Source organism: Sardina pilchardus, chromosome 11 (assembly GCF_963854185.1).
Source record: "Sardina pilchardus chromosome 11, fSarPil1.1, whole genome shotgun sequence".
Taxonomy (NCBI): Eukaryota; Metazoa; Chordata; class Actinopteri; order Clupeiformes; family Clupeidae; genus Sardina; species Sardina pilchardus.
In genome coordinates, this window is record NC_085004.1 from 32,934,554 (window position 1) to 33,076,988 (window position 142,435).

The 142,435-nt window shown below is 43.8% G+C and overlaps 8 protein-coding genes and 1 long non-coding RNA gene across 14 annotated transcripts; 6 read left to right on the plus strand and 3 right to left on the minus strand.

Annotated features, from left to right (window-relative positions):
- Positions 1–18,618: 18,618 nt before the first annotated feature.
- Positions 18,619–27,164, plus strand: LOC134095491 (pre-mRNA-splicing factor RBM22-like). The gene is made up of 11 exons (XM_062549071.1): positions 18,619–18,786; positions 20,349–20,402; positions 20,531–20,560; positions 20,678–20,810; positions 21,437–21,537; positions 22,547–22,719; positions 23,548–23,748; positions 24,254–24,418; positions 24,674–24,762; positions 26,051–26,182; positions 26,298–27,164. Exons 1-11 carry the CDS (start codon positions 18,733–18,735, stop codon positions 26,435–26,437), a joined length of 1,272 nt encoding a protein of 423 aa, XP_062405055.1. The 5' UTR covers positions 18,619–18,732; the 3' UTR covers positions 26,438–27,164.
- Positions 27,029–33,903, minus strand: myoz3a (myozenin 3a). The gene is made up of 6 exons (XM_062549072.1): positions 33,706–33,903; positions 33,027–33,117; positions 30,761–30,921; positions 29,759–29,915; positions 29,348–29,531; positions 27,029–28,114 (listed from the first exon to the last, which is right to left on the minus strand). Exons 2-6 carry the CDS (start codon positions 33,109–33,111, stop codon positions 27,931–27,933), a joined length of 771 nt encoding a protein of 256 aa, XP_062405056.1. The 5' UTR covers positions 33,112–33,117; positions 33,706–33,903; the 3' UTR covers positions 27,029–27,930.
- A 2,097-nt stretch (positions 33,904–36,000) lies between these two features.
- On the plus strand, positions 36,001–50,919 carry LOC134095326 (soluble guanylate cyclase 88E-like). The gene is made up of 18 exons (XM_062548776.1): positions 36,001–36,129; positions 36,567–36,707; positions 37,055–37,194; positions 39,681–39,815; positions 39,945–40,068; positions 40,217–40,336; positions 40,883–40,967; positions 41,150–41,206; positions 41,800–41,917; positions 42,460–42,589; positions 43,155–43,301; positions 43,643–43,789; positions 43,907–44,063; positions 44,727–44,836; positions 45,125–45,214; positions 46,893–47,039; positions 48,951–49,088; positions 50,706–50,919. The coding sequence occupies exons 1-18, from the start codon at positions 36,010–36,012 to the stop codon at positions 50,862–50,864; spliced, it is 2,265 nt and encodes a 754-aa protein (XP_062404760.1). The 5' UTR covers positions 36,001–36,009; the 3' UTR covers positions 50,865–50,919.
- A 3,477-nt stretch (positions 50,920–54,396) lies between these two features.
- LOC134095145 (profilin-3-like) lies at positions 54,397–55,362 on the plus strand. Of its 2 annotated transcripts, none has more exons than XM_062548527.1 (2): positions 54,397–54,435; positions 54,942–55,362. In XM_062548527.1, exon 2 carries the CDS (start codon positions 54,946–54,948, stop codon positions 55,360–55,362), a length of 417 nt encoding a protein of 138 aa, XP_062404511.1. In that variant the 5' UTR covers positions 54,397–54,435; positions 54,942–54,945. The 2 variants fall into 2 exon arrangements, with proteins under 2 accessions (XP_062404511.1, XP_062404510.1); XM_062548526.1 differs by lacking the exon at positions 54,397–54,435 and adding an exon at positions 54,442–54,512.
- Positions 55,363–55,797: 435 nt separating this feature from the next.
- LOC134095733 (ADP-ribosylation factor-like protein 3) lies at positions 55,798–61,350 on the minus strand. Its single transcript, XM_062549406.1, has 5 exons — positions 59,831–61,350; positions 58,198–58,314; positions 57,906–57,956; positions 57,423–57,608; positions 55,798–56,323 (listed from the first exon to the last, which is right to left on the minus strand). The coding sequence occupies exons 1-5, from the start codon at positions 60,110–60,112 to the stop codon at positions 56,276–56,278; spliced, it is 684 nt and encodes a 227-aa protein (XP_062405390.1). The 5' UTR covers positions 60,113–61,350; the 3' UTR covers positions 55,798–56,275.
- A 5,424-nt stretch (positions 61,351–66,774) lies between these two features.
- Positions 66,775–72,879, minus strand: LOC134096038 (uncharacterized). The gene is made up of 10 exons (XM_062549783.1): positions 72,845–72,879; positions 71,605–71,628; positions 70,876–70,931; positions 70,706–70,783; positions 70,435–70,476; positions 70,310–70,339; positions 69,268–69,561; positions 68,878–68,976; positions 68,001–68,069; positions 66,775–67,606 (listed from the first exon to the last, which is right to left on the minus strand). Coding segments are annotated over exons 3-10 (666 nt in total). The 5' UTR covers positions 70,928–70,931; positions 71,605–71,628; positions 72,845–72,879; the 3' UTR covers positions 66,775–67,604.
- Positions 72,544–83,614, plus strand: rgs14a (regulator of G protein signaling 14a). 4 transcript variants are annotated; one of them, XM_062549781.1, is made up of 15 exons: positions 72,544–72,563; positions 72,694–72,817; positions 75,827–75,848; positions 76,834–76,988; positions 77,635–77,727; positions 78,622–78,765; positions 79,172–79,330; positions 79,669–79,747; positions 80,021–80,124; positions 80,281–80,499; positions 81,155–81,231; positions 81,336–81,462; positions 81,868–81,949; positions 82,892–82,972; positions 83,382–83,614. In XM_062549781.1, exons 1-15 carry the CDS (start codon positions 72,559–72,561, stop codon positions 83,570–83,572), a joined length of 1,662 nt encoding a protein of 553 aa, XP_062405765.1. In that variant the 5' UTR covers positions 72,544–72,558; the 3' UTR covers positions 83,573–83,614. The 4 variants fall into 4 exon arrangements, with proteins under 4 accessions (XP_062405765.1, XP_062405764.1, XP_062405763.1 ...); XM_062549780.1 differs by lacking the exon at positions 72,544–72,563 and having other exon boundaries at positions 72,610–72,817; positions 80,024–80,124; XM_062549779.1 differs by lacking the exon at positions 72,544–72,563 and having other exon boundaries at positions 72,611–72,817.
- Positions 83,615–85,009: 1,395 nt separating this feature from the next.
- On the plus strand, positions 85,010–94,023 carry LOC134095955 (uncharacterized). 2 transcript variants are annotated; one of them, XR_009940657.1, is made up of 6 exons: positions 85,010–85,063; positions 85,283–85,474; positions 90,248–90,341; positions 90,458–90,529; positions 90,924–90,980; positions 93,705–94,023. It is a non-coding gene; the product is annotated as an uncharacterized LOC134095955 (long non-coding RNA). The 2 variants fall into 2 exon arrangements; XR_009940656.1 differs by lacking the exon at positions 85,010–85,063 and having other exon boundaries at positions 85,211–85,474.
- A 3,328-nt stretch (positions 94,024–97,351) lies between these two features.
- On the plus strand, positions 97,352–113,752 carry slc34a1a (solute carrier family 34 member 1a). The gene is made up of 13 exons (XM_062549845.1): positions 97,352–97,410; positions 98,604–98,695; positions 99,016–99,186; positions 99,491–99,643; positions 105,497–105,640; positions 107,193–107,304; positions 108,004–108,199; positions 108,901–109,005; positions 109,359–109,479; positions 110,303–110,470; positions 110,658–110,774; positions 111,616–111,740; positions 112,113–113,752. Exons 2-13 carry the CDS (start codon positions 98,635–98,637, stop codon positions 112,683–112,685), a joined length of 2,046 nt encoding a protein of 681 aa, XP_062405829.1. The 5' UTR covers positions 97,352–97,410; positions 98,604–98,634; the 3' UTR covers positions 112,686–113,752.
- Positions 113,753–142,435: the final 28,683 nt, after the last annotated feature.

A 142,435-nucleotide genomic window follows, 5' to 3' on the forward strand; every position in this document is an offset into this window, starting at 1 on the left:
TTTCCGTTTGTCAGAGGACTGTATTTCTGGAGGGAAATGGCTTCATGTTCGAGATAGTGTGTTTTGGCAGATTGAGGGAAAAGGGGGGAAGTGGGAGATTCCCCTCGGAGAATAACATGAGAAATTGTATGTTTTGATGTTCAGCCTTTTTTCTCTGTGGACAGCTCTTCCTTCACCTTTGAAAAAGGATGCTGAAATACAACATTTAAGTTGTTCACATTCATCTGTTGGTTCACAGACCTCAATGTGTCTAAAATGTGTCATGTTTAGCCATTGCATCAGTTCCATTACATACTAATACTCTGAGGCTCTGAGACACGATATCTGGAGTCTGGTATAAAGAGAAAAAAATGGAGACTCTAGGTTTGTGATGGCAAGACGTGGAATTTGGAGTTACATGAAGCCAATCAATCTAACCAAAAACAACTCAGAACTTCAGCTGGTTGTTTGTACTGACTTTCCTGAGGCAAATTATGATAGTTTGTTCAATTTAGCAGTCTGTGCACATAGCCTACTTGCTTTGCATTGATAGGGACAATGTTTGAGATGTGATTTGCATAATGCTTATTAGCTAGGCTATTAGCCCATTTTGAATCCAGTGGAACAGTCTTAGATTATGATTATTAATGGACAGACTGTTGGTTTGACAGAACATTTTACACAGGAAAACAACCTTGGGCAGAACCTGTCACTGCACCCCCATCTATCCATTTAGCACTGAACATATCCTATTCTAGCATAGCTCCTGTTTCCAGTGTCATTCTCACTCTCTACTTCCCTCCCAGAGTGAGCATGATGTGATTCTCCTGCTGGTGTCATCATTCAATAATAATAATAAAAAAATGCACCCTGTGATTATGGCAATGGCTGGCAGGATCGCCTGCAGGCCTCACCTCCGATCAATGACCATTAGATGACTTAGCTAATCATCACCCGGCCACCCGCGGCGATTAAACTTTGCCTGACGCATTTGAAATATTGAGCGATGCCTCGTGACTGAACCCACCCAGGCAGTGATACCTCTGAGGAGAGCTGTGACGAACGGGGGTGATGTCCCACCCTAATTTACAGGCTGATTGCAGCTCTGGTTGAGCTTCAATTGACTGCTTTTTCAAAAAGTTGGGTGAGTGATGTTGTACTTGCCCAGTTGCCCTTAACCTCAGATAACTCCATAGATATGCCTCTCTCTCTCTCTCTCTCTCTCTGTGCAGCTCTCTCTTACTCTTCCCCATTCTCTCTGGAACTGTGCAGTCTCTCTCTCTCTCTCTCTCTCTCTCTCTAGCACTTCATCACAGTGTGCGGAGTCAGAGACGCCGTTTCCCTCCACGCGGGCTCTCTGGCATCGGCCCACCACTGGCTGGGGTCCAGCGTGGACGAATACGTGTGGAGATGCGCACGGAGCATCCAAGGGCATCAGTGTTGCGCTGCTGGACCGACCTTGCAGCAAAAAGAGTCCATGCTGATGTTTCAAGTCAGCAAAAAAGAATAAAAAATGAAAACAGTGTGACCCTTGCTCAGGGCTGATTGTATGGCCCCTGTTTGTTAACACTGGTGAACACGCAGTGGGTTGTGAATACCGATACCCCATCTGACCTAAAAGGGATTTAGAACTAATGGCTACGGGTAGGAGCTGAATTTGCCTGTGGCGTCATCTTAATGAATCAAACCATCTCAAGTCCCCTTTTTAATCCTTTGTTTATTTGTTTTGGCTATTGGCTTTTCTGAATCAATGATTATGTGCTTAGCAAGAGTAACTCAAGTGGAATAAAGAGAGAGGGGTAAATATTCTTCATTTCTGTTTGTCATCTGCTTGACTTGAATTCCTTGAAATGCCCTTCTCCAAGCTCACAACTAGCCCCTACCCCCCAAGCCTTTGCCCTCCTACATTTATGCAGGAGGGGTTAAAGGGGAGAGCATGTGGTGAATTAAGATGCTAAATATTGATCAGCTGCAACTACAAAGCCTCAGACAGCTGTGTTTGCAGGGTGCTTCAAACCCGTCCCTAATGAACTTGGCATTTCCATCTTTCAGCAGGATATATGGTGGCATGGGGAACTTATTTGTCATCGTGTTCCAGGGTCATACCACGTGCTCTTCATCTCTGAGAAGGAGAAATAATCATCAGTGGAACACCCGCTGAGAAACTGCTCAACCCAACTGTTCAATGCTAACCGTTTCATTTACATAATATGCCTTTCATTGTGCACTAGCATGGCATGTTGCTGGGAGGGGTACACTCACAATACTAGCTGAAGTGGGCTATAATACCCTGATAGTATTATGAGGCCTGGCCCTATTGCATTGTGCTGTAGGGAGTGATAGGAGGTGTGTATGCCCTGCCCTGGCAGTCTTGGTCCGATCTGGCAGAGATGTATGAGGTGCTAAATGAAACAGACCTTTTCTTTCAAAGACAGAATGTTCTCTGTGCCTTTTGTCCATGACAAACAAGCAGTACAGTATGTCCATGACACTCTGTACACAGCACATTTGCATGCACAAAATACCAAAATTGATGATTTGTGTCATGCACTGATTTCTCCATTGCTCTGGAAAGGCTGAATGCACATCTCCACAAAATAAAATACAGTAGCTGTTGTAGCAGAGAGTGCATTCTGTCCACAAACTAGATACATTACAGTTGGCGCTCCACTCTGTAGAGCAAAAGCAAAACAAGCAAAAAGGTTTGAATAAACCATCCCTAGTACCCATCCTTCTGGGTATCCCTGTCATTATAAGTAGAAAAGCTTTGTGATGTTTTTAATGAGAAGTTATTTATATGTTTGTCTGCATGGGTTGTATCCCAGCCTTGGAGTTCATTCAAATGATTACTTCAGAGGAGAAAAAGCCAGGTTGTTTCTTAACCATACCCCACACTGCATCTGATGACACTCGCCAAGACATTTATTTACAGCATCAAATAATTTGTCATTTTCAGTAAACAGTAATTTTACTGCAAACATCTTACAATTCATATAATAATGGCACAGTATAATTCATACTTGTTAAAACATATGGTTGATGCTTTGTGGAGAGAAAAGCAGTTCAGCGTAAGTAGAAGAACGTCCATTTTCCATGTGTTAGCACATTCCAGTCATGTCTGAGGCTGTATGAAAACTACAACTGCACTCTGAGTCGCTACAACTCAGAGCTCTGTACTTCTAACGCGTTATCTCCACCGTATGGAAATGGGGCCCATGTACTGCTGGTGATTACAGGGTGTTTGTATTCAAATGAAGGCTTCTGTGTTGGCATTAACTGGTTATTATGTGCTTCACTAATTCAGTTTTCCCAGACATTGACTGAAATTCTCTCTCTCTCTCTGTATGTGTGAGAGAGAAAGAGAGAGAAAGAGAGAGAGAGAGAGAGAGAGTATGTGTGGACATTTCTAAAATTAATTCAAATGCCTGTGCCCACCCAGTGATGAGTCTCAATAATTTTCATATATTTTCTGTCAAAAATCACAAACTGACAGCTATAGCCTATTCACATCAGACAGTGACCATATCTGATGTCCTCTTCCAACAAGGGACTGCTGTCAGAGAAGTAATTTAATTTAACGTAAATCATTGTGCCTTACGGAAATGGCTAAGCAAAATGCATATTCAATCAGGAGATCAAAGAAATGTATTTTCGCAGAAACAACAGTGAGCACTGTTGGTCTGGGCAAAACTGGCAAAGAGTTTGGAGGTCTCCTTACATCTCCATATGTTTCCACATTCCATGATTGCAGGAGAGAAAGCATCTCTGCTCTCACTGATTGTTTGGCAGCCATTTTATTGATTAGCGAAAAAATACTCTACTTGACAGAAAAGCTGCAAAATCCCCGCGGACTCACAGCTTACTTCAGACTACCGCTGTTTACTCTTTACAACACATTATCACCATGATGACAACACAATGCAGGTGCTTTTCCATCATAGCACATTTATGAGTTATGAGTGTTTGATGTTCATTACAAAGTAAGCCTGTGAGTGCTGCCTATAGACACAAGGGCCTGTTGTGGATAGACTGATTGTTTAATACTATTTTCCAGTGTTGTTATACACTGCACAAAACCGTTTCGGCATCCAAAAGATCAGGTCTTAAACGTATCATAAGCAGGGCCAGCTCTAGGCAGGGACCAAGGGGGTTTTGTGTATCAAACAAATGGGAGCCTGATCCGATGGTGCAGTTCATTCACTTCTGCACTAACCACAGTCATCTGATGACAAATAGGACTCATCAGCTGGCAGGTAGGCAGGCTACAGTATGTCTCATATAGCCTAGTTAGTTGGCTGAGAGTAGTACCTGGCTTTGTTTGATAGCGTTAACCTTTCCTGTTTTTTTCTTATAACCCCTTTTCCCTCTACGCGCATTCACACGCACACGCACACGCACACACACACACACACCAGTTCTAAACATACACTCCAGTCAGAGACGGTTGAAGCGGAGCAGTTAGTAATTAAGGATCTTTGCTCAAGTCTCTCTCGCCTTCTTTCTCCATCCTTCATCCATCACCATTATACAGCAATAAGGTATGTTGCTTAGATACAGTTAGGCTACCTGTGGACATTGTGGACAAGTAGACATGGACGACAAGTAGGGCCTAGACATTGTAGCCCCAGTGTCTATTAATGGCCTATCTTAAACTAACGAGATCAATTTATGTTCCCGGAACAGTGAACAGTGGATCAATTTGTGCTCCCCTTGGAAAAATATAATGCCCATCCATGAATTGGTGTCTGCTGCTGGGTCTGCTCAGGACATTCATCAAAAATGGTTGTAAAACAATGTTATATCAGGGGTCCACAACAGAAATAGTAGAGTGTTCAGACTGCTGTTATTATTTCCATAGGCATCTTTCCTGATCAACAGACCTCGATATTTACAATGCTGAACTGACAGTATTACTGGTTGGCAGGCAATTCTATCCTGTGTTTCGTTCCATCAAACAGACTAAATAAGCGCACAGACTCAGAGCACTTCAGGCCATTATCTTATTAACTTATAAAACGCTCAAAAAAGAAACTCTTCAATTAACAAAACAGTAGGTTGTAGATTAAAACCCTTTTCCATTTTTGGGCAAATGTCATGCCTTCCATCATACCTTCTCTTTTATCATAATTGATTTTGGTGTAAAAAAAATAATAAAAATGTAAAACTCAGTATAATGGTTTAACATGATATATTCAAATTTATATGTGCAAGAGTCGGGAATAATTAGTCTCTGTGAGCGCTTTAAAGGGAGCTTCTGTAATTGAGTTGTCAGTGTGCCTCTCTGGCTCAGCAGGCATAGCCATGGCCTAATTAAGGCAGAATGTTGAGGGAATACGCTTTATTCAAATGGGCTGCTCTTCTGTGAAGGAAGTGAATATTTTTGGAAAAGCTCATGGTGCTATATGGTTTGTAAAATGTTGCATCGGTTGAAAGTGATCATACTATGCCTCTGGATGATGAGTTTTCTTTGTTTTTCTGGCTTCTTGACATGTTTTTTTTCACCTCATTTCTTCTCTCCTATAGTTGTGTTTTACTCGGTCTCACTTGTGTAGTGGCAAAACAATATATTTAATGTAAATGTAGATGCCTCATTTTTTATGTTTGAGAGAAGGGAATAAATTGGGTGAAAAATGTTTCTACCATCTGGACAATCATGCTTGACAGCCGTCACAGTAGAGATTCTGATATGTTTGTGTCTATTATTTGTGTTCATGGCAGTTATTATTGGAAAGGTTCTGATGTCTTAAATGAAGTTAGTGCTTCCCCTACACTGAAATTCACAACAGAGTATCAGAATGACTCAGAGATTTAAATGTGAAAACAGTCTTCTTTTCTCTGTTTGCGTTTGTAAATGCGTCAGACCCCATACTGCTATTTTAGAGAATGACTCATCTGAACGGTCACACTCACATGCACCCGCACACACAATCGTACACACAGTTTTGATAATGACACAGTCAATGAGGTTCCTGGTGGTTAATGCTAAAATACCCATAGTAAGCGTGAGTAGCAAGAACACTCTTTGACCGAGTGTTTTTTCCTCAGTGGTTCCTTGTTAGTGGAATGAGTTGCCCAATGCTCTTCGTTCCTGTGATAGTTTTGGGTCTTTCAAGAGAGGTCTAAAGGCATATCTGTTGAACATGCCCTTAGTTTAATTATTACGCAGTTCTTATGCATTGTAGTTTGTATATTATAGTATTTATTAATAGAATTAAAATTAACATTGCTGTTTATTATTGCTGTAACTATTGCATTGTTATTATTTGTATGTCACTTTGGACAAAAGTGTCTGCTAAATACCACAACCATAACCAAATAAGACAAAACAACAATTATTGTTAACTGTGCTACTGGTGTCGATTTTTTGACAATCTGGACTAAGACCACAATGTATAATGAAATATACAGAGAACAGGATGTACAGTGTGTCATAAACTGTAGAGCACACATTGTACTCAAATCACTGCATTGAAACGGCATCAACCAGTAGGGCCTAACTAATCTATCCATTAATGCAAGGAACGTCTGTCTGTGTGTCACTCTGTGTGTGGCACGCATAACTCGAACCACTCATCCGTCTGACCTAAAATTTGACACGTGTCTTGCTAATGACATGCGTGCAGTGCAAAGTTTGGTCGATTTTGGACAACAAATGACATCGTTAAGCAAAAAAAGACTCTACCGCAATCCCACAATTCTACCGCTCTCCGCACTTTAGCAACGCCCCTTCTCACTCACTCCAGCATAGAAACAAAAAAGCACATTTCGCTGACAAACTGCATGACGTTTTGCCATTCATGGAAATTACGATGTCTCACGTAAACAACGGACCGTTTCAAGATTGTTAATGTTGGATAAACATGCTGAGTCTGACACACATGCACCCATGTTGGTATTAAGCGGGCTGTTAAAGTCAACATTGCATCAACTCATCAACAACCGCGGTTGCCTAGCGGTTCTGTTGCCTGATCAGCCTTCCCCGACAGCTTTAGCGTGTATATTTATACATATATAGGCTATATATAAATATATAAATTGCAAGCGTGGTTCTTCTTCTTCCTTACGCGTCTGAGACTTCCAGATGTAAACAAGGAGCGATCGTCTCCTGCAGAAAATGCAAGGTTGCAATAGCGGATAGGGACACTGGGGGCGGGAGGAAATATTACTGTTTTCGATTAAACTGGTCATTCAAGCAAAACAACGATTTCTGAGCGATTTTATGACTATGAAAAAGTTGCATAGGGTCTCTTTAAAACAGCCGTTCTTGACTCTATCTGCGGCTATGGCTTATAACATTCATTCAAACATCCTTTCCGAGTTCATAGCACTGCCATTGCCATGGTCAGCTTTTAGGCCACGGTTAGCTTTAGGCTATCATTTCCCAACACAGCAAAAACACACGAGTATGTAATGTGTCTAATATTGCCATTAGCTGCAACTCAAACGCCTTTCCCAGAGACGGTTTATGTAACTAATCTTTGCCTTTCCACTTCACTTTGTTTACTTTGCAAAGACAGTAAAAAGCTCTAACTAACTGCACGGGCTTTATTCTACATCATCACAATCTAACAAGATCTACCTGCATCAACGTCATTTGGCAACCAGTTTCTTGGAAAACAATGTTTGTAGGCCTACGGGCACTGCACTAGTATCTCTAAATGAACCACCATGGAAATCAATCTGAATTTTTGATGACTGATATGTTTGTGTCTAGAGTGGTTGAATGAAATACTGAGTGAGCTCAAACAGAGAGGACGTCGGTTTGCTGAACAGCTATAGCAACAGGCTTTAGCACTCTTTCAGAAGTTGCGTTTTCAGGGAAGTGTGAGTGCATCTGCCTGCGTGGCCTTGCTCAGTCACAGTGTGGTGACGTGGCGTGGCGTGGCACGGTGCGGAGGGGCTTGGAGGCGTAAGCTGCACGTCTGCTGCGGCTGTCCTAAGCTGTTAGGATAACTGCACCACCAGCTGTGCTGGTGCCATGGAACACGGAGACGCCCAGGCCCCTGACGGGCGGGCAGACGGGCGGGCAGGAGCGGGCGCTCTGCGTCAGGGATGACTGTCAGCTGAACTGGTGTGGGAGGGGAAGAGAGTGCCAGCCAACCAGGCTCCCACTTTTTGACTCTTATCTTCCCACACACAGACAGCCAGCCCACCGTACTTTGGCGGAGGGGGTAGGGGTGCCTAGCTCCAGATTATATGTTTTAGTATAGCTTCCATTACCCCCTGGCAGGGATTCCATCTCCCCCTGACAGAATGCGGAGGTGTTTGAAGTGTCTTGAGGTGAAATGAAGAAGAAGGGAGGTTTAATGTGAATGAAACACTTCACTCAGTTTTCCCTTCTCATCCACGACACTTCAGGTTAAGACTGCCTAACCTCTTAACCAAACAGGTAAGTCTCCACTGCATAAAAATAAGCTTCTGGACCCTTGGAGCAGGCCAGAGCAAACTCGCGGTTCGTCACGCCTTGTAAAGACTCAATATTCTCTACATGTAAAACCTTCAAACCATTGCTTAGTGGGAGCCTTGCTAAGTCTCTCCCTCTGTTCTTATCTTCCAACTCGAGTGTGTCAGTGTAGTTCAGAGAAGCTCGGGTTTGAAGGAAAACGCTTATTGGCAATCCTTTGAGAGGCTATGCAGACAAACGATTTAATTAACTTTATCATTTCCCCACATCTCTCTATGGCCAAACTACATTCAAATACATCAAGATACACATACAATTACTTCAACAGATGTATCAGAAAATTACTCTTGTCAAAAGTGTATTTATTTAAAATGTTTGATTTGTAGGCTATTTCACCAGATTACACTAAAACATATTAAAACACCCGCAAAATGCTGCTGGCTGTGTGCTCAACACTGCCAACTGGGGGATAGTTCTAGGCACTTCAAATTCAGTGAAATCATTAAAATGCTGCTGACATTGTGGGAAACATCAGGCATTTGCAAATGAACCGCAGGACTGAACTGCTGTAAAAGCACATTTGCAGACTAACTACGTACATGAAAGAGCGCATGGAACTGTTCCCTTTAAGATCCACCTCAGGTACCCTATGGGGACTCTCTGTGAATGTGAATGTAAACATTTTGTCTCCCTGGAAACGCCTCCACACAGTCCCCGGGAGAGAGGCTCCTGTGTGGACAGTCATTAGCGCCATTCAATCAGAGCATGCTACAGGGAAGGATGCTGCTACCGCAGTGATAATTACACCACATGGGCAAATGTGTTCATGAAAATATTTCTTTTGCACGGCATTATAGAGGCTAACTTGACACTTCTGGGAATAAACTGTGATAAAATTATCCATGTCTAAATATTCATAGAGATATCACAGCTGAGCATTGAGTAAGGTGGGATATTTGCAAGGACAATTATTGAGGTTAAGCAGTCCTTAAGATTTAGATGATTTAAAGAATAGAAAAAAAACCCTACTGTTTGGTTTTAATATCATGTCATGTTACAGAACAAATAAAAGGCTGTATCTTCTTTTTAACACAGTAGTACATTTTGTCTACAAATTCCACATAATTGTTTTTTGGCTAGTCGAACCTGAAGATGGCGAGGTCTTCTGTAGAATTAAATTGAGAATAATAGACAAAGACATATATTCTAAATGGGCGAAGAAACAGCTTAAACAAAGGCTTGAATTTGCCTCACCAAGAATAAGAGAAGTGAAAATGTCACATCTTAAAAGAGCACACGGCTGATGTGACAAAAGGTGGACTCAATCTATACATAGGTGCAAGACTGGGTCGTCATGATGTCACATAATATACAGTATGTGACTACATGCAGGCTGTAGTTTCATATAGATATGGCTCTGAGGCAGATTGTGTACATAGCATCATCTACAGTGCGGTAGGCCTGCCTTGCAAATCTACTGTATATACAATATAGATGTGTAAAACATAGCTCATATTCTCATAGTATTTCAAATGATCAAATATCTAAACCAGAAGTAAGTTAATGGCATTTTCCCCACTGCCGTCAGTTCAAGGGTGGTGTCTGCACCTTATTTTTTATGATTTGTTCCACTGGCAAAATATTTATATTTAAAAATATTTACTTGAACCCCATTGTCAAAGTGAAGTATAAACTAAGCAAAGTTTTTCTCTGTCCTTACGTTAGAGTTGTCTGGCTGCCTTGACTATATCCCACACTTCATTTTTCCATCCTATTGAAATTCTAGTTTCACCCAAGCCTTTATTTCCTCCATTGACACAGAAAGAAGAGAACATCCGACAGTTATGAAAACCTCCTTGGCCTCATTTGATTTTGATTGATAGCAATAGACAGTGTGATTGACCACCTTCTAAAGGTCAGTTTGATTTGCATGATGGAAGTTGATGAGAGTGACAGGTTAAATTCCGCAGCTGGCTAAAAATAAATCAATTGGGAGGAAAAAAACAAACAGAAAAAAAAACTGTGGAGCCCAACTGTCCATCAGCAGCGTGATGGCTTCCCATGGTCCTGTTAGCTCCTAATCCCAGGAAGGAGCGTTGTTGGCTCCGGCAGGAGTCTGGCAGCGGCGGCCCCATACCCATGGCAGCGTCGGAGCGCTGTGTGCTTCTTCATTCATCATAACTCATTATGGGCCTAACAGCTGGTGACACGCGGAATGCAGCGTCATGGAGACAGAGCTCTTCATCCACCTCCATCTGTTTCAGCCCATTAAACCTCAGATGGGCATCGGAGGCCTGCCGTAAATGCCTTTCAACACAACAGTTTGCAAAGCCCAGCTTTCTTCTTTTTTTCTTCCTTTCTGTCTTTCTTTCTCTCTCTCTCGCTCTCTTCACCCTGTTCCAATCTGTCTTTCTCTCTCACACTCTCTTTGTTTTTGCCGTTTTTTTATTTGAGTTTTTAATATCACCATTTTTACTTGGGTCAGTGGTGTTATACCTTGGTGTTAACAATTTGATACCTAGTACTGTTTATTCCAGCGACAGCCTTGATAAATAACACATTTAAAAAAACTCACATTTTTAAACATCTGTCTAATTAGTTAATTCGTTTAAATCAAGATGTTCATTGTTATTCTAATCTAATGTTGTTATTCTAATTTTGTTGTACTATATGAAAGTGTGTTTGTCCACCAAAGTCATAGCCTATATAAAAATATGCCTCTGAGATGCACTGAGAATATGTTTAACAACAATATTATCAGGCTGGAGTTACACACCAATATTTTACCTCTATTTTCATTCATATTTTAACATATTAGAGTTGACATCATTGCCGTTCACTCAGCCTGGTTTGTGTCCACTTACTGAAGCGCTGGCTAATCAGTGTTTAAACAGGCAGCTAATGGTAATCGGTCCATTAGGGCTGTGTCTTACCCTCCCTTGCTAATTTATTCATAGGCACACCAGGAATGCATCCTTTGAAATACACAATTGACCTTTAGCTGTGCCCTCTCCGTGTGGAGCCGTGGAGATCCCCCTCTATATGAACAGGGCTCGGGGTGAAAACGCCTTTTAACTACTGTGGTGGCAAAGTGGAAAAGGTATGTGTGGACTGACGGTCTGTCTTCATCTGCCTGTCCATTCAGTTCTCTTCTGGACCAACAAGTGTTTTCTGTATTAGTTATTCGTGGTCTATTATTATTGTCAGAGGAGAAAGAGACTCATCTGTCTGAGCTACATCAGGCTTTCTTATTGGCCAGCTTTTCTCACACTGACCTGCACATGCTACTTTCCATGCCACGGCCAGCTCCTGCTCAGTGCAGCCAGTAAGTGCTTGTGACCCTGAGATCAACTTTGTGCTGCCCATGAGTACAATCAACTCAGGAAATTAAAAAAGTTTTTGTATGAAGAATAGATTAGCATAAAACTTTTCTGCTAAATTCATGACTTCGAATGTTACTGTTCCATTCAGTCTACTTTTTTGCGGGTACATTACAATTAGCAGCTATAATCTAGTCCCTTTTGATTTCAATTCAGCCTGGATAAGCCTGAGTGGCACTCCTGGCCAGAGCACATGCCAATTAGCACTGAAGAGAGAAAATAGGAGGCCGTCTGGCTGGATCTCAGCTCAGAGAGATGGACTTGAATGGTTTGCCAGGCTGAGCTGATGTCGAATGCAGTTTTTCAGACCATGCTTGCCAAACTGTGCAAGATGTAGCCTAGTGCAATATCCAGGTGTCACACCCTAACATGTTTTCTGTTTGTTTCTTTGTTTGCTTGCTCATTCCATTCATTCATATAAGTTATTATTATCATTTATTGTATTATTCATGATGAGACAAAAATGGACTACAAATTGACTATGCAATCACATCATCGTAAGTGTCTCAAAGTGTGACCTGCACTGTGAGAAAGGTGCTATTGTTCACTCCAGTCAAACATGCAAGGTTGCGTTTTGCTTTTGCTAATGCATTTGGCTAAAACAGAGTCTCTGTTGCTACCACATCTTCACGTGTCGGAGGGGGTGGGGGTGCACAGATTTGTGCCCTTTGGAGCTACACAGTGCATGTGAAAATGGGTGTTACTGATGCAACCCTTTTCATTGTTCATTTCATCACTGTGGGTCTCCCAAAGGTGGTCCAAGACAAATTCAAAAGTCTAGAAAACAGGACAAGCACATGTCAATTCTGATAGCATCAGACAAAAGAATGCCTGTCCCCCCGTCACTTAGCAGTTGTCTCTCCAAGCAGTGCGAGTGCTACAGCCAAGCATACGCTTCTCTCGCCTACAGCCTGGGCGAGCGATGGCCGCCGGTAAGACAGCGTTCATCAGAATGAAGAGGATGTCCTCTGGGCCAAGGGTAAGGGTCTACGGTGACAAATCGACTCACACTCATGTCATCTGGCCAGTATCCCTGTCCAATCTCATTGCCATCAGATTAGATTCCACAAGAAGCAAAGTCGAGGAAAATATGAGATATTTAAAGTACGAGATGGGAGTGAGGAGGAGATGTGCTCCATCGATTAGTTATGAGAGGAGATGATTCTGGAGGTCACTTGACTCATTGGAGAGGAAATTCATAGTTACATTTTTGGATAGAGCACCATTTGAGGGCAGAACAGATGCAACTAGTGGATCTAAAAATGTACAAAGAGTAATAATAATAATAATAATAATAATAACTAGACAGTTGTGGGCAGAGGAAACAGTTGGCGGGAGTCATAGCTGATGACTACTTGTTTGAACAGTTCAATTGTTGAGTAGTTTAAGACTTTTTACCATTTTGTAACACTTTTAACTAACATGACTCTCGCCAGATCCTTGTAGTTCGCTGAGCTTCACACAAGGATCTGGGACTTCTCGATAGGAGATGTATGAGACGTGCTAGGCTACTTCAAGCTCTTGCCAAACCCAGTCGGAAGAAGAGTGAAAACATCCTTGCCACCAATAAATGCCTTCAAAACCATTCTCTGTTGATCTTTTAAAGAATGAATACTCAATAGATTCGACAAAACGGTTGAAATAGCAGAATCAATGTCAGCACAAGACTCCTCGCTGCGTGCCGCCATTATTGTTTGAATCAGACACTTCGGCGCTACGTCACATCTATGAAATCCCCTCCGGTGATCCTGATTGGTTAATTATTTTTTGCTACCTTGAAGGAGTTTGCATTGCCCTCAAGCCCAGACCCTTGTGTGGAGCTCAGCGAAACGCCTCTGGTGGAGCATGGCGGAACTACAAGGGTATGGCGAGAGTCAGGCTAACTTTTAAAGGAGAATTCTGGTGTGATATTGACTTAAAGTGTGTTGAAACATGATACTGAGTGTGAGCGTTTGTCTCAGAGCTGATCTCGACCTGCCCCCTGCACTCCGAAATCTGCCGCTAGCTTGCCAATGCTAAAACAGGTTTTCAATGGCAGTGGCTCGGGCATCGGCTTATCCATGCAAATAAATCACTGTTTTACACCATTTATGAGGCTCAAAGTAGCTCCATACTTTATTGGTAGACTTCTGAGGGCCCTGACATTTAACACGAGACATCGAGAACTTTGAAAAAGCACTGGTGGTTTACTTACATGACTGTTTATTCAGGCAGTCACTTCTGAAAGTTTTCCGTTCGCCGCCATCTTGAATTTAGTCACATGACTGATTCGTGACTAGTTCACGTCTTGAGTCACGAATCAGTCACGTTCACACTCGGTATCATGTTTCAATACACTTTAAGTCAATATCACACCGGAATTCTCCTTTTGGGAGCCAATCAGATTGCAGGTTTAACAGCCAATCAGATTGTAGGATCCCAACAGCCCATCAAATTGCAGGATTCTGGGAGCCAATCAGATTGCAGAATTTTGGGAGCCAAGCAGATTGCTGGATTCCAACAGCCAATCAAATTGCAGGATTCTGGGAGCCAATCAGATTGCAGGATTCCAACAGCAAATCAGATCCACGTTCATATATCTCAAGGAAATATGCAAGCATGCTGTCAAAATTCACCTGTATGGCTGCTTTGATTGTACACAAAAAAAGACTTTCATCAGTTCTTTGCATTCTGCAGATGGATATTTTCTGCAGATGGATATTTTACATAGGATTGAGCTTTGGAAGAGTAGCAGAATAGAAGTATTTCTTTTCATAACAGCAACTCTGGCTGTCAGTTGCTGAAGCACTCAAGAACTTGGGTTAACAATATAAAAAGGCAACAGGTCAAAGATAGCAAAATGGTGCCTTTGGACGTAATGACAGGGTCATGCAGGGCAGTGAGGAGAAGCTGAATGCCAGCTGTCTTGCCTATATTGTATGATTGACACTGCTGTGGTTGGGTGCCAAACCAAGGAAATGTCACTTTGTACTTTACCTTTCCTATGAAGACAGACCCTTATGTATTTATGGAGACAGCTGTATGTTGTCTCTTGGACAAAGGTAATATGCAATCATATAATCTAATCTCCCAAAACACGTATCAGTATCCTTCTCAGCAGCTTAAGGGAAGGCATTTCTGCATCTCTATCCTCACATCTGTATTGGCCACTGGTGACCAACTATGAAATCTCTACAAGCATCAACAGCACGCACTACAGAAAGACCGAGCGTAAGCAGATGGACTTCCTGTAAGAAGCTCATCTTCAGCATCATTGGTTGCCCACTGAGCCAGCATTCTAGCCTATCACGGTCCAGAGAGCAGGGACCCTGCCACAGTTTTTGCAGTGGCTGATCCAATAGGCTGTCCCTGAGGACTTTTTCCTGACCCAATATTGGCAGCTGCCTTTTGTGACACTTGAGTGCATTTTCCTGTACTTCTGGTCTGTGAAAACGCTACACAGGTTTCTACTTTGCGAATGAGTAAACGTTGCGTTTAATAGTGCAGTTGTAGCTGCTGTTGATGCAAGCTGCTGTAACACCCCTGTGACATGGGTGCTCTTTTCAAAGACATGAAACATTTTCCTAATCACACAGTAGTTTGCTTGCGATGTTGTTAAAGCAGAGAGGTTGCTTTGTTGTTGGAAAGATGCGAAAGCGCCTGACTGCTGGCAAAGCTGTGGACTCAGCAGGTGAATCAGCAACTCTTAATCAGTGTGCAAGAGGCCACATCGAACGAGCGCTTGTTCTTTATCCCTGAGGGACTTTTTCCTGCCAGTAAGAGTATATAAACACCTGAATCAAGTAATTACCCATGTAATTAAACACTTTGTGCCTGCGCTATCGCTGCATTTCGCTGAAATGGAACGTTTTTCAGTGAGAGCCAGAGAATCCTGGATAGTACTCGAACAAGCTGCCAGAGTTTCGCAGAATCACTTCATTGAATGTACTCCTATATTCACTAAAAGCTACATTCATACAATCACTATTCATGATATTGAGCTCAAACCATCAGCTCAGATTCAGTTCCATACCGCAAGGATAATGATATCAGTTTGGGCATATCACACATCCGTATCTCTTTGTTAATCCTTCTTTGTAAATTTGATATTGCTTAAGCAACACAATATGGTCTGGTTATGTTTGTGTATGTAAGCACAGAGCTATTTTTAATAGGCAGCAGATGGTTTGAAACAAACATGCTATGGCACCAGATTAGGGTGACATTGGGATGGAACAAGGACAGGTGCATCCTAATGTGTCCAGTGTGTTACCAAATAACTCCCGGGTCAGAGGAGAACGGGTCAAAGGGAAAGGCTATATGTGCATTAGGAGAAATGCTGTCTGAAAGTAGAAACATGTTGTGTGAATGCAGAGCTACAGACAGAGAGTGAGAGAGAGAGAGAGAGAGAAAGAGAGGGGCAAAGAGAGAGAGACAGAGAGGGAGGAGGTCATTGATGAGTTATTAGCCAGAGGTAATGGGAAGGCAACCAGACGAGGCGAGGACACCTGCCACATTGCTACACAACACGTGACTCGGTAGCCATAAACGCAGAAGGACATTTTCCATCTGCATGGTTGTTTTACAAAAGATGAAGGACAGCGCAGTTGCTCTGTTATGCTCCTAAGACATTTTTCATTTTTACCATGATGACTGACTGACTAATTGATTTGAATAGAAAATACGGTAATTAAACTTAAAGAGGAACAATGCAGGATTGGCGATTTCATCTCTGGTTTCGGTTTTGTTTTTCGTTTTCGCTCGTTTTATGCTTGCATATTTCTCTGCAGAGCTTCCCCGACAGCTTTAGCGTGTATATTTATACATCGATAGGCTATATATAAATATATAAATTGCAAGCGTGGTTCTTCTTGTTCCTTACGCGTCTCTGACTTCCAGATGTAAACAGCAGACGATCGTTCATCAGAAAGTTGCAAGGTTGTTGTAGCGGATAGGGACACTAGGGGCGGGAGGAAATGTGACTGTTTTCGATAAAACTGGTCAGTCAAGCAAAACAACGATTTCTAAGCGATTTTATGACTATGAAAAAGTTGCATAGGGTCTCTTTAAAGCGGTATGGTCAAAGATGCTGAGCTACTCACCTAGAATAGATTGATTTTGAAAGTGTACAACTGAAGAGATCCTTCCCTGCCATTCCTCCAATGCACTTCTCAACATGCACTTAACACAATGGGAGCATTAGGCAGAGACCGAGTTGCCAAGTCCCTTTGTTATAAGCAACTTTGAGAGTTGCGGGTTGTGGTTTTTATGCTTGTTTCTAGTTGATTGTTTGGAATGGGCCTGCTCCTTGTCTTCTGTGTCTCTCCACTAACAGTAAAAAAACCCCACCAAAATGGAAGGCTATGCCCTGTTGCTGGATCTAGATCCCTGTTCCCTAAATCGATTATTTCCCCAATAAATAAAAACTGCACAAAATGATCCATTAATTCTGGAGTTTCTTTTGCTCTTTCAACATAAGACACCAAGTAGGTGAAAAACAGGAAAAGTGGATTAAAAATGTACTGTAGCCTAACCCCAAGTCCAGTGTTCAGATTTCTGTAGGCCAAGTGTGAAATACGCATCGTTCAGATTTTGTTAAACGAAATGCAGCACAGTTCTCATCAAAAAGGCTACATGGACGTGTCACTATCGGAGTGTTAAGAAGACTTCAAGTAATATAGCTGCAATGCTTCAGAAATAATCTCCTATACAACCATGGAATGAAAGTGGGGCTGTGTAGCCTAATAATAAAAACATGCCGATTTCCTTCCATTAACACCTAAACACATTTTCATAAAAACCCAATAGTTCACTACATGCCAAGATCAAGGCTATGCAAATACAATTGAGCAGTACGCCCTAGCATACCATAAAATGGCTGTATGTCCCAAGATCATGATGTGTTCTGGATGGTTTAGTTTACAGGTATTGTCTAGGCTACAATCCTCGGAGGATCACCACCTGAGAAAGGGAGAGAGAGGGGGAGAGAGAGAGAGAGAGAGAGTTATGTGGACACTGATAATTAGGCCTAGTTGTGAAGACATCAGGAACAAACAACCGTTAGGAACTGTGTCACACATGCCCTCTGGTGGCATAAAAAAACAGACATCCATAAAACATTTAGTGATATGTAATCTATTTAAAAATCACATATTCAGTTTCATTTGACATTCAGTTCTGTTTTTTTTTTTTTTTTTTTTTAAATCTCAGTCCATGTGGATGATAGCAATATCACCAGGAATATGTTAGAACAAGAGCTACTTTGAAGGTTGATGGAGTCTCAGCCTGCCCATATGGGATAGGCAGATAGGCCTGTTGGCCTGAAGCCTGTATGGAATATTTCAGCAGTGAAGTGAAGTGGTGGTTTAGAGCAATTTATTGGGTTACTACCACAGTACCTTAACAGCTAGCTGCAGCAGAGCCAAGTCGGGGCTAATAGCAAATATTTAGCTTTAACCCAGCTGTTACTGCATGGTTGCCTTGGCTATGTCACATCTCAGCCCAAACTGACCCAAGCAGCAAACACCAAAGCATGCCTTGACCTGCCTTTGTCTGAATGACAGCTGTCAGAGAATTAATTTTATCCTAGTTAATGATAGATACAATGCAAAAATGTATGCAAAAAAATCATACATTATATAGAAATCCAATCACTGACGTGCTTAAAGGGCTAACAGGGAGGGAAAGTGAAAACCAACCCCTGGCTACAATAAACTTTTTGCCCATTACTGTTCTTAAATTAGATGTTAAATTGCTATTTTGTCGTTGTCAGTTTTAAGAAGAAACATTCTGGGAAACTGATTCAGCGAGAAGCCTGTTGAATGTAACTTAATGCTCACCCATATTACCGTGCCATTCTGTTTGCGTGTGAGTATCCATGGCCGAAGTAAGGTGGAAGGTTTTGCCACTACGATTTCCCGTAGTGCGCAAGTTGTGCGCAACCACTCTGCCAGTGAGCGGGAGCTCTGAGCGAGTCGAGAGCTGTGGAAGATGGCGACGTCCTTAGGAGCCAACACATACAACAGACAGAATTGGGAAGATGCGGTAACTTTTGCTGTTTTAATTTAATTGGTTTTTATTCTGTGTAACATGGGCATATATGTTGGTACCCAAACATCTCTTTAGATTAAAACATTACGAAATGCCAGCTAGCTCTACAATTGTTTCCGACTGTAGGCAGGCAAGCAAACAGGGGAGTTCCTGCTTAGTGACTGGTTAGCAGGCTAGCTTTACCGAAATGTTTTGGACATGGTTATAGAGAAACATTATTTTGATGTCTTTGTAGTCTGCACGATTGTTGAATAGTTATTGTTGTGGTTTTCTGGGCTGACTTTACAGTTAACATCAGTTCAACAGCACATCATGTTAAGCTAATTGGCTAGCTGTGCGAATTAGCTAGCCCAGGCTGATTAGTGATAGCCGTGTTGTGTGCCTGAACCAACAACGGTGATAACGTTAACTAAGCTAACTAGGTATGTCTAGCTCATTGGCCGGCTGTGGTCTGATAAATAGTGGTGTTTACATTCTCATATCACAGCCAACAAGTGTTTGAAATACAGTTGTAGCTTGCTCATGTAAACTGGAAATATATGTCATGTCATAGGTAACTGTCTGTGTTGTGGTTTGGTTGATAACGTGTCAGTCAAATTCAGGTAGGTCTGGAGGTCAGAGCAACATTAACGACGTGGTAACACTTTTAACCCTTCACTTAGTTTTTAGCGGTTAAATGGGACAATTTGGCAGCTCATATCTATCTCTGACTGGGTGTAACCGTGCCTTTATTTAGCTAGCAAGTTCTTGAGGTCTTGTGTACGCTTTGTTTATGAGTTCAGCTGTTCGTGTTTGTCTGCACTCGCATTGTTGCCAAGGCCATCTGTGATAGATTTGCACACACAATGTTGAACTCATCTACTCAATCAGAAATCCCAAGCTTCCTCCCTCAGTTTGCAGACTTTGCACCCTTCTGTCGGTTTGTGCAACGCATTTTCTGTAGTCCTATAACCTCGACAACAGACCCTTCTCAATTGAGAGTGGTTCTGGAAAAGGTTCATTGACTGCAGACTTTCAGCAGGGGCGTGTACTAGCAATGAAATTTAACTTACATCTTGTAACCAAAGCCTTTGAATGCAGCTGTTTACTCAATTCCAAAGAAACAGATTAGCGATTGTGTTTGCGTGCCCATGTTTTAGGGACATTGGAAATGGGCTTCAATGACCTCTTGGCCAGACGGACCTGCAGGGCAAATCGCAAATTTGCCAAATGGTCTAATGTTTTTTTCCCAGGCTAGTAGTCTTGCAGTCTACAGGGAGTTTCCGGTTGCAAAGGGTGAACGATTTGTGATACCTGCATAGTGAGACTGGAGCCCCAAACTCTGGAGTGCAGAGTGATGTAGACAGATTATATTTAGGCACACTGATGAGATGGATGTTACTGAAGAACCTACAAGGATAGCTGTTTAAGTGACAACTTGGATTGTTGCCACACCTGTCACTAGTGGGTATTGGTTGAGTGGCTGATTATTGGATGAAACATGCAATGGAGTGTTGTGTTTATTTATTGTGGAGATCATAGTCAACACTTTATGGATTGTTTTTGTTCCCACACAGGACTTCCCTATCCTCTGTCAGACATGTCTTGGTGAAAACCCATACATTCGAATGGCAAGTGCTTTATATTTACTTAAACAAATGTCTAGACTGAAGAGTATCAAGTTTATCCTAGTTGTGAATGCAGATTTGTCTTGTCTTCCATACATGTGTGATGGTTGATTTGTGTTGTCATCTTATAGACCAAAGAGAAGTATGGCAAAGAATGCAAGGTAAGAGTCTAAACCTGAACTGCTTACGTAATGGACACCGTCCCCATTTGCCACAATGCTGGTCTGTACAATGAGTGGGTTTGCCGTCATTGTTCTTATTTTGACGTTTCTCTTCAGATCTGTGCGCGTCCTTTCACGGTGTTCCGCTGGTGTCCTGGTACCCGTATGCGCTTCAAGAAGACAGAAGTTTGTCAGACATGCAGCAAGATGAAAAACGTCTGCCAGACGTGTCTGCTGGACTTGGAGTATGGTGAGAATTCATTGGGAATACATTTCTTTCCAGGTTCCCACGGCTCATGAAATATATTATGGGATATTATGGAATTTTGATAAAGTCTATTCCATACATAGAATTTGATAATTTCTGATGGAAAGTCAGGGAAATACAAGGGAATTTTGTTTGTGTACTAAATGCACTTGAAATCTGAGAGATTGTAGGATTATTCAATATACCATTCATTATAAAGTAGGTCATAGAAATTTAGATTTTTTGTCAGGGAAAAGTCACAGAATTTTCCCTTTGACTTGCAGTGAGAACCCTTTTCTTGTCCTAATGCCTTCACTCTTTCTCTGTTTTTGTGTTATGTGCTTGCATTAAAATGCTTGAATAGCCATCATCAGTTATATCACAACACCGCTCAGGAACAGTGACTGCAGCCCCCCAAAAACATTGTTCTACTTTTAAAATAAGTTCAGTTTTATGAGTTGCTAATGATGTCATACTCCGAGGCCTTTGACACAGTGAGGAACTTCAGCAGCTCCCACAGAATACCAAGCGTGTCATTAGAGAGCCGGCAGGTCTCATTATCTCTGGGATCGTTTGATGGACCCCATCAGGACCTGAAGTCATTTAAACATTCTTCTCTTGATTAACAGGCCTGCCAATTCAGGTTCGAGACACTGGCCTGGCCGTTAAGGACGACATGCCGAAGTCAGACGTGAACAAGGAGTATTACACGCAGAACATGGAGCGAGAGGTAATTCGAAACCCAAGTACTACTCACCAGCACATGGTCATTTGATGGAGATTGCCTATGAGGTTCTGTGGATGTACCAACACATTTAAGCAGAAGAGAGCTATTTTATCTGGTGAGGATTGTGGGATAATTGTTAGAAAACTGCTGTGTATTCTAGTGCAAGCTGCTGCACTGAAGGTGGTATAATTGAGGAGTACTCTGGTAAATGCAAATGTCTTGATAGTACTGCAGTCCATAGTATTATGGCTGACAGCTTTCTTACTTAATGTAATGGGTATATGGGAGACTCAAAGCAGGCAGTCACATGGTTGCTGATGGGCATTTGGAATAGGGGGAATAGCACAGTCTCACGGTCAGTGCTCAGACATCTCCATTGCAGCTCCACCTGTTCACTGGGGCTCTGGTTTTATGTGCACGGATTTTCAAGCCTCTCCTCTTGCACTTCTGCAATGTCTTTGATTATCAGCTCTTCAGAAGAGCAGTTTCATTGCTAAGGAGAATATCTCATGCACCAAGTATATCTGTTGTGCGTGGGTCAGCTCTTTTGACTGAACTCAACTCTGTTAGCAGTGTGGTGTTGACTTTTCAGTTCAATTTTTTGCACTGCCTGCTTGAAGTGGGATTGAACCTTTATTGCCATGACATTCTGTAGGAAACATAACATACTCATGCCCCCTCACACTCACTCCTTACTGTCCTTTATATTTTTATCAATGTAAATATATGATGCGATGTGGGAAAACCAATCACGGTGTAATTTTCATCAACGTATGATTCTGGTACCATCCTAGCAACATCACAGATTTTAGGAGGATGGTATCCAGGATTTTGCTAGGGGACAGTGTCCAGAATGTTGTTAGGATGATATCAGAATCATCAGGGAGGGTTGAAACGGCACAAAAATCAAGGATTTTTGAGTGCACTTTGTGATGGGTTTTTGTAGATAATATGGTATATTCATTGATGCAAGATAATGTAAGCATTCATGACTTCTTGGTGCCTCCCCCAGATCCAGGGCTCCGATGGCACCCGGCCGGTGGGGTTGCTGGGTAAGGCCCCGGGCCACAGCGACATGCTGCTGAAGCTGGCGCGCACCACGCCCTACTACAAGAGGAACCGGCCACACATCTGCTCCTTCTGGGTGAAGGGAGAGTGCAAGAGAGGAGAGGAGTGCCCCTACAGGTCAGAGAGGGGAACACTTGGCCCCGACACACAATCTGTGTGTTTTTTTTTACACCTAGAGTTGCTGACACTGAAGATCTGAAATGGTGGGGGCCCAATGAGCCATTTGAGATGAAAGTGAAACGCTTGTGTTGTGCTACATGTATTTTCAGTAATCTTAGCTGTGCGTTGTGTTGTGCTACATGTGTGTTCAGTAATCGTAGCTTTACCTTTTATTGAGGTTTGTCAGAAGCACATGTATATTTCGCCTGTTGAGTTGTAGTTGCCTTGAACAAGGGCTAGGTGGCAGACTTGAACAACATTTGACAGGACTCACAGAACTATACAGACTCAAGTACAATATCAGTATATTGCTTATTCACTGTTACACACAGTATTTACCTCTCAAACACTTTACATTTCTTAATTATGGTATGGTGCATTTACTCATAAATCCCCTTGTAGGCTGCTGCTGTGATTCATCTCTGTTTTTGTAAAAATAATTCCATATTTGTGCTGTGAATACCAAGTGTTGCACAGTGAAATGGTCACTGGTTCTCATGGGTTTCTGATGTGTCTCCTCTCATAGCACTACTTACAGCTAGTCCTGCTGATCCTACACTTACCCCTGAACTGACACTTGACTTTTTAAAAACAGCGCTCACTGATGTGCTTATTCTTATTGTGCTCTACCTTTTTTAAAAGAATGTCTTTGAATTGTTGTGAGAATTGCTTTAGCTGAAACTGTTGTAAGCAGACTGTTGTAAGCAGACTGTTGTAAGCAGACTGTTGTAAGCTGCTTTGGCTAAAAAGCAGAGCCAAATGTAATGCAGTGTAATGTGTCCTTAGGCACGAGAAGCCCACAGATCCAGATGACCCCCTGGCAGATCAGAACATCAAGGACCGCTACTACGGCCTCAACGACCCGGTGGCAGACAAGCTCCTGAAGCGGGCGTCTGCCATGCCAAGGCTAGACACGCCAGATGACAAGTCCATCACCACCCTCTACATTGGAGGCCTCGGAGACAACGTCACTGACTCCGAGCTCAGGTGGGGCCATGGGTTTCAATTGCATTTTCTCAATATTTGTGCCTGGAGCAAATGTGTTATGTATAGAGTGATTTATTGGAGGCATATTTGTTATTTTTGTATATTTCCTTTGAGGATTTACGCCTTCAATATTCGGAGGGAGATTGATATGCTTCCATTTTTAGTTTAAAAACAAATCAATTCAGAGTGTTGGGGGTCAGATATATAACTCTGCACAGAACACGGTGACGTGTGTAGAATGATTGATGTATTTATTGCCTCATGTTGTAGGGATGCTGTATTCTTGGCTTGCAAAATTGTGTTTGAAGAGAAAGAGCGAATGAGTAAAGAGTTTTTATGATCAGATTATCTAAGAAAATGTAACACCCTCATCTGTGTAAGGTGCTCTCTCTCTATCTCTATCTCTCTCTCTCTCTCTCAATCTTTCTCTCTCTCTCTCTCTGTGTATATCTATCTATCTATCAATGTTGTGAATCCCTCCTCCTGTTCCATTGGGCTCCTGTAGGAACCATTTCTACCAGTTTGGAGAGATCCGCACCATCACGGTGGTGCAGAGGCAGCAGTGTGCCTTCATCCAGTTTGCGGCGCGGCAGGCGGCAGAGCTCGCCGCCGAGAAGTCCTTCAACAAGCTCATCATTGGTGGACGCAGGCTCACCGTCAAATGGGGCAGGTCAGTGCTGAGCGGCGGAGCAGCCTGTTAGGAGTGCTCAGATGGGGTGCTCTCTGACGAGGAGTGGAGCCGCTACGCTTTTCTGATGTGCTTTAAATGTGCTACTTGCCGTTAGGAGTCAAAGTGCCAGGGCTGGTTTTAATGGGCCATAAATGCGGCGCTTTGTGGAAATGAAGCACTCTGCTTATGTGCTGTGTGCCAGTGGGAGCTCTGCCTCTTAACTTTGTGTGTGTGTGTATTCGTGTGCTTATTCAGGTCCCAGGGAGCCAGAGGGAGAGAGAAGGACCAAGATGGGGTCAGCGAGATGGGAAACCGGCTGGAGCCCGTACCAGGTCTCCCTGGAGGCAAGTGTGTGTGTTTGAGAAAGAGAGAGACAACGAAACAGAGTGTTAGTGTGTTTTTGTTTGAGAGAGAGGGAGACAATGTGTGGTGTGTGTGTGTGTTTGTTTGAGAAAGAGGTAGACAACGAAACTGAGTGTTAGTGTGTGTGCGTGTGTGTTTGAGAGAGGGAGACTGTGTGTGTGTGTTTGCTTGTTTGAGCGAGAGGGAGACAACAAAACTGAGTGTGTGTGTGCAAGTGTGAGTGTGTATGTTTGCACACCACTGCATCTATCTGTATGAGTGTTCATACATTTATGTTTGTACGTTTGTGAGGGCAAGGGTAGAAAAATCATAATAATCAAAGGCTGTTTGTTTGAATTGCATGTTTGTTTTTCTGTGATCTTAGGAAAGCACTTAGCAAAAAAAAGTGCCTTGCTGTGATTATGACTCTGTTGTACTGTAGCTATGCGTGCTCGTGCTCAGTTCCACTCTTGAGTCCTGAGAGGAAGGCACAGCAGCGGTGTAGGATCAGGACACAGAGGCAGTGCAGGATCACCACTCTGGCCTCCATATGCATAGGTGTTAATGGGATATTGTGCACTGACTCCATATGCATAGGTGTTAATGGGATATTGTGCACTGACTCCATATGCATAGGTGTTAAGGGGATATTGTGCACTGACTCCATATGCATAGGTGTTAATGGGATATTGTGCACTGACTCCATATGCATAGGTGTTAATGGGATATTGTGCATTGACTCCATATGCATAGGTGTTAATGGGATATCGTGCACTGACTCCATATGCATAGGTGTTAAGGGGATATTGTGCACTGACTCCATATGCATAGGTGTTAATGGGATATTGTGCACTGACTCCATATGCATAGGTGTTAATGGGATATTGTGCACTGACTCCATATGCATAGGTGTTAAGGGGATATTGTGCACTGACTCCATATGCATAGGTGTTAATGGGATATTGTGCACTGACTCCATATGCATAGGTGTTAATGGGATATTGTGCATTGACTCCATATGCATAGGTGTTAATGGGATATCGTGCACTGACTCCATATGCATAGGTGTTAAGGGGATATTGTGCACTGACTCCATATGCATAGGTGTTAATGGGATATTGTGCACTGACTCCATATGCATAGGTGTTAATGGGATATTGTGCACTGACTCCATATGCATTGGTGTTAAGGGGATATCGTGCACTGACTCCATATGCATAGGTGTTAATGGGATATTGTGCACTGACTCCATATGCATTGGTGTTAATGGGATATTGTGTGTGTCTTCAGCCCTCCCCCCACCCCCTGCCCAGGAGGAGGAAGTGCCTACCAACTACTTCAACCTGGACCCAACTACCTCATCGGCAGTCATGAATATGGCCATCCCCCCTCCCCCTGGCATCCCCAACCCCCCACCTCCAGGTGCGCGCTTCATCCAGCCTGCTCATAGCCTTTTTTTTTTTTTATCAGATTTGATCTGCATTTAGATGTGGACAGGACCGGTTTGACCTGTGTGTGTGTCTGTCTATGTGTGTAGGTTTCGGGCCTCCATTATTCCATCCCATGGGACCACCCCCGCCTCCACCCATGGGCCTCAGACCTCCAGGCCACATCCACTACCCCTCCCAAGATCCTCAGCGCATGGGCACCCATGCCACCCGTCACGCGGCAGACTAACCCCCCGCTCCCTCTACCTCAGCCAGCTCGCTAAGTGCCAGCTTCGCACCGACCTGATCAAAGGAGTGTTCTCTGCTTGGTGCCATTTGCTCGGCTTCGTAGCACGTTCTCTGACAGCGGAACGCCACCCACTTGGTGAGGGGAAAATGCCCATCAAAGACTGTGAGTGGGTTGAGGTGAATCCTGACACTCGTAGTCTTTACTTGCTGTATAGTCCGTGGATATGAGCAACACTGGCCAAATGGCTGCTGAATAGACTTCTGTAGTAATAACCGTTGCTTACCCGACAGTTATACTGCAAATAGCGGTTTAACAAGAGATATCGGTTTGCACAACAGTCACTGTCATCTTTGGACTGTTAGAGTATTTTATGTATATGATTTTTTTTTTTTTTTTTTTTTTTAATGTTTCTTAAGTTTAGTTTTTAATGGTGTGTGCAGCTGCTAAATTGCTGTATGGGATAATCTAGGAGTAATTTTGCTTCTCAAATCACATCATAAATTAATCCCCAAAAAGTAACAGTTGATCTTTGATTTGACCTTCAAATCATCTCAGAATTGTTTTGTTTTGTTCTGTAAGCAAACACAGTACCAACGTGTTTCAGCTGATTTACAACATGGATTTCCCCTCTGCTAGTCAGGACAAGCAATTCACAAATGTACACTCAGATCACACCAGATACGGTCCATTTTAAACAATAAAATATTCCTTTCTCTTTGCCAATCCAGCATATTTTTGGTGTCTCTATTTCAGGATACTGACATGTATTCTGACAGAATACCATATGTCTCAAAAATAAATAATGTAAATAAAAGTGCCATATATTTGTGTTGATGACCTGTAATGCATAACAACAGTCCTGGCGGCCCCTCTTGCTGCATCTTTGCTAGCAATAAATTATCTCTTGAAACACAAAGGAAGCTTTAGGCATCCACCTTACGCGGCGGTCCCAGATAGTGGTAGAGTCCGGAGCAGAACTGGGCAGATCCCGGGCCACAGCCAGGCCCGATTTGAGCCAAGTGGGAATTCCAAGTGCATGGTTTAGTGACAATCGTGGGTAAGTGAAATTGCCCAACCTTTTGAGAAGTTAGCTTATTTGCCTCGACCCCGGAGTTGGATAAAGATATGCATATCGCTCTCTTCTCTGTAGGTGCAATAACCCAGTGTGACAGCGTTAGCTTACCGAATGCATCCTCATATCTCACTTTGGGAAAGAAGGCAAATAAGCGACTCAAAAAGTTGACGCGTTAACTTACCCAGCTTTGCCACTAAAGCACTTGGAAATGCCCTCCAGGTCCGCCCCAGAGTCGCATGCTATCTGGTCGGCCTAAACTGATTGCGTAGGCCCAGTCTCATCCAACTCGCACACACCCAACACATCAATTGCCAGTAGTGAGAAAATGCAAGCGCAGGTACAAGCCAATCTCAGTCTCTCGCCCAGGGCAGACGCCCCCTGGGGGTTGGTTGGCGTATTGTGACTGCCGTCTGGCCCGTCACAGGTCTGAGGACTCCGGGTTGTAGTCCATGCCCCATCCTCGGGGCGCGCGGTTGAAGCTGGGCCGCGAGGCCATGCGCTCCAGCACGGAGCCTGGCAGGTTCTGGGAGTCCACCTGCTCGAAGTTGATCACAGGGATGACCCGCTTGCTCGCCATCGGGCCGCCAAATGGCATAGCCGCTCTGCAAGGGTTAAAAGACGGAGAAAATGGAAACAGAGAAAACACAAGGTCAGTCTGCATCCCAACACACGCCTGTAATTCTTGTTGCTATGAGCCCTCTCCTGGAGGCACAGGCCTCAATGTCAAAGCAAAGAGCCTTGAGGCAATACCCATGAATGTAGGTTCCTTGTAAGAAATAGCATTGAACATTATTTCATATGGGAAAATATAGCTTCAGAGGTACACATTTGTGATTTGTGTTGAGTCAATATGTCACAGCACAAGGTCCTTGGTTAGTCATGAGGCCCATCATGAAAGTACTTTGAATGAATTTTAAATTTGTATTCAGGCTTTTCCTCATACCCAAGTAGTCTACTTTGCTTAATATGCTATGCAGAGGAAAACGGAATGAGTCTCCAAGGCTTCGTTTTATGAATCTCAAAATGTTTTTGTCAGGGAGTGACGCAATTCGGCGCGTCAGGGAAACTGGATCTGCGTGCGCACTCAGACTTGAGGGGCTGAAAGGCATGCGGCGGGGGCTCCTATGGCTCGTCTTTCCGCAGTGGCCCCTCGCATAGCTGTGGATGACGCTCCTTGCCAGGGCCCAGATCTGCTTTCAAACCGGGGGAAGAGGGAATGGAAACAGGGCGCGGTGCCACAATGCTAATTTAAGAGATAATGGTGATTATAATTTGATAGTCGTATTCGGTCATCATCAGATCTATTTCAGGGGGATTGCCATGAGTGTGTCTTAATATGCCCAGAGCCTGTACTTGAACCATGGCCATGGCCAGACTGGCTTTTGTTACTGGAGAAAACAGCCCATGCAACTGTGGCCATTAGCACTTGTTTATTATTAGGCTCTTCTGAGGCTGATATTGAATGCTCTGACCTTAAATGTCCTTTGCCTTTATCTCCATACTAATGTATTATCAAAGCACTCAAAGGGATTCATTAGTTGGCAAGAAGGAGGCGCAGGCCATAGCCACTGCTATTTAATTTAGCCATCAAGCACCTTCCCTGAGGACCTGCAGAGCAGCAACTGGGCAAATCTAAAAGTGTGTCCAATACTTCAGCCTTGTTGGCTACACTATTTATCTGATACTAAAATGTTAGTAGCAGCTCATCCAATATTATGATATATTGTGTATATTGTGTATTCTATAGAGTTTGTTACTTTTTTAAATGGATGGCTCTAACTTTTGTCCATCATGTCTAATGTTTTAATGGCATGTCTGTGGGCGCTTGCTCTTACCTGTTGAAACACCTGTAGTTGGAGGCTGGGAGTTTCTGTGGGAGCTCTGGGAGTTGGGAGCTTAGGGAGGCCACCAGGTTGTCAGTGCTGCCCAGGGCTTCCCTCCATGGGGAGCAGTAGGACTTGGGGATCACGGTGGCGTTGAACTTCTCAGTGGGGATTTCCCTCAGAGGGCCAGCATATCCTGTAGGTAGCACAGTGAAGCTTGAGAAGGCCATCAACAAATACCATCTCATAATGTGCTCCCTTTAAATGTACTGTTGATCTTAATGATGGGGAACCTTTTCAGGTTAAGGGAACGTAGAACTTCACTGAACATGTGTCTATTTGTAAAACTATCTTACACCCTTTTATCTCTATGCTAAAACATGCTCTCCATCACAGGATTCCTTCGAGCACACTGTCTAGTACCTGGAGCGAGGACGTTTGGGCATCCTTTCTTGGCCACAGTCTTCTTGAGGGTATTGACCAGGCTGGTTTTGCCAGGTATGATGTAGGTGAAGTTCTCCTTCCCCATCTCTGGCTGGCTCTGTGTCTGGCTCTCTGCGGGGGTCATCTCAGTCTGGTCCTGCATAATCGGACAGCTAATGTTGGTGAGTCATTGCCTTGCAGAGTGTTGCCACCACTGAGGTGTTTGTCCAACCGACATCTTCACCTCAACACTATATTGGCAGTTTCTTCTTAACAAAACGGGTGTTTTCGTTAAAATATTAAGTATTTGTGTTCAGTTGCAACGTGAGAATCTTTAGCAGAAAGCTAAGCTCCTGCCACCTAGCCACGGCGCCACTGTTATATCCCTGAGTTTCATCTCATAAATACATAGTAGGAACACAGTGAGGGGGATGGCTGTGGGGACTGAGTCTCTGTGCCATTAGTCCCATAAACTCTGAGGCTGTCATTTCTCCCGTGTGTCCTCATTCGGTCCCCCTGCAGGCCTCCACTGGGCTCAGCCATGCGGAGCAGCAGCTCACAGCAGAAAGTGAGAGTGCAGGAGTCGGGATTTCATAGCTCGTCACGAGCCATAAAGCCAGTCGTCATAAATCCGGCTGACGTGCTAAGTAGGGGTTGCACAATATGCTCTGACAGGAGTTGACTGGATGTCTGTAAGTCATGGTCCACAAAGTGATCTGATGAAATTCTACTGCATGGGGTGTCGTTTGCATCGAGTTTAGTGTTGCATCAGTGGGTGAAAAAAAAATCAGCATGTCAGACGACAGCTTTTCTGTTCATTTTCTGAATTATTTCCAACAGTATGAATTCTAAATTCTCTTTATTAGTGCATAGGCTACACACACTTATTTTTCATTGGCTCTCATTGACATGATCAAACCTGTGACAAATCTGTGAAGGGAAATGGGATCTAATGTTTTATCTTACGTATGTGAAGGAAAATGGGATCTAACGTTATCTTACGTATGTGAAGGCGTTGCTGTTGACCGTGTTCTCCAGGGTGAATTTCTCAACTCGTTTTAGCCTCTCTTGAAACATTCGGGATCCTCTGTTTGAAGTCAAATTCAGTTCTTCCATCTGAACATCCCTTGGGGTGCTAATTTTCTTCCCTAGGTTCAGCCTCTCTGAAACACACACACACACAAACACACACACACACACACACACATATGTGAAAGTAATTTAAGGTCACTCACAGCATCAGACAGTTTTATTGAGAAGACATTGATATAGATAATGGAGACCACCCAATGTGGGCTGTCTCTCTCTTCACCCCTTCACCACTTATTAGTGGACCCTCCTGATATACTCGAACCCTTCTAAAGATCACAAGTTCATTGCACGTTAAGTGGTATCTCCCCTGGGACAGTCCACAGGTCTCCTTACATTTAAAACTGCATGCATGCTGTAATATTTGGATTAAGAGGTTCAGCGCACTGGCACCCTGTTGAAATGATGAGAGGATGCGGCTGAGTGCTCCTCATGGTTTGTTGTGGACATCATATCGCATTGACAACAGATGTGCTTATAAATAGGTTGTTAAGGGGAAACAACAAACATCTAAGGAGGAGCTGTCTCTTCAGAGTGGTTGTCCAGTCCCTATCTTGTCTCTTCAGAGTGGTTGTCCAGTCCCTGTCTGTCTCTTCAGAGTGGTTGTCCAGTCCCTATCTTGTCTCTTCAGAGTGGTTGTCCAGTCCCTGTCTGTCTCTAAGAGTGGTTGTCCAGTCCCTGTCTGTTTCTAAGAGTGAGTGTCCAGTCCTTGCCTGTCTTTAAGAGTGAGTGTCCAGTCCCTGTCTGTCTCTAAGAGTGAGTGTCCAGTCCCTGTCTGTCTCTAAGAGTGGTTGTCCAGTCCCTGTCTGTCTCTAAGAGTGAGTGTCCAGTCCCTGTCTGTCTCTAAGAGTGAGTGTCCAGTCCCTGTCTGTAAATTCCAGCGCCATGCCAGTGCACATGATGGGATCGGCCCTAAACTCAGCTGGATGAAATTCCCCCTCCCGTGGGAGAGCGCTCATATTCAGCTGAGTTCGGGTCGCCTCAGTATAACGTGCGCGTGCGCGCGCACACACACACACACACACACACACACTGGCCACCACACAGACGAGGTCATTGGAAAATAAACATATAAATAAACAAACACACTAACAAAAAGTCTTGGACGGCATCCGAAGGGAATGCTCAGGCGGCGGGCGGCGAGTCCGGTCTCTGCTTGGACAGGGAGACGACCCGAGCTTTTACAGCCTCGCATGGCAGTGAAGGAGAAATCCTTTGATGTGTCTCCCACAGCTCATGTCACAGGTAATTTTAGACACTCATGGTGGGTGCCAACAAAACAGCTTCAGACCACTACACCGCACTGGAAGAAAGGAGCATTCCTTGGGCTGATCTCTTCATCAGACGTGTGTGTGACTTAGCTAAGGCTATTGTGGGTTTAAGCGTATTATGTGTCTTTACTACAGTGGAACAGTTGGTATTTATATGATATTTTCATCACTGAAGTACTGGTAGTCACAAGTTCCAAACTTTAGAACTAAGTTACAGTAAATCCTTAGCCTGGCTAGCGCCTACCACTTCTCAAATGAGACGTGGTCTGGCAACCAGACGTTCATTTTCTCGTATTTGAAAAAATGCCCAGATTCGTTAATTGGGCGTCACGGATGTCTATCAAATGCGTCTGTGCACAGCTCATCATGGTCTTGCTTTCTCCCATGTTCTGTGATTGGTCGCCAACATCAGGCAAAAATTTGGGTGTTAGTTTCCAGACTGCCTTAGCAGCGTGAATTAAATCACCGCGCAAAGCAGGATGGGAACACCCAGGCTAGTAAATCCTCACGAATGAAGTATAATGGCATCCCATCAACAGCTTGCATGCATTAAAATAAGAAGCAGTTTGAAGACCACCGTTAAAAGCACACAAGCACACAACTTTAAACACTCTTAATAAAAAGTGATATCCAAGTCAAAGAAGACATCCTTTTTTTCATCACATTTGTTTCTGATAGAAACACACACACACACACACACAAAACAATTTGATTTTAAAGTTTGCATTATTATTATCATAATTATTATTTTAATTTGTATTACATAACCGGCAAATCATGAAATGCACTTTGTGATACGCCATGACTGTGTGTAAAAGTGTAACGCTTGCCAAATATAAAGGCATTTTTGACTGTAGCTGAGAGTTGGTCATGTAGGATCTAGTCACGTTTGTGTGGCTTGTCCTTACCTCCTCGGGCCTCACGGCACAAGGCCATGGCCTGCTGCTGCCGCTGCTTGGCCAAGTCATCATGCACTCCATGCATCATCATCATCTTTCTCTGTCAAAACGGGTCAACACACGTAATGTTAATTCACCATCACTACCTCAGATAGCTTGTCTAAGCTAAAAAGAGCTCGGCTAACCAGTGTAAACTAGTGTAAACTACATCCAGTCTTTTAGCTCGGCTCGGCTAATGGTTTACAGTCTATATTTAAATGGTCATTGCATGCACAATGGCTTTCCACTATGCATGTATTTGACACAGCTGCATTCCAACAAGTCCAAAATGTTTGTTCAGGTTCTTCGAGGGCCATCTGTGGTATGGAGGGACAAATATCCCTTCGGATGTTAATTACAGATAAAGTCTTCCTGAATCAGGCTCATTGTTTTGTATGTGCATGACCATACAGGAGTGGTCTGTCACGGTCCCTCATATTGTCATCTAATCCATCAGGTCATATTGTCATCTAAGACATATCAGGTCGAGCCCAAAGCCCTGGTCTGATGGATTACTGGGGAACAGATACCCCCAACCTCAACATCTACTCTGCACACAGTGTGTCAACATCCACCCGGGATTAAGTGACTGTCACATTCACACACTTCCCTCACACAGAAACTCAACTCTGCGCTGTATGGCACTCACCTGTGTGTGTGTGTGTGCTGTGGCTCTGGCTGAATCCTGCTGCTTTATCCTGGCTGTGTGTCTCCTGAGGTGTCCCAGAGCCCGTGTCTGAGCTGCTGCTGGACTTCAGCTTGTATAGACAGAGCCTCAGCTCGCCTCTCTTACATCACTAGGGTAATTTTAGCTAAGGGGTGAGGAGGATGACTATGGGGGGCTAGTGCTGTGTGTGTGTGTGTGTGTGTGCTGGGGTGTGAGGTAGGGTGTGTGTACCAGGGGGGTTAAGGGAGGGGAGCGGTTGGATTTACACCCCTGACCCTCCCCTTCATTCCTGATAATAAAAATCTGATCCTGTCACTCTGTGATCTGGCGTGTGTGAATCGCTGAGAACAGCTGTGTTCCCAAGCCAGGAAAGCAAGACTCTGGGCACACCTCATCTTGTGTGTGTGTGTGTGTGTGTGTGTGTCTTGATCATGGAGGAGTGTCTGATACAGTATGTGCCCAAGAAGTCATGACAAGGTCAAAAGTCAAAACTGGGGTCAAGGGTCAGCCATTCCTGTCAATAAGCTCCATCTGAGCCCCACAGCTATAAATTACCTTCAGCCGGAGAGCTATAAACTCCTGCATGCATGTAGTCTTTACAGCAGTCTTGGTGCGTGCCAAGAATCTCTTAGAGCCTGTTTTGTTTTCATAGAGGCAAAACAAGCTTCATTCTGAAATCTATTTCCATCCAGGATGTTTTTCAGACAGACAGGTGTCTGTCTGCTCGATGGCATCTTGAGGCAGAATCAGTGATCTAGTAACAGCAAAACACTATGGTTGTGGTACTCAAACCTTTCAAGCGCAGGACACCCCTATACACCATTATTTGTATCCACTGTAGTTACATTCTTCCTTTTTACTCTCAGCATCTTATATTTGCACCATCTTAATATACTGTATATATCTGTCATATTTTACAGTACTGCTTTAACATTTAGCATAGCAGAATATGAGCTTTTTCATCATTAGTATAATCAGTATTCCTATATTGCTAGTATAAGGACATGGACATTGCCAGGTTCTCCAAATCTTGTCATAAGGGACTCTATTAAACAAGAAAATGAAATCCACCTGATAGAGAGAGAGAGAGAGTTGAGGACTATATGTGAGAGCAGTGTGGATGAATCCAACTGACACAGCTTAATTATGCCTCTCACATGTTCTAATTATTGGGTAAGCCTTCCAAAAGTACCAAAGATCTGCTAGACAAAAGCACATCACTGCACACAACCCTAATTGGCAGCTGTGTGTGATGAGTCATTTCATTTCTCGCCTAGACTTGGATAAGATTAGACTCAACTGTATTGCCATTGTGTGGAGTACAGGAACAAAGACAACTGAAAGGTTCACTCCTGAGGCTGGCCGGTCTCAGCGCTGCGCTCAGCGTCTGCCCGGGTCTCACAGGAAGGAAGCTCTCACTTGGTGAGCATGTGTGTGTGAGAGCTGACCAGCGCTGGTCTGTTCCTGTCACCTGTGGGCTTGTTCAGCGCGGGGCCAGTCTCTCCGCCATCTGGCCTTGACAGGTGTCAGCAGGACAATAGCTGCCCTCTGATGCTCAAGGGCTTGTGTAAGTCGAGGGCCTTTTAAGAAAACAGTGTGGGGTCACTCTAGAGAAGTCGCCACTCTGTTTCACACGGGGAGAGGAAGGTAGAGGCTGAACAGGTCAGGCAAAATGTTTTTTTTCTTTTTATTCGCTCTTTACATGGCTGTCTCCTCACTACGGCCATCAAACTGTCTGGCTATGTACTGTGTGCTGTCTGTTCTGTCTAATGTGTGTTCAAATGTAGCCTATACTGCACTACATGCCGTGCCTGCACTTTATCTATATGTGTTTGAAATGTGTACTAATGTTGGCCTGTCAGCACTGTGTTTCTAGGTAGCATCATGCCATGGTCCCAGTGAATGCTGTTTCATTTTTACCGTGTACATTATATTCATGGGTTTCATCAGGTCTCTTTCCACAGGTGTATTAATCAAGCACCATGCAGTCATTCATAAACTAGGTGCTTGATGTTATACACCTGTAGAAAGGGACCTGATGAAACCCATGAATATGGTCGAACTTGACTTGAAATTGGATCAAAAATGGACACAGAGAAGACTCATTTGAATGAATTCACTGCTCTTTGTTCACAATCTTCGTCTTAGCTCTGCCTTTATCGCACAGCGTGACCAGATCCTGAGCCCACCTCAGAGGACCCTTGTGTCTGCTGCGCTGCTTCCTGCTGCTCCTGGTGCTGGGTGTGAGAGAGAGGGAGAGGAAGAGGAAGAGGGAGAGGAAGCGAGATGTACGGGCTGCTGTGCGAGAGCCTGCACGACTTCATCAAGGAGTCGTATGGGGACGACGTGTGGAAGCTGGTGCGCGAGCGCGCCGACGTGCGCCTCCACTCTTTCGTCACGCACCAGGTGAGAGAGATTAGGTGGGCATTAATGCCCCCCTGCCCTGCCCTGCCCTGCCCTGCCCTGCCCTGCCCTGCCCCCTCTGATCTGCAGTGCGCTAAACAGAACCCCACGGACAGATTAGCAGCTCCTGTCAACAGCCTCAGGCGTGGAGCGCGCTCAGTTAACACCACCATTAATGTGAATTGAGGGGCTTCCAGGGCTGTTCAGTTTTCAGCTCTGCTCTCTCTAATCCCCTCCTGACGTATTTATAGCCAATGCAGTCAGGGACAGATATTGTGATGAAATGTAATAATGAAAAGTAAACAGATATCTGCTGGATTGGGGCCAGAGAAAGATAGTGTGTGTGTGTGTGTGTGTGTGTGTGTGTGTGTGTGTGTGTGTGTGTGTGTGTGTGTGTGTGTGTGTGTGTGTGTGTGTGTGTGTGTGTGTGTGTGTTGCAGGTCTACAGTGAGAGCGTGATCCCCAGGATTGCCAAAGCTGCCAGTGGGGTGACAGGGACGCCCTACAATGAGCTCATGAACTCCTGGGGCGTCTACTTCCTGGGCTTCGTGGGGAAGTACGGCTATGACAGAATCCTAAAGGTGTGACACACAGGAAACACAAACAACTGTTTTCAACTGTTGACAACTCCATCAAGGTTGTCTGAGGACATTTTAAATGGCTACACTATTTGTACACTGTATTGACATATTTGCTATCTGCTTATCTGTATGAATCCTACTTTTACAATTGGTCAGGACTTGCAATGGCAGCTTATTGTGTTGTTACTATGATTACTCTATGTGTGTGTGTGTGTGTGTGTGTGTGTGTGTGTGTGTGTGTGTGTGTGTGTGTGTGTGTGTGTGTGTGTGTGTGTGTGTGTGTGTGTGTGTGTGTGTGTGTGTGTGTGTGCGTGCGTGCGTGCGTGTGTGCGTGCGTGTGTGTGTAGGTGCTGGGTCGGCATGTGCGTGACTTCGTAAATGGTTTGGACAACCTCCACGAGTACCTGCGCTTCAGCTACCCCAAAGTGCAGCCTCCCACCTTCTTCTGTCAGGAGGAGTCGGCCACAGGGGTCACCCTGCACTACAGGTCAGAGCAGCCCGTCACACTACAGGGGAACATAGCACACAGGCCACTCAGAGAGCGCTCAACTCTGGAGCTGACCTGGCCCTGATCTGAGCATTCCAGAATCCTCTATGTTATATGGTATTTTATACCTACCTCATTTTTTTTCTGTCTTTTGGGTATGCATTTTGTGATTTATGTGAATTGTTCATGCAGCACTGTAGCACACTTATTGTTATCTATCAGGAATCATTCCCGTCTCCCTATTTTTTGGCCAGATTCTGCCCCTAGACCTTCTGAAATATTGCCACTGGTCCAACTCTAGAAGGTCCGGTCAGTACTGGTGTAAGTTGCTCGAGAAGATGGCGCAGGGCTGGAGTGGGACACGTACTGTATTATTACCGGGTAATTACAAGTTCTAGCGGCCCAGCATAAAACAATTTAGCCTATATTAATAATCACCTTGATTAGTTGCTAGTTTGACATTTTTATTCTTCTTGAACTTGACAGACTAGTATAGCTCAGAGTGGAATCTGGAAACAATTTCATTCTTCGGCCCACTTCAAAAAATTTACTTGAATAGACTAATCACCAAATCCAGGCCATTTCATTTCTGCACATAGGCCTACTGACCAAACTTACCAAACTGACCAAATAGCTTAGCATACAGGCTACCATAATAGTGACAAGCCCTGTAAATGCACACTTTCTCTGTCTGTCGGATTTAACGCTCCTCTATAGTTTCTCTCACAGGGCTACTTAATCACTGAAACTGAACGTTATCTTCAAAGGAGGACCCAATAGGCTACATATTTTTAAAGATAGCCTATTTTATTTTTGAGGGCTTTTGATATCGGGGGTTATTACCTTACAGTTCAATTAATTATTAGCCTATTACACGTCTCTGCTGCATAGCCTACATAGTCGTCAGGGCCGTTCAACTGGAGAAGCCAGGGGTCCTGAATTTCCCGATTCTCCCGATTACCCACCCCGGGCCTGAGATGGTGTCACTGACCCTTGTCGTTTTTCCACCATATTGGATTGAATCGAGAGCGAAACTAAAGTTTCACAGGTCAGAAATTTTGTCTGATCTTCACAAAACATGATGTACATAATCCTTGGACCAAGTCTCACAAAAGTTACCAGAAGGATATTTGATTTTTGGAACCATTTTCCCATCACAGCCGAACGAAATCGGCGGCATAGCCGCCAAACAGGAAGTTTGGTCATATCTCAGTATGCATGCATGTAACCGAGGCCAGTAGGTCAGATTTAAAAAACTGAGGTACTCCTAGAATCCTTGAATCAAGCCGAGTCAACGCATTATATTTCGTCAACTTGGACCTAGTGGATTTCAGGGATATTTTTATTTTTTATTTTTGATGTTATTGAGCTAAACTTGACAAACATGATCTTCAGACTATGCGTCACAAAAGTTATATAAATCGTTTTGATTGTAGAAAATGTACACTCATCCCAGCCAATCAAAATCAATCGCGAAGCTGTCAAGCAGGAAATGAGTTCATATCTCAGCAAGGTTTTGATGTATGAAGTGCAGACTTGGTACATGGACTTGGGACCCCATCCCCAGGATGCACAGTACATTTGGTGATTCTTAACCACTAGGGGGGTGCTATAACCACAGGAAGTAGGCTCATATCTCAACAATACTTTCATAAGTCAAACTTGGTACATGGACTCAGGACCCCATCCTGAGGACCCCATCTTGAGGATGCACAATAAATGTGGTGCATTTCAACCACTAGGAGGTGCTATAATCACAGGAGGTAGGCTCATATCTCATATCTCTTGTGAAACTTGGTACATGGACATGGAACCCCATCCTGAGGGCACACAATAAAATGTGGTGATACTCGATATCAGTACATGACACTTTAGAATGGGAACTTTTGGTGAAATTAGGAGAAATACATAGGCGCGAGTAGACAAAATGTCATGAAATAAACACCTACAGTAAATGTGCAAATCGGTGTTTGTTGTTGTAGTAGGGTGGTAGAATACATGCTAAGGTAGCAAAGTAGCACAACATCTCGAAATTGACCACTGCTTACAAAAACTATGTTTTCACCTGCCGTGAACTTTGACCTGTACAGCCGATTTTGAAATGATGCACCGTTGGAATTCTTGGATCAAGAATTCAGTGCACCATATTTCACTATCTGCTCCCATTGGTGAACCACACTTGAGCAAGCACACTTTTGCAGTTCTGTGGAAATGATTTCTAATTAATTATTCAATCAATCAATCAATCAATCAATAAATCAATCAATCAATCAATCCTTCCATCTATCCAGCCATCTGTCTAACTATCTATCCATCATATACAGTATCTACAGTATCTACAGTATCTATCTATCTATCTATCTAAAATGTAGGTGGTGATCCATGGAAGGCGCTAGCAGTATTAAACGTGCCGAAGAGCAATAAAATAAGATGGGACTGTGTGGATGTTCTGACTGTATGTTTCGCTGGGGCTGTTCTCCCTGCAGGAGCAAAAGAAAGGGCTACCTTCACTACGCCATGGGCCAGCTGAGGCAGATGGGCAAGCAGTTCTACGACACAGACATCCACGTGGAGGTGCTGTCCGAACAGCTGGTGGGAGACTACTCCCACGTCACCATGAGGTCTGGTCCACTGTCTACATGCAATACTATACTAAATTATACACAATACTATACCAAATAATACGCAATACTATACCAAGCTGTTAGCTGAAGTTTGTTTGTGGTTGTTTGTTTGTATGTTTGTCACAGGTTGAACTTTGACAACTCTGCCTACCGTTACATCATGAAAGAAGACGAGGAAGAGCATGAGATTTTACCCATAACCAGCGATTTCTTTTTTGATGTGTTCCCCTTCAACATTGTTTTCAGACAGGTATTGTAGACTCTTACATAGGAGTTCTCTTTTCTTCTCTTCTCTTCTCTTCTCTCCTCTATTCTCCTCTCCTCACCTCTCCTCTCCTCTCTTGTCTTATTGTTGTTTAGCGGTGCTGCATGCCACTCACGTGTTCTCTCCACCACAGGACATGGTGGTGCACAACGTGGGCTCTGGCCTGGCCACAGTCTTCCCCGACCTGGATGGAAAGAAGATCACCGATGCCTTCCTGCTGGCACGCCCCCTAGTGGAGTTTACCTGGAACATGGCAAGTCATGCAGGGACACAAGTGACCACAGCATAGTGGGCAGAGACGGACAATTTAGGGTTATGTTTGAGATGGGCAATAAAGGATACGGTAGTTAGTGTCTTGAGACATGTGTAATGTTTTAGCACTTCATAAGTGAAATTAAATTTAAATGGATATTGAAGTAGTTACTGCATTATGTAACATTAAATCATAAACAGCTGTATCAACAGACCTGAACACTGTACACTTACACTTACAAATAAGGATTTTTTTTCACATATTCATTAAATTAAATGTGATGTATATAGTTACTATAGTAGTTACTATAATGTATAATGTTACTAGGCTATAGTATAATGTTTTTTCAGTCACAAAAACTGAACTCACTTTATGTTAGGCAATAGTGCTGTCGTGAAATGCCATGCCATATAGCATGCCAAAGTGGGTCTGACGCTCATTTAGCTTCTACAGTGTTGAGGATGAAGTGAAGTAGTGCCATCTGAACAGTTGTGGGCAGGAAAGTCAGGAAAGGGGTTCTGACACCATTCTCTTATCTTTTAACAGATCATCTCTCATCCAAACAACCTGTTTGAGATCATGTCCAAAGAGCCGGTGAAGAGAGAGAGAAACCTCCACAACCGCGTTCAGAGTGAGTGCTGTCTCTAACCCCTGACCCTGCAATGAGCTCACTCACATACCAGCCACCCTTTTAAAACAGGACCTTGACTGTTATTTAAAGAACTAAGTGTGTGTGTGTGTGTGTGTGTGTGTGTGTGTGTGTGTATGTATGTTTGTGTGTAGATTGTGACTATGAGAACGCCAACCGTACAGCTGATGTGGATGTGGAGCTCATGGCCTTCCAGTCCATCATCGGTGACGACTACAAAGGTCACTAACCCCTGCCTTGACCTCTGACCCCTCACCTTTGACCCTCTCCCCTCTCCTTGATTTTTTCCCATTTGTTTTGCTCAAGGGAAGCCCTCTTATTAGGAAACTCCATGATGTAACCTGTGCCCTATTTTTAGTTGTTGCTAGGTCCAGCCACCAAAGAAGCACATTGCCTCATTAAGTTCAGGCCCACACTCAGAGTAGGGCAGCTGTGATAGTGTTTGCTGTCCTCTGGCTGTGTTGCTCTGTGTCTTGTCGCCCTCCATGCTGGGCTGTTATTAATGCCCGCTGTGTGTGTGTGTGTGTGTGTGTCTGCACTTTGTGTGTGTTTTGTGTGTGTGTGTGTGTGTGTGTGTGTGTGTGTGTGTGTGTGTGTGTGTGTGTGTGTGTGTGTGTGTTGCGTGTGTGTACATCTGTGTTTGTGTGTGTGTGTGTGTGTGTGTGTGTGTGTGTGTGTGTGTGTGTGTGTGTGTGTGTGTGTGTGTGTGTGTGTGTGTGTGTGTGTGTGTGTGTGTGTGTGCGTGTGTGTGTCTGTGTTTGTGTCTGTGTGTGTGTGTGTCTGTGTGTGTGTGTGTTGATTTGCCCACTGCCAGATGGGAATAGTGCGAACGCCATGGAAAGCTGGGGAGATGGCAGTCGCTGCCTCAGACTGAAGGGCCAGATGAGATACATGCCCGAGTGGGAGTCCATCATCTTCCTCGGCACACCTGTGTAAGTCCATCATCTTCCTCGGCACGCCCGTGTTAAGTCCATCCTCTTCCTAGGCACGCCCGTGTTAAGTCCTGTGTCCACCAATCCCATTGTTTGATTGGTGGACAGAATGATGTACGGCCTTAGATGGCCTTAGTCCATCATCCTCCTCTGCACGCCGGTGTGAGAGTCGCGCTGCAGGAACAGAGTCTCATTGTCCGTCCGCCAAAACAAATCCATCTCTCATTTCCTTTGATCTCCATCTGTATCTCACTGGCCCACTTCAGAAGTCTCTTCCTTCTGAGTCACAGTCACCTTTCATGTTTTACACAGATAACATGCTCACAGACAGACTGCCCTTTACATGAAATAAGAAATCATTTACAAACATATACACACAATATCTTTTACCAATATTACAAACACCTGTGCGCTTGGTAGAATCTCATCTCATTCTATTTAACCTGGATTTGTGTCATGCTTCCCATAACACATGTGATGTCCTGCATTGTGGTCTGTGTGTGAGTGGGCCCTGTGTGTCCTGTGCTGTGCTGTGTGTTTAGGATGGAGAGCCTGAGTGCCATGTTTAAGACAGGACTGTACATCAATGACCTGAGCATGCACGACTCCAGCAGAGACCTGGTGCTGGCAGGCACACAGCAGTCCGAGGAGCTCAAGAGAGCTCTCATTCAGGTGCAGTGGTTTGTGTGTGTCTGGGTCTGTGTGTGTGTGTGTGTGTGTGTGTGTGTGTGTGTGTGTGTGTATGTGTGCACAGATACAATTCTGCTTGACTTTAGTATCTGAAGACAGTCCATTTAGAGCAGAAGAAAAGTAATGGTTCAACTGAACCGACTGAGCAAAGGAAGCATCCACACTGACCAACGATAAGGAAAGTCTCTTCTCGTGTTGGTGAATGTGATGGCTACAATTGGATGGATTTTGTTTTTCTGACAGCTTTTTACCATCATTAAAATTGCTCTGAAAGTGATCCTCAACGATATTGTTCTTTATATCGTTATCGTTATTGTTTATGAGGAGACATTGCCATTTATATTAGCTAGACTGATATGCCGTTATCGTTATAGTTATCAATATTGGTGTGAGTGGCCCTTAACCGAGGATCTTGTCAGCTCAGTCTGTCAACATGGAAGGGGGAGACACCATTCTACTCCTGTAGTCCTTTTTGTTTTGTGAATAGCTGCTCTCCTTTTTCATTTCCCTTTTCTGATTTGCTCCTCCTCTCCCGTCTGTGTCTCAGGAGCAAAAGAAGTCCAGTAAGCTGGAGGAGAGCATGAAGATGCTGGACTACGAAATGAAGAAGACAGATGACCTTCTCTACAGGATGATCCCTAAGCCTGTGGCCAAGAGACTGCGCAAAGGAGAGCCGGCCGTCAACACCTGTGAGGTCAGCACACTACAACCGTGTCGGAATGCTTACAGTAATCAAACCCCTGATTGGCTCTCTGGCAACGTATTTTAGTAAAGAATTCCTAAAGAATGCAAACAATTATCTGTGTGCAACTGCAAACAACTTGTAGTTCAGCATTATCTTCAGAAGGTGAACTAGGGAGTCCTGAAGAGCTGTGTGTGTGAGGGTGTATTCTGTGTTATCAACTCCAAGTCTACCATACGTATTTGTATGGCAAACATATCATACCTGCCCCATGCCTAGCGCTCACCCATTTCAGTTAGGAATATGACCAGAGGCGTGAGTTGAAGTGACCAGTGGATGTGCCCGTGTGCCAGGTGTTTCCTGACGTGACCATCCTGTTCAGCGACGTGGTGGGCTTCACACGCATCTGCAGCCACATCACACCCATGCAGGTGGTGTCCATGCTCAACACCATGTACACGCTCTTCGACACACTCAGCGAGAAGCACCGTGTCTTCAAGGTCTGACACCTCGCACACACACACACACACACACACACACACACACACACACAATCCAATTCAACATGTAAGTGATGAAGATATGAAAGACTCCCCTGCTCTGTGTATTCATTGCAGGTTGAGACTATTGGTGATGCTTACATGGTTGTAGCTGGGGCCCCTGAGAAGACCAAGTACCACGCCCACAACATCTGTGACATGGCCCTGGACATGGTGCGCTCCATCGACCACCTGAAGGACCCGTCCAATGGAAACAACATACAGATCAGAGTGGGTTAGTAGGCCAGTCTCATGGAGAGAAGCGCACTGAGCAATTGGAGTGTCTCACCCTTAATAGTATCCAAAGCAGTTTGGGGTATCCTGGCGACTCTTGAGCTCCCCCTAGAGAGAATATTGAGCATTCACTTTGTGTACACCTTGAAAGTACTTGCATGGCCTGAGCCCTTCCTCCTGAACACATGCATGGTGCATGAGCATTTGTTTTGGAGCCAAAGGACTAGCAACAGGTGAAGACATAGATCTCCAAAGAGCTATATCTACTGACCAGGTAATGTTTCACGATTCTCACAAGTTGTCTGACAGCTATGCTAGGTGAATGATTCTCCCTATTACAAGTCTGTTACCATCAATGGTAACAATGACTTCGAAGCTATTATATTACAATAACAAATTGTATTGGGCTACTTTAAAACTGTCGATAACACGTACTAGTGTGTGCTGAGTGAGATCAGATCTGTTTGTAGGCTATAGCAGATATATTTCCTACAGTTTTTCAATCGCCTATATAACATTATAAATATCATATTTCGATGTGGACAAGTGGAGTGGAGTGGAGAAGTGTAGCAATACATGAGCAAGACTGCCCTAAACCCACACTGAGGGGAAAGCTCTACTCTGTGAGGCAGGGGAAATAACTGGGACTGTGTTGTCATTTCAGGCATCCACTCTGGGATGGTGGTGGCTGGTGTTGTTGGTCATAAGATGCCGCGGTATGGTCTCCATGGCGATACGGTTCACACAGCGTCTGCTATGGAGAGTAATGGAAAGGTGTGGTGTGATCTCCATGCACAGCAATGAGATGATACATACTGTACATACAGACAGACAGACAGACAGACAGATAGACAGATAGATAGATACTATAATTGATCACAAGTGAAATTCCCTCTCTGCCCTCTTTTACCCATCTGTGGCGATCACACGCAAATCAGCAGTGGACACAGCCCCCCCTCCCCCTCCCGCCCCTGCTGAGCCCTTCAGCCCTCAATCATGGCAGAGTCATGTGGTGTGGTGTCTGTGTGTGTGATTGACTGCCGCTGTGTCCTTGGCCCTCAGGAGATGCACATCCAGCTGAGCAGCGCCACCTATGAGCACCTCAAGGGCAGCCACTTCATCTTCGAGAGGCGTGGCATCATCACCATCAAGGTCAGTCACCATCACAACAATCACCCTCAGCCACCAGTCAAGGGCTACATGTGTATTTTTTATTATCGTCTCTGTGTGTTCAATAACCCAGTCTGACACTGTAAGCCTAGCTTAGCACAATGAATTGGCCGTGGGATAGAGCAGTACTGTAGGTCAGAGCATTAGCCTATAGCTAACTGGTCTAACACACTGGTGTCAAAAATTGGGTTACCTCAATGATGTCATACTGGGTTATTCTTATTTGCAGGGGTAGATTGCAAATAAGCTTATTTCCAAAATCCTTTACTGTGTTCCGTCACTGTAGCCTTTAGACAAATAACAGAAAAGCTCAGGGGCCATTTTTACGGCCATTTTTCCCCCATTTGTGCGAGTGTCACGACCCACATCTTTTGACAAATACAGGGGCACTGGCTGTTTCAGGTTTGTATCATGCAATGAAAACCCTGAGGTCACTTTTAGCGTTCACTGAATTCAAACACCTGTCAACATGCTTTAATCACTACCTCAGAGCTGCCCCTCCGGCTCATTTCCTGTTCTGAATAGCGCGCACCCTCTTCTCTGCTGATTTAAAACAACCCTTTCATCTGTGTGACAAAGCGCTCAGTCAAGCTCACCGCAGCACGTGCCAGCTTTGACAGCAGGCATGGAATTCTGTGTAGAGTTGAATCGATCAATGATGCCATAGGGTTATTTGTTGGAGTAGAATGGCATACATGTTACGTCTATGAGGATCATGGCAGTCCCTCTGAACTGATGCTCCGTCTGGCATTCTGCTAGCAGCTGTCTTGTGAGATCGTGAGGTCTGCCACTCACATGGCAACTACGAGACATTCTTTGCTGCATCTTGTGTGGCAAAGGTCCACACTTCCTGTTCATTTCCGCAGCATTAACCTTTGCAGAGCAGCAGGGAGCCATGCATCAGGGCTTTGATCTGCTAATGACCCAGAGGATAATAATATTTGTTGATACACAGGCTATAGAGACTGTGGTGGCACCTGATTGGGATTAGTGTGTGTTGATACCTGGATGAGTACATATTTTAGTTTTTTTGACTTGTTTGTGTGTTTCTTAAAGGTATACTATGCAACGTTTTTCAGTTAATCAATTCGTTCCATACTGTTATATATGATTAAATGGGTCATTACCGGCCGAACTGTGTTTTTTTTGGCCGCTCTAGTGGTCTGTAGCGGTAAAACCACACTTGCAACTTCAGGAGACACTGGGCACGCACCCATGCTCTACTCCAGGAAGTGTCATGTAGGCTAAAGTCTCATGAAAAGGCACGGCAGACTGACCGATTGAGGAGTTTTGTCAAATATACAAGCTATAGCTGTAGGGGAAGCTCTGCAGAGAAATATGCAAGCATAAAACAAGCGAAAATGAAAAGTGAAAGCGAAACCGGTGATGAAATCGCCAATCCTGCATAGTATACCTTTAATGTTTGGTTAATACAACTAAAGCACTACAAAACAACTGACATAAGTAATCAGTACAGTATGCTTAGGCTGTATGTAAAATTTGTTGAATCAACAGGACTTTGTGTACTTGTACTGTATGTGTGTGCGTGTGTGTGTGTGTGTGTGTGTGTGTGTGTGTGTGTGTGTGTGTGTGTGTGTGTGTGTGTGTGTGGATGTGTGTGTGTGTGTGTGGATGTGTGTGTGTGTCGGTGTTCCTACAGGGCAATGTGGAGATCGAGACGTACTGGCTGAAGGGGAAAAGAGACAAAGACGGTAATGCACAGGCAGCCTGCCCCCAGTTTGAGACACAGACCATCAGCAAGGCCACCATCTCCGCCTCAGATCCTCCCATCAGCGAGGAGGTGCTGGTACGCACTAGGATATGCTTGTATGATGATGCTGTTTATGTTTGTGTCAGTAGATGACATAACAGTAAGCCAATATGGTATTTCCATCAAGCGCTACACATGTTTTCTAGTTTTTTCCCCCCTAATTTCTGTCAACCCACTCTTCAGCAGTTGGGTTGAAGTTCAGCACATAAAACATACTGCATAAAAGTCATAGCAAAGCAGATCTTTTGAAAGACAGCAATGATTTTTAAAGATAATAACATTTTAAGGTTAGTCTTTTTTGCTACTGGACTCCCCCTGCAATAGCTGAGTTTTTGTATTTTACACAACTGCCATATATACAGTACTGTACTTAGCCTGGAGACCATAACTCTCTGACTTCGCATTCCATTGGCAAATGTGTATTTCCTGGTTTGTGGTCTAAAGTTTGAAATCATTGGAGTTCAATCACTAACGCTTGATAATGACTTATGTTAACCACGGGGGACACAACGATAATGATAGGCTTAAAGCTTAAACGTAATCGCTCTCAGGAATGCCCTCTGTTCGCTGGCTGGACGGAGGTGCTCTTGCCGGAGTAAACGAGGTCGGATCAAGCTATTCCAGACGGAGTACTGTAGGAAAAAGAAATTGAGCGGAAGTACGTAGACAGGCGGGGCCAGGCTAATATATACCACCCACGGCTTACATCCTTCCCCTCTGGACACAGTACATGTGGATTTGTTAACAAACCAGCTAAGATAATCTCCGAAGCACTGACAAGGTAATATTACACAATTTCATACAAATTTTAGGCTATTTCACAATTGGCATAAAGCCATTTGTGATTCCCCGGGTGAGGTTCTCTGTAGACGGGTAGATTTGGATGGGGAAGGCAGGCCCATTAGTTTACCGAGAGTTAGTAAGTTAGTTAGTTAGTTTACCATTAAATTGACTTTGAAACTGTTATATTAACTGAACTTTAGGGAACACATCACTATTTTATGAAATTGGGTTATTCACCGTCTCCCCTAGAGTTAGATAAGTGAGCAAAACCATTTTCGTCTCTGTGCATGGATTGTTGTAGTCCGGCAGCGCCCTCGCTAGGTTAGCTTAGCATAGTTAATGGTACAGTATCCTTTGTTGGAGAGGCATGTGAGCCAACAATATATATATATATATGTGTGTGTGTGTGTATTACTTACTTCTTGTGGCCTCCATATTCACAACGAGTACAAATGACAATGCAGATGAAGACTATACAGATTGAAGGATTATATTGAGGGCGAAGCATAGGCGAAGCACTGCTACTTGGGTGCAGAGATATCATGCAACACATCAGTAGGCCTACTTTCTCACTCGCCACAGCAAGGACAATCTCTGCACCCAAGTAGGAGTGCTTTGCGGGTGTGCTACCAGACTACAACAAAGCATGCACGGAGACAAAAATGGTTTTGCTCACTTACCTAACTCAGGCCTGATAGAGTTCAGGCGTGGTGCCTGAATTCAGGCTTGAGCTCACAAAGGAACGATGTCAAGAAAGGCTATTCTCTATATTATTGTCTTTGAATGTATTTGATCATTTCAGGCACAGATCATTTTCTGTCTATCAGCTCTGCTAACTGTAAGGGAGACGGTAAATAAACCAATTTCATAAAACGGTGCCGTGTTCCTTGTGCTGATCAAATTAATATAAATGAACATTTACAAACAAACACGAATGAACAAACATGAATATATGCTTCTACACTATAGAGATTGTGAGTTAGAGATCTTGCCGCATTAGAGTTTGTTTTTTGTATTCTCCTCACAGCTGTCTGCCACTGAGCTGCTCTTTGCCATAGGTCAGTGGCTAACCTGTTTGTATAAGAGGTCAGTCCAGCTGCTTCAGTCGTTTCTAAGGTGACCGCACGGAAAGGGCTCATCGATCCCTCTCCTCGTCTCGCGCAGGTTTTCCCCTCCGTGGCCGGCAAGGACGAGGAGGACGTCAAGTCCATTCGCTCGCACCGCATCAAAATGGAAGCCTCTGGAAACTCCCTGGAGGAGTCCATGGAGGAGTGCAGGGTGGAGGAGATGTCAATGAGTAAGGTGAGAGAAGATGCCCTTTAGCCAGCTGAGAATAGATGCCCTTAAGCCAGGTGAGAGGACTGTCCGTGGATTAGATGAAAGAAGTAGAATCACATAGCGCTGTGGCTGCCTGGCTGCGTTAGCTGCTGGCTGTAGCAACTGGAGCTTGGTAAAACCACAGATGATGTTATAAAGCAGTGGTTCCCAAACTACCACCAAATATGGTGACAAAGTAAAATGTGGTGCTTTTTTAAGCAGGTAAAAGGGAGAACTATACTGTACAACATCCTGAATAATCCTGAACAATCGTTTCCCCCTCCCCGCCTCACTTCTAACGAGAGGATTTTTGTAAAGTACTGTGGTACTGTGCTGAGTCAAAGTGCTCCGAAGTGCTATTCCGCCACACATTATAGTTCTCCCTTTTACCCGCTTAGAAAAGCGCCACATTTTAGTTTGTGCCCCCATACTTGGTTGTGTAACTAATTGTGTAACTGTATTTAGATAGGGAAAATGAAGAGGTCTTTGGTCGCTTCTAACTTCATCTCTGTTTGGATCCTAATGAATGAACTGGGTTAAGCTAGTGCTATCAAAGTGGCGCCGCGTGCCAGAAAGATTGAGTGCACACATTGAGACACTAGAGGTATGTGTCAACTCATCCTAGTTAAGCGAATAACATAGTTTAATATGATAAAATGGTGGAGTGTTCCTTTAAGTGATAAATAGTTGACGTTGGTGTTTGTAAGCTGTTTGTGAGATGTGTGAGATATGAGAGAGGCCTTGCCTTATGGAGGGTGGTCAGGAGTAGGATCATCAGAAATGTATTTGAGTAAGAGATGTATTTGGAGAAAGTGTTTGTTAGTAAGGTTAAATGTAGTGTGTGAGCAAGTAAGGCGAAAATCCCCTACCTTGAGTAAGGTGAAGGAAGATGCCATTGTTTAAAATATACAGTAATGTCTTTGGGTAGGGTTAAAGGAAAAGTGTGACATTAAAGAATGAAAAACTTTGTTTCAGGGTGAAGTGATGGATGTGTCTGAGTAAGATAAACTGTGATCTGGATGATAAGGGAGAGATTGCTGTGAGTGTACGTACTGTTTAGGACATTTCTTTTGGAAAGTTGTGGGGAAATGTCATTGAGTAAGATAAGCAGAGATGTGTGCAAGTAAGGGTAGATAATGGTGTGTGTGTGTGTGTGTGTGTGTGTGTGTGTGTGTGTGTGTGTGTGTGTCTGTGTGTCTGTGTGTGTGTGTGTGTGTGTGTGTGTGTGTGTGTGTGTGTGTGTGTGTGTGTGTGTGTGTGTGACAGACAGAGAGAGAGAGAGAGAGAGAGCGTGTGTGACTACTTTTTAGATATCGTTTTCCTTCCTCCTTTTAGTGTTGATGTGAGGCAAGAGATGAAATATGGGGCATGTCTGGTCTGGCTCTCGTGTCATGTGGGAGAGGCATTATGAGTGTGGCAGCTTGGCCTTTCCATGGCATTCAGCTCTAACCGTGATAAGAAAACCTTTGAGAGGTTTTACTTTACTTTTTGCTTTCTAAACCATAGCACACTTTTGCTCTCTTTCTCCTTCCCTCCCCTCTTTCTCCTCTCCTCTACCTCTTTCTCCTCTCCTCCCCCTCTTTCTCCTCTCTTCCTCCTCAGTCTCATTACAAAGATGCGCTTCAGGACGGCAGTCAGCAAGACCCTCGCATCGAGCTCGACTCCCCTGACTTCGACGGGAGGAATTCCCTCTTGGAGTCTCCCGACGGTTCGTGTGACTCCTGCAGCTCGGAGAAGAGTGCCATGTGTACAGTATCATGAGCCTGCAGACCTGCGCTCCATTTGAAGCTAACGCCACGCATCTTTAGTGCACAGCTTTACCTGAACTTTCTCACCTGTGTGTGGACACAAGCTTTTAAATGTCATCACCTCTGGCTGACTGCCGTTCTCAAGGCTTAATTGTGCATTTTAAATGTATAGAGTAACAGTCATTTCTAAGACATTTAAGTAGTTTTCTCACTCAAAAGCATGACTATCATTCCAGCTGCTGTAGCAAGTTCTTTTGTTGATGTCCAGTGTGTTGCACATATTTGGTGTTTTGGTGAGTCCATGATTATATTGATGTTATACTTTGTATGTTTTGTTCCACGTTATTCCACTCATTATCATAGGAGGCACAGTAGAATATCTATGGGATTACAAGTGAAGGGTCCTTTGCAGTAGAAAGCCACTTGTTAGCCTTTAGTCAATGCATATTTATTCACTGCATTGCTGCTTTGTGAGTGAGTGTTTGTCCTGTGCTCACTGAGCTGACCATATTGAATTGGAATCAGCACGACTTGCACCCACACTGTTGTTTTGTTGGTTGTTATCACCCATATGAAGCACTTAGTGGTGTTGTTTTGGAGTGTTTACAGACCTGTTTTTTCTATGAAGCTGCTTGTGTGTGCTGTGTTCTCACTGGTTGGACAACATGTAGTGATGAAGTATGTGTGTGTGTGTGTGTGTGTGTGTGTGTGTGTGTGTGTGTGTGTGTGTGTGTGTGTGTGTGTGTGTGTGTGTGTGTGTGTGTCTGTGTGTCTGTGTGTCTGTGTGTCTGTGTGTCTGTGTGTGTGTCTGTGCGTGTATCTGTCCATAGTCGTGCGTGTGTGTGTGTGTGTGTGTGTGTGTGTGTGTGTGTGTGTGTGTGTGTGTGTGCGCCTGCATGCATATGGGTGTATGATTATGTGGTCAGCGTGCCGTGATAATAAATGAAAGTGACGGAACAGCTGGAGCAGATCATTTGATTGTTTTTCAGAAACACACGGGTGGGCAATTACACCACAGCAGACAACAACATGAGCACTGCACACTGGCTGACAGCATGACTGCCTTCACTTGCCCCTCGCTGTTGTTACATGTTTTTGCTCACCACACCAGAATTAGAGACCTATAGTCAAACATCTGTGAAGGAAAAATCTATATCTAGCTACTGACAAGACATCCAACGACTTCGTGACTATTTTTGATAATACACAGTTGTTTACATTGGTCATATATTAGTTATAAAGACACAATACTGACAACATGCTGCAGCAACCCCACAAGGGCAGTGGAATGGTTAACAAAGCTCACTATTCTACTTACAATATTAATGTATACTACATTGCCTGTAGTTCATACTGCACATTGGTCATTGCAAGTTACTGCATAATTCTCATAACCTTTGACCCTTACTGACTGAGAGATATGGAGATCCTCATTTGAAAGAAAACTCAGGTTAACATGGTTAGCTGTTTAAATAGAGCCTGCATACCTGTACATGCAATCACTTAAATGGCCAAACCAGTTCTAAAGACAGCTCTGCGTTTTCACAGTTTGGAATTATGGCTTTGACAGTCTGTCCACATCTCCACATCATGTACTTTTGTTAACGTCTGAAGAGTCCCCTCAAAAGGTTCCGTATGAAGAGTCCCTCAGTGAGTTCTTGTTGAGTTTGATTTGTGAGTGTTCCAAAGTGTTGCAGCACAGTTGCTAGTTGAGTATGTCAGCGGCTGGGGTCCACAGGAGCAGGCCTCTCCCACGCGTGCTCATATGGCGTTGCCCAGCGAGGGGCAGGAGGAAGTGCGCCTGAAGGTGGCGTCCTCGCGCTCCAGAGGGAAGGCCGGTCCCTGGCGGCCATCTTTGGGAGAAGCCCTGAGCGTGCAGTGGAAGCAGAAGGCGTAGAAGAAGGCCACCAGAAGCAGGAAGCAGACGGTGCAGAAGATGATGACGATGAGGATGGTGTGTACGTGCAGGTAGACATCGCCCGAGGAGAAGTCAGCGGAGGCGCTGGGAGCCGGACGGGGCACAGTCACAGGAGGGGGCACAGTCACAGGTGCCCCGCTGGAGTGGAGAATTGGGGCAACCGTCATGGGTGTGCTCTTCTCTCTTACCTGTTACTTCTTCAGACTCTTCAGAGGTTATTAATGTTTACCTGAAGTAGGACAAAAACACAGACATCATAGTGTACTCTGTTTCTCAGACCAAATTGATACTCAATGATCAATTACTCATGGTAGTATTACTCACACTACCATATACTGTCCTCCTAATCATTTATCATGACTTTTCATCTCTGTTCTATTAATTATGAAATAATCTGTCTCATATTAATAATACTAAGTTTGTCAAAGTGACAATTCAGCCTCTATCTGTAACAGGTGTGTATACATAATGTCTTATTTCTTTGAAGGGGCAGCCAACCCCAGGAATGCTGACAGAAGATGAAACCCAGCACCTGAGTTAAAAGCATGTGAAAACGACTTTGTTCTCTCATAAACTGAAGCTCTGACAGCTTAAGTTTCATCAGGACCATCTATAAACAACAACAACAACAACAACAACAACAACATATGAAGCAAGAAATAAACCCACCTGACCTTCAGCTGATCTTCTCACGCTCGTCTCACAATCGCGTCCGTCCCTGAGCCTTTTGAAAAGAGTCCTCAGCGTCTTCTTTGTGACAGACAGAATGGCGTGGAATAACGGACTAGGTATGAGAGGAGAGGAGGGGAGGGGAGGGGAAGGGGAGAAGAGGGGAGGGGTGTGAAGGATGGAGTGTTGTCTTAAATGGGCAGGTTTCCATGACAACTTTCTCTAGAAGCATGGAGCAGGAGCCGCCTCACTTGGGTGGTTGGTGGGGATAGGAGGAGGAGAAGAAAGGAGCGCAACATAGGCGTACACTATCCACACAGTGGACCACTAGAATTATCATAAAGGATTTTCAGGCTAGAGTGGGTCTTAGATTGTGATCGATTTCCATGCAAACAAGTGACTGCAGTATGGTATAGGCTACATTTTGTCTTTATGACATTATGTTTGTTTGGTAAATGTTCTGGAGGTGCTGGGATCAATATGAAACATTTTTTCACAATTTTATTGCAAGCGATCCACTGTGAATAAACTCATCTTTATCCTTAAAAAGGAAAGCAGTGACACGTTCTGTTTGGTCATGGTCTAGAAGCAGAGAATAAACACAACCAGCACTACTTTAAACATGATTTGACATGCAGGGCTCTTTATTCTTTGCTTTGGATTATTTTCTATTTTTTCTTCCTCCCTTGTCTCTATTCTTCCACACAAAACATCAAATTCATCAAAATGATATTTCCTTTTCTTCATTTCTAAAGATCCTATTGGCAGGGAATAGAATACTGGTGGGTAGCCTATGTGCGATTAGTAATCTATAAGGACACTGTGAGGTAGCTTTAGGGACTCTCCTGCCATCTGCTGGATCTGAGTGGGGAGACAAAGCAGACTATAATAGATCTCCTTTGGAATACTGGAGATATGCAAACAACCTCTTGTGTTTGTTGCCTTGGTAATAGGGAATGTTTACAGTTGTTGTTTAGATCTGAACAAAGATAAGAAGGTGAGAGCTGCTTCATCATAGATCATGTGGAATCTGCCTGATACAAGAACAAAAGATCTATCTGTCTCAGCTAATCTGTATGTTGTCTGGTTTCCGTGTCAATCTTGAAAATGTACCTAATTCTCTTTATTCTAGCGATAGTTTGGGGATTAAAAGAAACATATATAGTTTAAAACGTTTTAATTCTCTTAACAGAGTCATGGTGTGCATTATGTTTATGGTTACTGGTATTATGATTTGCTACCTTTATTATTCTGTTGAAATGATCTATAGTTTATAGTTTATTATGATTGTTAGTATTTTGTGCTTGGGATTTATATTTACAACTATTTATTGTAAATTGTAATGAAGTTTAGTATTATTATTGAACATATAGACAACTAGACAAAAGTGTCAGTCCAGAACCATAAACCTAACCTATGTGCCATAATCTTATCTGCCGTAAATCAGGCTATTCAGTTTTAATATAACTAATAAAATAATTGTGTTCTTTGTTTTGTATTCAGTGGGATGTCAAACTGGGCAGATTATATCAAAGCAGTGCTGAAGGACAAGCTGACAGAGGATGCAGCTTTGGTTGGTTTTTACAACAAAGCAGTGTTGGCCTCCAAGCCAGGAGGCTTCATGGCAGCCATCTCCCCCCCAGAGCTGGAGGCCCTGATGGGCAGAGATCGAAGGAATCTGCTGGAGACGGGAGCTACCGTCGGTGGACGGAGGGTCCTGGTCATCCGAGATGGCATGATGGGCAGCGAGACGGAACTTCGTTTTGCGGACCTTCGAACGAAAGGCGCTGATGGGATGGCCATCACAGTGGTGAAGACGCACAAGATTATGGTGTTCCTGATGGGGAAGCGGGGGGTGCCTGCTGGATTCATACACAAGAAGGCCTGTGCTATTGCATCCTATCTAAAGGACAACGGGGTATGACAAGCTTGAGACAAATGGAGTTAAAGTTTGAGAAGCAAAACTCTTTGAAACCCACTAATATCACTTGTGTGTTCATTGACTGATGTATTGTTACTTAAACTAGTCAAGTCAAGTCAAGTCACATTTTATTTATAAAGCGCATTTTTGTATGCACAAAGTGCACACCCAAAGCGCTGTAGACAAACAAAAACAAAATGCTGGACGGAGTGGCGTATTCGCCAGCGTACCCGTACACAAACATTTCAGGGAACAAACTACATTATGTCTTTATTGAAACTGTCCAGATTCGTATCACATGCGATCAGGATCATCTCTAGATTCATCTGGATCCTGCAGACTTCTTTCTTTATTAGCTCGTCTGTAATTTGCCTCCTTTTCCCAATGCAGCAAGCAATCTCTAGAGACAGGAAATCAATGACTGCTAGTTTATTATCATGTCAAAAGTTTAATACACCACAGAAGACCAGTCACTTGCTGTACATAATTACAGTAGCCTACTGCATCTACCTCTACATGAAGACAGTAATGACAAAGACATATCAAAGGTCTAGCGGTGATCCTGTCTGCTCTTCGTCCTCCTCTGCCCTGGGTTAACGTTAGACGCTGGCAGGAACCATTCTCAGTCCAGGGAAAGAGGATTGCATCAAACATTTACATTTACATACATATTCCCTTGCCTTCAATCCGTTACAAAGCTCCCATTTGAGATTCACAGCCACCATCTCATCACGCGTGTTTAAACTTGTTTTCAGATGACGCATAAAAAAGGAAACTCACATACACAAATACATGGTGCAAAATGTAAATAGCTCATGTTATATGCAAATCAAGGGAGGATAACCACACGTTAAGGACCGGGCATTAGAGGGTTTGGACTTCTCTTCTCCAGAACTCGTAACACAACTCGGCAGGCTCATTTTTTCCGATTGACAAGGTTATTACAGATCCAATTCATGCCATCCTGCGGAGGAGAAGGAAGGGAGCATGCTGACATGAAAGCAAACAATCCCACACCAAACAACCTCTCAGTGTGACCACAAGATGTAGCCCTGTATTTTCTCTCAAATAACCAACTGCCTTCTCAAGCAATCACACATGAGAACCAAATAGTTTGGGATCTGACATATTTCTGCATGTATCAAGTGCAAGTTCACCATTGTCTTTATCATCTCTGTTCATTATGCCTTGTATCACATCAACAAGAAGAGGACATTTAAGGTTTGTCCCCAGCATCCAAATAGCACACACACCTCATGGCACTTTACATTTACTTATTATGTATCAGATACTTTTATCCAAAGCTACTTACATACTGTACTGTATGTCCATTATATTAGAAGCAAATTGTGTGGTAGGAGCAGGCTTCACACAGTTCCTTATTCTTTCTTAGAATGCTGGGCCATGTATGTGTGGTATCAAGGAAGAAAAAAGGCCACACTTTGCATATAAAATGTATTTGTTGAATGTGACGTGAGCACACTGAAGAAAGCACTAAGCCGAAACGCATTTTGTATGCAAAGCGCAGTCTTTTTTCTTCCTCAACTATATGATCAGCACCATTCTCCCCAGAGCAACTCGGAGATACGTTCTTTGCTCAGGGTCACAACGATGGAAGCCAGGAAAAGAACCTACAACTTTGCAGGCTGCATGTTAGCCCAGCTCCTTAGCCGCTATGATACCACTATCCCGTTTTGGTGTGTCCTAAGAGCGGGGCCAGAACAGAGCGGTTAGGTATGTTCTAGGGCAGCTATAACTAAGCAGTCCCAGCTAGCTCAGTGTATTCATTCAGTCCAAGAGGTGAACAAGTGATCTAACAGGTTTAGTTTCTGATCCCTCTTAGGTCCACAAACAGCCTCAGCTGCCCTGAACTAGTTCTGTCATACACCTCCATGGTCCGTAACACTTGCGGAATTGATCGACCTCCGAAAACGTTTTATGCGTCAAAGACACATTCTGCATTTGGCAATTACAGTTATACAGTTATAGAATGTATGTGTAGTTTGTGTATTCACTTCTATACTCCATGTGTGCAATTATTTGTGATTATTTGTGCCGTGTACCTGCACTCCTTCTCCAGACACAGCCGAGCAGGCCTGGATCTGCCAGACCCGGTCCCTGTACGTGTGCAGGTTCAGCCCCTCGGCTATCTCACTGGCAGGGGATGCAGTAGCCAAGTCCTGCTTGTTGGCAAAGATAAGTACTGGAACTCCTTTCAGGTTCTCCTCATCAATCAGCTCGGCTAGCTCCTGTAAATGCAAATAGAGAATGAAGCGTGAGTGCGCGCGCACGCCCACACACACACAGAGAGAGAGAGAAAACATCATTAAAAGACAATCACCCATACAAAAATCAGATAAAAATGAGTTTGACAATTCACCCTCTGTTGACTGTGGCTGTTGCTTTCTAATAGGTCTACAGCCATGCAAATGAAAAACACACAGCCAATACAGTCAAAGCATAAGAGTACTGTCGTAAAAACAAATACTGGCAAAAGCAGCCTGATAATACATTTGCCAAAGGAAACATCTCATTTACAGTCTTACCAGTCCTGTCTCCTCAAATCGCTTTTTGTCAGCGCTATCTATGACGTAGATCTAAAGAACACAAAACAAAACAAATATATATATGTTATGATATCCATGTCATATTCCTCATGCATTAACTGAGACACACAACATTAAGTCAACATGTTTATATATATATATATATAGTGTGTGTGTGTGTGTGTGTGTGTGTGTGTGTGTGTGTGTGTGTGTGTGTGTGTGTGTGTGTGTGTGGGAACAGCAGAGAAACCAATGCAAAGCAGAGAAGTCAAGATTATCACAAGCTTCTCACCAGTAAATCTGTATTCTCCAGGTATTTTTTCCAGAAGGTTCTGATTTTTCTTTGCCCTCCAATGTCCCAGACATTGAGTTTCATTCCGTGAGAGGCCACACTCTTTATGTTGAAACCCTGAAGGGCAAAACATAATTAGGCCACAACACACCACTTTGACTCCAATGTGTGGTTAAAAACAAGTATTGTGACAGGGGAAAAGCCGAATTTATGAACAGAATATTAATGTACTGTAGGACTGTTCTCATATGAAACTCACAGCTGTTTGATGTGATTAAAAACTATGTTTGACTCTTAACAATAACATTAAATTGGTGTATTTTGTTGATGTTAATCTGAGCCAACAAAATGATCAAGGACTAACGATTATGTATGCGTGTAAAACAACACACACACACACACACACACACACACACACACACACACACACAAACACACACAGCTACTGTAGATAGTATCATTAAATGATTTGTTAGGCCTTTTACAGATCACTGGTAGACAACAATGCTCTGGTCTATTTTAAGAATCTGTAATCTGCTTGTCAATGCACTTCCCTGACTTGATAAATATTTAATCTCCGAAAGACCCTTGGATTACAATTCAAACCCCATCTGAGCCAATACTGCTTCTTCCTTTCACAAAGTCAATGGTGCTAAGAAATACATCATATGTGTAAGTGTGTGTTGAAAGAATCTTGCATCAGTGTGATGAGGCAAAGCATGAGACTTTGTGTGAGCTTCTGTTTCCTGTCATGCTGGTCATGGTAACCATGCTTATAGGAATGTGACTGCTGACTAAGCGCAGAGCCAGGGTGCACAGATGTCATGTAGTGTACAGCTTTCACACACATCTACGCAGAGAAATCACAGCTCTCAGTCATGCAATGAGTAAAAGCAACTAATTAATGGAAGTTTCAATAGAACAGAAAGGCAATGAGAATGATATTTTATGCATGTTTAGCATTTGAAAAGGCATGCTACTAGTAAGGAGCTCATTTAGCCTTTTAGCTTTAGCATTTTAACACACACTTGCCTATGCTGTACAGGTACATTGTGCAAGAACAACAGAAACATTGACAGCAAAACAAGAAAACAAAAACAAAAAATGGCAACCTCCCCCTTCTCTTTAGCACAACAACTCATGCATCTGTCCATTCATACATGCTTTACTAGTTTACTCACAAGCTCAATATAAGTGTCACCTCCACACTCCCTTTAGTGTATCCATTACCCCTCAGAACAATTTTGGTCCAAATGTCATTGTGTGCCACTAACATGTAAAGTTTCTGTCTGCTTACAGAAGGATTGATCATAAAAAGAACATGACATGTTTATTGGTAAGCTACTCTACATACTCTAGACTAGAGCATACTCATACTCTAGAGCATGCTTCAGTGATGACCTCAGATGAACCTCAACAGTTTGCTTTCTGGTCTTTTTGGGCACCCACCGTGACGACTTCAAGGCACCTTGAACAACCGCAGCGCTGCCTTGAAATCGACATTTCATTCCCAACCATGGTGATACTCCTCACATGTTCCTTCAGCTTGGCTGAAAGTAGCAAGTAGCTGTGGTTGAAGTAAGCACTAAAGTGCATTGTTTTGTCTCTCCTGTGTGGGTGTAATGGTACTAACCTGCGTGGGTGTTATGGTACTGACGTCCTCAGATGCGAGACTCTTGAGTAAGGTGGTCTTGCCAGCATTGTCCAAACCCAGAAGAACTATCCTCAGCTCCTGCTCTGAGCTGCCCTTCAGTTTCTGGAGAACTGAGAGCAAGCCCTGGAAAGAAGCGAGATTTGTCTGGATAAATAACATGTTAAAAAATCCTATACTTTCTCCTAAATAAACTATTGATTTATTTGCCCATTTGGATCGTTTGGTCATTTGCACAGGAACAATTCCATGATAAAGGGGCATGAAAGATTTTGTTGTAAAACTAGGGAGTGAATTACAGACGTGCCTTTTTGCCTTTTTCCTAATCTACACTGCTGGCAATGGCAATAAACAGCTGGTCATCGTTGCTAACTGATCTACTTTAGCAAGTTATTCAGCCATCGGTGCTGTAAATGCGGGTCTTACTGTACATTATTGTACACTGTCTGATCTGGAGCAAAAAACAAAAGCTACACAATCAACAGCCAGAGCAGTTAGAAAGCATGTCTATGACTTGATCATGTATTTAAAAAAAATCAGTTTGAGGATGTTGACAAACTAGCTATCTACACAGGCTTCCCATGAAAACAAAACAAAATGATAAAAAGCATATTTTAAAATTTTTACTAAAAAGTTCCTTCCCTTGTGTGCCAGGAACTGTAGGTTTGTTTATCTCCAAGTGACTACCAGGACAGTCTTTCTGAAATTGGGGAAATGGCAGCTATTTTAGCTTTCACTGTATACAGTGGTCAAGCTTCAGACTGTTTTTGTCATTCAGTAACTCAGTGGCACAGTCATATACCATAGGTTCTAGTATCTAGGGCATTTCCTTCAAAATGGACTCAGTCTCTGGTTCCGGGTCCTTCATTGGCAACAGTGGATATTGTGTTCACCTTGTTTGTCTGAATGGTTGAGTAACTGAGTGCGCCTGTCCTTTATAAGGCTTAACCGGCCTTCATTTGGAATAGCACTGGCACCTATTCATGCCTCATTCATGTAACGACTGATTACAGTAATTAGATTAATGGCAAGGCACAAGCCATTCTGCCTTCAACTTGGCCCTTTGCTTTTGTACAACGTAAAAGCCACACAAGCAACTAAAGTAATAAAATCACAGCACACAAAGAGAAAAGGATTGACAGGGCGAATTCACTGGGTGCTTTGACACCACTATTTAATTTCCTCCATTCCTAGTTGATACATTTTATAATACGATAAAATATTTGACCAGAACACTGTAAGTCAATAAACACTGTAAACAGTACTCAGTTCCCGATACCAGTGCCAGTAGTAGAACAGAGATATGAACATACAAGTGAAGACCAGATGAACATATAGGCCTGTACTGTTGGATGTTTAAAAAACACAGTACTGTAGAATCAAGCTCAAGGAAGGAACAGAGGGATCTGAAAACATACCTTTGGAGCTTCTCCCATGGTGTCGTCTGGTCCGCCGTGAATTCTAGAACGGGGCAGCTACATTCTCATGTGAACCCCAGAGGTGAGAGGGACTGTATGCTCGCGAGGTTACCAGTGAATGAGGCTAAACGGCACTACAGCACCTGTGACGGACACCTCAAGACCGTTGTGTATGTGTGTTTGGGGGGGGGGGGGATCTGTAGGTGTGTATGGTTGAGCCTAATGAGTACTCCACATTGTGATCAGGTTTGGTTGCTACTTCTCTCGGTCATGGAATGGACATGGTGGCGGGGGAGGGGCATGCCAGGATTAAGGGTCTAGAATTAGCCATAGTCTTCCTCTCTCTGTGTAGCCTATGCTGAGGCTTTACCTGGATTATCCTCACACCAGCTGCTACTGAGCAGAATCACACCAGCCAAGGTGCATTACACTGCACTAGCGCCGGAGCGTCATGGAGCGTGTGTTGTGGTACTCTATGTGTGTTTGTGGATTAGACAAGAATAAGGACTACCTCTGCTTTCCTTAATTGTGCAGGCAATGCAATAAAAACAGTACTATGAACATTATACAATAACAATGAAGTCTCGACATTGTTATGCAGTCCCTTGTCTTCAAGTATGTTATGTCTCTTGTGTGCTTAGCAATTCTAATATGTTAACATTCTTGTCATGGTTGATATTCAATATTTAATAATAAGCAAATTTATCCCACTGCTCAATTCCTGCACTGTTCACTTTTGCACTAGCGCCATTGCACACACTACCATAGCACCTTAACATGGTCAAGACATCAAATGGTTAGTCCATAACAGAACTGTGTAATCAATTCACATGCACATATCTATCACATCTATATATCAGTCCATGCATGTCTTAGTGTACCATATTTTTTCCAGGCATAGTTCATGATTCAAACTTGATCCCATGCCAGCAATGAGCACTTACACATGGCCTGACCGGCTGTTTACACTGCAAAAACAGTATATCTGAGTGTTATTAATCTTATATTAAAGATAAAAAATCAGTTGGTATTGTTTTTTAGTAGGGTGAACATGGGTAAAATGGGACACTTTAAGAAAGTCCAACTTCTCAGCTCTACATAGCGAAAACTCTAGTATTATTTATGTCAATATAAGATATTTTTGGAAAGCTTAGGTTGTCCTTTACATAATTAAATCATTATAATTAAGTAATCATTGACACATACAGAATGACCCCCCCCCCCCCCCCCCCCCCCCAAACCAGCCCAATCTGCCAGTGATTGGATTTTGGCTGGAAACCAGGCGCACCCAAATCATTGGTCTGATTGGTTGAATGACTATCCAGATGTGTAAAGAGTCATTTGAACTATGCCACTGATCGCGCCTCTTGTGCAGTAGAAACACAGACTCCTCAGACTAATGTTCAATCTCAAACGATTGAGTTTAGTCTGGCGATAGCCAGGTTACCAGTCCACATGTTCTTAAAGAGATCACATATATCAATCATTACTGAAATTTAACTATATGACAGTGACACTAAAGGCTATACTATCATATACTATCATTGTCTGTTGTTGTAACTAGATGTACCGCAAAGCGATACAAAATACGACCGCCGCTCAGTCCACATTCGCTCCGCAAAAATAAATCATGCTTGTCATTTTGTTTCCATCTCCTACTCCATCCCCGGCTGCAACTTTTATGCATGTAAATGAGTGTACATGTGTGCGCTTGCTTTTGTGTATGCGTGCTTCTCTGTCTGTGAGTTTTCGCTTGTGAGTGTGTGTGTGTGTGATGGGGGTAATGGGATGTGTGTGTGTGTGTGTGTGTGTTTGTGTGTGTGTTTGTACGTCTGCTTGCCTGCATTTGTGTTTTATGTGCCTCTGAGTATATGTTCACTTGTGAGTGTGCGTGTGTGTGTGTGTGTAGGAGGGGTAATGGTGTGTGTGTGTGTTTTTATGTGTGCATTTGTGTGTGTGTGTGTGGGGGGGGTGCATCCGTGTGGGTGTGTTAGTGCATGCGTGTATGTGTTTATGTGTGTGTGTCTGCAGGTGTGTGTGTGTGTGTGTGTGTGTGCGCATGCCTACCTGTCTACTGTGAGTGTATGTGTGTGTCTTAGTTAATTAATTAAAAACATATATCTTATGGCCCCCCATGAACACAAAATGTACAGTATTCAGAGGGCGTCATAATGATCCTACACTTCCAATTTCACGCCGTTTTGACAATGTCAGCCAGTGATACCTGCGATTACAACACTTCATCTTTGCTTTTTCATTAGGTGGTGCTATGCATGAAACGAGTGGTTATGGGATGGGTTATATATACAGTATGACTAAACCTACATCACTGCTGCTATGCTGCGTGGCAGTCATAATTATTTGTTGGTGCCACAAACGGTCAAGCACATGACCATCCATAACACATTAATCCAGTGCCTAAAGGCCATCGCCCACCAGAAGCGTACGCGGCGCGCCGCGTCACGAAAAAAAATAGAATTCCATTGTTTTCAATGGAGCATCGCCCACTGGAAACGTCTGCCACGCAGCAGCCGCACAGAGATAGAAAACTATTCTAAAATCCTGCGCAGCAAGCCCAGACCGCCGAACACCGCTGAACGCCGCTTCTGGTGGGCGCCGGGCTTAAGAGCCACAATACATTCATTATGTGCATCAGGACCATCCACAACACATTCATCCAGTACATAGGGCTTAAAGTTTTGATTGTGCTGGAGGTAGACACAAATTCAGTGTTGATATTGAGATAACTATTGGTCCAGTTGCTAAAGCTTTCATAGCCATAAACTTAAGAGGTCCAAGAATCTTCACCTTATAAGGCAAACATCAACTCCATCCCAGGTGGAAGTATACACATTGTGCAAGTAAGCATTGCGTGCCTAACTTTATGACCAGCGTAATGTTAATTAAGAAGGTAATACATTTTACATTGGACCCAGGAGGGAGGTATGTCTACTGTGCATACTCTGTGTCTGTTTATGTATGAGAATGGTCTTCTCCTTCATGGTAATCCTGAAAATACTCTGCCCATCAGTTGTTCTACCTTGTACATTGTACAAGAAGCCACAATAAACAGTTACCAAAAAAACAAACACACATTAGAAACAAGAAAATAACATTTACCACACTCCCTATGAGTAACTCAACAACATGACTCATACAGCCTTATAGCAGAAACTACAGCAATTCAAGTACAACTTGATATAAATAAGCATGATATACTGTGCACCTCAAAAGTCATCTTAACAAATTACAGAAACTGAGTTATACTTTCTAAACATTCTAAGTAAGGATAGCTGTTCTGTTTTAAAGTGTGTGAGGCATACTGGGATATACTGTATAAAATTACATATTTACATGAGTGATCAAATAAATAATGAGGAGTAGGCTAATACACCGTCATTCTCAGTGTCAGTCTGTGAGAGTGTTAAGACATGGACAGTGCTTCCTGACGGAGGCTGTCTGAGCCGAAACGAGTCAAAGTGGTCTTTTAACCCTCTGGAGTCTAAGGGCTTGTCCACACGGAAACGCATTTTGGGTTAAACGCAGCTGTTTTGCATCGTTTTAGCCGTTCGTCCAAACGAATACTGCAAACGCATAGCCCTAAAACTAATCGATCTGAAACCGGGTCCCAGAGTGCATAAGTTCGAATACGCAGCCCTCTAGCGTTCGTTTGGACGGGGGAAGACGCATACCTGCGTTTCGATGATGTCATCGCCACACTCCTCGACCCCTATCCACAGCTGTCAACATTTAGCTTTCAAAATAACGGGATAATGTTACTGCATTTCGGTCGTTGTTTTTACCTTACCTAGAGCCTATATGCAGCCTATCCAACTGCTACCGGCAGCCTACTTCCAAAACTCCCAAGCTGCTGTCAGATTTTGTTCCGAGGACACAAGTTAGGCTACCAACACTCAAGAACAGTTTATGATGTGTTAATCAATTCAATTTCCAACCATTTCACAACAGCTAATTCTGGAGTAGCCTAGGCTAACTAGCCTGCTTGCTTTCGAGACTCGGTTGTGAACTGCACCGGTTTCCTTATTATTTGGGTTTACGTTGCCAGGTGTTAGCCTATGACAGAACATTTGAAATAAATTGAAAGTAAGTGATTGTTGTCAGAAAATGAATGGATCAGTGATTTTCGAATGAAGTATGATGGCCATGCAAATTACGAGAGTTTTTCGGGAGAAACAACAAAACGGGAGGGCAGCAGGAGATGACCTTAAAGAGACCCTATGCAACTTTTTCATAGTCATAAAATCGCTCAGAAATCGTTGTTTTGCTTGACTGACCAGTTTCGTTCGAAAACAGTAATATTTCCTCCCGCCCCCAGTGTCCCTATCCGCTAATGCAACCTTGCAGTTTCTGCAGGAGACGATCGTCTGTTTACATCTGGAAGTCGTAAGGAACAAGAAGAACCACGCTTGCAATTTATATATTTATATATAGCCTATATATGTATAAATATACACGCTAAAGCTGTCGGGGAAGCTCTGCAGAGAAATATGCAAGCATAAAATGAGCGAAAACGAAAAACGAAACCGAAACCAGAGATGAAATCGCCAATCCTGCATTGTTCCTCTTTAAGATAGGAGAGAAACGAGGGGGAAACGGGAGTTTTTGGCAGGTATGCTCTAGCCTTCCACTCATAAACTGTAAAAATAATTTTCACCTCGACGTATTATTAAAACTTCTTCCTCTCCGTTTTTGGTGATTTGGTGAACTGAAACAGCGCCACGTATAGGCTTGGAATATGAAGTAGCGTGTTGAGTCGTATTGAGATGGATCCGTTTGGACGCAAATACTCTTGATACGCTGCCAGGTAAAACCATAGACCTAAAAGAAATGGACAAACAGACTCCGTTGTTCTCAATGGGAGGGGGCTGAAACAAAAATCCGTTTACTTTCCATCGTACTGCGCAGACTCGTACTCATTTCGTGACGTTAGCCATCCTGTACATTGCTGTAACTCGTCTGATAGATGGGATTTTCCCAACAACTGTCAATCTGTTATTAACGTTCGTTTTAAATAGGTATTATTATCATGTTTACTTGCCTCTAGGTAATGCTTTACCCTATCAAACAGTAGGCTACCGTAGGCTACACACTTTTTCACTGATCTTGCGAATGACTTTCCATCATGGTTTCTGTGCAGGCTCACTCAGCTTCTTATCCAAACATTATGGGAAATCTCCCCTCGAACGTTAGCTTCCCTCCAACCGACATGCTAACTATACTTCTTTACGAGAAACCAACGTTATATACGAGGAAGAAGTGAATTAGTTTTGCCTTCGATACCCTATATAGAATTCACAGAAGCTATAAGGGCGACACAGGGCACATGTTACATGAAGTTATGGGATCGCAAAAAAATCTGCAATCTATGGCCGTCCATGGGAGTTAGCAGAGCGTTGATCACCAGCTCATTTCGTGTTTCTACTTCTGGGAATATGCCTGCCCCCTTGGGTAAAACGGAGGGGGGGGGGGGGGGGGGGGGGTGTTTCATTACATCCACTTTACTCTCATATAATTATTGAGGAGGACCTCTAGAATATAACCATATGTGCCACTTTTGCATAGATGTTTTTAGTTAGATGAAAAACGTAAAAATCTCAAGGTATAGCTGACTGCCTCAAAGTGCCTGAAAAGGCCCCGGACCTCCAAGTGGTGGCATGATTTGCCCATAAAATAAAGGCATTTTAACTAACTTTCTTATCGGATGAGTGCCTAGGTTTTCTCCAGGTTTTACCTCTACTGACTTGTTTCTATATCTTGCTGGAGGAGCTTGGATTTGTACTTTGTAATGTCCTGAACATCACAGTCAATGGATATTCTGTGATGAGTCCCTGGATCATTCCAAACCAGGGGCAATGCATAAAAATAGGGGGATATTCAAAACATGTACAAAAGAAAATGGGACAGGGAAATAATGCTACAGGATGCATGCAATGTGGTAATGCGACGCTTTTGACCAAAGCGACATCAATAAACATAACAGGAAAATGTACAGTCTAAAGTAGGCCTAGTCATTAAGCACTAATTACAAATATATTAAAACAATTAGCAGATAATAACAATAAAAATACTAAAAATAGCAATAAACCTGTACAAACCATAACTCAAATCACTGCTACCCCAAACTACCACTAGAATGAAGAGCATTGTGTAAATCATTCATTCCATCAATAAAGAAAAGAGAATCTTGACAGAGACCTCTTCGTGTTGATGGAAGGCCGACACCACTGCCACTCCTCAGAGGACTGCAGTGGCTAAGAGAAGAGACGCAGAGCTGGACCATGGACCTCAGGAATAGGAAGGTGCAGATCCAGTGAGTGTTCTATAAGCCAAAGTGAGGGATTTGAGTTGAATTCTGCCTGCTATATTGGATGCCAAACGAAGAGTAACTAGGGGAGTTACATGTATTTTCTTTAGCTGACTGAAGACCATAAGTGCCCCTGCAGTTTGTATCATAAAGGTCTCACTGCACAAGCAGGCAGGCCAGTTAACAACGCATTGCAATAGTCCAGTTTGTAAAGAAGCATGGCTTTACAAGAAATTGTGTGGTAATGCGGCATATTGTGTTGGATAAGGTCTGATCGCCCCAGTACTGTATAGGATAAAGCAACAGGACTTTGCTCACAGATGTACAGTAGTATGTACATAAGGCTAAATAGTGCATACAGCATGTGGTAAATAGTGATATGTGTTTGGTGTGGGTAAGCAGACCTTACATTCAGACGTGGTAGTAGTTGTTGTTTGGCCCATGGTGTTGTTTTGCCTCCTTCTGGTCTTGCTCTGAGCTGGGAAGAGGAACGAAGTCTAAATGATAACAAATATTCACTGTAGTCATGAAATGTGATAGCTTGGTAGCAAGCCCGAACTTATTTCAGACACCAAATTTGAGATCAGGAAATCTGGTCTAGAGTCGCTCCATGCAGAGGTCTAAACTGGTGAAGGTATGTTCAAATCATTTGAGCAGGCTTTGTCTGACGACGGACAGATGAGCAACATTGATGCAGTCATCCACATGACCTGAGTGTACCGTTGATTTGTTGATTTTGATCACAACAGAGAACTTTCTGCTGGAGGAGAAGTTTAGATTTTGCTGTCACATTTGTTATACAAACAGCATAAGACATCTGTAAAGAAGAAGGGTGTTTTTTGCCATTCTCCCTGATGGATTCACATATTGCATTGCTCTGATTGGTTAGATCTATCCTATTGTATGCAGAGGAGTATGACTCAGCTAGAAATGTGATTGATTGGGGGGAAAGGTGGGTCATGGAAGCATGGTGTTATTCATGTATTACCGTTTAGCAGTGATTAAGCTGAAAGTGTTTATGCTTTTCGACTCAGTTATTGAGCAGCATTGAGAGATGGATTGTGACATTACAGTATTAAAACTAACGCTGTTTTAGGCTTTCTTGCTTGCTATAGGCCTATTTGTTAATTACTGCATAAGGCAATTACATATTTAGTTTGATAAATCTTTTTTAATACATTCTAGCCCATGTTATATTGCTTAAGTAACAGATTAAAGCTGACTAGTTTATTGTTGACCTACTGTAAACTTCAGAAGACTACATAGCAAAGGAATTTGATCTTTACCAATATCCCTCTTGAGAAGGAGCTTCATGCCCAAAGTGAAAATGAGTAGAAGGGCAACAGCTGTCACTCCACAAATCACCAGGATCAATAAGCCGTCAGCTGGCGTTCCCAGCAATCCATATTCAGAAACAAGAAAACCATATTCAGAAACAAGAAAGGCAGACATAACAGACATAATAGTTTTCACATGTATGTTTGTGTATAACTATATAAAATTGTGTATTGACTATATAAAACCATCTTTTTTTTGGGGGGGGGGGGGTTGATCTTAATGCCAATAATAAAATAGAAAAACAATAAATTATAGAACAGAATAAACATACTTCAAGATGTACAACTAACTTGAATGTAGAGTTGAACCACTTGACAATAATATGTGACAATGCTAACCTTTAACTTGGATCGTCAGGGTGTTTGAGGTGAAGTTACCACATTGACTATATATTTTGCAGGTGATGTTGAAATTCTGGAATTGGTCATCAAGGGTCAGCTGGCTTGCTTTTTTACATGGAAACTTGTCATTAATGTTCACCTTGCTTGTGTTTTTACAAGGTACAGTTACATTGTCCTGGAGCCAAATAAATTCCTTGATGTTGTCTAGAGTGAGGTTATGCTCACAGCTGACTGTGAAGTCCTCCCCCTCGTCGATCTCTTCAGCCGAGGCATTCAGCCACAGTGAAAAATCTGATGAAGATTGAAATAAGACATGTTTTTCTCCAAGCTGGCCAACAATGTACTATGTGGTCAGACCACATGTACCTATGCTCACATACAGTACAGTACTTCATTGCTCTGATATCCTGATAAGGAAATAAATGTGTGTAAAAGATTATAAACTATATGAATTCCTGATGAACCAAGTTCTTTTAATGAAGGTCTATTCTGATAGTTGAGTGCAATGCAGAAGGCATTCATTTATTTATTTCCAGGAAGCATAGAAAGATATAAACAGTCACAATCTGACACATGCTTTGGATGGTTGCTAATGTGTTGATGTAAACATTTGTTTGGTAATTTGCATCAGAGTAACATGGCCCCAAGCCAGCACTCCCAGTTTCCTCCTCCTTTTAGTAAGTAAGTAAGTAAGCACCATAAAACATATTTATAAAGCATTTAAAATACAGCTACACTGACAAAAAATGTCCTGCAGAGTGCAATAAGCAGATGAAGAAACAGACACCTATGTCCACACATACTGTAGCTAAGTTACAGAAAAAGGGACAATACATGAGTCCAGAAACAACAATATCAACAGGTGTATCAAAAGGGTAGGAAAAGCCAGGGAGAGGAGGTGTGTCAAGAGCCTAGATTTAAAACTAGTGATGGATGGATATTTTTTGATGATGCCATAATATAAAAATTATGTTCATAATCCTACACAGGCTTCAACTGATTGGACAGCCTATTGCATAACTGAAGCAGACTGGTTTACCTTTTATGCAGGTTGAATTAGGCATTACTCCTGAAAGAAAAACACAGAGCTACAGCATGTCACTGGTGAAAAAGAAAAACTGACATAATGTAACTATCAACACAATAAAGTTGAGGATCACCTACCGCTGATGCATGTGTTGTTTTTACACATATCACTGCAATCTTCTGGAAAAACAACAATAACACAAACACACACACACACACACACACACACACACACACACACACACACACACACACACACACACACACACACACACACATACACAGAAACAAACACACACACACACACACTGTAGTCTTTCCATACATCAAAATTCATGTCATGAATTCAAGTCCTTCCGAGTGATGTATGTGTTCATAAAATAGCCATGTCAATAGCTTAGTCTCTTACTGTCTACGCTGCCATTTTGGGTGCTGTTACAGTTCATACATGTCAATGGCATGCAATCCTCTGTCATTGCAACCAGCCCTATACCAAAACAAATAACCATCAAACATTATTAGGGCATGAGAGAGTCTCTCCATACTGTACATGAACTCAGATATAGAATGGTTTCTTACCCAGCAGTGACATACTGCTAATGATATAATGACAGATGTCCATGACAAGCATGCACCTGTGAAAAGAGACACAGCATAATAACACAGCAATTTTCCAATTTACAGTAGGCTATATGAATGCAGCATATAAGGACATCATTTTACCTTACAATAATGGCTTCAAACTCATTACAATTATAATACGGGGAATAAAGTCTCTATACCATTGCCCATACGTGCACAGGACATGTTGCATTGCGCATGTTGTTGATCGGGTAGGATCATGACCCTTTCAGTTGGTTTTTGATTACAGCAATTGGGTGCCATCTTAGCATGGTATTGACACCAAGGGGCAATATAAATTCTTCCACAATGTTGCTTTAAATCACAATTATCTAAATATTCTGTTCTGTTCTGTTCTGTTCTTTAAATATATAGCCAATATGGCCCCTACAACTCTATTTGGCAATGACACCTCGTCCGCTGTGCACCACAAAGGTCCAGTAAAATAATAATGAATCATCTCTAATCTCTTGACTTTTAACAGTTCATCAATAATCATAATCTTTTTTTAGACTTATCATTTGGATATACTGTAGGCCTATGTATGTGAGAACACAGAGAATGTGTTTTTAAAGTCATCATAACGCCAAAGCTCTTAAATATTCAACACACATAGCATACATCTTATAATGTTACATCTTCAGAGGAAGTATTTGCCATCATTGTATTCATTTAGATGCATGTTACCTGTTGTAAGTGTTTCCCCGAGGTCTTTGCCGTTGAACAGAAAAAAAGAAAGTTAACCAGGAGTCAGCACAAGCAAGTCTCAGCACAGGAAGTATAGAGAACAGAGTGGAGTGTGCCAGTAGGGAAGCGTGAGATATACAACACAGATAAGAATGCAAATGAGACTCCAAATAGTGCCTATAGTGCAGTAAAAGACGGAACATTCTTGGAATCCATCAGTGATGTTCTGTTACTCCATGTGCAGTAGTGTAGAGCAACAGCAGCAGCTTTATTGGCCTGGGTGAGCACTGGGCAGTGTGAGCTGTAGCCTATATATCACCATTAGCTGTACACATTTAAATGTTACAGATAGTTGGCACTCTTCACTCATCATTAGTTTAAATGTATCTCATCAAATTATTTATATTTTGTTGTTGTTATGTGTTATGTTAATGTATTCAGCCTTCCTTTCTGTTTGTGCCATTATTTTGTTGCTGTTGTTGCTGTTGTTGTTGTTGTTTAACTACATTGAGATACATTGCTAAAAGCTATATGCCCAAAAGATTTCTCTACAAACAGTCAGTTAAATACTGTATGTTTTAGGCTACAATTCACATCTATTCTGCAATGTGGGATGGAAATCGTTTGCCTTGCTGATTTGACAGTTAATTCTGATACAGGTGGTAATCTATGGCCACCAGGTGACACTTTTGAGTCGAGAAATGTAGTCTGTGGAACATCTTCAAAAACATTCTGGCTTTCTCGCCAGCCATTTAGCGAAATGAGTATGCTATGGAATCATATTGTAAAGTAAAATTATTGCACTACAGCAGATATTCATTTTGGCCTATAGTTAGTGCGCCCGAGAAAGAATGATTCATATGCAATGTCATTTTCTCAAACATTGGCATAACTGGCCAGTCGGAAAAGCCCAACCCTCTGACGAACGGTTTACCTGCATGACGTGTAGTGAAAATGAGGTGTGACATTAGTAATAGACTAGGTGAGCACGAGTTCGTGCCTAAAGACAACTGTATGATGTACGCTTATGTTATTGTGTGATTTGGTCTTACATAGTTTGTTTACTATGCTTGTTCGTGTTCTTAACAGAATGGTTGCTCTGCAAGGCGTCAGCAAACTCTTACCTCGCTTGAAACTACTGTACCGAAAACTTGGTGAATACAGACCAAACACTACTTGTGTCCGAAAAAGATCCACAGCTTCTGACTCTTTGGTAAGAGAAATTGCGTTTTAGACTTACTTCAGAGACGTTGGTTGGTTGGTGTTGGTAAGCGTTGGTTTAACAACTGGGGCAGCAGTTTTGGATAAAATGTGCACATGTTGAGGCATGCTTGCATCCGACTCTCCACGGGTGTAGGTATGCTTAATTGCCTTCTAAATGAGCCAGTCAGGCGAAAAATGGCAATGGCACTAATGTAGGTCTGTCTGTTTGTTTGTTTGTTTGTTTGTTTGTTTACAAAAATATTCTATTTAAATGATATATTGAACAAAATATTTCAGATAAACAAACTCATCAAGTAAGTCCATGTTGTCTATCAGCTGTGGCACAGCTTTTATTTGGTCATCATTTTTTCCCCCATTTCATTATCACAATAAGTTAAAGTTAAATATGTATTTATAGCCCACGATCTTTTATGATCAGAGGTATGTTTGAAATTGATCCAGCAAGGTTTCATGATAGGTATTATTATGTTATTTGAACAGTTCTTAAGCATGCTATTGTATAACACAAGCAGGATTAAAAAATAGATTAGCTCTGTGTATTCCTAGGCTATTCCTATACTGTACATCCTTTTGGCAAGTTTGGGATTTGCGCTGCAGGTCTGGCTGGCCAAGAGGCCATTGAAGCCCATTTCCAATGTCCCTAAAACATAGCACGCAAACACAATCGCTAAACCAGTACGGATGTGTATTTCTTTGGAATTGAGTAAATTTAAACTTTTGTTTACAAGATTGCTACAGCTTTAAAACGATTTGGTAAGAGTTTTATGTACCAATTTAAGTTTAATTTCACTGCACCCCTGCTGGAAGTTAGTCAGTGAACCTTTTCCATATGGCTCCTCAAGCATTCAAGATTGAACATTAGCCTGGGGGGGGGGGTCTGCTCTACTGCACAAGAGGTGTGATCATAGGCATACTGTACAGTAGCTGTCTGTAGCCTACACATCTGGATAGTCCTTCAACCGATCAGACCAGCAATCCGGGTGTGCCAGGTGGATAAGCCAGTTTGTGATTGGTCCCCCCACAGATTTGTAACGGAAGCAGGATAGAAAAATGTGGAGGTTTCCAGCAGGAGCTGCAGTGCAGATTGGGCTGGGTTTACTTAGTCTTCTTTTTCCTTACTCACTCCTAATTGTGCAATTGTGAAGGTCTGTGTGGTCCCAGGCTAATGCTGGAACACTAGGAATGCTGTGATTATGACATTTTGGGCCGATAGTGGTATCAATGTATGAATCAACGGTTTGACCGGTATATTCTCTTCATTTTTTGTTTGCTTAGGTCCTGTTGCTGCTAATTATACCTTTCAGTAAGGTGGAAGCAAAAATATGAATCAAATCCAATGTGAAGCCTTTTACTCTTTTGTATCACAATGTTTACTAGTGCAGAAGTGCAGCAGAGGGACATCAGTCACTGTCATACTGTAGGTACATGTCATATACATTTGTCAATAGGTGATATCAGTCAACAAGGCCAATAGTGATGTCGTGTAAGCTGCTGGTTCAGAGTACAGGTCAGTATGCACCAGTCCGATAGAGCTCGGGGTGGACATGAATGTGGCTCACATCAGGCATGGGTCTGCTCGTCTTGTGACATATCTGAATGCTACGCTCAAAATAATGTTATTGGCTAATTGCTATATTTCTGGGTATAAGGATCGTCATCGGCAGACGCACAGCTGCTGTGCTGCTCCGATTCCGTCTGAAGACTCAGGCGAGTGGGTTTCTGCCAGAGTAACCGCACTTCCTCTTGTGTGTTGCAAACAGGAAGTCAGGCAGGAAGTGACTTGAGATGATCTCTGTGAGGGTGTGAGAGTGTATTGATACAGGGTGTGTCTCTGCTGGAGTTAGTGTTTGGATTCTTCATGTGATACAGCTGGCATGTCAAAGAGCATGAAAAGCCTTGAACTTCCACCTGGGCATATGGTGAGTTTAACATTCCTTTGAGGGGATGTTCAGATGGGTACCATCAAGAGGGGCTCCAGTATAGTAATTTGATCAGCAGCACTTAGTTCATATGTTTACTCCAGGGACTGTCTGCTTTTCATTCATCTGCTGTTGATAAAATGTACAACTCAGCTGCTATTTCAATATCAAATGAAGACAAGAGATTTGTGACAGAAAATCAATGATGTGCTGTTGACGGGCTGTGATGGGTCATTTGTGTATATGGGAGCTGTAGTGGAATCCTAGTGGTGTATACAGTACAACGTGCTGCTTAAGGAGTTCTCCTTTGGTTTGCTGTTAGTCTGCTGTTTGTCTTGGGTTGTTTGTCCTGGGTTGTTTTGCCTTAAGATACTGCTTTGGCTGCCACTTTCCCAGTGGACTTTGTGTTTAAATTGTTTACGTTGGGTAACTTGGCAAAGTTCAGCATCAGAAGTAAGACGTGAAGTTTATGGAACTTAAACTTCCAAAATTATGGAAAAACCTAAAAATGTACCTCCAATCCATCATATGGGCCCAATACCTTGGGAACCCGGTTACCGTACAGTATCATTACAGAGATACTGCCATGTGCTACAGGATGCATTGTGGCCACAGTTACGTGTGGTAATGGTTTGATGAATGGCCCTTGTGTAATAGACTTCACAGTAGACTTCATAGTACATCAAGTGTGTTATTGTGTTGGTTATGTCTAGATGTGTTTTCAGTATTAATAGCAGAATTGACTGTAATTGTAAACCAAGTATTTTTTCTCATTAAGTTAGTGAAAAAAAACATATGGCTAATGGCATATGCAGCTGTTTAGCAAAACACACCGCCTTCAAAGATGCAGTGTCTCCAAACTTGAATGAAGCATGTTTGCAGAAGAACCTGTTTCCTGTGTTTAACAGTCACTCTTACGTGAATCAAAAGCATGGTGCTGCAGTAAGCACAAATCTTGTGTGTGGACCCTTGCCCGTATGTGATTTTCTGCTGTCTCTGTGGTGGTGGTTTTGGGTGGATACCGTGTTACTCATCACATGGTGGGGGCTGATGCCTGTCTCTCTCTTTTACTTTGGCAGACCCAGGCTGTGTCGGATGGAGGTAAGACCAGAGCTGTGGTGAGGTGGGGTGGAGTGTGTGTGTGTGTGTGTGTGTGTGTGTGTGTGTGTGCGCGTATGTGTGTGTGTGTGTGTGTGTGGGGGGGGGGGGGGGGGGGGGGGGGGCGGTACAGCCGTTACAGCCACAAAACAGTTACTGTATAACAGGGTGATCAAAACAACATGCTTTGTGGAAATTTTAAGAGGTGAACATTCACACAGGTGGCTGTAACCATAGACATATATACAGGCTGTAACTGTATATGGTACTTTACTGGGTTTTACTAGCAAACTTCTGTTCGCATCACAACATACAGTACACATGACACACAATGCATCCTTCCTTATACTTTGAGAGAGAATGCCAGAGAGAGAGAGAGAGAGCATGAATGAGAGACTGAATGATATTTATGTAGCGGTAGCGCATTTCATACACATTTCATTCAATGTGCTTTGCATACACAAGAGCAAACAGGAATGGCTATGAAAAGCATAGGAGGGCAATTATAGTCAAAGAAGAGTTTAAGAAGTAAACAAAAGAAAGCCTAAACCACACAAGATAATAGTACATAAAAGCATAAAAGGGCAATAGTTTAAACAGCAGCACTCTCTGGAGATTCTTGAAGTAGTTCCAAACTGTGCACACACACACACACACACACACACACACACACACACACACACACACACACACACACACACACACACACACACACACACACACACACACACACACATATATTTACTTTCAGGGCCAAAGTGCCTGACGACAGAACTCAATAGTCTGACCTCTCAGATGGCTATCAGATTTATATTTATCACATCAAAGATGAATGAAAAAGAGAAATAATGTGAATGTGTTACGTATAGGGAAGCCCATCTTTGTCTCTTTCTCTCTCTCTCTCTCTCTCTCTCTCTCTCTCTCTCTCTCTCTCTCTCTCTCTCTCTCATATGTGTATGTTCTTGTCTTGCCCTCTTGGCCTCTTAAGAGCTGAACATGTCCAAGTTGTCAGGCAGAGGCAGCAGCCACAGCCTCGGCACCTCGGCAGTCCAGAGCAGTGACGGTGCTGCCAGCCAAGTGGTCAGCTGGGCCGTGGGCTTTGAGAAGCTCCTGGAGGACCCGACGGGGGTTCAGTACTTCACGGTAAGAAAGCTACTTGCTGGAACGTGTGTGTGTGTGTGTGTGTGTGTGTGTGTGTGTGTGTGTGTGTGTGTGTGTGTGTGTGTGTGTGTGTGTGTGTGTGTGTGTGTGTGTGTGTGTGTGTGTGTGTGTGTGTGTGTGTGTGTGTGTGTGTGTGTGTGTGTGTGTGTGTGTGTGTGTGTGTGTGTGTGTGTGTGTGTGTGTGTGTGTGTGTGTCATGCATATGTATTTGTAGAATCCCTCGTCATCTGACTCATAAAATCCCATGTCACAACTTAGCAAAAGTTCCGATTATGAATACATTTACTTTTATTCATTCATCAAAAACAACACACACAGACACACACACACACAAATGTGTATAAACTGATGTTCAGGATGAACCTCAAGACATTCCGGAACCTCTCACTTCACCATCATCTAATGGTGACTAACAGGGTTGTCACAGTGACGCAATCCTGGGGGTTGTACAACCCTCATGTTAGTCACAGCCTGAGTGTTCCAGCTCAGCGTTTTGTCGGTGGTGCAATAGCGGGGTGATAAGAGACATGTGCAAGCAGCTCTACATCTTTCCGTTGACTTCAAATTAAACTCATGACTGCCCATGATTTGGTCTGCTTTGTCTCACGAGTGTCATTGTGTACGGCAGGCTTTTCTGAAGTCCGAAGTGAGTGCAGAGAACATCCTGTTTTGGCAAGCCTGCGAGAAGTTCCGGCTCATCCCACAGAGCCAGGAGGATGAGGTAGGGGGATGGAAATATGCCTCAAAATGGCGTGTATCAAGAAGATAGGTGATCCAGCCACACACATGCTCATTTGTGTGCAAAAGAGATTTTACCAGCTATACAGCACTATGCTTTTATATGGCCATCATGTTTTTTTGTGGTCATACACACATGTGTGCCGTATTCTATAAACATGGCTAATGTATTTATTATCAGATAAAAAGTGTTGGTGGACAAGTGTACTGCTAAGCCTGAGAGCTCCACGGTTAAAAGTTCAGCAAAATGAGCAGAATTGGAAGATAAACTGAATGCTGTAAGGTGAAAAAGACTGGCCTGTGGATTGTGTCATTTGGGGGACTGGCCTTTGTCACTGCAGGGAAGGGAGAACTTCTGTGTTCAGTTGAATTCTGTCTATGTTTTGACATTGTCAATGCATCTGTCACCAGTTCACAGTCTTTTCCACTCCCTTGGTTCTGCAAAATGTGGTTTTGACAGTGCTGTATCACACTGTGAGCCTTGTGGAAAGGATTAAAGGAAAACCTGATCACAAACCATATTGTAGTGGTCTTCTAGGCAGTTCCAGACATGTTCTGCCTCTGCATTGGTGTCAATACAATACAGAACCAGAGGAATATAGCCATATAACTTTATGACACATTTGAAGGCCCCACATACCCATAGTTGGTGTCCGTGCATCTGTATTTAGCCATTTTAAAGCCTCAGAAACAGACCAGTTGCATAAAAAAAACACCAACGTCACTCAAATTGGTATTCGTCAAACCTTCTTAGGAGTGCAACGCAAACAGAATTGCGAGTTTGAACTTGCTGTGCTTGTGAGAAACCTGTAAGTGGGTTAACCTCGGCGATGAGGGTGTCTGATGCCTCCGGCCCGGTGCTTCCTCTTTTGTGCAGCTGAAGAAGGAAGCCCGTTTGATCTACGACACCTATCTCACAGACACTTCCTTTCATGCCGTCAACATCGATGACACGGCCCGCGTAGACGAGGGTGACCTGGAACGCCCAACAACGGCCATGTTTCAGAAAGCCCAAGACCAGGTACTCGCATGCCAACCACCTGAGAATAACATAATAGAGTGTGAGACACCGTAGACACTCTACACTTAGGATTCCTTTATCAGCAAAGCCATGAATAAAGTTCTAGTGTGGTGAAAGTGAGAATACCATCACTTGTTCATGGTGTTCTGGCAGTGTGTGTTTGCGTGTGTGAGCATGCTTGTGTATGTGTTGGAATGTCCCTCTACTTTCTTTCTCTCTCTTTCCTCTGTCTCTCACCTCTATCTCTCACCCATCTCTCTCTTTCCTCTCTCTCTCTCGTCGCTGTCTCTTTCTCTTTCTCACTCTGTGTACGTGCTTGTCTGTGTGCATGCGTGTGTCACTGGCCTTGTTTTCGTTGTAGAGTGTACCGTAAGCACTGCTCTTTTCTGCTTCCTCTCTCGGTCAGATCTTTAAGCTGATGAAGATGGACAGCTACGCACGCTTCGTCCGCTCGCCACTCTACCAGGGCTGCATGCTGGCCTGCGTTGAGGGGAGAGCGCTGCCCTCATTGGGCAACGGCAAGGGATCCCGAGAGTGCATCACGCCAACCAGCAACAGGACGAAGGTAAACACCCAAGGCCCTGCAGATGACCCAGTGGACGCCGTATGTCCATGTGTTTATGCAGGGCTACCAGTGGTTTTGTCACATGTGATTCGTTGATAGGGCGTGAGCTCTCCATATTGTGACTCAGTTTAACACCAGTTGTGCCATGGACAATGTTTTTTTTTCCCTAAGAACTCATTGGTAAAGCAGGTTAAACCAGGTGAGAGAGACCGAGAAAGAGACAGACAGACAGACAGACAGACAGACAGAGAGAGAGAGGGGGGCAAACAGACCGACAGACAAACAGAGAGAGTTTTAACAGGTGTTGCCTGCTGTGAACAATGTGACTTTGTGTGCAGGAATTGGACATGCGACTGACCTCCTCGGACAGTAAGGCCAACAGGAGGAAGAGGCTGGAGAAAAGAGGATCATGGGGAGGTATACTACAGTGGGGAAATGAATGGCCTTTTGTGTTGCAATTTGTTCCTAAGTCTTACCACAGTTAGCCACAACAGTGTGGCATGTGTTTTTGTGGGGATTAGCCATGTTCATCAGTTTTTATGTCACTGATTTAGTAGAAAATGGTTTTCTCACACTACTTGTGTCTGCTCTCTAAATACTGCTGCATCCTCCTGTATTTTTCATATTCATTTAAATCATGTTTATATTCCATTGATTCAGCATGCTTGTGTTTTGCTTTGTCCATTTCAGCAGATGTAACCTTCCAACGTGTTGCCCTAAACCGGAACGAGTCCCAGATCTCGGTGAAGTCGACCAGTAGTGTAGAGCTGGGTTACATGCACTGTAGATCTGAGGTGAGCTGCACTCCTCCTCTGCCGTGGGAGATCCAACATCACACCACACCACTGGGTCATCCTCAGAATAAACCTACCTACAGTACCTACCATGTTCTATATATCCATCCATCCAAAATGGCGCTACCATTGAAGATCTTTCTTGTTCATGTAAAGAATGGGCGAGCCAGTTTGTGGGATGCGGACCTGATCGCGAGTGGTGGCTCCCGTGCGGGGCGGCCAGAGAAGTACTGCTACGTCCACCTCCCAGATGGCACGGGGAGCCTGGTGCCCACCAAACCAGGGTACCCACTACGGGATATGCTGGGCGGACTCTGTGACAAACGGGGTTTCCCTCTCAAAGATGTAATCATCTACCTGCACGGCAAGGACAAGGTCAGTGGTGGCCAAGGCTACGGATGCTGTGGCTGTGTCTGTGTCTAGTTTGACTGATGTACTGGTGGAGCTCATAAATAGACATTTACTGTTTGTGTGTTGAAAAGGGCTGAAACAATCTAAAGTGTAGCTTTTACATTTGTCTGATGTACTTCAGTCTTCATACTCAGGGTGTCACTGCGGTTGCTACAACTACTGTAGTCATGCTTTGCTCTCTGAGTGGGTATTAATGGTTTGAAAGACTATACATCTGTACTTCAGTCATGATTTTAAAGTTGAGCCGAAACAGAGCATCAAAATGTGGAGTGTTGTACGTGACAGGCAGATAGTTTATCAGGCAGATAGGTTCAGAGACCTTGATATTAGATGACCGTCATCCATCCTCACTTATGGATAACATAATGGCATTGTGTGTGTGTGTGTGTGTGTGTGTGTGTGTGTGTGTGTGTGTGTGTGTGTGTGTGTGTGTGTGTGTGTGTGTGTGTGTGTGTGTGTGTGTGTGTGTGTGTGTGTGTGTGTGTGTGTGTGTGTGTGTGTGTGTGTGTGTGTGTGTGTGTGTGTTTACGTTTAGTTTTTTCCAAGAAAAATAACCCTTTACTTCCACTGAACATTTGTATCATTTGCCGAGGGCAGTAATATTTTCTTGTTGCCATAGCAACCCTTGTCACTGGAACAGGACAGCTTGGTGCTGAGCGATCAGCAGGTGTCTCTGGAAGTCCGGGTGACGCTTGCGTAAGTGTGTCACACACACACACACACACACAAAATGTGTCATCATCACCTTTTTTGTCCAAACTAAAATAGTGTTGTGTTGTTGTTGTTATTTGTGTTACCAGGGTAGAGGTGAAGTCCACTGGTAAAACTGTGGGTATCGTTGTCAAGTCCAGCAAGACCTTGCGGGATGCTCTTGCTACCCTGTTACAAAAGCATGATATACCCCCCCAGGATGCCCTCGTCACCATGGTGAGTGTGTGTGTGAGAGAGAGAGAGAGAGAGAGAGAGAGAGAGAGAGAGAGAGAGAGAGAGAGAGAGAGAGAGAGAGAGAGAGAGAGAGAGAGAGAGAGAGAGAGAGAGAGAGAGAGAGAGAGAGAGAGAGAGAGAGAGAGAGAGAGAGAGAGAGAGAGAGAGAGAGAGAGAGAGAGAGAGAGAGAGAGAGAGAGAGAGAGAGAGAGTGAGAGTAAGTAGATGGGATACTGTACTTTAGGTGGCATGTTGACGTAGTTGCCGGAGACTGATGTATAATTCTGCCAATCGTGTGCACAAAATATGCCTGTAAGGAAATGGCTATTCCGAATGACTTCAGAAAGAATGTTTGTAATCAGCATTTGAGTGTGGGTTGAAACTGTGTCAAATGACCTTTTACTTCAGAGTGGATCACAGAAGCCACTGAAGCTAAACATGAGTGTCTTCCGCCTGGCCAACAAGACGATATGTCTGGACCGAGTCAAAGGTGAGCAAAGCCTTCACCCTCCTGCTCTCTTGTGGACTCTTCATCTCTACGGCGTAATCATACAGGAAATGTTCTCACCGCTTCAGCTTAGTCCAATGGGAAACATTATGCTATTTACCTTTCATCCCCCGAGAATGATAGGGTTCTAACTGCAGTTTGAGTAGCTCTGAGATATTCAGCTTCAACATTTCAGAATAGAAATTTTAGAATAAGTGGAACATGACACTTTAGATATAATGTCCAGAAATGCATGCAACTATGAACATGGTACAGAATAAGAATATGCCAATAACTCAGTTTTGACAAAAATGTCAGATAGAACCTTATCATTCTAACGGGACAATTTGGTCTTTTTTTGAAAAAAAAATTTAACATGGCGACCAATAGTCCAAGTGAATGAAGGGGCATTAAAGGGTACCGTTTAGCGATGCGCGAGTGCCTTGGCGCTCCCTCCCTGGGCATGTAGATGTGTGCCCGCGCCTGTGTCTTGCCCCCCGGGCAGCCTGTCTGAGTGCGTTTGGGTTGTTGTTGTGCCATGTCACTACGACTTCAGCGCTCGCAAGACTCCCTCTCGCCACGCTGTGACGAAGCACCCACTTGGCCTCCCATCAGACTCGGAGCGATGTGAGCGGCTGCGGGCCGGGCCGGGCCTGGACCTGGCGTCCAGTTCTACTCTCCGCTCCGCTGAGAACAGGACGTCAAGTCAAAGCCCTCTTTGTCCACTAGTGGTTTAGCGGTTTGGTTTCAAGCAGAACGGATTGTTTCAGATGTACTTTTGTGTGTGTGTGTGTGTGTGTGTGTGTGTGTGTGTGTGTGTGTGTGTGTGTGTGTGTGTGTGTGTGTGTGTCTGTGTGTGTGTGTCTGTGTGTGTGTGTCTGTGTGTGTGTGTGTGTGTGTGTGTGTGTGTGTGTGTGTGTGTGTGTGTGTGTGTTGGTCGTTCAGGGAGCGTTGAAGGCCAGAGGGCTGCGCAGGCTACAGCTCCGAAAGGCTCCCCGAGGACCAGGAAGCCCTACGACATGGACGGTGAGAGTCTGAGGTGTACATGTATGATCTCACTGCTGATCAGTGTGCTATGACATTCAGCTCGCTGCATGTTCCTCTCTGTGTCTCGTCCTCCTCCCTCTTCTCTCACTCTCCACCCACCACCCTGCTCTCTTCACTCTTTCCCTCACTCCTCTCCTCTTTCAGTCTCTCTTTCCCTCACCTTTGTCTCCGCTGTCAATCTCTCCTTTCTTTCTCTTCTCTTTTTCCATACTTACTCTTGCCAACTCCATCTTTTCCTCTGTCTCTATCTCTCTCTCTCTCTCTACACACACACACACACACACACACATACACACACGCACACACAATGAAGAAACAAAAAAAAAACCAGTAAGGAATGAATGTTGTCCATCCTCTCTCTCCCTGCCCTCCTGTGGCCTGTGTCCAGGTCTGCTGGAGCTGCTGTCCCGTGCCCAGAGCAGCCGTGTGGAGGACCAGCGGGGCCTGCTGAGGGCCGAGCATCTGGAGCTGCCTCAGTTCCTGCAGCTCTCTGAGGAGGAGCAGGGGGCCCAAGTAAATGGACCAGGGGGCCAGGGGGAGGGGGAGGACGGTAAGGCGCCCAGTGAGAATGCAGTTTAGCTCACTGCTGACCCTTCAGGGTCATCTGAGTCTCAAGAAGTGTGTGCGACTGTGCGTGTGTGCGTGAGTGCGCGTGCGTGGGCGTGCGTGTCTGTGTGTGTGTGGTGGGCGGGGAGGGGGTGGGGGTGGTGGGGGGGGGGGGGGGGGTGGGGGTGATTGGGGGCTCTTGCGATTATGAATTTACACTGTAATCACCTACCTGTAACACTTCAAATTATGTGAATAAGTTGTACATGTACGTTTCTATGACAATGGAAGAGCTTCAAGATGTATTCAGGATGTATTTTCTACTGTACATATTTATTGTCCATATGCTGTACAGTTGCATTTCACGTCACATAGTATTTATTTTCAATATATTTGATGCTTTTCATCACTACCAGCTTTTTCTTTGAGCATGTAAAAAAATGTAATTATTCAGCTGATTGTAGTTTGCCCTTCAAAAAATGTAATGCTTTCATTTATTTTTTTTGATTCATGTGTGTGTGTGTAATGGTTGGCAAAGCAATGATCTGTGTGCGTGTGTATGTGTGTTGTGTGCCTTTGTGCAGGCGCCTGCCTATGTGTGTGTGTGTGTGCCTACTGTATGTGTGTGCGTGTGTTTTAAAGCCATCTGTTTTGAGGCTACTGTATATGGTCATTGATGTTCTTTCAGCACATCTCAATCATGTCCTGCACTTTGTGTTGTCATGTTCCATCAGTCAGAAGCACTTCATCTGTCAGAGCTGGGGTGAGACCTATTCTGTGTGTGTGTTTGGAATGGGAAAGTGACACTTAATATTTTATGAAATGGTGAATTTCTTCAATCAAAGGTCTTGAAAATGAAATATATATGATTGCCATTGCCACTTGGTAGAGATTTAATGTGTGTTTTAACTGATGCAGTTGTTTTGTATTCGCACTGCTGAGTGCCTTCATATTTCTGTCTCATTCAGTCTCCGGGCAGATTTAGAATTGTGACTGTCCTCTGGCACAGAGCATGCAACAGAGAGCAGGACTAATAAAGATGCACATCATCCCTCTGCTTACAGTGTGTTGTGTTCTCGCCACCTGTCGCTTCGCTGTGCTGTCATAAAGAGGTGACCGTCCCTGTGCCAGCCAAGGAAAACATGTCATATTTTCTTGAAAATGATTGGTTCTTCTGTGGATCTTGGATCAATCTGCCAATCGGGATAGGAAGGTGCTGATGCTTTTTCTCCCAGTGGTTTATTATTTTCCCTCTGCACCAAAGGTTTGTTTATACAGCACATTTATCTATAGGTAATTTAGCATAGTCTTTTATCCAGTATGCAGACGGGCTAACTAAGAGTGATGTCTGTTAATAGTTTAGAGAGGTTCGTAGGAGGACCTATTTTTGGTCGTTCCTGCCCTGTGAGATGCAGAGCCTTGCCCTGTCCATTTATCAAACATTTGTGATGTCCGAGCAGAGAACACACACCGAAGACCATCTGATAGGTCACAACAAGTCCCTAGTCCACACCAGATCTCAAGGTATTTGTCACTTCAGACGTGTGTGTGTGTGTGTGTGTGCATACAGAAGGAGGGAATGTGTGTTTGTGTGAGATTGTGTGAATGCACAAAACAGTGAAAGAGAGCTAGACTCTGTGTGTGTGTGTGTGTGTGTGTGTGTGTGTAGGCAAGCATGCTGGCAGCATTGAAAGAGGTCTGCGTCTGTGGGTGTGTCGCGTCTGTGAATTTGTGAATGGGCAGACGATGTGTGGTACGTGTGTACGATGTGAGTCTGTGTGAGGGAGGGAGGGAGAGAGAAGGAGAGAGAGGAGAGAAGGAGAGAGAGAGGACTCGTGCCGAGGAGAGAGCGACAAGGAGGACAAGAGCACACACCAGCAGCTCATCCCCATCAAAGCACAGAGAGGAGATCGGGGCGCCAGAATAAAACCAAAGGTAAGTTCATCTCTTCAGTCATTCTTCTGCTTCATTCCCCTCCCTCTGTGTCTGTCGTATGGCTGCTCCCAGGCGCTCGGCGGCATGCTTGTAGTCTGCCTCGCAAATTGCCAGGTGGTGTGTGATGACGAGCCTCACCGAGCCCAAACACAAACGGCAGTTTTTACAGTGCAAAGATGCAGTGAGGGAACCAGTGGCTCTGCTTACTGTTTATGTGCTACAGGGCATCTGAACCACACAGGAGTGGCTGGTCCCCACCCATGTAGGCACTGGTGCTCGGGGACAATGAGAGGCTCTGAATGCAGTGGGGAAAATGTCACTGTCAGCACACCAGGCTGCCTACGGGAGCTCCTTCTGCCTGCCTGATGCTTTGTCCTTGTGGTGCATTCACCTGCTGTGAGGGCTTACCTGTCTGTGACACGTCAAGCATGTTTGTGTCCAGTCAGGGGGGACGCTGCTGAGGGTATGATGAGGACACTGAGGACTGATCTCCTCTCTCAAGGGAGTACTGTCTGGACAAGACTCACTGCCCCAGCTCCTATGTGGCTGTGATTGTGTGACTGTCATACTAGCACTTGCCTATCAAGTGCAGTGTATTTCATTGTGATGATTTACTTGTGTAGCTGTTGGTTGGACTGCTGCCTAAGATTAGATGCACTGTGCCTCTGCTCTGAGCAGTGGACGGGAGCACTGAGAGGAGATGCATTGGACTTAATAGGCCAGTTTAGCGCAGGAGGTGGTTACGTGACTAGGCGGGCGGGTCTCGCAGGCCTATGGGCACTTTGTGGCAGCTTCTCTTGGCAAACGCTAATGCCTCATTTGTCCTCCCTAACTGCACTTCTAGTGGCTCTGATGCTTGGTCTTGTCCTTCATCACTGAGGCATTTAAGTGGAATTGATTGCTTTAGTCTTGGCATGAAGATGACATTTGGGAATTTCCACGCTTGCCAGTCATGCCAGTGCAGTAAGTCATCCAAATGATTGTCCCAATGACTAATTCCTTCGGTGTTAAAAACAAGGTGCGATTGACACCATCAGAGCTGTCCACGCCTACGTGTCTCTGTTGTGCGTGTATGGGGAACTGGCTCACCATGTGTTGCCTGGGGATATATTAAGCTTTTCTCTGGAGATGGATACCATGTATGTCAAGCGTGAGGCAGCCAAGACTTCATGCCCTGTGACATGGCATTCACATAATCAGCCTGGCATGCAATGTACTCCGTTAACACAGGGGTCACTCAGTCTTCTCTCACCCATACTGCACTCATATGAAGAGAGATGGAGGGAGACAAAGACACAAAAAAAGGAAAAGACAAAGGGATGGAATAGAGCCTGTGACCATAGATGCCAATGGCCTATTCATATGCACACACGTCCCATTAGATCATTAGGTAAGCTAATCATCGCATCTCTGGATCCCTTTGGGTGAGGAAGGAAGAAAGTAGTGTAGTTGGACCTGCATTTGAGTCAAGCAAAGTCTATTGCTCATTCAGCTGAGAGATCCCCTTCTCTTTGGCAGAGGCTTGTGAAGTTGTGTAAGCAGGGAATGGGTGGAGGTCGAGGTTATATCACAGGGCTTCTTCGGGTGACGCTTTGTAATTACTCCAATGATGTGTGTATCTCATTTTAATACTTCCCCCTCCTTAAGGGAGAATAAACCCTTATTAACCAACCTTTATACAGTACATGCTGAGTGTAGTAATATCTCTGCCTTTGCCCTGGTCTTCCTAAAAGGATTGCCTAAAAGCTCGATGGGCCCATCTATCTCTATTGTGTGCACAGCTGAATAGTGGTGTACCTGCCTGGGGAGGGAATCTAGGAAGCAAAGCCAGACGCGTGTCCACTCTCTCTCACGGGACACTCCTGCTGTATAATGCCCAGTGCCATCTTTAAAAACGGACGTCTCTGGAGTAGGTCTGACTGGGCCGGCCATCTCACGGGACACTCCTGCTGTATAATGCACAGTGCCATCTTTAGAAACGACGTCTCTGGAGTAGGTCTGACTGGGCCGGCCTGGCCGCCCTTTGGGCCAGATGCGCACCAGACCTTTTTTATCCAATAAGCAATAACAGAGACGGTATTTAAGTATCTTTGGCAATAACAATCGTGCAGAAGTGTAAGAAGAAGTACTGGCCAAAGTGTAGTTGAAGTAGTTCACATTGTGAGCAAAATCTAACACAGACAGGAAAGAAATATTGTGAAATATTGTGCCATGTCATATGTCTACACTCCATCAATTTCATTTCAATTTTAATTTAGTTAAAAGGCTGTTTTATAGTGGCAATTTTAACTTTTTGAATCCATTGAAGGTTTAATCCATGTCAGAGAAACTGAGCCATGATGTACAGTAGCGATGCTCTCCTGCACTCCCATCCCCCTGCATGTCAAGGTAGGAGGTGCCTGCCCTGTACATAGTATCCAGCATGTCCTCATACGCAACCCTGTCATTAGCAAAATGACTTCATTTTCAATCTCCATATCAAAGACTGTCTGCAGTCATTGTGCATTCCACATGGAGGTCATTGAGCTGTGATGCTGCCGTGGGTCTGCATGTGCAGGGGTGAGGCGCCATGGTGTTCTGGCCAGGATATCCAGCGTGTCCTGGGATGCCACCCTGGTGGTGGCTGCGCTCAGTCATGTGGACTGAATCGATGGGAAGGGCTTTCTCCCGAGCCAAGGGGAGCTCTCTCAAGTTGTCAGCCAGTTCTATCTCATAGAGGAACAAAGTGATGCACATCTCTCTCTCTCTCTCTCTCTCCCTCTCCCCCTCTCTCTTTCCTTCTCTCCCTCTCCCCCTCTCCTCCTCCCTCACCCTCTCTGCTCTTATAGTGAGGGGGGATAAGGCAGAAGAAAAGAAAACATGGGTGTGTTCTAAGGATGCTGGGATCTATCTGTCCCTGAATCAGGCTGAGTTGCTTTTAGCTCAGTCAGGCAGAATTGACCAAGCCTTCTCTGGGTGGAATCAACTGGCAGTTTTAGAAAAAGAAAATCATTACAAAACCCACTGTAAAGGTGCAGTTATGTCATGTACGTACAGTATGCCGAGATTTATCTGCCTTTGACAGCAGAAAATGGTTAAGTTTCTATCACACTTTATCACATGGGGGATAAGAGCTCAGTGCCGATAGCTGTTTGTGTGTGTGTGTGTGTGTGTGTGTGAGTGTGAGAGAGAGAGAGAGAGAGAGAGAGAGAGAGAGAGAGAGAGAGAGAGAGAGACTTTGGTGTGTGTGTGTGTGTGTGTGTGTGTGTGTACACCAGTAAATGGACTGTCAACTTTACTTATCTCCTGTGGGTGTCCCTAGCGTTTCCATGGTGATATGATCTCTATGTGTTTGTCCTCTGGGTAGAGCATCCTCCCATGCCAGCCCATGCCATGTTCTGTGCCACCCGTGGTGCTTCTGCCAGACGGTCTCAGAATCCATTAGAGACTGGGCACTGCCACAGCCCTTATGAAGTCCTCCCAAACATTCACACTCTGTTAAACGGCACACTCAGGTTTAGTCACATCACTGTGAATTAGGCACCAAAAAAATATTATTTATATCATTGATATTTCACATCATACTGACTTAATGGCTGGTAAGGTTGCCCCTTCACTGTAAAACACTGGGGGTGCCTTGATACTGTAAAAGTGCTATATACACACATTTAAAACCTACAGTATGTGTTGAAACAACACAACTTGCGCTGTTTTTAACACACCTCTGTGTCCAGTCTGTGTTGTTACCAACACATTACTTTTGTCATTTGTTGCACAAAATCAGTTGAAAATAACTCAAGTTCCATCGAAAACAGCACAACTTACATGTTCTCTCTGAGTCCAGATTGAGAACACATTCCATTTGTTTTAATTGTGCATCCAAGCGGTTGCGGTTGTCTTCATGCCCAAATATTTACACTCTAGTATAGTCTCCTGTTAAGTCATAATGGTACAGTGTCTAACTCTGATTGAGTCGTCGCAGGGCAATGACGGCATCACATTAAAGACTGAACCTTTAACAGAAATGTTTCTCTCCAACATCATCTCAGACTTGATCAAATCCTATTTTCAGTTTCATTGTGTATAACCAAATTGTAGACAAAAAAGCATTTCAATGTCTAATGTCAGGGTGGGCTGGATAGAGCTGTAGTCTCATCCCATGCCCACGCTGATGCATATTGCATGGCTAGACTGCTGGCAGCAGGTGTGTGAGAGAGGGGGAGGGTAGACTCCAGTGGAGAACAGCAGGCCAAGACTTCTGACATCACTCCTCATCCACAGGGTCTCCCCTAAGGGACTATTCCAGATCAGGAGACATGGGCCCATCCCAAAGATAGCATAACAGATCGACCAAGAAAAAACACCTTGTATAGAAGTTCCCAGATTAGTTGCATGTAGTAAAATTCTCTCTCAGCCTCAGCACATTGTGCATTGATTTGCATTTAATGGTTGATTTCTACAATGGTTTTGACACAATGGAGTCCAGTGTGTTTTATACAAGTTAAAAGAGACAAAACCATTTTAATACCCTATTAATTGCCCTGTTTATTAACCTCATAGATGAAGGCATTTTGGAAAATAACTGTATAAACTGCTGCTAATAGTTTGGAAATAACGCTACTGTTATTAATTCTAACACACCATGACATATTGTTGCTTAATCAGGGTACTGTACATACCCTTACAGATCAAAGCTGCCATCTAGTGGTCAGTTGTGCACATTGACATTAAATAATCCACGTTGTTCTGACTGTGGAATAACTTTTTTGATGTATTCACTTTTTCACACACCAGTGCTAGACCAGACCACTGAGAGTCTCCCCACGGACCTCACACCAACCCTCTGAACATCACCATCAAACACTCCAGCACAGCCATGGAACAGAAGGTACTCCAAATCTCTCTTCTGCTCTCATATCAAAGCCATATTATATATATATATATATATATATATATATATATATATATATGAGCTCTGTTAAACAGCTCTGTTGTCCTATCCAGGCCAGCTCCCCCCAGAGGCATCCTGTGAAGAGCAGATCCAAGTCCACCGAGGAGATCCAGCAAGCCAAGAAGGTAAACATCTCCAAGAGCATCTCCAGCATAGACACAAAGTACACTACTATGGTGCTATGGCCATAATGCACAGATGCATTAGACATGCCGTAATGCTGTTATATGGACAAAATTGACAGATGCATATTATAGTGATTTTGATAAGATCTCTGAAATGATTCTGACATTTGAAGTGCTGGGGGTTATGAAATGTCAGCGCTGATGATGAACACATATCGTATTATGCAATGCCTATACAGACTCAGGATCAGAACCAGAAATAGGTTTATAGCCAAGTAGGTCTCCACACATAAGAAATGTGCCTTGGTTGTGTGGCCCATTCAGCTGAGGTTAATGGACTATTATGTAATGGCTTGTGCTAAGAGGCGTTCTGATCCTCGGCTGTACATTCCAGGCCTTCCACACTCCTCAGAAGTCCCTTCCTGGACGGTCGGACCTGGAAAAAGTGAAGGTGAGAGATTGAAAAATGAAGTATAGTGCCTATGAAAAGTACCCCCAAAGTAAGGCAAAACATGGATTAGAAATGGTTCGAAATGAAAACATAAACAAAGCAAACACTTTTGGATGAATGTCATGGGAAAAAATGGGAATGAAATCGACTTGATGTTTTCCGGAATGAAAACACTATTTTCAATTTTAGTTTTAATAACGATATTTATCGTTCCAATTAACATTTCTTTGATTATTAAAAATCAATAGGCAAAGTCACACACTCACACAGTTTCCCAGACCCCATAATAGGATATATTTAGTCAGATTGTATGAATTGGTGTCTCCCCTGTATAATAGGCTAGGCCTATTACACTGTTTAACCACCTTTTCCAAATGTTCAACCTAAAGTACAGAGACACTAAAAACATTAGGTGGCGTGCAGTGGACAGCATAGGTTAGGCTTTTACAGGGCTTAAAGCAAGGACATTTTCTGTGCCTGAAGATGGTTATCTGACCTTTTTGAGGATTTCATTACATAGGCTAATTGCCTACTTTCAAATCTCACCCCATGCAGGAATTCAGGCGCAGCGCTTTTACCGTATTTAACAGCCTTGAAATCTAAGTGTTTTCATTTAAGCAGTATTAAGACTGTTGTGCAGAAAAGACAATTTGTAAAGACAGTGTATTTTTAAAGGATCATTATTGACTGTTCTTGTATAACACTCTGTGAGGGACCGAGGCGGCCACCCCATGTTGTGGGAGGTGCAACAATGGATGTGTTGGTGTGGAGGAGGAGATGGCAGGAGACAGCAGTTCCAAATACAAAATATCCATTTATTTCCAATGGTGGGCAGAACAGGGAATCACCATCAGGTCAGAGTCCAGGTGTGTCCAGAGTCCAACTAGGCAACAAACTAGGCAACAAACTAGGCAACGAACTAGGCAATGAACTAGGCAATAGGTCCATACAAGACGACTTTGCAAAACTACAGACCCAATTTCTCCCCTTTGCCTCGCAGCAAGCAAGGGTTTAACTTATTAAACTTCAAAGAACTACTTCCCTTTTCCTGGACCTCCAGCTCTTAAATGTGTCTTCCCTGTTTCCCGTGTGTGACTCTCATATGTTTTTTTTTTTCACCCTGTGTATAAGAGCCCTGCCTTAAATAGGCTAGCCAATTAACCAATTAGTGCTTGAGCTGAACCACTATAGGACATGTGTGTGTGTGTGTGTGTGTGTGTGTGTGGGGGGGGGGGGGGGGGGCTGTACCATTAACACCACTGTTAAAATCAAAAGCTTACACAGACTACCAAACACACATACACAACAATGAACAAAACTAGTGAAATGTGTGTGCAAAGTCTGTGTTTGCCCAAGGCAGAGTCAAAAAGTTATCAGAAGGGGAAAAGGAGAAGTCTTCTTTTTCACACACTCTAAGCAGTTACCATTTTGAGGAAAGGCTTTGGAGCAGAAAAATATTTTATTTATTTATTTTTTTCAAACCAAAATGAAAATCATTCAGTTTTCACTCCCTGATGCAAAATAACGATTACACAAATGACTGACCTGCAGTGAATGTGTATAGTATAGCAATATAAAGACACCTGCACCTGGAAGGTCCAGTCACTGGTCAATCAGTATTCCTACTGTAGCTATAGGTCCACCATGAAGACAAAGAAAATATCATTGAAAAGCATAAGTGAGGGGATGGATATAAAAATATTCAAGTCACTGAACATCCCCTGGAGTTCAGTGGAATCCACCATTAAAGCTGCCTTCAAAATTCCGAGTCTAAAGTCGGAAAATTCAAACTGATACAACTTTCAGGTCCCTCCCCCAACCTCTACCAAGCTCCTAACTGCCCTCCAAACCCCCCCCCCCCCCCCCCCCCGGAGACGAGGTTGTGCACGTGAGCACGCAGCAGAGCAGCGGTTGGATAGCAGCGTGTGCACAAGCTGTGACTGACAGGTAGCGATTCCTCCCCCCTAACGTGATTGCTTAAACAAAATAGGGAGCCCTCGATTTTTGCAAGCACAATTACAGTCTTCAGAGGGAGCTAGAGAATGCTAGATTTTTCCTAAACAGCCTATTTAATATTCTACCTCCAGAATCCCATGACAGTTCAAGCTAATATGACCCAAAAAAATGCTGCCAACGGCAGCGTTAAGAAATAGGAACAATGCAAATGTGTAAATCTGCCTAGGGCAGGCCATCACCGCAAACTGAGTGACCGTTCAGGAAGAATAAGGGTGTTCTTCACCAGTCAAAACTCTATGGTTGAGTGGCAAAGCTCTTATTAAATCTTGACTAAAGTTTGACTAAAGTTCACCCAAAGACATGTGGGAGACTCCAAGGTCAAAAGGAAGAGGGTTTGTTGGTCTGATTAGACCAAAATTGAGCTTTTTGTCCATCAGACTAGATGCTATTTTTGGCTGCTCACTGCACATCGCCAAAAATGCACCATCCCTGAATTGATGCATGGTGGTGGTAGCATCACGCTGTGGGAATAAACAATGCAGTGGGTTTGTAATTAATTAACATTACTTTGTAGAAATCTGTTTTCACTTTGACATTCAAGAGGGGATTTTTGTTGAAATATCCGAGGGAGGTGAAATGTTAAATACTTTTTATAGGCACTGTACTTGGTGGAAAAAAATACTTGCAGTTAATTTGGAGTGCTCTAAAAAATCGGATGCTCAAACTTGCATGCTGTTGACGGGAGTGTTTGTTTGTGTCTGACTTTAGGAAGGCCCGGAGGAGTCTGAGAGCCCATCCTCATCCACTGAGGAGTTTAAGTGACGGGAGCATGAGGGCTACGGGACAACACACACGTCATATTTCCTACTTCTCCCTGTCCAGACACACTCACACACACACACAAAACATAATGAATTAGAGTTAGAGTTTTTGCAAAGAAAGATTTCTACAACGATGGAGGGCTGTTGGAATCTTGAAGTATGATACAAAAAAATCCCCTTTCACAGCACTCCTGCATACTCATGTATTGCCATGCTATGCTGAGTGGCATATGCCAGCTGAATGTCCATTCATAATAAAGTAGTTATGCTGAGATGTCTCTTCTCTTTTTAAAAATGTTAATGCTGTTACTTTTTAAAAACACATTTCAGTTCCTCAACAGCCTTTTTATTTTCTGTGATTGAATAGATATACATATTTGACTAATATTTAACACAAGTAGTACTGTATTTTATCATTAACCCTTAGCTACAATGAAGTACTGTAAGATGGAGCATATGAAAACTATGGATATGATATTGTTATTGGATATTGTTTTTTCTTTGTAGGAATGTGCCGTGCCGTCAGGATGTATGATGTTGCCATTACGTGGAGAACAATATTTACATTGTGCTTTCCTGCACTGTGACCATTTTGACTCATGTAATTAATCACACATGCATGTTTAATGAGGGTGCCTCTACAGATTCCTGATCTATATCACCTGCCTTGTCACTTTTCTTCTCCCTTTTGTATTTGAGTCTTTTCCAAACATTTTTCTTTCTTTCTTTCTTTCTTGATCCTCCCTCCTTTCCTGTCTTTCTGTTTCTCTCCTCTTCTAAGTCTGCCTCTCTCTGTGTCTCTCCATTTCTCCCCCCTAGTCTGGAAGACCTCCATCAAATCAGACCTGAATCACTTTGTCCCAGTACAGTATATCACACACACAACACACAAGCACACACATCCTGTTGTTTACCATGCAGACAGTGGAATTTGGCGGCTCATTTAGGCTGCAAATGAAACTCTTTATCGGTTATTTGAGACGCAGGCGGCGCAGGCTTAATCCACTACTAAGCACGCGCGCTGGACGTCCACACATGCACCGTAGTGTTTGTTTCTCATTGGCAGCAGCCGTGGCAACGGGACAGGCCAGAGCAAACAGCTGGAGAGTCTTAGCTGCATTATCACAGACTTAAAAGGGATTTTGGGCACTCTCCAGCCTTCACCGACGGTCTGCCATGGCTACTACTGCTGCTCTGGACACTGACATTTTTCCCTCTCTCTCTCTGTGTGTGTGTGTGTGTGTGTGGGTGCCCACGCACACCTTTGTGACTGTGCGTTTGCATGAAGGTTGAAGAGAATTCAATGCAGAAGACTATCAAATATGATTCATGGCCATGCTGGAAGAATGTGTTCTTTTAATAAATGGGCTTGTGCCAGGACTGAAATAGCACAAAACAGCAAACAGACCCTTTCACACAACAGGGACAGAGGTGTCATGGGGCAAGACTCAAAAATATAAGTATAAGTTCACCGGTCAAACATCCACTTAAACAGTCATTACATGTTTTAACCAATACAAATACAAAGCTAATTATGATGTGGCACACACATCAGATGAATACGAGTCAGAACTATATATGGACATTTCTCAAGACTGCTTCTGTTTCTTTTTTTAGCTGTGTAACCACTTCATGTCTTCTGAGGATAAATTTAAGTCAGGCTCACATACATAGCATGTACTGTACAGTATAAACCTATTCCATATGGGCCGACCGGACCAATATGCTAAATATTTCTAATAATTGTAGGAGAGCTGAGCTGGAGAGATATGACCATGTTTGTTTCACCTGTGTGTGTGTGTGTGTGTGTGTGTGTATGTGTGTGTGTGTGTGTGTGTGTGTGTGTGTGTGTGTGTGTGTGTGTGTGTGTGTGTAGGTGTGTGTGTGTGTGTGTGTGTGTGTGTGTGTGTGTGGGGCGTGGGTGAAAGTAAGTGTGTGCAGAGGTCAGGGTTTGTCCGGGGTGAGATGGTACACCGTGGCCTGTGTGAGCAGGGTGCTGATGGTGCTGAAGACTCAGTAACTATTAACAGCTGACCCGCCTCACCCCAGTGACTGACCAGCAGAGCTCGACTAATATCAATCATTACTGGACCCCTCATATCACGCCTGCGCATCATGTGCACACACACACACACACACACACACACACACACATACACACACACACACACACACACACACACAGGTGCACACTGTGAACACTTACACAAACAGAGACACTGAAAGACATGCAAATAGCAATGGAGTTCATCATCACTGAGATTAATATGACAGGATCTGTTTTCTCCTTATGGATGTAGATTAAATATTTGCTTCATTTGTAGACATACTACCCAGGGCCCAGTTTTTCACAAGTAATAGTGAGATTTTGGATAATGGACTGGATCAAACCTTGGAAATAGGTTTTTCAAAGGCAAAAGAGGGATTCCAAAATAAGATCAGATGAAATAACCCGATCATACATTTGGACTGGATCAAACCTGCCCTTTGGGTTTTTCAAAACTTTGGTTTTGGGATCTATTTAAAGCTTGGGTAAACCTGGTTTGGGATCTACAGTATTTGAAGCTCGGGTAAACCTGATTTGTTTATCCTGAAATTCTATATTTGCCTCACAGTGATCCAATCCAGTGTTCCTTAAAAAAATGGCATAAATGTAAGATGGATCAGGTGATTCTGGATAGCAAAACATGGGATTTCCAAATCCAGATAATTTTGATCCAGATTACATAAAAAAAAAAAATTGGTCTCAATGCAGTCTTACAATACTGTTAAAGCTTTATGATGTCAGAAGCCTATGTCTCCCTATTCCTCTTGGATTTTTTTTTAACCAAAAGAACGAAAGAACAAAATAAATAAGGAACACACACACACACACACACACACACACACACACACACACACACACACACACACACACACACACACACACACACAATGTCTTACCTCATTAATGTCATCGCCCCATATAAACCATAAGGGGGGTGTAAATAGTACATTCTCACATATTTGCTCGGTGATGTTTTGGGACCATCTTGCAGAACACATTACTTATTAACCACCAGGGGCAAAGCTGTGGTTGAGCAAAGAGGCAAAGAAATGGAATGGTTAGACAGAAGTATGAATAATTCGGCATTCTCTTGTCCCATGTGGGATGTTGTTATGACCACAGGATTTTATTAGAGTTTGTTTTGAGGCTGGGTCAAAGCTAACATTCTAGAGAAAGAACATTCACCTAGCATTCACCAGAGACAGAACCAGCCGTGCTAGTTGTGGTGTTACACCATATATCCACTAGAGGTCACATTACTGCTATGCAGCAGCAGAAGGCATATGAATGTAAAAATGAAATAAATACTGTCCAAATTCAGCATTTTATCCAAAAAAGGATCACTTTTTAAAGTCTAATCTAAACTTTTACCTGTAGATTTCCCGCTATCTATCACCAATTAGGCATTAGGTATGTTGGTCACCTTGTTGTTAATTAACAGTGAGGGTGCCCTAATGGCGAAGACAGGTTGTTTAATGAGGACACTTATTTTTCAGACTTTAAACTCTGTTAGGACGTACACTATAAAACACCAGACCCCGATGCATTATGTTTTACACACAACTGATACCCTGCCCATCAGAGCACACCAGTCCACGTGAACAAGGTGAGATGAGGTCATTTTTACTTGTAGATGAGGTCATTTTTACTTAAAGACTGTAATTCTCTATGATCGTTTCTGAGTGCTATGAACTTTCTTGTGCAATATAATAGCTCAGTCTAGTTGACGTGTACATTGACATTTAGTCCCTGGACATGTTTCATGATGTAAATTTCCCTCATGGGATCAAAAGAGTATCTATATTTATAAACTGTAAGCCTGTTAAGGGTTTGGCTCATGCAATACTGTAAGTGTATGCTGAGAACAATACTCCCACTCCATGGACTTGCATCCAATCAATATAAGGCTGTTACAAGACAAGGACAGGGGGGAGAAGGTGTACATTGAAGATTTATTTACTATTCATATTCTGCTCTGCTTTACGAAAAGAAAAGGACAGAAAAAAGAACAACATATTATCCTGTCATTGCTGAATATGAGGTGACAGTTTAACTTGTATAAAAGACTGTATATAAGTCTTAAGTCTGATTTAAAAAGTGACAGAATTAGTTGTGAAGGGCCAAAGGGAATTCTCTCAGAATTAATTGTGACAACCTTCATTCTGTCAGGAAGAAACTGGTGTTGACAGAGGATCATCATCATCCTTCAGCTGTAATATGCTGTCGTCCAGGGTTACTTTCCGTGAAGGTTGCATTAGCCAGCCATCTCCTCTCAGGGTTAGCTAAGTAAAATGTCAGCTTTGGCGTAGAAAAATGCATTTACTTGTTGTTGGAACAAGATGCATTTGAATCAACTTTAATGGCTGTTGCAAATAAGGCAGAAGTATTTAGAAGTCAAGCCGTGTCCACATGTCACATGGCATTGTTCTTGTCTGCTTTGTAATCCATTATATCTTGACAAGATTGCATTTACTGCTAAGACTTTGAAGAGCAGAAATAAAAGTGAACAGTGGGTAATTGCTCTGCTGACAGCGTCAGGAGACAATTTGCCAATAGCATCACTCACGCTAATTTGTAATTAAATAAGACCCTTCCTGATATCTTTTCCTAACCTTTTTCTGAACAATTATTCGTACTGTAGGTGGCTGGATGCCAGCAATGCCATGTTTTCCTTTTTTAATTGAACAGTCAATTGTGCTACATAACCCTGCAGAACCCAACTGTATCTAAACCAACCATGCAATTAATTGGTCTACATGTATGTAGTATGATTACACTGAGGAAAAATGTCCCTTCCAGCCTCTTACTCACAGAGACAGTAAGAGACAGCATGGCATCCCGCCCAATTAGAATCACAACAGCCACTGGAGAGCCGCCAATCAATTACAAGGGTAAGGAAGTTCACCAGTATTCAAAAAAGGAATACTTAACCCTTTGTATTCCAGGTCTCCCCAAGATGCATGGCAATATATACAGTATCTTATGAAATCATATGCAGATATATTCCTAATCGTGCTAGCAATATCTGAATTGTTGGTTTTAGATTCCTTGGCTTTTAAATCTCGTTCACTTGCTACAAATGCCAGCATAATCTGATACACAAAAAAATGATTTTAGCCAATTGTATTCTATTCCAATATTTTATAATATTTGTATAGAACTGTAATGTAAACTTGCTGGTGTGCTCAGTGATTTACAAATCTGTTTGTAGGGGACCACTGGTCAGGTTTGAAGAGCAGACCTGGAGATGCTGAGGAAAAGGTGATAGGTCCCACTCTGGACCTCATCAGGAACTGTGAACAAGTCTACAAACCTTCCAGCACCAGTTCCTCAGACCTTAAGGAGGAGAAGGACCTGTCCAAGCAGAACGACGGCAGGCCTGGTGAGACTTATTCTGAATAACGTTGCAGGAACATGTGAATTTTTGCAATAGCCTTTAAAAAAATGTCTAATTATTTTTTTTGTTGGGGCTGTTTTAAGACTTACTTGCTACAAGCAACACATTCAGACTGAAATTCACTCAAAATCTAACATGTATCACAAATCTAATGCAGATAGACAGTGGAGAAGAAATACAGGCGAGACTACAGCTGCATATGAATGGAGCCTCATCTTCACTCAGTGCAGCTGATCATGTGCTGTGTCTCATCATCACACCGGCCTTGTGCTCTCTGATTACGCTCCAGGGGTGTCCTCCTCGGAGTCCGCCGGAGACAAACCGGAGCGGTCCGCGCTGTCGACTTTCCTGGTCCTCCTGAAGATCCCGCAGCTCCTTGTCCTCCTTTTCCTGTTCGTCTGCTCGCTGGATGTCCTTAGCTCAGCCTTCCAGTTAGCCGGGGGTAATTACGCATCAAGCTCACTTCTCCATGGGATAAAACATGTGTACAGGCCTGTACCCTGATTATGGCAGCCGTGTCCATTACTGGGCGCTGTAGTGGAGCTCATTTAGTCATAGAGGGCTCTAGCTAGAAGGTGTTTCCTTCTTTTTGTCTGAAGAATAAAAGAGCTCAATGTGGAGCTCTGTGTTAATCCTGTGAGAACTAAGAGCAATAAGGATGAAGAGCCGCTCTAATGTTGCAATCAGGGACACAGTCATGCGATCATGTAATCATGTAATCATGGCGTGCATACTGCACTGTGCGTCATACGCTCTGATCCAAGGACACAGTTACAAGTGCTGAAATGATTTCACAAGACAAACATCTCTCCTGCGTGGCTCTCCATCACCAGGTCTCAAGTGTACTGTAGTTTCTAGTTTCTATTTGTAATTTGTTACTGGCAGTAAATGTAATTATTAAACAGGTGGTGAACTATTTCCATAGTGCAAATGTTTGTTAAAAGTAAACTTCATCATTTTAGTTTAGTTGATTGATTGTCACTGTGATGCAGAGCTAGAATTAAGATGTGTATTGCATACAGTGCCTATAAAAGTAATTCCCCTTTTGCTTTAAATCAATGTAATTTGACCTTTTTTACAGCAATCTACAAAAAAACCCTACTTTAATGTGAAAGTGAACGCAGATTTCTACAAAGTAATGATAATTAATTACAAATCTATAATGCAAAAATAAGTGATCGCTTATATATTCACTCCCTTCAAGTCAGCATTTAGTAGATGCACCTTTGGCCGCAATTAAAACCTGCATTGACTCTCGGTTAGGCTTGCATATCTGGATATTGCCATTTTACTCCATTTTCTTTGCAAAACTGCTCAATCTTTGTCAGGTTGGGAGGGGGTTGGGTGTGAACAGCCTATTTCAAGTTCAGCCAGAGTTTCTCTAGGATTGAGGTCTGGGCTTTAACTCAGCCACTCCAGAACATTCACATTGTGGCCTTTAAACCATTCTGTGCAGTTTTCACTGTATGCTCTCCCAAGTCATAGTTGCAGACTGAATCAGATTGTCACCCATGATTTCCTTATATTTTGCTGAATTGATTTAATTTTAAAGAGCCTGTTGTCAAGAAATATCCCCACAGCGTGATGCTACCACCACCATTCTTCAAATTAGGGATTGGTGCGTTGTTGGTGATATGCTTGATGTCCACCAAACATACAGTAGTATATAGCCTGCTGGTCAATAAGCTAAATTAGATCTCATCAGACTAAATAACCTTCACTTACACTTTACTTTAAGGTATCTACATAATAGTGACATGACACTGTCATGAATGTGTCATAAACTTTATAAACAAATGTTTATGACAACGCTTCTGTCATTAAGTGTCATTCAGTTTTTGTCATGACAAGTTAGCGTTAGGGTTAGGGTTAGGGTTAGTGTTATGGTAAGAGGTTAGGGTTAAGGTTAGGGTTCATGTGTCATGACAGTGTCAAGCCACTCGTATATACTGTAGATACCTTCAAGTAAAGTGTTACCAAATCTTCTTCCATTTGACCTGGGAGTCTCCCACATATCTTTGGGTGAACTTAGATTAAGAGCTTTGCCAATCACCTATAGAGATTTGATTTCAGGAATACTGATTGACCAGTCAGTGACCAGACCTTCTAGATGTAATTGCCTTTACATGTCTAGACAATACATCCCCATTTCACTAATTGTGAGACTATTGGCAGGACCGCTGTTGATTTAGATCGGTCACTTTAAGGGGCGAATATTATATTAATGCAATCGCTCATTTTGCATCAAATATTCATAATCAATTTAAATTACTTCATAGAAATCGGCTTTCACATATATTCAAATATGTGAAAATATTCAATGTATTAAAGCAATAAAAGGGGCCATATCTAAGGGGGGGGGGTACTTTTTATAGGCACTGTACATATGTATGGTGTCAAGGACCGCTTGGCTCACAGCAGACCCGACATAAATGGGGAGACCACACCGTAGTGTTCAATGTATAAATGATATTTATTTACATAAGAAAAGTCAGTATATGTTATTTAAGCAAAGTGTAATGCAATATGTTGTCTAGGGGTAACAATAAATATAACTAAACAAAAGCTAAACGCAACGAAGACGAAGGGAGTTCTCCGCAAAGAGCTATGCAGTCGGAGAGGGCTCTCTCATGTTCTCCTCAACGTATCACGCCACCAAATGCGCCAAAGCAGAGAGCAGAGAGCAGCAGCAAGCAGCAAGCAGTAAGTAGAGAGAGAGCAGCCATCGAAAACCCAGGCCTTATAGTCCAGCCCATTAAGTCCTAGGCGCCACCCTTCCACTCAGCACCCTGCAGGACATAGAAATAGGAAACACGTAGAATGAAGGGGCGGAGCCCCAGCAAATGTCAGACTCCTAAACAGTCCTAAGACCCAGGGTCTTAACAGTACCCCCCCCTTCAAAACAGAGGCCCACCTAAGTGGGACTCTGCGCTAGTCAATAACACAAATATTTAAACAAACAAAAAACAATAAAGTATTTCCAGGCATAACATCAATCCTTAGTCCACCATAATGTACAGTATAACCCAAAACCCCACTACACAACCTTAGTCTAGATGTCACACCAACCACCACCAAGTGCATTTCCCAATCTCATTTTCCCCATACCCCCAAACCTCCACTTCCTGTTCCACCAGCAATCCTGGTACCTTGGAAAGCACTTTTAAGATGAACAGCAGAAAAGGTAACAGGAACAGAAGTCATGAGACAGGAATTATTCAAGTAGTAAGGTTGCAAAACATTGGGGTTGTGTAATGTGTGCAGGTATGTTAGAGGGTTATGGTCTAAAACACCACCAATGACCATCACCCACTCCTACATACGCATCAAAATGTTCGAAGGCCCACACGACAAAACCGCCGAAGCGTTAGGGCATCACCAACACCCATGTCGCGTTCCATGATTTTGCGTCTGTCAAGGCAAACGCGACAAAAACGGCGACGCATTTGCGGGGCATCACCAACATCCATGTTAACCTCAGGTGGTGGCGGCATCTCTGGCCACACTCGCCCTCCTGCCAAATTATTCCCCAAAATCACGTCAACTCCCTCTACAGGCAACGACGGACTAACAGCCAAAACAACATCTGCCTTCACAAGCTCGGACTCCAAAGCTACCTGATGCAGCGGAACAGAGATTGTCTTCATCCCAAAACCTCGGATACGGACAGAAGAACCGGTGTCGGACTTATCAGAAAAAGGCAAGATGGATTTCAATATGAAGGATTCTGACGCTCCAGTGTCGCGCAAAACACGCACCGGCACTCTCTCATCGCTCCCAATCATTGCAACATAACCTTTCGTGATGAACGGGTTGTGGACCTCACCAACACCTCTATAAACAGGCAGTTGTTCTGAAAACATCCCCTCCCTGGCTGTGTCAGCACTCTCACTTACTGAACACAACACAGTGGCATCACTACCTGAAGTGACATTGGATCGTCCACACAACCGCTTCTCATAACGCCCAACCCTTGTAGCACAACCAACACCCTTTGGTGGACACTTACCACGTCGCTTGTCCCGTAAAACAGGGCATTCATTTTTCCAGTGACCCTTCTGCAAACAGTAATTGCACATCTCGGACTCAATTTCCCTCATATCAGGATCATGTTTGGATGTACTAAAACGACGGGGCCGAAACACTTCGTCATTATGGACACCGAAACTTTGCTTGTGGACCAAAACATATTTATCAGCGAGCTCGGCTGCCTGAGCCGCTGTTTTAACATCGTTCTCATTAATATAAGTGACAATACGTTCTGGTAAAATGTTTTTGAACTGTTCTAATAAAACCATTTCACACAACCCTGCAAACGTCTCTACTCCTTCAGCTGTACGCCAGCGATTAAACATCGCAGCCAACTCACGAACCACTTCCAAATGCGTTTGTTTATCGTTCTTATGCCAAGTTCTAAATCGTTGTCTGTATGCTTCAGGGACTAATTCATACGCTTTAAGGATAGCTTGTTTTACTACAGCATAATCTTTCCGCTGATCGTCCTCCAACGCAACATATGCCTCCTGGCCTCTGCACGAAATGACACTCTGCAAAAGCAATATGCGCTCCGAATCTCCCCAGCCATGATCGTCCGCAAGCACATCAAACAGAGAAAAGAAAATGTCGGGCTCGCGTTCATCAAACTTGGGCAGAAGTTTAGCCATACGAGATACCCTGTCTTGACGTGAAGAGGGAGAGCCAGGTATTTTCCCCTCATCAAGCAGGTTTAAACGCCGTTCTTCCTGCCGCATTTTGTCATACTCTAATTCCCTATCCTTTTCTCGTTCGCTCGCCAATAATTTGTCCCGTTCAAATTGCAATTCCAACAATTTCATCTGCTGGTCAAACGTTAACCCTGACGTGAGTTGAGGCGTTGAAGCCTGCACCACTGGCTCCGGATTAATCGATATTACCTCTCTTTCGCCCAGCTCATCCATAACTAACTGAAACAATGCGTCCTTCTTAACGCGTTTAGGAATACGTGATTCAAATCCGAAATGCTCCGCTACTTTAACAAGTTGCGCTTTAGTTAAAGTTTTTAAAGTATCTGCCGTAGGGGCGGCCAAAAACACACTTGTTTCCATTCAAGTACATTACAACCAAACGATTAGCTAAATAGCTCCAATACTAATGTTATGCCAAACAATACAAAACCAAATCCATACAAACTCTCGCTTTTAACTCACAAACACACACGTCTTGACTAAAGTGGTTCCCGACACAATGAAGGACTAAAGATTTAGACTGGAGCACCCCACATCTAGTTCCCCCCGCAAAACAAAAGGCCTATTTCCAAACTCTAACTCTTCACGTGTCTTCGTGATTGAGCTGAATTCAGCCCCCCCTCGTTCAACACGCAAAAACAACAAATAAGCAGGAAAGAAACCAAAAGTTTTGGCGGTCTCACCTAAGGCAGGGTGTTCTCGTTGCTCCAAGGAAATCCAATTTGCTAATATTTCTCTCCTTTGTAGCAGAAACCACTGATTTACTAGACCAAACAAGACGTGAGCGCAAAAAGTTTGCTCCAACTACAAACACACAAATGATCCCGGTGGGACTCCCATGCGCATCATACTCAACTAACCAATCACTACGGGGGTTTCCCCAATTAAACATCAGCTGGCCTATTACGTTGCTGAAACTCACCAAAAATAGCAGCAACCCTTTGTGCGTTCGCAGGCACAAGGCACAACCAATTTTAACGCAAAAACATAAATCTCCGCGGCAAAAATCTCCCGGACGAGCCCCCACATGTCAAGGACCGCTTGGCTCACAGCAGACCCGACATAAATGGGGAGACCACACCGTAGTGTTCAATGTATAAATGATATTTATTTACATAAGAAAAGTCAGTATATGTTATTTAAGCAAAGTGTAATGCAATATGTTGTCTAGGGGTAACAATAAATATAACTAAACAAAAGCTAAACGCAACGAAGACGAAGGGAGTTCTCCGCAAAGAGCTATGCAGTCGGAGAGGGCTCTCTCATGTTCTCCTCAACGTATCACGCCACCAAATGCGCCAAAGCAGAGAGCAGAGAGCAGCAGCAAGCAGCAAGCAGTAAGTAGAGAGAGAGCAGCCATCGAAAACCCAGGCCTTATAGTCCAGCCCATTAAGTCCTAGGCGCCACCCTTCCACTCAGCACCCTGCAGGACATAGAAATAGGAAACACGTAGAATGAAGGGGCGGAGCCCCAGCAAATGTCAGACTCCTAAACAGTCCTAAGACCCAGGGTCTTAACAATGGTAAAACAGTAAACAGCACACTGTGTCATTTGTCTGTTGATTTGAAAAGGTAAGGTGGCGGGGGACATCTTCCAGGACAACGCCATCCTCTCCAACCCTGTGGCAGGCCTGGTGGTGGGGATCCTGGTGACGGTGCTCGTCCAGAGCTCCAGCACCTCCACCTCCATCGTCGTCAGCCTGGTGTCGTCCGGACGTGAGTGAACTGACCAAACCTACCTACCTAGGTCTTATCACTTGGGTGGAGGTAGTAGATTGTCGAAAATCACAGTAATTGTTCTCCTGACACATGCTGCCAAACTCTCTCTCCCAACTCGTTCTCCGTCCTCCTGGTGCGCTGGAGTTTGACCAGTGAGTGACATTGATTAATGCAAGTCATATTGATTTAACAAAGTATGTAAAGGAAAAAACTTCTGACGGAGCTTCCTGGAACCAAACTGGTTTTTAGCTCCCGATGTACAAAAGTGGGCCAAACGTTTCTAAAGAGATAAAGAGTGGATACTGATAGAGTTCTTCATCTTAAGCCTGAGTTCCTAAAAAGCACCTAAGGTATGTGGGGTCCTATTGGGCGTCTGGGAGATCTGGACAGGCTATAAGCTAAGACCTGCTGGTGTCATGAGCAGCTCCAGCGCTTACTTCCTGTTCTGAGGCTGGGGCTAATTACCATTCACATCAGTGTTACGCTGCAGCCGCTGGGCGTGATTGCAATTACATCCCATCTCTAAAGTAAACGCCAAGTCCAGCACCTGCGGGCACCATAGCATCTCCCAAAGCCTGCTCCCGTTTCATTCTGTGGCTCCCAGAAAGAAAGCCTATTTCAGTCATCAAGCCACTTACAGCGAGAATGATTCATTTCCTTTGAACCATACCGAAGATATTGTAAGCATGGCATTCTTCATATCAGCACAGTTCCAGCAGCAAATTAAGGGATGTTGATCTTGCAGATGCTACAGATCATCTTTTATTAGATTCAGATGTACTAGACAAGAGTGTATCATCATCCTGTCTATCACAAACTATTTAATTATGGCTCTTCAAGTGGAAAATTAGCCGTCAAATCCACAAAATGTGTGTAATTTAATATGACATTTTTGTTTAATTGAATTTTGTGTGTGTGTGTGTGTGTGTGTGTGTGTGTGAGTGTGTGAGTGTGTGTGTGTGTGTGTGTGTGTGTGTGTGTGTGTGTGTGTGTGTGTGTGTGTGTGTGTGTGCGTACCTGCGTGCCTGCGTGTGCGTGTCATGCTTTTTGTACTAGTTCAAGTGCCTGTGTGACACCTCATATGTTTCAGGTCCATAACATTATCTTTATGCATTCACTAACATGGCTACACCCCTGATGTTGTGGTGTGGATAGGTGAGAGGTACTTGAAATAAACTGTGAATTTGAAAGAAAAAAAAACATCTATGACCTAGAACACTGCCTACTGTATGGGCCACTGGTAAATACCGGTAGACTCACAGGCATGATATTGTGTTAGATTAGATTATAATAGATTCAACTTCATTGTCATAACTATGTTGCCTTTTTTTATAACTGGTTATTTGAGTCATATTGGAGCCTTCAACCAGTTAACCCAAGAAAGAGATAAAGAGCTGGGAAAGCCATTTGTGTTAGCATCCATATAGCACTTTAGTATTATTCATGCTCTGTCTTTCTGTTGTGATCAGTGTGGATATTCTTTAAATTTGTCATTGTGTGTGTGTGTGTGTGTGTGTGTGTGTGTGTGTGTGTGTGTGCATTAATGTAGTGCTTGAGGTGAGTGCAGCTGTTCCTATCATCATGGGCACCAATGTTGGAACATCTGTCACCAACACCATAGTGGCTCTGATGCAGGCTGGTGAGAGAAATGAATTCAAGAGGTGAGACTGTGTGTTTTCACAAAGCTGTATAGCAAGTTAAACATTACAGTACACGATACGACAATATAATGTGTACTTAATACTTGTATTAAGTACTTCCTATTTATAATCCTTTTCATTATGTTTACAATTATGTCAATGTTATTAACTTATACAATTGGCAAACATGTTTTTCCCCATGCCTCAAAAATGATTAGACTAATGATCAGTGGCAAAACATGATGTTATTCACCTAATGCCATTTCTGAAGTGTTTTTGTGATTAGATTTGTGTCTGTGACAGCCTTGAGATGCTCTCTCTTTGGCACATTAGTTTAGCCGTTCCCTTGATCTTGACTGACGCAGTGAGTGGAAGACAAGATCTGATAAAGCTCTGATAAAGACACAGAGGGTCTTGTGATCTTGAGGTCCATCTCAACTCTGGGCTTAGAGCTGAAGTTTAATAGATGTGTGTCGCCAGCCAGAGATACAAACACAAGTCCTCGCTCACCTCCCTTGAACTGCTGCGTTTATACTCCTATTACGACTGAAAAAGTCAAGCCTATAATCAAAGACTTTGTGAGCTTTTTTGACTGGTTAAAGAGAGGAATAATCAGACAAACATGAGAGAGGGTTTAGCTTTATGGTGCCTTTGAACACACTAAAAGTGTTGAAATGAGTCCTTTTGAATACTAGACGGTTTGTTTTTTTTTTTTAACAGGGCTTTTGCTGGTGCCACCATACACGACTGCTTTAACTGGCTGTCTGTTCTGGTTCTGTTGCCCCTGGAGGTGGCAACTGGGCTACTGAGTACCTTGGCCAAGCTCACGGTGCATAGCCTCCATGTCCAGAGTGGAGAAGAAGCTCCTGAGCTGCTCAAAGTCATCACCCAACCTGTGACTAATTTCATCATTCAGGTGAGTCGTCCCTGCAGAGCCTGTTACTAAAGTCATCATTCGGTTAGACATCTAGTAAGTACTGAACCTGTTATTCAGATGAAACCGAATAAGGGAGAATTCCGGCGATTTTTCATGTAGATCTTTGTTTCTTGAGGTCACTGAGTACTGTTGGTACGAAAATACACCCTAGGGGCATGAACATGGGAGTTCATAAACATGTCCATCCCAGAGTAGCCTACTGTAGCTGCCTGGCCTTTAGCTGTTGGCTGCAGCAGCTCAAGCTAGGCAGCACCGATTGATTTTGGCGTTGTTTGTACTGACGGTACTCTGTGACCTTGAGAATCAGATATTTATGTGAAAAATCAAATTAGACATCACTTAACACATCACTAAATCCATCATTCAGGTAGAGATACCACTGAGCTTGTCAATAAACTCATTTTTCAGGTCATTCATCACTGAGTAGGCTAATCACATATATTCATAATTCAGAAGAGTACTTATAGCTTAGCATTAAGCACATAAATCATGCTATCACTGAGCACAATAATATCAACATCATCATTGGACTATAGAAACATGAGTCATCACTGATGCGGTTTGCTAAACTCATCATCAGGTAGTTAGCCTACTCCTAAGCTCCTCATGGTCTTCGCTAACTTTCTATAGGAGAGTTGTAAATATGTGAGCTAAACTGACTACATTTTGCTCTGTTACAGCTGGATAAATCTGTCGTCACAGGCATTGCTATGGGAGACCAGAGTATGAGGAACAGGAGTCTTGTGAAAGTTTGGTGCAAGACAGCCAGCACTGTCACCTCTGTGGTAATGACCTGTGCTAAATTTACCCTTTGGCAGACCACAACAAACTGTGTCAACTAAACAAAGATTATTTCATACTACATTTGAAAGCTTTGCAATAATGTTCCATCATTGGAATTTCATCATATTTTTACTGATATATAGACATATATGAAAATCATTTATATGTAAATGTTTCCATTGGAATGCAAACACAGATGCTGAGGCAATTTTCTCCCCGCTATTTAACAGTGGAGATGTAATGATTGCCTTTGCCTGCCTTGAAGGAAGAACATTATTGATATGATAATGTTTCATTAGCGGCCACTCAGACATCTTTCCTGTCATTCCCATTGTCTCTGTCTCACTCTCCACAGAGCTCCTCAAACGTCACCGTAGTCACTGCCAGCAACTGCTCTTCTGCTATAGGCTGTTTACAAGAAAGCAATGTCACCTTGACAACAGAGAATATGACCTCCATTGTCAACATTGAGAAATGTGAGTTCCTGTCAAAGATGAATAACCTAATGAATAACCTTAGTGTAAGGTAAGGTAAGGTAAGGTACTTTTATTTATATAGCGCATTAAATGTGCACTGAGTGCAGCCCAAAGCGCTTTACAGAACACAGAGACAGTGCCGAAACGGAGTGGCGTAGTCGCCAGCGTACCCATGACAACACAACAAACAAAACAAATTCACAAAATAACAAGACAAGATGCCAGACGGAGTGGCGTAATCGCCAGCGTACCCGTGACACCAAGACATACAATACAAGACATACAAACAAATAAACAAATGTTAAATAAATAATAAAACAAACAAAAAACAGAAAAGTCCACGTCAACTTAGTCCAATCGACTGCACTCAAGTCCCAGGGCAATGAAGACGCACAGCCTAGCCTAGCTATCAGGCCAACCGAAGACGGCGCTAGACAGGCCGTCTGGAGAGCACCATGAAGCAGTAGGCCTAGCAGCAGAAGCACCAAGCAGTCCAAAGCTGTGAGCGACCCTGCAGATGAGCAATTCGGTGTATCAATGTAGAGTGGCATATATAACAGCTTCTATTGTTTACTAGGCAGAATCACTCCCTTTTAGTTGAAAGTACTTTTTGTTGGTCAAAACCAGTCTTCTCATGCTTTTTCACCTGAATGCTATTATGCTCTGTACAGTACATGACCCCCCATGTACTGTTCTCTACGCTCACAGATGCTTGTTTTCAGTTGGCCCGGCATGCGAAACATAATACCTTTAGCCTGGGCTGCTGATGGGAATCAGTGCAGACAGAGAGACTCTGACTCACTTACTCCCCTTCCACCCCCAGGCAAGCACATATTCGTGGACACCCAGCTGTCGGACCTGGCCGTGGGGCTGATCCTGCTGGCCGGCTCCTTAACTGTGCTCTGCACCTGCCTGCTGCTGCTCGTTAAGATTCTCAACTCGCTACTCCAGGGTCAGGTGGCAAAGGTCATCCAGGTCATCATTAACACAGGTATGAGCCCATCCATGTCAGGAAGAGCAGAGCAGGAAGTGAGCATCAGAATTTCAAATGAGAGTTTGGATTTGTTTCTAAGGAGACACACCTGACAGTATTATCTACTTCCTGTCATACTGTATGTGAAGCCTTCAAATGAACATTATTGCAGTCAAACTGAATGTGCTTTATCTCTCTTTGGCAGACCCACCGTACCCTTTCGGCTGGTTGACTGGCTACCTGGCCATGTTTGTGGGGGCAGGCATGACATTTATTGTCCAGAGCAGTTCTGTGTTCACCTCTGCGATGACCCCACTCATAGGTCAGTTCAGTGTCCAAAACAGGTCGCCCCTTAGGATCCACTAATCTGGCAAACCTGCCATTCAATTGCTGACTCACAGCTTTCATGAAACCAATTACAAGAACTATTACAGACTGCTGTCTTCTTCGCTACTATTGTATATCAACACTAATTAATCAACGCTCATTAAATGAATGTGCTTTTTCAGTAGAGAGAATGTCTTTCAAGGCTTTTGTAGAGTCATGAAACAAATGGGTTTGAAGACATTTATCTTCATAGTTACTAATGAATTTGCTCATGTAGTTCGTTTCGCTCCTCTGGTTAAACTTTGATCAGCAGGTGAGCCTGGGTGTTCAAACGAGCATTAACATCAAACAGCAGCCAACGTAAATGCGTAAAAGCTGTCATTTTTTTACAGTCTGTGCAAATGGATGTAAATTATTGACTGAGCGTTTAGGACCCGCTTATTATGCAAATGTGCTTCTTCAGGCGTGACTCACTAGCAGAGTTCTGCTGAGCTCTTCAAATGCGATGGCCGATGAACTGGGAGACCTGTCACGGAGAGCCATGTCAGGGCTCAGATCTGCCGCGCTGCTACCGCCACGCGTCTTTTCTCTCCTAAAGCACAGCGCTAAAACTAATGTTGCAGAGAGCAAATAAAAATCATGTCTTTGTCCTGATTCATTTGGACTGATTTGCGGCCAGGGCATGCAGTCAGCCTCGCTTTGTAAAGTTTAATGACGTACAGTGCTTCATAAGTTTGAGACTTTCCCGGAAATCATACGCATTGCAATAAATCCTGGGCATGAAAAGCTGAATGGTCTCAGCCCACTCTTAAGAGATTAACTTGCTGTTCTCTCAGGTATTGGAGTAATAAGTCTGGAGCGCGCCTACCCTCTCACGCTGGGCTCCAATATTGGCACGACCACCACAGCCATGCTCGCCGCCATGGCCAGCCCAGGGGATAAGCTGCCCGCTGCGTGCCAGGTATGGGGCACTGGGGCACACACATTACCCAGTCATATTATTGCTGTGGAGGGCTCAGGCATGAAGCTGTTGTGAGGTGATATGCTGCACTAATGTCTAATGATGCTACACATACAGTAGAGAGCTGCCTGCAGTGGGTGTGTGGCTTGTTGGATGAAGATTAGAATGAATAGGGAGCAATTAAGGAACAAATGAGGGCAATTAAGGAACAAATGAGGGCAATTAATGATGAATGAACAAATGCTGTTTATTATATTTACACTTGCAAATGTATTTCCCACTATGTGGCTTCCACTTTTACAAGACAAATGTGTCAATAATAATGATCAGCTGCTGAGTAAGAGCACATCATTTCTATGGCATCTCCCACAGATCGCGCTGTGCCACCTGTTCTTCAACGTTTTCGGGATCCTGCTGTGGTACCCGGTGCCCCAGACGCGGCTGCCCATCCGCATGGCGTCCATGCTGGGCGAGAGGACGGCCAAGTACCGCTGGTTCGCCGTGCTGTACCTGGTGCTGTTCTTCCTGCTGCTGCCCTCGCTGGTGTTCGGGCTGTCGCTGGCGGGCTGGCGCGTGATGGCGGCGGTGGGCGCGCCCTTCCTCGGGGTCATGCTCTTCATCGGCCTGGTCAACCTGCTGCAGGCCCGCAGCCCCGGCCACCTGCCCACGCTGCTGCAGAGCTGGGACTTCCTGCCCCCCTGGATGCACTCGCTCAAGCCCCTGGACCGCGCCATCGCCAAGGCCACCGTGTGCTGCAGCCCCGCCAGGGCGGACCCGGAGGCGGTCGTCACGGTGACGCCAGAGCCTAAAACACCAGCGGAGCAGCAAGGGAGCTCGCCGGTGGCCTACGATAATCCTGCCCTCTCGTACCTGGAAGAGGTGCCCTCTCACCCGCGGGTATTTAAACTACGAGGCCTGGAGAGGTGCAACAGCACCCCCCTCTAGTGATGAGCCGCACACTGACTCAGAGCAGACAGCAGGGGGCCTCACCAGCGGCACTGAGGATTGTGAAGGTTGCTTTATTTTTCTGCTAGAATAGGAATTTAATGCTGATCAGGGATCAGGGATGTACTGTGGATGCTTGAGTAGAATCTGTGTCTTGGGACACTAGTTTTGCTATCTGGTGCTCTGATTAGTTTGGTTGTTCTAAAAGAGGCGATGTGGATACTACTGTTTCAGCACTTTGTTAACATGTTAGGCAGTGCATACAATACATACAGTAGTGTCAGTGTTGTACTGTGCGCAAACTGCACTACAATCTTTTCTTATTACAGGCAATTTTGTATTTTTATAGCTTGCCAGGATATGCCACAGATCTAGATTTTAGAGCATTCCTGAAAAATCAATTTATTTCTTAATTATCACCTTTGTTGGATTGATGAGATAATTGTGCTTGAATGTCAGGTGCACTCATGAATTATTTTACAATGTTTTCCAATTATGCTGTTTAACAGTATTGCTTCCCAGTGTCATCAATCGTGATGTGTTTCTATCACAGAAAAGAAATAATCAAAAGCTTAAGATGTAAAATTCTTACTGCAAGAGCTGATGATTTTACAAATACCCAGAGAAAGCTAAAGAGCACAGAAAATAGAAACGTGTTAAAGTCCACAAATGTTTAAAGTCACACAAATGCCCCAAAGCATTGTCCCCTTTTGCCAACCAGGGTTTAATTGATCTCAACTCAACCCTTATGTTTCTGTCAGTGTCAACTTGTCTGTAATAAGCACTGACACGTAATAACCACTAACTAACGTTAATGATAACTTGCGGTAGCAAATCTCCTAGTCTAATGGTCTTGAATCATAGGCTATTGCCTCTGTGCTTGAACTCTCCTTTTTTAAAACATGTGTTATAATGCATTGCAAAGTGCTTTGTTCATATTTTGTCAAACGAGGCCTTGAGCTTTACTTTGATAGGGATGATCAATGCTTTTTACAAAACTCCAGAATGTTCTTTGGATTTCTCCTTTTTGACCATAAATACTAAAGTGGCTGTGTTGTGGCTGAACACAAAAATACTCCCTCTACTCCAACCTCTTTCTCTCTCATTGGCACAGACAGCCAGACACACACACACACACACACACACACACACACACACACACACACACACACACACACACACACACACACACACTAAACACTAAAGCTCAAGTATGCCATCAATAATGCCACCAATATCCACTGGGCCAGCATTGCTCCAGTATGGCAATCTTCACATAATAAATCTCTGTCATTTGAACGACTACATTATGAGACATTACATCTTGGATTAATTAGGATGAAGATATTGACTGTGATTATTAAACTGAAATGTATAGGTGCGATATTGAGGTATAAGCCTGCGGAAGTGAGTAATGAAACACAAAGACGTGAGAAGCTGGCTGAGGATCTGTATGGAGTGGTGGATCAATTACTGTAACCACAAACACTACAAATGCTACACAAAACAGCGAAAAGTTTGATTGAAGTGCTCGCAAATGCTGATTTTTTTCTTTTTTTTAACAAATAGATATTTTGTATCTTACATTATTTTACTTCATCTCATGAGAAATAGGGGCAAAATCTAATATCCTGTGTTCACCTTTTTGTTCAATATGTATTCACTGTGTTGGCCTTCAGCCTTGTGATTACTTGGCCCTTTCCTTAACACATACAATGCACTACACTACAATACATAACTGAAGTAAGATCCCAGCTGAGAGCAAAATAAAAAAGGCACCCCAGACAGGTACACCATGTTTCGGTCCATAACAACCCTCAGACACAAGGACTCCTCTCCCTCTGAAACTAATTACTTTGCTCCTGGTCCAAACATGCTCCTCAGATGAATCAGATTCTGGTCAATACCGGCCAATGGTCTCATGGCTGTCTGACCCATACAAGAGTTAAGATCTCACTCACACTGACAATGCAGAGAATCTGTCAACCTGTAAGTAGACTTGACTGAGTCAAGTGCGTGTGTGTGTGTGTGCGTGTGTGTGTGTGTGTGTGTGTGTGTGTGTGTGTGTGTGTGTGTGTGTGTGTGTGTGTGTGTGTGTGTGTGTGATTGTGAGCATCTATGGATGTGTATGTGTAAGTGCATTTGTGTGTGTGTGTGTGTGTGTGTGTGTGTGTGAGAGAGAGAGAGAGAGAGAGAGAGAGAGAGAGAGAGAAAGTGTGTCTGTGTGTGTGTGTGTGTGTGCGTGTGTGTTCCGTTTCATTTCAGAGTTTCCTGCTGTGGGTGAAGTGGTTGCTGAGCTTTAGTTCCTCTCCTCTCCCTGTGTGCTCACTACTCACCTTTAAAAACAGAGTGTAAACAACCATCCCCTCTCCAGTCATCTTCCCCGCCGCGCTCATAAAAGCTCCTGTAGCAGCAGAGTGGGGCCTGCTGGGCGGGACACACACTCAAGCGCTTCTACACGCCACGGCCAGAGGTTAGAATACAAAAACAGGTGGAGACGCCAGAGGTTAATCTCTGAGCATCCAAACAAAATCACACATTGTTTTTGTTTTCAATTTCAGTTCACTTTTTGATACAGGAATTTGGGATACACAGGACGTATAACCTCGGTAGAGAACAAGAGATTTTAACCAGTGGGAGTTCACCTCTGGTAACGTCATTGAATTGAACCAATCTCCCCAGGCATGGAGAGCAGTGAGCCACAGTGGACATGTTCAAACGTGACATCGCTTGGTTCAGGAGAGTGAGCTACAGCCAGTACCAGATCCCGGTGTTGTGTCAAACAAGGCAGTAGATTGACAACGGGCAATACTTTATAACTTATACTTGTCATTAACCAAAACACCCAAACAACCGCCTCCTCTACTCCGGTTCAGTTTGTTTGAAGCTTCTTCCACACAATACCAGAGCAGAACACCACCACACAGCCCACTTCAGTTCCCTCGGCAACAACGGCGGCTCAGCAGCCCCACATGCACAGATGCACTGCGTCCAGACCACCAGCTCTGGCTACCCAGCCAGTCTCTACCCAGCCTCGTCTCTGGCCCTTACCTCACAGGCAGTGGCCCTGGTCAAAAGGGACTCCAAATCTGCTTCTCAGGGCTCGCTGAAGTTCGCTCCTGACCTCCTACTGTACGTCAGCATGAATCTCCGGCCACTCCCGCTGTGGTGTAGACATGTCTCTCCACTCTGAGCCTGGCTCTCTTTGCCGCTCATGCCTCTCCAATTAGTCAACTCAACGGGAAGAGAACACAAGATGTTAAATTCTTTATGTTATTGTAGAGCAAAGTTGGCAAATGCCATAAACAGCCCAATGCTCAAGAAACACATATTACAGTTTGACTATGGCATGCCACAGGTTAGGCATACTTCTAATCACTCACAAAAGAGTCCAGGCAGTTTTAGTTCAGTTGAGTTCCAGTTAAAGTGTAAAAATATGAAAATGTTGATTTTGAGTAAACCCCGATGTGGTTGGATCAGAGTTGGATCAGTGGATATACTGTATAGCAGTCAGGGTTTACACATGCAGATGATGTGTACTTCCCTCTCTTCATCAACCCTGAGACACAGCAGCAGGTATTAATAGCCTGCGTCATTAACCGCCCACTGCAGAGTAAACAGTGGAGGCAAGACCGGGCCGCCCGTGCTGTAATGAGCCTTTAATATGCCTCTCTCAGACCCAGACCATCCCTCGTCCTCCGGTGAGAAGCAGCCTAGTCTTTTGTACACACTCATAGGTGGAGAGATACTGCACTTCTGTTGACTTCTTCTAGTAAAAACAGACCCTGGAAATAATAGAAAGCACTTTAATAGATAAACAAGGACGAGTCATTGTCCTTGATGGTCCCCCTTTGCAAATCTAAATTAAAATCTCTCGGTACATAAAAATACGTTAGGCTTTCAGATGAGCCCGCTCGTCGGCTGAGTGTCTCGGGGCACAGGATGAGATTGTTTCCTCTGCTGCTGACAGGCATGTGTTTACATTCTCACTCCTGCACACGTCTGGAGTTGGGTTTTGTGACACGTGTGAACGGTCCTGGGATTGTTCTGCCAGTCCAGTGTCTCCATGATCACACCAAATAATGAAGATGGTCGCCCCACCATGTCTCTGGTCATTACAGTTCATGCGGGAGGTGCCCTGGACAAGCTTGAGCTTGTCATCCAGATCTGTGAAGTAACACTGCCTTTTTTATTCTCACACAGAATACATCCATGGAGTTGTTGGTAGTTTATATGGAGAATGTAGTCGGAAAAAGTAGTATCCTCCCTATCCTAAGACTGTTAACAAAGAAATACAAGAGTCCGACATTTATAACTGAACACATAAACAGTGGCCAGCAGCCAGCCCAATGCACACCATGTCTCTGCTGAATTACTGAAGCTAAGGTTTGAGCTTGATTGGCACCTCCAGGGAAAACTAGCTCCTGGAAGTGGTGCTGATGGGCGGCTTGTAGGTGGCAATCTTCCCTCTGGCCAAACAACCGAATCCCATTGCCATCCTGCGGGTGAGATGTTAAACCGAGGTCCTGACACACAGTGGTCAAAAACAATCCCTAGACAACCTGGCTCATTCAACGTGCTCTGGTGCATAATGGCATCATCCTCAGGTGGGTGATACACATCGGTGGTTAGTGAGGTTGTCCCTTCACTGTAAAGCACTACGAGTGCCTTGAAAATCACATCAGAATCAAGGCAATGAGAATACGCAAAAGTCATTGAAAATAATCTGTTTCTTCTGTCTTCAAAGCTGTCTTGGAGCTCCATCCCCAAACTAACAGCCTATAAAACATTAGCAGCTCTTGGCCATGTTCATTTTGTCAAAGTAGCTCTTTGAGGAGAAAAGCATGGAGTCCCCTGACCTGCAGAGCATCAGACCTGGATCAGACCACCAAGGCAGTTGTCAAAGAATACAAGTTGACAACAACAAATGCAACAATCTTGCGAGAGATGCTGAATAATAGCATTTCTCTTCTCATAAAATGAGTGTCTTTCTCCATCTTTCAATCTACTGTAGGCCTTCCTATGTCTTCTCTTTCATTCTCTTTTGTAGTTGGTAAACAATTTGACAGGGAAGATACAATCAGCAGCTTGTTTAGCCAGGCCTGTGTGGATAGTGGGATAATTAGAAGGCCTATGTGTCCTAATGGGTTTCCAAAGAGCATAGCTATGAGTGCCTTGTGAGGATCTCCTCTTCAATTCCAAAGCTGTCTATCACAACATCCACAAAGCCCTGACAAAAAGCTTTGGCAAACACACAGCTGCGTCAAAAAGCCTTGCAAATTGAGGAAATGCTTGCAAACATACAGCACTTGCCACAACAGAAACAGAAACACTTTGGAAACACTCGTAACATAACAGGATCATTCACACACGGAGAGCATCTCTGCCACAGCTGTACACAACTATGATGAATGCTGGATGGTGCCAGCATGTCTGATAGACAAGACGAGCTGAACAGAGAGGCAGCCACAAAATGACTGATTGGCTGTGACCTCTCCTCTGTTGCTTCTCTACACTTCTCCCGGGGTGGGGTGTAGGGGGTGAGGGGGTGCACAAATGCCTGGATTTCACCCAGCCCCCATGTGTCTGAAAAAACGTCTCTCTCATGTGCAAGCACCTGACTCTCAGCATCTTATATTCACTGAATAAAATCAGTTCCTGTGCTCCTGTACCCCTTTCTGTTCTCTATCAAAATGTCCTTCTGGTAAGCCCTGCTTCAATGATAATTTTACCATTTTGTTTGTATTACAGTTTATGATAATGCCCCCTTATTATGTTAGACTTTATTCAGTTTGCTTAATATATAACCATTTGTTTTTGTAATAGAAGCTGAGGTTTTTCTCTGAACATGCATAACATCATCCCAGAATGGCTTCAAGATGTACGATGCTGCATATTCTGTCATGGCCTAATCCACTATGACAGAGTACATGTAATCAGAGAACAATGTTGAAGCACAACTATAAGACATCACCGCCGCAGCTCTTGGAATGTTTGTTGTTATCCAGGCAACCGCTTGTAAGCTCTCATGTCGTCAAACATTATGGGAATTCTTAGCACGTGACATTAACGAGAGTTCACTGATAGTTCAGTAATGGAGTAATGTCATCATAAATGGTCTGTACAGTGCAGAATTAGCTGGCATCTGCCATGATGTTATCCCGCAGCATGTCTGCTCCTGCTTACGGCCCCAGCAGAACTCTGTGTCCTGGCTGCAGTGTGCTGTCGTGACAGTTGGTCATGGAGGACTGTCTCAGAGTAAACAGTCTCCTGTAACCTCCCTAACCTCCTGCTGCACCACACATCCCCAACCAGCTCTTTCAACCACAAATGAGGCAGCTAATGGCAGTCAGAGGGCCAGCCACTACCAGCGTTTGGACCCACAACTCCAAATAGAACCAATAGGCTTCTTCACTCCACACGCCGCATTTAGTTTAGCTTTGAGCCACTGGGCCGTTCAGTCAATGTGATAGTTTCCATCTTCTCTGTTGTAATCAACCAGGCCTGGCATAGAGACATAAGCTAAATAAAGCAGCGGGTGATGAAAATACATGATCTTGTATGGGAGAGGGCAGTTTAAATGGAAAGTTTTGGGGGCGAGACATTTTTTGTGCTTGAGAGTGACTACTGCTGACCATTAAACCTAATGACAGTTTTGGTTTTTGGGTGCCTATGGATAAATAATACCTGACTTGTGTAAGCCGTAGAATAAGAAGGCAGTAAAAACAATGTTCCAGCCGTTAAAATGTTAGATGTCTATTTATTCAGCCCTGGCTGCTCAAGGTCACGGCTGATGACATGCTTCATTTGAAGTATGTGTGTGTGTGTGTGTGTGTGTGTGTGTGTGTGCGTATGCGTGCGTGCGTGTGTGCGTGGTGTGTGTGTGTGTGTGTGTGTGTGTGTGTGTGTGTGTGTGTGTGTGTGTGTGTGTGTGTGTGTGTGTGTGTGTGTGTTAGTATGTGCGTGCCTGTGTGTGTGTGTGAGTGAAGAGGGCATTATGAAATATCATCTGATAAAGTGCATGCACATGTGTGTGTAATCATGCACTCACATTATATTAGCTGTAATCACTGTAAAACCAATGTTGTTCCTCTGGTTCTCTCTGATGTCTTTCCATGATGAAACAAAACTCATATTCATCTAATACAGAACATTTCAAATGAAATGCTTTTTTCAATCACCAAAACGGATTGCCTCTCATGTAGCTTTGCTCACTCTGTGAGTACAACTCTACACTGTTGTTTTTCACTGTTGCTCACTTTTCTCTGCGCAATTTCCACATCTCAGCAGCTTAAGCCAAATTAGCCTCTGCCCGTGGAACTTTCTGGAATTCCTCCAGTCAGACAAACAGCATCTCAGACATTATCAGGTTTAACACGCAGTCTGGGAGCGGTGCCCAGACCACCCCCTCTTGCTGTACTCAGTGTGTGAACAGTGAAATGTTAAAACATTGTAAACAAGTCCTGGAGTGACCAAAAGGTGTGAGCGAGTGTACTTTTTGTCGCTTGGTTGGCGCCTCGCCTCGCCAACCAAGTGAAACATCATCACGGATGTTCCGTATTTGTCTTCTGCATTTGCATGTGAACAGCACAGCATGTTTTCAATCAAACAAATCAATGTTTGTCTTGGGCGGATCCAATAACACGGATAACTGGGCTCAGTTGTACAAGCATCCTATAATGCTCTAGAGTGATTTAAACTGAGAGAGGGAGCCAGACTGCTACTCCCACTCACATCAACCGAAGGCTGAGTAAGGCCGGACTGCCTTAATTGGCCCCTGGACATTGAGGATAGCTCTAATAAACTCCTACCAGTGAACTCTACCTTGTCTTTGTCCAGCCTTAAAACATCCTTTAACATCTCCTGTCCCTCCTCCTCTCTATCAGCCTGTCTGTTTTTCTCCTTCCCTCTCCCTTTCATCCTCTGTCTCTCTCCTTCCCTCTCCCTTTCTTCCTCTGTCTCTTTCCTTCCCTCTCCCTTTCATCCGCTCGGTCTCTCTCCTTCCCTATCCCTCTCTTTCTCTCTGTCTCTCTCCTTCCCTCTCTACCTCTCTGTCAATCTGTCTGTTTCTCTCCTTTCCTCTCTCTCTCTCCCACTCTTTTCCCATAAAGACGATATGTTCCTGCCCCCGAGGGGCATTTAATGTACAGCGGGCCTGTCACACGCTGAGAGGGAGGGCTTTGGGGTCGACGAGATGCTGTTTGTCTTGCTCTGAGCCCCATGCCACGCCGCGCAGCCGAGCTATTTACACAAGGGAGGCCCGTCCAAAGACTAATACCAGCTCTCGAGTTCATTTAAACTGTAAAAGAAAACAGAAATTAAAACAGTGGATGGCCTCCCCTGATCCCCATGAGGTTTGCTTTGGCACTCTGCCCGATGAAGAGAGCGGAGAGGAGCGGAGCCGCCTGAGGACAGTAGTGCCGGACACGGTACAGGACACGGTGCAGGACACGGCACATTTCAATATTTAAATGATCCAGACGCGGTCAGCAGCATGCCCACCGTGGCTATGGAATTTTCCACCCCCACACCAGCACGTGAAAATGAATATAAATGCATACACTACAGATGGGGTTTTTTTCCTTCTCTTTCCAAATGATTCGGGACCAAAATAAAAAACCTCTCCTCTCTATTGCTCTCTGCACTCTTCTGCTTCTCTCTGCTCTAGTCCTCTCCTCTCCTCTCCTCTCCTCTCCTCTCCTCTCCTCTCCTCTCCTCTCTCTGCTCCTCTCCACATAAACAATTAGTTTTAATTGACAGGCCTCTCAGCTCTGCCGGGCCCCGGAGCATGTGATGGGTTATGCATTAGTGTTGTGCACCTGATAGGTTTCTGCAATGAGGACCCATCCTTCCGTCGGCAGACTGGCTTAACAGGGTGCCCAGGTGTCAGACTGCCATGATAGATTCATCCTGGCCCCGTTTGGCACCCCAGCTTGGCAAGGTCCCCATTAGGGAATCAAATTAGCCCGGACACTCGGGCTCCCGCTTCTGCTGGGTGATTGTTTAGCCAAATGAAGGTTTAAACAAAGTCATCTGACTCCTGTACTGGCTGGGAAAAGTCAATAGAGTCTGTGAGAACAGTTGGTGCTTGCCGTCAGATGATGGGGAAGTGCACTGAAACAAGGTGTGCGAGCATATCTGTGATCTCCATGTCCCTGAGGGTGAGTGGCGAGAGAGAGACGCGTGCTGTTTGGTCATTCACAGCACTGCGGCCCATTCAGTGCTGTAGTCTCCTGCAGCCGGCCTTGAATAACGAGGCCTGCCGTCCTTGAGCTGAAGGTATGAAAAGACCCAGCTCTAGGCAACAAGTGATGAAAAGCGGAACATAAAGAAAAGAAACGTGTACAAAAGGGAAAGAGAGGATTGTGGGTAAATGCAGAACGACAGAAAAAGAAAGAGTTGAGCTGAGGTAGCCAGCATCCATGCATGAGGCCCTCCCTCCGCACACATCCACATGCATGTTCTGTATATGCCTCCTCCACACTATCTCTACAGGTTAACCACCCATGCCTGTGAACTGTGCTCTGGCTGTACTCCGACATCAGCCCTAGTCTACCAGCCTGGCGTTGAGCCTCATGCATGATTTATTTAGCTCAGCAGGACCTGAAGGCATACCACAACACGGCCTGTGCCTCCACTCCATCCTGTGTGGGCTGGCTTTGGAGTTGGGTCTTCAAGTGGTGCTGAGAACAGACATTGTAAATAGCCCCATGTTTTGAACCTGAATTATTCATATTTGTATGAATTGTATTGCGTTTTGGAATGTGGTCCAGCATAATTCAGAGCCTTTGTGGATTCCATTGCCTTGAACTTTGTTCTGTCAAGAAATGACATCAATACATGCACACATGCACATCTCACCATGTGAGAATCACCAATATTCTTCTGGTAATATTATTGCGGGCACAACAGTGTGATCCGTATAGCTATATTCAACCATAGACATGTAGCTCATATTCTCTCTAATGTATATGGAGAACAACAAATTGGAATGGGAATCCTGTACTGGAGCTGCTGTATGCAGCACAGCTGCACCTGTAGATGGAGTTGGCACAGGATATCATTTCTATTCAGGTTAAGGAGGGTGTGTTTTATTATTTGCATTGCATTGTTTATACATGCAAAACCTCTGCATGGAATAACACACTGTTTTACACTGGCTTCATCTCCTCAGAGGCATCCACTATTTGTATTCTCATAATATCTATATCAAAGAATACTCCGCTTGTGTACTCATTTGTAAACATCATAAATAATACATGCAGCAAATAAGTCCATTTCAGCACAGATGACTGCGCAGACAAGAGGCAGTCTGCATTTGTTGGTGTGTGTTGGATGGAGTTGTTGGAGTTTGTCCACATCTTTCTCTTCAATTAGCGTTCAGGTGAGTGGTGTGTACCTGCAGGCACCTTTTCTGACCACTCCAGACACTGCAACGTGCTTTAGCCACTCCAGAGAGACTATTCCAGAGACTACTCCAGAGACTGCAACCAGTCACTCCAGAGACTGCAACGTGCTTTAATCACTCCAGAGACTACTCCAGAGACTGCAGCCTGCTTGTGTTGGGCATGGTCTAGGGTGGTGTGCCACTGCCTCATGGCTGTGCTCATCTCCATCCCTGGAGAGTGATGACATGTCTACTGCACAAGCTGAGTCTACAACTAAAGCCCCACAGGCAGCGGATCAGGTGAGGCAGCAATTCATCATGCAGGTCGATACTTCCTGCTAGACACTGCTCACCAGTCGCCACAAATGCAAAGGCGAAGTTAGCGTGTCAAGGAGCTTAATTAATAAACTCAGTCCCCCGTGCACAGACTCACATTATGCTGTATTATACTGCACAAAAGCGAGTGTGCACACACACACACACACACACACACACACACACACACACACACACACACACACACACACACACAATCATTTAGATGCATTCAGTGAGTAAGATGAGATCTATTTCCGGAGATTAATCATTTCATGGACATGGCTTCCCACAGGATATAATTCAGTTGTGACTCTGATTTTCTGCAATAAAGGAAGAAAGGAGATTGCCTATCACCTGTATTTAGTCATGACTTTACCATACTGATGGCATTAGCATGTCCCTCGGGGCCACTGATTTCATAGGCGTCTCTCTAAATGCGTTACAGCCCATGCGTTACAGCCCACAGGATCCTACCTCCCAGTTGAAGGTGTCTGTGTTCATATCAGAGCAACACAGCAGAGATATGAATAGAAATATTTTACATAATCTCTCCTGCAAGAGGAGGTTTAGAAACTATTACATAGTGTTGCACATACATTTCATAAGATACCACAACTTGTGAGCTCATTTGGATTTGTGTGTGTGTGTGTGTGTGTGTGTGTGTTTTCACCAGAATGCTCCGAAACAACGCCTGCTTTACAGAAGAGCCCGAGGAGCAGAGTGAGGTGCGATTCATAGTAAGGTAAGCTCAGTGTCATCACACCAGTGTTTGTGATCAAAGGAACAATGCGCAGGCCAATTTCAACCCCCCCAGCTCGCTGTGTCATCCCTGTCACTGGCTTCTGAGGACAACCAGTAAAGAACTGTCAGCAAGGGCAACAGAGAGAGACTTTGTACCAGTAATGCCCCGTGGCGGCGCTATGCTAATTTCAAACTGAGACGAGTGAGGTGTGTTCAGGCCCTCAGAACAACACACTACGTTGAGTTTACATGAGGGAGGCGTGCTGATAATTTATTCCTGTCCTTTTATATCAAGATTTATTTGGTCACCTTTTTTAGGCACTCCACAAAATAATGCACAATTTGAATATATGTCAGTAAACTACGAGTGTCAAATGTATTGGGATTGAAACACAGTGCCTTGTTGTTAGTCAATCAGTCAGTAAACCTCAAACTGTAACATGACTCTAACACTGTCCTTTAACTCAAAGAAACCCAAATCAAGACCTAGCAGTTTGCACCAACAAGGTATCAGCAGGTAATTACACAATAATTTAACAAATTAAAACAAACACAAAAGTGTGGCAATTAATGAAGTATGTTTGACTTTGTAAGTGTACAGAAAGGTTAAAGGAAGGTCTGTTTGTGCAGTCAGTACATTAACTTACTATTATTCTGGCTGTTGCCATCTTGTGAGGAGAACATTTGTACAAGTTAACTATCGAACATCCTTTTGTGTCCACTGACAGTCACTTGTGCTGCATTCAGTAATCAACTTCTGATATGATAGTGGTGACCACAACAAGAATTCAGGTTATGCACTGACTTAAATAGGGCTGTGAAAGGGCTGTGCAAGATATGAGTTCAAGCCTTGACGTTCGTTTTCTCATAGCAGTGACAACTTTGCTATTAAAACTCCTCTGAACGTTAGCCTGCACTATAGGCAACATCCACTGCAGGTCTGCAGGCGGAGTGGCACTTTGATTGACACACGGGATGGTGTCACCCATGTTCCACTGCAACAACACTAGGCAACATCCGCTGGGGTCGGCATGTGGAGTGGCACTTTGATTGACACACGGGACAGTGTTCCACATCAACAACATAGGCAACATCCGCTGGGGTCGGCATGTGGAGTGGGACTTTGATTGACACACGGGACAGTGTTCCACATCAACAACATAGGCAACATCCGCTGGGGTCGGCATGTGGAGTGGCACTTTGATTGACACACGGGACAGTGTTCCACATCAACAACATAGGCAACATCCGCTGGGGTCGGCAGGCGGAGTGGCACTTTGATTGACACACGGGACAGTGTCACACGTGTTCCACAGCAGCAGAACTGGGCTGCCAGCAGGTGGACCTGCCTGTTAAAGGGCCGTTCTGTAATTCCAGTCATTTATTCGCTGATTTCTCACTTTTCTCTACAGAGCTCCCCCTACAGCTTTGGGGTGCATATTTCACCGTCTCTTTGGTCTTTTTGCTGGTTTTGCATTGATGAACATCTAAAAAATGAAGCCATCTTATAGCCAGGAGGCATGGCTGACCAGTGCTTGAGGGGGCGTGTGTATGTCCAGAGAATTTTAAGCATTTCATGTTTCTCACTTGTTCTTGCTTCACTTTTCACTTTCACTTTCACGTTCACTTTTCTAGAGGGAAAAGTTCACTTTTCTTTTCCTCCACTTCGCGTCGGGCCGTATCACCGTCTACAGCGAGCATTAACTTTGACTAACCGCACGGCGTGTCGTCCATTATCCCGTACATATGGTATGCATTCCTGAAAAATTCATTCACAGTATGAAAGTGTGGCCGTTGTGCTGTGAAATTATGCCAAAATGTACAACCTTTTACAGCACACACATTCTATGTCCCCATATCGTCCGACTTGTTTTGCTTTAGAGGGTCATAAATAAGTGAATAAAATGTGCTCATTAGGCAGCATCTGTTCAAAGTCCTTTATGGTAAAACACAGATTCATGGGTTACTCCCAGGGTATTGACCCATGTTGTTATGTTGTTGCTCCAGTTGAATTATAGTAACACTATTTTTATGTGCCCCTGTTTAATTTGTAATTATACGAGTCTTCCTTGCTGGCAGCCTATAGTACTTTCTGTATCTCTTCCCTTGTTTGGTGCAGTCTTGCTGTTCTGTTTGTTTGCCTGTTTTCTTGACCTCTGCGCTCCTCAGTGTAGATGTGCCCGGGGCTACGCTGAGTCTCTGCTGCACCCAAACCCGACCGTCTATCAACAGACACACGGAGGCTATCTGAATGTTGCATGGGCTGGAACTGTGCTGTTGACCTGGCTCACACTAGATTTGTCGGTGCATCTTTCACTCGGCGCAACTCTGAAATGGTCTCAGGCAGAGAGAGAGTGCAGGGGAGAGACCTGTATAATGGGGGAGCTCGCTGCGGTCACATAGGAGTATATGTACTTTGTCTGGACATGCAGTGAGAAGTGGAAGTTTTGTGTGTGTGCGGTGTGGGTGTTTTGGTGTGCTTCTGTGTGTGTGTTTGTGTGTGTGTGTGTGTGTGTGTGTAGGTGTTTCTCTCTCAGTGTGTGTGTGTGTGTGTGTGTGTGTGTGTGTGTGTGTGTGTGTGTGGGTGTGTGTGAGAGTTTGTGTGATGTATGTGTGTATGCATGTGTGTATGTGTCCGGTCATTCCTGCAGCGTCTGAAATAGACTTGTGTGGAGGCTCAGAAGGCGAGGCTGTCCTGGTCGTCCCCTGGCCGTCCCCAGAGATGTGCAGGAGTGATGCTGCAGGAATGTGGCTCTCTAGTGCTGCCCCGGGGCCCCTGTGCAGGGCGGGGAGGGGAGAGAGCGGCCGGGGCCTGCAGCTAACATTGCGTAACAACACAACCACTGAATAACAAAATACATTTTAAGAGCTCCAAAATTACTTTTAACGCTCTCTCGCTCTCGCTCTCAGTGTGTGAGTGTGTGTGTGTGTGTGTGTGTGTGTGTGTGTGTGTGTGTGTGTGTGTGTGTGTGTGTATTCTTCTGCTGTGTCATGATCCAGATAAAATGATTTAAATGTTTTTGTGTGTGCGTGTTGTGATAAATGTCATAATGTGTGTACAACTCATTCACAGTGTTTGTGTTTTTCATTCTTATGAGCTTGTTTCTGTGCAAAAACAAATCAACACCTTGCCAAAAGAGTTTAAAAATGAATGGAAATAGAGCTTTAGTATCCTCAGTGCTGATGCACTATATATTTGACATCGGGCCAGAGGAACCTGAGACTGAGGTATTTCATTGGTAGTGAAAGAGAAATAAAATACCATGGGCTGCCAGTCTCACAACTGGCTTGAATCAGATTCCAGCTTTGATGGATTGCATCGGGGAGCCGTTGTGGGTTTAGTTCTCCGACTATCTGTTGGAGACACACTGACCTGATGCTTTTGATTATGAAGTTTTGGCTAGAGGTATGAGGCAGAGTGAGTGGGCAGACAATAGAGATGGATGAAACGCTTTGGGGGGGTAATGGATGGCCTGCATGCAAAGCACACAGTGTTCTTGCTATTTTCCACAAACACAAACGAAGCGAAGAGAAGTTCCTGCAGAGCTATTTTCGTGGGAATGCGCAGGGTCAGCACGGGGGTGACATCATTTCATTGCCATCAAAACAAACGAATGCTGCTAGCCAATGGAAAGGGAAGTTGTAATGGAATACTTGATGTACTGCATATCGGTTCCTTTTTTTTCAGTCAATGGCCACTGATGAATCTGGCTGACTCAAAAAGCTGTTCGTGGAATCTCCTCCAATCTGGAGCTAGGAGACGACTCGATCTCTAAAAGCACTGATGCTCCACGTTCTGCCCCATTGCTCGATTGCTTTTTTAATTAAAACTCAGGCCAGCAAATCAGCAGGGGGAAGGACTGGACTAATGACGTGCGCTCGCAGCATTGTTAGTGTGCAGCTGAGATGATTTAAATCTCATCTGCCCCCCCACGCGTTTCTACTGAACCAGCTTACTGCGTTGCCACTCTACTCCCGCAAACTCCCTCTTAATATGAACACAAATAAATCATTAAGCCCGGGACTTTCTTTCCATTTGAGAGCGGTGTGGAGTGGTTGAAAGTATTTGCATAAATTTAACCCTGATTAAAAGTAAACTGTCCAAATATTTTGCTGAGCTGTTTGTATCTAACATAGTTATCGCCTGATCCAATACAGATCCTTCCCTTACCCTTTCTCTTCATTTTATTCTGTCGGTTGAATGTGAACTTTAATAGATAAATCTTTCAAAAATTAGCTCTGTCAAATATTACCTCAGTGTTATTTACTAGTTTAAAGTTTACCTTCAACTCAATTTTCATGTGTGCATCTCTCTCTCTCTCTCTCAATCTCTCTCTCTCTCTGTGTCTCAAGATTTGAGAGAGAGAATAACTATTTACTTTGGATGTTAATTTGCAATGCACCACTGGTTGTCCCTTGAATGCTGATCTGACTACTGAAATACTGATTTTGATGGATTGTGTGTGAATCCATGCATATTCCTCTGGAGGATGCTGAATATCCCTCTTACATACACAGTTTCATTCTCTTGGAATTACACTACCACAGGTGTCACAAACCTTGATGGCAAACCCCTGTGCATGGATATATAGGACAGAGCCATAATCCTCTATTATCAGAGCCCTCCAAACCAAACCTACCACTGCCAATCACATACAGTACACACACACTCACACAAACCCACCTCTCTCTCTCTCTCTCTCTCTAACACACACACACACACACACACACACACACACACACACACACACACACACACACACACACACAATCATTCTGGTTCTTACATACATCTTCTGATGCAACTTGGGCACATCATCAGTGATGTAACCTGGGGTCCTCGGGTGTTTCGGGTCTTTCAACATCAGACACCCTCACCCAGGCGACCCAGCTGGAGGTGATCAGTCCCCAGCTTGTGCCCAAGTAGCTTTGGTTTTCCACGGATCGCCCCGCTTGATCCACAGCCATCTGGATGCCTTTTCTGCGGCATCGGTGATGCTCCTGATGGCTCTCCGCATCTGCAGCCCTCTCACACCCAGGCGCTTCAATACCTGGTACAGGGACTGGCCTGCAAAGCCTCTGCAGCCAACCTCGATGGGGTCACATCGGGTCTTCCATCCGCTGCTTCGACAATCGCCTACCAGTCCCTCATACTTGGCTCTCTTCCTCTCAAAGGCCTATTCAGGCATACTCATGGCCATAATAATACACAAATCACTAACACCTCCATACCCTCATTAGTCATTTGCTCATTTAACCGATCCACAGCCTTGCAGTTGCAGCACTGCCCATTTCCTGTGTCCACCTGTGTCACCCCTCCAGTGGGATATCACTCCTGTGAGGCACTTGCCAGCAAGAGTGACTCATTTGTCCTCCATTTGAATGTGCAGAGACCAGTTGTGACCTGCCAACTGCACCAGGCAGCACTGACCAACTAACATCTGGCAGATTTGGAGTGTGAAGGCTCACAAATTGAAAGGGAGAGGGACAAACTGGTGGAAACCATTCAGCCGTCACAAACAGTCCTGAGGGGGCCTGGATTAGCATGAGCTGATGCTGTGTGTTGAAGAGGGCAGGTGATATGACGAAGTTCAGCAAGGATGGCGTGTGTCACTGGCAGGCCATTTCTCCTGTGCCGTGATTACGGTATGGCCTCCCTGGCCTTCTCCATATGGGCTTTTGGGATCAAATTCAGTATGCACACACACAGCCCGTCTGTCCAACTGAGCCCGTAGAGTGAACCCATGTCACAGACACATGGGGCCTCAATCAGGAAGGGGATCACACATTGGATTTCAGGCAGACGTCATCAAAGAATCATGCATATTCTGAGACAATTGGAAGCTAAACCTATTTATCTCCAAAACGTATTGAAGGTTTGTCACTGCTGTAAGACTGGAACAGATGTTTTAGACATACTAGAATAGCTAACTATAATCCCGGCCAGCTGTACTGAATGGTGTTTGCGATGAGATTTCATCATAGGATTAGACAATCCTACACGATGGGCAAACCAAGGGGACAGTTTTTTTTTATTATTATTTATCTATTTATTTCAGATTTTTGTTGAAAATTATGATGTTAACACTTCCCTGGCTGAGTCTCTCTCTCTCTCTCTCTCTCTCTCTCTCTCTCTCTGTGCTATTGTTTGGGTTGGCAAGGGAAGGTTGCTAGCTAGTTTGTTTGCAAGTTGAGCTAATCAGTCCAAGTGGAGAAAGAAGTGTTGCATCATGGGTAGCAGTCTTCTAACAAAGGGCTGGTTGTCACTTCTTTAGCTTGCAATGGTTAAGACTCATTGTTATTTAGTGCCCATCAGAGAGAATTAATAACAATCTTTAATATAATTCACTGTCTTGCGTCAGCATTTCTGAGACACAGTCTGTGTTCACTCTCTTTCATTTATTCCACAAGATCAAAGCATTCCCTGGCATTCACACTTGTACTGATGAGAGTCCCGGTTGCTACAGTACAGTAGGCCTACATGACCAATTCAGCCCGCTGCCTTTGAACATCACAAGTCCTGGAATCAACTGGAGGGGAACTCCCTTACAGAACGATTCACTTCAACAGACCTGTGGTATGTAGGCTACAAGATACAGTAGGCCTACATGATATAAAAGAGTACAAACCCTGGGAGAAAGAGCAAATAAAACTGAAAAGTGAAACTTCATTTGGTGAGTAAGAGCACCAGTAGGCCAGGATGCAGGTCAGTTGCTTCATTGGTAAAGCGCCCTTAGCCAACCTCACCTTCCAAGCACTCCCAACCAATCATCATTAAATTAGCTGAAATTTCTAATGAGGTGAAAGTCCCCCTCACACACACACACACACACACACACACACACACACACACACACACACACACAAATACTCTCTCTCTATCTCTCTCTCTCTCTCTCTCTGTCTCGCTCTCTCTCTCTCTCACACACACACACACACACACACACACACACACACACACACTTGCACATCAGACGCATTGTGAGAGCTTCCTCAAATAATTCAGTACATGCTTGTGTCTGCGAGGGTCATCTAAAAGAAAGAAAACAGAATGTGGAACATTTTTCAAACCATATCTCCCAGCGACAGGGCCAAGTACATTTAGAATTTTACATGACAAAAGTGCCCTCTAAGACTTTTAGAGAGAGAGAGAGAGATAGAGTGCCCTGTGTGTTATCGACAGAAAAATGCTAACTGCTAAACTTCAGTGCTGTCATAACAGCAGTTAGCGACACCACAGTCTGCTGTTATGTAAGCAGCCACCGGCCTCAGACATCTGATTGCATCTGTGAGTGTGTCTGCTGTTCCCTTTGCCAGAAAAACATATTACTAGAGGAGGCGATGGCAGAGAACAGTCACACTCAACTCTCTAGAGGACGGGTCAGATGTTAGAGACATATTCTTGTGTTTGCGAAGCATTTTATCCATGAGGGAGAGAATGAAAGGAAGAGAAAGAGAGATCTGCTGGCCTGTCAAAAAAACCCAATCTACTGTTTTTCAGTAATGAATATCTCATTTGTGTCTGTGGTTTATATTTCTCTCTCCAGAGAAAAGACCCAACATGCTACACCTCCACAGCTTCTCCAGACAAACAGTAGCGTGGCCACACCAGACTAATACATTTTAAAATTCTCAAAATGAACTCTACAATCAATATAATGTAATGTGTCTGCAATTTACAAGATATATATGAAACAAACAGTGCTATTTTGTTTATTGTTTATTGACATATTTTCCTGAAGTGAACTCTTCTGGTCTGCCCTTCTACTATTTTTGTGAACTTTGGTATTTATACCAAAGCTCAGTTTATAATAAATTGCCCAATCTCCCAGGGCTTAACCTACTGGATTTGCTCTTTAAATGTCTGCTCAATTTATTTTTCTTTTCTTTCTTTCTTTTTTATTTTGAGGGGTTGGGTCCAATTGCTAGTCTCCTCTACAGTATGTAACTTGAGGAGATCTGCGAGGTTTCCTCTGCATTTATTTGGATATGTAGTCAGACATAAACATTTCTTAACACAAAAATAAGGATTGTGAACATCCTCAAGCCAAACTGTAAAACACACATTAGCATTCGTCAGCAGTGCGATGACTCCTATAACAGGCATCTGCCTGCGATCCATATCCCATTTGTGCTGCAGGATTGCAGGGGAATGTCGGGCTTTTTGTGCGCGTCTCCGTGGTACAGTGCCAGTCTAAATCTCCCGCTCTGTCATCACGGGCCACCAGCGGAGCCTACTCATGCCTGCATAATTCATTCCAGCACCAGCTTTCTATTCTTCATCATGTTTTTTTTTCTGTTTTGTTTACCTCTATCGACCCCTTTGCTCAGACGGTCCGGCGCAAGCAAGAGTGCTGTGCGTCCTATTTCTGCACATCGTCCTTACAGGGTTGCTCGGCTGTCAGCGGAAGATAGCGGCTCTCCATTCCACCTGAGTGATGCATAATTCAAGTCTGTGTCATGCTGATGTTTTTATAATATATTCTGCCCTCACCGAGCACAATAGGAAGGCTCTGGAAAAAGAACCAAATTAACACCGGTGCTACATTGTCACCATGGCAAAGGCAAGATTGGAGCGCGCGGGGAAACGGCTTTATTTGTGTAAAAAGACTTCCATCTCCTACTCCCAGGCCCATTTTGTGTTATCTGACAGGTGATTAACCTCATCATCCTATTCATTCTCGCCCACTGTTAAGTGGGAACTAAGTATTCAAGGTCCTTTTCGAAACAAATACATGTGCACTGGGACTTGGAGCAGGAATTCATGGAAACAATCCTTTTTTCCCAGTTTCAAGACATTAGCATGGTACATGCATCTTTGTTAAGTCACTAGTGGAAGACGTAGACGTAGACGGAGTGTGTGTGTGAGAGAGAGAGAGAGAGAGAGAGAGAGAGACAGAAAGAGAGAGGGAGAGAGAGACAAAAGAGAAATGTCACAACATCTGCTGCAGGGACATTCACTGTTTCTCCTTCGTCTCTTCTCTCTTCTCTTCTCCCTTCCTCTTCATCTCCTCATTTACGTTTGTAGATACACAAGAGGAGATAAAGACCTGAGAGAGACAGAGTGAAAGAGAGAGGAGAAAAAAGAGGAGGACAGAGATATTTAATACAGGAAGAGAAGAAAGGAGAGTTGTCTCTGAAGCAGGTGTTGGAGTGATGTCTCTGGCAGGTCCCTGATGGGGCCATGCGTCACCTCTCTCTGGCTGATCTCACCTTGGGGCCTCCGAGGTCCCTCACTGACCATCTGTCTGATTAATTAGAGCAAACACTCCATTAATTTGTTACTTAATTAAGACAAGAAAGGCCTCTGTATCTCCTCCTCAGCCTGGTCTCTCTTATTAAGGTTCAGAGACGATAAGCATTTACACTCCCTGCAGTTATATTCCAGAATATTTAACACCAGCGCTCAACACTGGATCAGTGCATTTCTTAAAATGTTTGTGTGAATGATGATCAAACTATAACTCCAATATGAGCAAAAACACATGTTACATTTCCAAATATTGTTTTACCCCACAAAAGATTTAAGATATAGAATAGGGTTGTGAGTCACAACCCTATTCTATATCTTAAATCTTTTGTGGGGTAAAACAATATTTGTGACATATTATCATCCGTGAGTACACACAGTCACAGTGAAAGCAAATCTATACTTCTTCAAAGAAGGGCTTCTGGCGGGTTTGAAACCTCTTTGTGCAAGATGGCAGGCCGAGGACAGGAGACTTCTCTATGACTCGGAGCTGTCAGACTCAGCTGCCCACCTTGGCTGGCAGGCCACAGCCAGGCTAGACTCTTTGAATGGTGCTGGGCTTTGGAGAGCTGCTCAGGGCTCCACACAAAGCTTGCAAGGCTGGGCTTGCACAACAACAATAACAACTTCCAGAATAGGCCGTGTGGACCGTTCTTGGCCCAATGTACCAACGCCAGGTTCAAACCAGGTGTGAAGATGCAGGTGAGAACAAACACATAGCAGACTCCAGTCTTAAAGCAGCACAATGCAGTTCTTTTACCTCAAAATAAAGGCTTCATGGGAGGGCCTCAAGCAATCCTCATTTTGATGCTACATTATTGACTTATAATATGGAGGATATGGAGGAAGTCCCTGCCATTTGAGTGTGTGCCTGGAACACTTGGTATTCCACTGCATGACTGCTGATTGGGTAGGATCATGGCTCCGATCATGAGCATGTTCTAGTTGATATACAGGTTCACACTGCATGTAATACAGATAATAACATGAAGAGCAATATCATTTGGGGTCACTTTCGGAGCGATATCAAGAACGATGAAGAGCTGACAGCCAATCGTAATCCACTGAATTTTAGACATCGCATTCATCAACATGATCAGCGACCCTCCCTATTGTTGGTCAGTGTGGGGGCTCATATCACTATAGTAACGGTTGCCTTATATTATTATTACTGTTGTGAGTATACCCCTAATTCAAAATGTGGGATATTTGGTGATAGTTTCAGTTGAAAACACAATTTGCTGTCATAATAAAACTAGACAGAATGATAGCCCTCACTTAGTTTGTTTTATCTGTTCCCAAATTATGTGAAACAGAATGGGTAAAAGCCCAATGTAGACACAACCAAAGTGACTGCTAAACTCTTATATAGCTTTCATTCAGTTAAGGCGAAGGAGGCTGATCGTATGATACTGTGACAGCCAGGACAAAAGGCTGCACTGCGACACCAAACATCTGTAGGAGATTATACAGTGGCGGTGATTGGAAGTCAGATCACTCTCATAATAGTGGTCTGATTAAAGAAACTGTGACTTGTTATCAGATGACTGTTCTGAATCCATTTGAACAGCACAGCCAATGCATAATAACTCCTTCATTCACACTTTCTGTGTGCTGGTGCAGACATCCAGAAAAGTAGCCAGACTATCAGATCAGACTGTATATTTGTGTGTGTGGGTGTGTGTGTGGGTGTGTGTGGGTGTTTTTCCTGTTCTTGCCTGATACACACACAACCATGTGCGAGTGAGTGACCTTACTGTAGCACAACGGGGCTACCAGGTGACCAATTCAGCTTTGTTGAGTCTCCAGGTTCCATACACCTAGCTAATGCTTTTACGTAAGCCCTGTTTGTGGTGGAGCTCTGTTATCTCAGTTGGCCATGACTGTGAGGGTCATATAATCCTGTTTTCTAATAGCAGTGATGCATTGCACCGGCTTCTCTTACCAGACATCCAGGTCACAGGCCGACCTTTGACACAGTGTGGATGAATGGGAGGTGCTTTCATTAATAAAATGACTTCTGTGAGAGTTACATAAGCCTGTCTGGGGGGGAAATAGACCCAAAAACCTCCAGTAATCACCTCCTAGGCCTGCCTGTGCGAGGATGGGGTTGGATGGGGTAGGATACTGGACTTCCAGCTAGGGGGCAGTGGATCAAATATTCTCTAATGTGGGTACACGCGCACACACACACACACACACACACACACACACACACAGAAAGAGAGAGAGAGAGAGAGAGAGACCCTATATACCCAGTAAATCCTTTTCATATGTCCACGGTGAGAAGAAAGGATGAATAACCTAATAATAGTGATCCCATATTTTCTCTCTCTCTCTCTCTCTCTCTCTCTCTCTCTCTCTCTCTCTCTCTCTCTCTCTCCGTCTCTCTGTTATTTGTCTTTTTCTCAGACAGCCCTGATCTGGAGTACGTTATTGGCTCCTGCGGTGGCATTCATCATGCTGTTTCTCTATCTGCAACCAGAGGCTCTCAGCACAGCTTGGGTAGAGAAAATAGAAATGCTGGCTCCTTTTTGGAGAAACATGCAGCAGCACCTCAGATTTGGGTGCAAATCCATCACGGTGAAACTCGCTCAAGAGGTGAGCCGTCTTCCTTTGTCACAGCTGTTGAAGACGGTGACACAAACATCATTTATAACAAACTTAGGCATCTTGTACAATATTGTTGCACCAAGCAGCCAGAATGACAAGCATAATAAAATTGTCTACCAAATGTTAGTCCACATATTTTGAGGGCAGCAGACACTAGTTCCTTCTTGTTCAGAATATAAATCATCTTTCATTAAAAGAATATGTTGTCCATGCTATTAACAAGGGACACTGGCAAGTTAAAGTTCTAGCAAAACTGCAGAACAAAACAAGTTGTGTTTGTTTTAATACGCGTTATTAAAGTTGAGGCAGGTCACCCCTGGAGTCCAGAGGCCCCTCCTGCTGAGTAAGTGTGTGTGCGCCATCGCATGCTCTCCCTCAAGCTCAGGGACATTCAATACAGTCGCTCTGAATGCTACTGGAGCAGCGTGGAGAAAGTGCTGACAAAACCCCTAAGATGTCGATTTCTAGACGCATGTTTTTTTTAAGTAAGGGAGTTTTCAAAGTTAACTTTAACTTCAATCATTTCTCTCTCCAGAGGCCAACAGCAACATAGCAACACCCGCTGCAGATGATAAAAAAAAAAAAAAAAAAACACTGAAAGGACCAAGTGGAGGCCCTTGGTGCTCCCAGTCAGGCTCCCTGTAAGTATCCATGGTAACGGGGAGGTCCTCTGTGAGTGTTCCAAACCTTCTCAGGCTCAGAGAATATTAATGGGTCTCAAGAATTTTATAAGAAGTCAGAAGTAGTCTGAAAGTTGACTTTAATCTTTGTGTGGATGGACAGGGAAAAAAGAAACAGCAAAGGAATCTTCGGTGATTGTACTGATTTAGAGATGTGAGGGTTTAGCTGTACCCCTGTGAGGATGGATGTGTGCATTCCTGAACATCTGGGTGTGGGATTCATGGAGCTACTCAGGCAGAACTTTTACCCGTCTGTGCACTGCTTCAGGTTTCAGAATGGAAGAGTTTCTGATATTTCATATGCACCGACATCTATCAATGTGCTTTCCGGCATTAAAGAGAGGCAGTTGTTGATAAAATATCTCAGGTGGCCTTCACACTGGGTCTGTTTAACTGGACCATGCCCAAGTGTGATTACTCCCGCCTAGCTCTGACCCAGCTGGCCTCTGTTCACACTACCTTTTTGTTTGCGGAACTGGGTCCGTTTATGTTATAAACACTAGCTTCTATTTCAAGCAAAACTACTTCTATTTTAGGAAAACCACCAGTTTATTTGGTTACACTTGAAGGTATCAAGAGTGACAAGACACAGTCATGAACATGTCATGAACATTATAAACGAGTCATACACCTTTATGACATTTAAAGTGTCATTAAGTGTCATTTGGTTTTTGTCATGACAAGTTAGGGTAAGGGTTAGAATTAGGGTTAGGGTTGGGGTTACAGGGGAGCTACAACAGGCACGTAACTGAAGCGTTGCGTTCTCAACACGTAAAATATCTATTAAAAGACTGGTCTATTTCTTTTCGAACTTACACCCCACTGTTGCGTCTGGTGTAGCTACTTCCACTGATAATAGTGATTAATAACTGTTGCAGCATAAGCATCACGAACAGAATGCTTGGTGTAGCTCCGCTGTTAGAGTTAGGGTTAGGGTTCATGTATCATGACAGTGTCACTCTTATGTAGTTACCTTCAAGTAAAGTGTTACCTTTTATTTCCTGGTTGTGGAACGGTTAGCATTCAAAGTGCACCGGAGTTCTAATGAGCCATACCCTAGATCACTGTTTTGCTAGCGGACCCGGGTTTGGTAGACTGCGTTCACGTTAGCAAAAATCACCAAACCATCGGTCCAAACGGGCTCAGTTCCGGACCAAATGGTCTAGTGTGAACATCATCTTATACTTTCCTTAACGCCATAAAGAAAGGGGTAAATGAATAATAATATGACTGAGGAGTCACTAAGACCACATACACCTACAGACTGCACATGAGTTACTTAAGGCTGAATATTTCATCATATGTTAATGGATGGAGGAAATAAGGCATGTGACCTTTCAGGAGTGAAAGGTCTTACAATGAATACTAAATTGGGTTGAACTTAATGGTCAGTAATTAGGTTCTCTTGTCCTCTTTCCCAAGTGAAATGTATTTGTCTGCCTCTGGTGCAAGCTGCCATAGTTTAGGCCTCGTCGCACTGACAGTCTCACCGCTCCTCCCCCCCCCCCAAGTCCTCCATACATTCATTTTCTCTGGCCGACTATATGAAGATATTTCTGGGCGTGTAGTTTGGAAGGCAGACCTGTCTAACGGCAGACAGCTGTGACCCCCTCTTAAGACAAATATTCATTGAATAAAGTAGGGAATGCTGTGCCCATACGTTGTGTGTGCAAAGATTGGGTTATTTGTTCGAAAGATGAATTTCCTCCACAGGAGTGTTGGCTGGTGCCATAAATCTTATTCTCGGGCCTTGTTTACCGCCGCTCTAATTTAAATGCAGGGGTCTCACTCTCGGTTTTATATAATGGTGGATTAAAAGTCCCGTGGCTACAGTCAGTCTTCCCCTGTCTTCTCCAGGGCAAGGGGATTTCTAATGGAAATACCAAAGTAATTCATCATGGACACACTTGCTCTCCATAGTGGAGCCAGTGCCTTGATTTTGAAATGATGGGGTCACCATCTAGAAGCTGTTAATGGAGAGAGAAAGCGAGGGGGTGGGTGGAGGGAAAGAGATTGGAAATGAAGAATAACTGACTTGTACTCTGTGTATGTTCAGTATATATTGTGATTGTGATGTACAAAATTAAAATGGAACCCTTGCCCTCTTAATCATTCAGTGCAGTGCCATCTTTTAATATCTCTGTCGCACACACACACATACACACACACACACACACACACACACACACACACACGCACATGCACAAACACATGCACACACACAAACTCACATGCATACACACAAGCACACACTCATACACACACTCACATACATACACATACTACACATGCTGGCTTCACCCCCCCCCCCCCCCCTCTCCTCCTTAGTCCCACACCTATAAACATGCACACAATCTGTTTTGTGTTTTCTATTGAAACAAAGGGGTTAATTGTGCAGACAAAGCAAAGATGATGGACGATGTGGGATAAGAAGTCAGTGGCCTCAAAAATAAACATTACCCAGGGGACAGAGCGAGAAAGAGAGAGAGAGAGAGAGAGAGAGAGAGAGATGCTTAGGCCTCACAGAGAGCATTGACTTTGATTGCATCCCTACGGTATAGCTTTAATTGCGATTTTGACCTTTTTTTTTTTATAATACTTCATGTTTTTTTCTGTGCTTGCTTCTTAAAATATTTACCAACCAGTTTTTTTTTTCTTTCTCCAATTACATCTGCATGCTCATTTCCGACCTCTCTCATCTGCTCTCGTTTTCCAGGCAGCATCATTTGTTTTCTCTGTCTGTTTCTGCCTCGGTCGAAACAGCACGCAGGAATGCGGCCAAAGACCCCTGCGTAAACAACGTTTCTCCTCCTGCACAGCTGCGTCGTCAAAGCCAATTTCTGGACGTCCCTTTGATTGATCACTTCCTTGCGGCACTCTGGCCCCCCAGGGCTCATAATGGCGTGTCCACTCGACTCGGATTTAAGCACAATAACGCCCAGACAGACTGTGGGCTGAGACTGTGCAGACAGGATATCTCCCCAGTGAAACTAATACGTTGATAAATGATTCACTTGATCTCTCTGTGGCTGTTTCTTAATGGCTGTCCATGACATGACTCACTATTTATTCTCAGTTCACTTCAGGATGATGACTCAGTAAAAAAGAGAACAAATACTTATTGCATTGTGGGACATTATGTGCCCTTTTCAATGGTATTTTAGAGCATTTCACATCTCAGTCAGTAAAATGAGTTAATTAGCACAGACATAATCTGAAGGACCTTGTGCAGTCTGGTCTAGTTGAAGGACAGACACTTTCTTTCTCCATTACCTCTTCTTGCGCTAGTAATGTATTTCATAAATTATTCATTTTACATTGAAACATTTTTTTCCAAACAGATCATGACAGGTTGGCAGCCAGAGTGCAACCTCCCATACACAGCACGCACGCCAACGCATCACGGCTGAGACTATAGAACTAACCTGCTCTGCTTATCATAGAGATCATAAGGCAACAAGGTCGGCTAAAAGAACTTCCATTACTGTACTAAATAGCACGCTGATTTCATTCAATTATGTTCTCAATGAATCGTGCGCACATTTTACATTTATCATTTGTGAGCACAATATGGTAAAATGTGCAAACGGCTGAGCACACAATCTAATAAAATGAAAAGAAGAAAAATGAGAGCACAATTTACTAAAAATCAGTGCACATTATCTCAATATATGAAAATATCATGCAATAACACCTCCCGTGCTCTGTCGTTTGTGTGCATGGCTCTGGCTGGCCAATTGTACCCACGTGTTTATTTGTTCTTGTGTCTTAACTAAAGACACAGTCAGAGAAAAGATACAGTATCTGACTTGTTGCCAGCTCATCATTTCTAAATATTTAGTTTGACGAGAGAGCACACAATAAGAGGACACAATGGTTGTGGCCAGCGAGCTCGGTTACTTCACAATAGCAGCCGGATCTCCTCGGCAGAACACTTCCCATGGAGAGGGGTCACGTGGGGTCAAGGCCAAGGGTGCGCCGGATCAGTGGACTTCCAGGCCTCTCCCCTCCCACACACACACACACACACACACACACACACACATACACGCACAAACGCACACACATATACTCATGCGCATACACACGTACACATGTGCACACCACACACACACACACACACACACACACACACACACACACATTCACAGCCCTCTGTTGTCACACTCCCAACACCCCTCCACATCCCTACTCGTTTCCCATGAGTGACCACTGCATGGAGTGGACATGTGATGTGTTTGTGTATTTGTTTGTTTGTTTGTTTGTTTGTTTGTTTGTTTGTGTCATACCACTTGATTTGCTTACTAAGTCCCTGATCACATTTTCTGATTCACCCCCGCTGCACACACAAATACAAACACACACACACACACACACACACACACACACACACACACACACACACCTCCTCTTTTGGAGCCTCTCTTTCCCAGCCAATCAAAGTTGTGCTCTGAGACCATGTTGACAGCTGGCAATGCTTGCGTGCCACGCATCCAGTGATCTGCCAGCACTTTCCACAGAGTATAATCTCCCATTGCACAACCAACAAACAACACTTCCATCAACTGTGTGATGAGAAGACGAGGAGTGTTACAACACAGAGCCTTTCATGTGCCATTATAATGCACCTATTTCACAACTAATGGTGTCAGGGGTGTGTGGGAGAGCCCAGGAAGCCTGAATGTACAGTACAAGAATAGACATCATGTTTGGCATAATCGTATGGTGAAAGCAGCCCAGGATTGCTGTTAATAAGAGTGGGGGTCGAGTAGGAGGCACAGCAGGAGCAAGACATTAAGATAGGAGTAAGATAGCTGTACATGGTCCCCTGCAAATTCATCAGGTTTCACAATCAATGAGAAATACTGCAAAACCCATAAAGATCTTAATAATATATGTCCCTATACACACAGCAAGCATTTATCAAGATTATTATCCAAACTGCCTGAATACTCTGAAGAGCAGTCCTCATTTGAGTAGGAGGAATGCCAGAGATTTAATAATGCATAGCGCGGGGCTGGGGCGATGGGGATGGTGGGGGGTTGGGGGCATTTTGTCACCCGGGATGAGACAGCCAGAGAAGGCATTGGGAGTATTTGGTACAGAACGAGCCTGTGAGCAGCAAGCACTGAATAAAATATGTGCCTGGCATTGGGTGTAAGAGTGTGCCAAGGCAGCGTGTGTTCTTAAGAGGGGCTCGTGATCAGACCATCAGGATGTGCTGCTGGAGACTCCGCCAGTTAGAAGCTTGAACTGCTATTTGTTCTGCTATTTAACACATCCAAATTCACCACAGGAGACCAATTTAGACCATGCACTGCACTCACTCTCTGCTAAAGAATATCCTACTCGCTCTCTCTCTGTCTCTCTCTCATCCTCAGTCTCCCTGCCTCTCTCTCCCTCACGCAGGCGCACACACACACACACACACACACACACTCTCTCTCTCTCTCTCTCTCTCACACACACACACACACACATACACACATGTACACACTCCCCCTCTTCCATCACTCTCCACCAGTGGTCATTACTGTTGATGCTTTCACACCGTGTGTGTGTTGGCAGGCTCGGCTTGTGGCATGTTCTTGTGCGCAGGCTTGTCATCACCTCCTTCATCCTTTCTGCGGGGAACAATGTGAACACCTCATCTGTGCCAGCCGCCAGTAAGCAAACACTCAGCACCCACCGCAGGCCTTCATCAATCAGGCGACACACGCTTCAGGACTTCAGGAGGAGCGGGAGGGCCACAGGACCAGCT

Bases quoted from the DNA above. Each gene is read 5' to 3' on its own strand.
- LOC134095491 (XM_062549071.1), top strand. From the start codon at position 18,733: ATGGCGACGTCCTTAGGAGCCAACACATACAACAGACAGAATTGGGAA. The intron at 20,561-20,677 runs GTAAGAGTCTAA...GTTTCTCTTCAG, and splicing joins AGTATGGCAAAGAATGCAAG to ATCTGTGCGCGTCCTTTCAC. The intron at 20,811-21,436 runs GTGAGAATTCAT...CTTGATTAACAG, and splicing joins TCTGCTGGACTTGGAGTATG to GCCTGCCAATTCAGGTTCGA.
- myoz3a (XM_062549072.1), bottom strand. From the start codon at position 33,111: ATGATGATGATGCATGGAGTGCATGATGACTTGGCCAAGCAGCGGCAG. The intron at 30,922-33,026 runs GTAAGGACAAGC...TGTGTGTTTCAG, and splicing joins GTGCCGTGAGGCCCGAGGAG to AGAGGCTGAACCTAGGGAAG. The intron at 28,115-29,347 runs GTAAGAGCAAGC...TAACCCTTGCAG, and splicing joins AACTACAGGTGTTTCAACAG to AGCGGCTATGCCATTTGGCG.
- LOC134095326 (XM_062548776.1), top strand. From the start codon at position 36,010: ATGTACGGGCTGCTGTGCGAGAGCCTGCACGACTTCATCAAGGAGTCG. The intron at 41,207-41,799 runs GTCACTAACCCC...GCCCACTGCCAG, and splicing joins CATCGGTGACGACTACAAAG to ATGGGAATAGTGCGAACGCC. The intron at 42,590-43,154 runs GTGCAGTGGTTT...TCTGTGTCTCAG, and splicing joins TCAAGAGAGCTCTCATTCAG to GAGCAAAAGAAGTCCAGTAA.
- LOC134095145 (XM_062548526.1), top strand. From the start codon at position 54,460: ATGTGGAATCTGCCTGATACAAGAACAAAAGATCTATCTGTCTCAGCT. The intron at 54,513-54,941 runs GTATGTTGTCTG...TTTTGTATTCAG, and splicing joins CTATCTGTCTCAGCTAATCT to TGGGATGTCAAACTGGGCAG.
- LOC134095733 (XM_062549406.1), bottom strand. From the start codon at position 60,112: ATGCCCCTTTATCATGGAATTGTTCCTGTGCAAATGACCAAACGATCC. The intron at 58,315-59,830 runs GTTAGTACCATT...TTTGCCCTTCAG, and splicing joins GTACCATAACACCCACGCAG to GGTTTCAACATAAAGAGTGT. The intron at 57,609-57,905 runs GTAAGACTGTAA...TTGCATTTACAG, and splicing joins GATTTGAGGAGACAGGACTG to GAGCTAGCCGAGCTGATTGA.
- LOC134096038 (XM_062549783.1), bottom strand. From the start codon at position 70,927: ATGCTTGTCATGGACATCTGTCATTATATCATTAGCAGTATGTCACTG. The intron at 69,562-70,309 runs GTAAACCAGTCT...AATCTTCATCAG, and splicing joins TAATTCAACCTGCATAAAAG to ATTTTTCACTGTGGCTGAAT. The intron at 68,070-68,877 runs GTAAAGATCAAA...TCCTCTTCCCAG, and splicing joins CCTTCTCAAGAGGGATATTG to CTCAGAGCAAGACCAGAAGG.
- rgs14a (XM_062549779.1), top strand. From the start codon at position 72,632: ATGTTATTGTGTGATTTGGTCTTACATAGTTTGTTTACTATGCTTGTT. The intron at 75,849-76,833 runs GTAAGACCAGAG...TGGCCTCTTAAG, and splicing joins CCAGGCTGTGTCGGATGGAG to AGCTGAACATGTCCAAGTTG. The intron at 79,331-79,668 runs GTAAACACCCAA...CTTTGTGTGCAG, and splicing joins CAACCAGCAACAGGACGAAG to GAATTGGACATGCGACTGAC.
- slc34a1a (XM_062549845.1), top strand. From the start codon at position 98,635: ATGGCATCCCGCCCAATTAGAATCACAACAGCCACTGGAGAGCCGCCA. The intron at 107,305-108,003 runs GTGAGACTGTGT...TTTTTTTAACAG, and splicing joins GAGAGAAATGAATTCAAGAG to GGCTTTTGCTGGTGCCACCA. The intron at 108,200-108,900 runs GTGAGTCGTCCC...GCTCTGTTACAG, and splicing joins TGACTAATTTCATCATTCAG to CTGGATAAATCTGTCGTCAC.